This window comes from Impatiens glandulifera, unplaced genomic scaffold (genome assembly GCF_907164915.1).
Source record: "Impatiens glandulifera unplaced genomic scaffold, dImpGla2.1, whole genome shotgun sequence".
Taxonomy (NCBI): Eukaryota; Viridiplantae; Streptophyta; class Magnoliopsida; order Ericales; family Balsaminaceae; genus Impatiens; species Impatiens glandulifera.
The window spans coordinates 1-115,431 of NW_025919093.1; the positions used below are offsets into that span (position 1 = coordinate 1).

Consider the following 115,431-nt stretch of genomic DNA (forward strand, 5'->3'; position numbering starts at 1 on the left):
TCTAAAGCTTTTTAAGCTATTGTTCTTGAGGATTAGCCAAAGAACAGAAAACCCGTTTTTCAAATTTTCCAAATTCAAATTTAGGTTTTTTGTTTAAGATTGTTTGATCGATATTGACTTACACAGAATGCTCATAAATGATCTGGGATCATTTTCTAATAATAAAATTCAACTAGACAACATACAAACTTATAAAAACTGAAATATAAAACATTCAATTTTAAACTAGAAGTATGAATTAAAGGGTGATTGGAAACATACCAAGTGTTGGAGAACACTCTTTAGACCTTAAGGAACCTTTTTGGATGCATAAATCCAAGCATTAAGGTCTTATACGAAGATTTCAAAAAATCCAAAAGCTTGAGCTTTAATGACGGATTTTATGTAAATTCCGATTTGAGGCTTGAGATCATATCTATTGGCTTTAGAATTGTTAAGTGGTAGCCTCCTGAAGTCGGTTGAGGGAGCAAGTGGACACGAATTAGTCAAAATCCATTAATGATATTTTGGTTTATTCTTCCGGCCAATTGATGGAATAGGCATCATTGATTCCTATAGATGTAGCGGAAATGTTCACCATGGTAGGGTGATCATTTTACGTTTTGAATTAGTCGAAATAGTGGACAATCGACAGAGTTCCATTTTTAAAAAATAAAAGATGGTTGTGGATGGTTATAGAACTAGCGTCGCGACGACGACGATGATCAGGGAACAGAACGATGTCGTTTAGGGCGAAAATGCGGACACAGAGCATTTTGTTGGAATTCCGTCATCGCACCATTGTGTTTCGACCGTTCGGTCGCATTTCAGATAAAGAAGCGTTAGCTGATCCTGTGTGGCGCGGATGCACGCTTCTTCTTCTGCAGTGGGCTACGTGGGCGATTTTCCCAAGCTTTGAATGAAAATTCAACGCCCATCCAAAGGTCGCGATTACCTGTAGCGATTTCTTTGTATTTCAGTTAGACTCGATTACAAATTTTATTTTTTATTTAAAATCTTAAGAGTTTGTTTGAAATTGATTTTTTTTTCACAATTTTAGTTTTATTTTTCAATCTTTAATATACACAAAATATTAAAAATAAATATGACAAATATTTTGCCAATTTATTTATTTTTGTATATTTTTGGGTTAAATAAATAATTTTTGGTGATAAAAATGGGTACCACATTTTATCCTAAACTATTTATTTTAATTCCTTTGATATTTCTAAAATTATTTTAAGATAAAATGAAGACAAAATGTATCCCAAATAATTTTATTTATTTTATTTGGCCATTATCCTTAATTATTTAGGTTTTAATTATCACAATAATTAATCTAATTAATTGTTTAATTAGGCTTTGGCTTTGGGTTAATTATTTTGATTTTATTTATTCAAAATAATCAAAATAATTATTTTCAAATTTATAAATTGGCTATGTAGATTTTTAGTGCTTACATCTAATTTTCATCACGATGTGTCTGATAAGGAATCGATGAATTATAAGCTAGATTATGATGTCCATGAGAATATCTTAATTGAATTCTCGATACATAATATAATGTTGAATGAAAAGATATTTCCGTTGAGGAGGTGATACATACTATAATGTTGAATGAAAAGATATTTCCGTTGAGGAGGTCATTGAATTGAAGACTACAATGTGACCCAATGTGCACGTGTTCTCACTCTTTCTATAAACTTTCCACCCAAGCATTTCTTCATCGAGCGACTATCAACGTTGTCATCTGAAGAAACTAATGAACTACCGCATGGTTATGTTAGGATTTGTATCTCCAAAATCCGACCAGCTTGAAAAAATCTATAAAAAATGCAAGAAAGAAGAACACAAAAAGACACATATTTATAGTGGTTCACTCAAATTGAGCTACATCCACTTCAGCCACCACCAGATTTCACTATAAAGAAGAAGAAAGAATACCGAGTTTTTGCCTCACACTTTATCTCTCTGGAATTCAGTCTATCCAATGTTAACCCTTAATAATCACATATTTATAGGGTAAACATTCAAGTAATAAACCTAAATAACTTTGGTCAGGCCAAGCCCAAAACCAAAAAAGAAAACTCAATAAACTCTAATTAACAATGTAGAGTTTATTATAAGTGTAGGCTCTATAACTCAACAATCTCCGACTTGGAGACTAACTTCATCATCTCTCGATCGGTAATGGCTTTCCATTTAGTGTATTAACGAAGAAGACCAACTGAAGTTGCACACAACTTCAGTTTCTCATTTGTCATAGCTTTCATCAACATATCAGCTGGATTCTCACTCCCAGGAATTTTCTCAAGAGCTAATACTCCATCTTCTAAAGTTGATTGGATGAAATGATAAAGAACCTGTATATGCTTCGTTCTGCCATGATAAACAGGATTATTTGTCAAATGAATGTCACTCTGACTGTCGCATGTCAACACACTTCCCTCGTAGTCTTGACCCAATTCTAGCAAAAATGGTTGTAACCACATCATACCTTAGCAGCATCTGTCACAGCTATATACTCTGCCTCACAACTAGAAAGAACAACAATTTTCTGCAATTTTGAAACCCAGCTAATTGCAGTACCTCCTAGAGTATAAATGTACTATGTTGTTCTCTTCCTATTATCAACATCACCACAATTGTCAGCATCAACATATCCTTCCAAACCCATATTAGACTTTCTAAAACACAAAGCGAGACCCGTACTTCCTCTTAAGTATCGTAGTATCCACTTTACTACTTCCCAATGTTGTCTACTCGGGTTGCTCATAAACTTGCTAACAACTTCCACTACATGTGCTATGTCTGGTCTTATGCAAACCATCACATACATAATACAACCAATGGCAGAGGCATACAGAACAGTGGCCATGTAATTTTTCTCCTCGTTTGTTGAAGGCGACTGATCTTTAGATAGTCTGAAGTGACTAGCTAAGGGGGTAGTAACTTTTTTTGTATCATACAAGTTGAACCTGTTAAAACATTCTTCACATATTCTTCTTGTGAAAGCTTGAAAACTTCTTCATCCCTGAAACTTCTCATCCCAAGGATTTGTTTATCAGCACCCAAATCTTTCATCGCAAACTTTTCAGACAACTCTTTATTGAGCTTATTAATCTCATACAAACTTGCTCCAACAATCAACATGTCATCAACATAGAGGAGCAGAATAATGTACGATTTATGAAACCTCTTAATATAGCAGCAATGATCAGCTTCACACCTTAGAAAATTGTTACTTTTCATGAAGCTATCGAACTTCTTATACCATTGCCTTGGAGCCTGTTTCAAACCATACAGACTCTTCTGAAGCTTACACACAAGCTCATCTTTTCCTTTGATTTCAAATCCTTCTAGTTGTCGCATATAAATCTCTTCATCTAAATCACCATGAAGAAAAGCAGTTTTGACATCCATTTGTTGAAGATGAAGGTCTTCTTTCACAACCAAACTCAAAATAGTTCTGATTGTCATCAATTTAACTACAGGAGAGAAGATCTCATTGTAGTCAATACCTTCTTTTTGTTGAAATCCTTTAACAACCAATCTTGCCTTGTACCCCATGGTTTTATCATGTTCTTCTTTAATCCTGAAGATCCATTTGTTGTGAAGTGTTTTCTTTCCCTTTGGTGGCTTAGTGAGCTCCCAAGTCTGATTCAACATCAAAGAGTCCATCTCATCTTTCATAGCAGACTCCCACTTAATCGATTCATCAGATTGTATTGCTTCCTTATAACATTCAAGTTCACCTCTATCTGTCAACAAAATATAGTTCAGAGATGGAGACCACCTCTCAACTGGTTTTCGATTCCTTGATGATCTTCTCAACTATATAACCAGTGTTTTCTGATTTATCTCTAGGGCCACGTTCTCAATGATTTCATCTTCAACAACACATTGTTCTTCTTCGACAACCGGTATATATTCAGATGAAAATTCTCTCAAATCGAATGTACCAGTCTCTTCCAACTTGGAATCACCATCTGATGTCTTTCCAACACAATCTTTGTAGAGAACCTGTTCATTGAAGATAATATTTCTACTACGAATGATCTTCCGATTTTGATTATCCCAGAAACGATAACCAAACTCGATATTATCATAACCAATGAAAAAACATTTATTAGACTTTGGATCAAGCTTGCTCTTATCACATTCATTAATATGAACATATGATAAACAACCAAACACTTTCAAATAAGAAAGGTTTACCTTTTTATTGCTCCAAGCTTCTTCAGGAATTCTGAATTCAAGAGGAACAGAGGGTACCCTGTTTATCAAATAGGCAACAATATTAATAGCTTCTGCCTAGGATGTTTTAGAAGCCCCGCATGCAATCTCATGCTTCTAGCAGGCTCGTTCAATGTTCGATTCATTCGTTTAGCTACTCCATTCTCTTGAGACGTTCGGGAAACAGTCTTCACCATACTGATCTCATTCACATCACAATACTCTTTGAAATCTGAATTGATATATTCACCTCCGTTGTCGGATCTCAAGCACTTAACTTTCTGATTTGTTTCATTTTTAACCAAAGCCTTCCATTTCTTGAAAATAACAAATACTTCAGACTTGTGCTTCATAAAATATACACATACCTTTTTTGTTGAATCATCTATAAACGTCACGTAGTATTGTGATCCGCCAATAGAAGAAACAGGTGCAGGTCCCCACACATCAATGTGTACCAACTCTAGCCTTTCTTTCTTGAGCTCTTTCCCAATCTTTAAGAAACTCACCCATTTCTGTTTTCCAAGAATGCAGTTTTCACATAACTGATGTTCAATAGACTTCAGTTCGTGAATCTGTCTATTCTTCAAAAGAATTTTCATCCCTTTTTCGCTCATATGACCAATGCCACAGCTCACTGTTCTTCGAGTCATCAACTACAACATCAACTGTTTCTCTGCAAGTTGAAGTTGTGTATAACGTTCTAGTTTTGTGACCTCGAGCAACAACTATTGCTCCTTTAGTCATCTTCCATGTACCATTTCCACAACTGAAATTGTGACATTCTTCATTAAGTTGTGTAATAGAAATCAGATTGAGCATTAAACCTGGAATGTGTCTCACCTAATTAATCTTCCAAACAGAACCATTTGCCATCTTTAATTTGATGTCCCCCATGCCAGCAATATCCAATGGCTCACCATCTGCGAGATAAACTTTCCCACAGTTTTCAGCCACATAATTATCCATTAATTCTTTGTGGGCAGTGGTGTGGAAAGACGCTCCTAAGTCCAAAACCCATGAATCTATTGGACTATCATTAGAAAGATGTAACGCATCAGTGACAGTTTCTGTAACAACGTTGGCTGCATCATTTTTATCATCAATGTTTTTCTTCGATATTTTACAGTTCCTCTTCAAATGACCCTGTTTACCATAATTCCAACACTCAAATGTCCGCCCAGACTTTGACTGACTTCTCTTGCTCCTCGACATAGATATGCTCTTACCTCGGTTGAAATTTCTATCATTACCTCTGCTCCTGTTTTCGACATTAGAGCAGAACCTTTGAACGTTTCACCAGAATCAATTTTATGAACATCTTCAGCAAGAATATTACGATCTCTAACTTCAACAAATTTCAGTTTAGCATTTTCAACAGAATTAATAATTGCTGCCCTCATGAGTTCTCATCTATTTAGTAGAGATGCTAACAAAATCAGGGCACTAACTTCATCCCCAAAATAAATCTCAACAGATAGCAATTGATTCACAATTGTATTGAATTCATTCAAATGAGTAGTGACAGAAGTACAATCAATCATTCTTAAGTAAAAGAGTCTTTTCATTAAGTGTACCTTATTGTTAGCAGATGATTTCTCATACATATCAGAAAGAGTTTTCATCAGACCCATGGTGGTCTTCTCCTTTGCTACATTGTGAGCAACCGTCTTGGCTAGCGTCAATCGAACAACTCTCAAAACCTGTCTATCAAGAAGTTTCCATTCAGCTTCATCCATCTTCTCTGGTTTCTCACTCAAAGGAAATGAAGCTTCTTTCCATAGAGATAATCTTCAATCTGCATTCTTCAGAAGACATAATCTGTCCCATCGAATCTTCCAATCACATGTCCTATACTGTTCTCACTTTCCATTGTTTCCAATGCTCAGATCTAGCCTAGCTGTTTGATACCACTTATTAGGATTTGTATCTCCCAAATCCGACCAGCTTTAAACAATTTGTAAAAATGCAAGAAAGAAGAACACAAGAAGACACAGATTTATAGTGGTTCACTCAAATTGAGCTACATCCACTTCAGCCACCACCAGATTTCACTATAAAGAAGAAGAAGGAATACAAAGTTTTTGCCTCACACTTTATCTCTCTAAAATTTAGTCTATCCAATATAAACCCTTAATAATCACATATTTATAGGGTAAACATTCAAGTAATAAACCTAAATAACTTTGGTCAGGCCCAAGCTCAAAACCAAAAAAAAAAATACCCAATAAACTCTAATTAACAATGTAGAGTTTATTATAAGTGTAGGCTCCATAACTGAACATGTTATATATACAAGATGAAAGCGTGTTTAGAAGATAAGAAATAGTTATTTTGATTAAAAAAATTATTGTATGGAACGCTTATGGAATCAATGATGGTGTGAAGAGATACGACATTAAGTCAATATTGGGAACTCTTTGTTGTGGCATGTATTGTCTTAGTGAGACTATATTTCGAATGATTGATTAGTGGATTGTAAGAGATTAATATAATTGACAGTCGTGTGGTTGGAAACATAATGATTCATAGGGGCTTCTGGTGGGATTTTTATGTCATTATGGAATAGAGTTACATTATGGTAAGTCGTTGTCGTATTTGTCATAAGAAATTGAAATCCACGAGTCACTTACTTTTGCATTGTCAATGGTCACTAATATCTTGAGTATGATCAAATATTAATGGTTTATATTTTATTAAATTATGACTTACATAAATATTTTGTATATTTAAAAAAAAATATGATGTAATAAAATATAGTAAAATTGAAATTAAGATATCAATACTAGTTTTGATTAAAAAATAATAATAATTTCTCTGTAATAAATTCAAACATTGTAATGAAAACATTGAAAATGAAAATATGAATACTTATATCAATCATACTTATTCTTATTCCTCACATCTATCGATCCTATTTATATTCACATTCTCTTATTTGAACCCAGCGCCCCCTAAGTTTCTAATTCCTTTGTATGAACCAAACACCCCTTAAGCTTGAACAATAAACTTGTTCAGTTTGACAATTAATTATAAAGTAAGTTGGTATGGGTAAATGAATTTCAAAGTTATATTGGAAACTTTGTGATCCAAGATTGATTTGATGAGTTGATACAATTGTGCTTATATACTTGAGTTGTTAGATAAGGGCTCTTAATGAACATCACATTGAAATTCTATCTATTAGAATTGAAAATTTATTTTTTCAATTATTCTGAAATTTTTCTTCAGCTCTTCCCTCTTCATCTTTCTATTCTCCGCACCACTTCTATGGACTAATTTATACATATGAATTATACAAGTATAGAAAAAGAAAAGGAAAAAAGCTCACTTAAACGTATGTACTTGTACAACTAGCTCACTTAGACGTATGTACTAATAAAAGATCATTTAAACATATGTACTATCAAAAATTGGCTCATTTAGCCTCTTTTAATAACCATGGTTAACTTTTATTTTTAAATTTATATATTTATTAATTAAATATTAATATATTTTCTCTCTCCTTCTTTTTCATTAATTAAACTAGGTAATTTATTTTATTCTTAAATTTTTTATTATCTTAATATTAATTTCTCTTTTATATTTCATCTTCTTTTTTTATTAGTTTTTATTTTTCATATTTCTTAAATTCTCATTTTTTTAAAAAAATTTAACAACTTATTTATGAATTTTATGTTTTACTGTAATATTTTTTTGAAGAGTCTTTTCTTATTTCTTTTAATATAATAAAAATGAAAAAGAATTTTTTCTTATTTAGTTTAATATAAATAAAAATGAAATTAATAATTTTTTATTTAATTTTTATTCACGACTTATATTAGTAGTAAATGAATTGTTTTGTCTAATATTTGATTATTAATCTTTTACTGTTTGATAAATGAGTTTTTATTATTATTCAATTCTTAATTATTAATTAATTTATTTTTGTGTTAAAGGATTTTTATTGTTAAAAGAATTTTCATTGTTATATTCAATTATTGGGATCAAATAATTTTAAAATAATTAATAATTAATGTGAATATAAAAAATATATATATAAAAGAATAAGAAATATATAGTTAAAATAATTAATGATAAATGCTCATATATATATAAAATAAAATTAAAATAATCAATCATAAATACTCATATAGAGATAATAAAAAATTATATAAAAGATAAAAATAGAAGGTCCATTTATTAGTAATAAATGAAATAATAAATGAAAAGGAAAGAGAGAGAAAATATATTAATATTTAATTAATAAATATATAAATTTAAAAATAAAAGTTAACCATGGTTACTAAAAAAGGCTAAATGAGCCAATTTTTGATAGTACGTACGTTTAAATGACCTTTTATTAGTACATACGTTTAAATGACGTAAATATTATAATGACATGAAATTTGTTTATTTTAATTATAAAATGTTCGGTAATAAAGTTCTTTTTGTAATGATGTCTGAAACCGTTAAAAATTCTAAATAGCTTCGATAACTAATTTCGAGTATTGGACTTATTAAAATACTAAAAAGGAATGAACAAAATCAGGTGTCCAAATCATAACATTTTTTTTTCGCTCACCACCCACATTTGGTTAGAAAAGAGAAGTACCATAGAAGGGTATCTTGGCATCCAAAACATCACAAATTTTAATATACAAGAATGACAGCCTTTGATTGAAAATGATTCATAACAAATATGGAAAATATTTGTCCTGAGTTGTTCTTCAAACCAGGACAAAGCACAAATGGGTATGGGGTATGAAAATAGATAGATCTTACTCAGAAAAATTAGTTAAAAAAATGCTCAATTCCAAGGGCTAACGTAGTAACATATCACTTTCTTCTCTGTCAATTTGCAACATTTTTATAAATAAATTTACAATGTACAATGTCTTTTGTGACATTTTCCCAACCGATTGAACATTTGCAAAGTCATTAGCACTTGCAGTCGCAACTATAAGGATGTCAATTTGAAAACGACTCGCGGTAACCGAACCAAATTGCCCCATTTGGGGTGGATTTTCCCCGGTTTGATCAATAGTTGACTGGAGATGGGGCGAGAATCAGGGGCGAAGCTAGGATTTGAAACCTACCCGGGCTAGTTTTATAGTTTGCTGTCACCAATGGCTTTTAGCGACGAAAAAAACCTTTTAGCGACGGAAAATAACCAACCTTTTGCACTTGGCTCCGCCCCTGGCGAGAATGATATTTGTGTCTCCGTCCCAACCTGCCCCGAATTATTTAATTTTTATATTTTATATTTTATATTTTATAAGAGTTTTAAATTTATTTTTTTATAATAATATAAATTTTCAATATATTACAATATATTATATTAAAATTCGTTTATAGAATTTTTTTTATAAAAATATGGTATAAACGGTGCCTGCGGAGATTTCTCGAAGCAGAACGAGGCGGAGATTATAAATACATTCTCCACCGTTTAGATGTGACCTTGACAATTGACATATCTCTTAATATAAACTTTTAAAATTTATATTAAAAGTCATTCGATATAAATAATCAAACAAGTCATACATCAATAAAATTGATTTCATAATATATTTTTTATGATATTAACCAAGTATTCTATTTAGTGAATGAAAAAATAATGATAAAGCATAAGAATAGAGAATCTTATTCAATTTATTCCAATACAAGAGGTTAATTAATGATTTCAATCATATAAATGAGATTAAAACTACCAAAACAATAGATCCTAACTCTTTAAATGGCACTGATGCATGAAACATTTGGAGATATTGCGGTCTGAATAGACACCACTGCATTCTTGCAACTAGCCAAAGCATTACCCTTAGTGGACGACGTTATGTTTATTCTGTTAAAAATAATATTTTTACAAGGAACATGGTGGCTGCATTGTAGGACTATTGCTTGGGGCGTTGCGGATGTTCCTTGAACACCTATGTACTTCACATCACTCACTTGCACTGCCTGCGCCTTTAAAAAGACGAAAACATCAAACAAATTCTTTTGTTTTCATTTATTAATTAAACAAAAAGAAGAAGAATTTTATACACTTACTTGATCTTGACAGTTTTCAGCGACCTGACAATATGTCTGATCAATAATAATAGAATTCTTAACATTATTCAACCGAATGCCAGTAAATGTAATATTTCTTGCATAACCTTTTCCACCCTAAAAGTTAACAAATAAACATGTTGATAATTAAATGTTAAATTTATCATATGTAGTTAATTAATTAATTAAATATTTAATTACCGGCCATGTCTTTATCCTGACTCCATTTTCTGTTCCTGTAAAAGTGCAGTTTTGTACAAAAACACCATCCACATTTGAAGAAGACCCCCCTTGACCAAGGCTTCCAACACTTAAATAATAATAAGACCAAAAAAACTATATCAATTGATTTAATTTCTCAAATATAAAAGTAGAGTAAATAATTTTCACTATTTTACCTTATACCATGACCCGGTCCACATTGAACTCCTCCCACAAAAATGTTTGTAGAACCCGTTGAAATTGCAACACAATCATCACCTACAATCATATAGGTTAAATAAATTATGCGAAATATTTCTTTATAACAAATAACTACAAAACTATAACGAAAAGACAACATACAACACCTGTGCCGATGAAAGAGTCGGTAATTCTGACGTTACTAGAGGAAGAAATTCCGATTCCATCTGTGTTAGGGCTGTTTGCAGGCGCCGTGATTGTAAGGTGAGAAATTTGGACGTTTTGGCATCCATATATGTTTATATGTCTACTTGGAGGATTGATATGAGTCAACCCACTTAATACAAGGTTATTGCAACCTATGAACCTTATTCCCTGCATCATTAATTAATTATTTACATTTGATAAAACAATTATAAAATAATTAATTTCAGTAACTTAACTAGATTTAATCAAATGTTAATTTGTAATTTACAAGAATTCACTAGTTTAACACATTTAGAAATGATTGATCACATCAAATAAGAGCTCCGGATCACATAATTTTTTACGAGACCTATAATATTTGATTTAGTCAAAGAATCATACAACACTCCTACCGTCGGTTTTGCGCAAGCACCTAATATCTGAAAAATGAAGAAAAAGAAAAGACACATTAGTATTATTAGATCACATAGTTTTCATTTGGGAATCTCTTCCTATCAAATTGAATTTCAATATGCTTATGTTTTCTTACATAAATTAAGACAATACTATTCTCATCTAGAATTGATTATGAAAGATAAAAAAGAATGTCCTCATATATTTGTTATAGATGTTTTTGCATATATATATATCAAGGTATATCGATCAATTTGGTAAACCAAAAGTTCTAAACATCCTTATGTATGATAACCTAAAATTGATATTGAGTATGTGCTTACCGTCGACGCTTTTGAGCAGAAACTGGTTGATTTGGTGCAAGGACTCTCTTTCTGAAAATGAAGGAAATAGATTACAAGGTTTAAAATTTAGAATATCTACCTATCAAATTGCATTTCAAGATGCTTATTTTTTTGGTAATTGCATTTCGTTAGAATTGATTATGAAAGATAAAATCAAGCTAGCCTTGCATGTAAAGAAAACTTACTTGGTTCCATTGGTTATAGTTGTTACGTGGGTTGGTTTTCCACCATGACAAACCTTGGCCATTGAGTTTTCCCTTTCCATTAATGTGAAGGCCGATAATTTGTGAGAACGCGATCCATGTATTATCCGGGCAATCTTTCCATTGACTCCTGATGCTGGGTGCCAATAGGATTCCATCAATCTAAAATAATGAGAAACATATTTATAATGAGTAAAAAAATCATCTTAAAAAATTAGAAAGAAATTAAAATCAGGTCATAAAAAGTTCTTGCTTTTTTCTTAAATCGACACAAAATTAGATCATCACCTGAACTTGAATAGATGGCCCTTTGCAAGGGCCTTTGAATTGAATAGGAATCAACAAATATGTTTTTCCTCCAGGAACCAACATGGTAGAAATGCTGCTACTTTCACATGCTTTACCCCATGCTTGTAAGAAAGCCTTCAAATTAGGGTTTATCAAATTCATGTCCATTATAATATTAACTGAAATTAGTCTAAAGAAGTTAAATAAAACACAATTTGTTAAGAATATTGAATATATTAAAAGTTAAATTTATTACAAGTGTGCTTTATTTTAAACAAATTTCTTCCATGACATAATTAATAGTAATATAAAGTAAAATAAATCAATTCGCGTAACAACAATTACCTGAGAATCGTCAACCTGCCCATTTCCACGTGCACCAAATTTAGTTACATCAAATATATCGGCTAAACTAATGTTTAGAAATAATGCTAGGGAACACGAAAACATTAAAAAGATGTTTAACCACTCCTGTCAATATATATATAAAAATAAATATCAATCAATACCACAAATAAATCAAATATATAATTACAAATTAGTTTTCTTATGAAAGGAATGCTCACCATTCTATAAGAATCAAAAACCAATTAGAAGAACAAAGAAATATTCTATAGTCAATCATTTATATAGCAAAAATTATAAGAAAACTTTTAGGAATATTCACATATATTTACTATATTTAGAGAATATTTTGAAAGTTGTAAAAAGTGACTACTTTACAAAGCATATGTATATCTTTATAAAGAAAGTTGTCAAAATATTACCTAAATCTAGTAAATATGAATATATTCTAATGAAAAAAAAGCAAGCATTTATATAGCCTAATTAATATCATCATTCTATTAGTTGATGAAAAATGAGAAAAACTGTAGTAAATATTTATAAAATTAAAATGTATAAATAGTTAATATAGTCTAATGAAAAAATAAAAATTATTTATATGCCTTGATCATCTCATTACTTATATAAAAACTGGGGAAATAACATTTATTGTCTTGAAAACTTAAAACTCTTTGTTAGTCAGCACTTGGTGAAAAAAAAATAAAAATAAAGACAAGTCAGCCCAACAACCAAAAAAGACAATTATTGATGTGACTAAAAATTACATAGAAAATTCACTATTTCTGAAATAGCTATTGCAGGCAAGTATTATTTTGTTACACAAATCACTTTCTATAATCCCACTACAAAAGGCTAAAATGTAACACTGGTCTTTGCGAGTGAATTTTCATTTAAAGTGACACTTTACAACTTGTTTAACGACAGAAGTAACTTTATCCATAAAATTTGTGACATTTCACAAATAAGTCGTACAATCTTAAAAGTCTTGCTTTTCTATCGGGTCTTCCATAAATAAAATATTATTTAGTGCGGCTAGAAGACTCATTGGTTAGACAATTGTTTTTGGCCAAATCACAGGACAACTCAATTACGTCAAAAATCTTAGGGTTCGTAACAATTTTATCTTTGGACTCAATTTTCTTAGCATAGGAATCGGTAACCACTTCTTGATACGTGATTGCAAGTATTGAAATTTCTTTACTAAATTAATGGATGAGTTATAATGAGATGTTTCATTCCACCAAATTTCAAGAGAGAAACAAATCTTCATTCATAAGCTATTTATTCTCAAATTTGATGGACAGGGACTTTTGATACACAAAACACACACTTCAAGGATGACGGGCCGATGATTCGATTCATGGAGAATTTCTGTCTTTTGAAGGATTTTCGGGAATTTGGCGGCGTATTCATGATTAAATAGAAATCGGGCACAAGAAGATCTCAATCATGAACACAATCTGATAATTCCTCCATGATAGGCTTGATTTGGGTACCTCTTTTCTTTTCACGCGAGAAACACACAATGTTGAAGCCGCCATAAACAACCCACGACTTATTCTATTTCACACCAATTCTGATTGCTTATACTAGTTTGTTAAAATTAACGTGAGGTAATATCCACCATATTAATTAGATAATATTAGAAAATTTTAACAATATACTACATTTGTTAGCAGACATGTAAATGCCTATAAACTAACTATTTGAAATCATATTATTATTATAGTAGAAACTCTATAAAATAATACACTTGGGATGACCAAAATTTATTAATTAAAAGAGTTATTAATTAATCGATAAATTAATAATTATTAATTTATATATTAATTAATATTTTATTAATTTATAGTAAAATACTTAATTTACAAACAACTTTAAGATTTCACTTAATTATTGTATACATACATACAATGTATGTACTGTATATCAAATGAATGACCCAATTTGAAAGAAACCTTCAATCTCCCACCTTATTATTCTTCTTGTATTCAATGTATCACTTTATGGATATTAAAAATATTTTCTATATAAACAAGATCAAAATACTGTAGGTTAACACAAACAAATCATACACACAACATGGCTTCCCATCTTAAAGGTGTGAAAAAAAACAATAATGACAGACGAGATTCGAAAAGCATTACGCAAACACAACAAGGATAATCCAAGTCTCATTCAAAAGCAATTGCAAGAATGGGTTTATAGTAACTATGGTTTGCAGGTGAGTCAAGCGACAATATCGAAGAAATGTGTGACTGATGAAGAAATTATTGATAGCGTTATTGGAATTAATAAAGATGATATCGATGAAGAAGATGATGAAAGTTCACAATGGAGCCCCATTCGCGAAACGAAGCTCACATTGAACAATTTATTGTTGAGTTATGAGAAAACAACACCAGAAGTTCTTACCATGCTAAGGAAAATTAGAGACGACATTCAAGGGAAAATTGATTTCAATAAAAAACAAAAGACAATTGAGTCATTTTTCAAAAACCTTAATAAATCAATTCATAATATGCTATATATAAGGAATTATTAATTTATATTTTATATGAGGTCTAAAGAAATGATCAAAAATGTATTATTTTATAATTTTAGCGAATTATTAATTTAGCACCCTATCCCCGAGTCGAGACCGGCAAAAAATATTATCTTAGAGAGTTTATTAAAAAATTGAGTATCAATTTATCGAATTTCTACTGTATTTAGGTTTTCTTAGAAAAATAATGAACATTTAATTAATAAAAATTAGAAAATAATGTTGTGAACTTAAAAAAAATATAATATTATTAATTACATTTCTTAATAAAACAAGAGAAACACTTTAAATTATGCAATGAGGTAGAGAAATAACATTTTTAAAGCATAAAAAATAATAAATTTTAAGTGTATTTAGCACCTTTGTTCCAAATTCTATTATGAGTTTCAAATTGAATATTTGTAGAGTTAGAAAAAAAAAATCCACTTATACTCATAATCACATACTTTCACGTTAATTCAATTATTTGATACATCATTTTTCATTAAACTTTCATAAAGGTTGAGTCAAATAATAACAATATAATAGCATTTTTATTTTCCCACAAAACTATTTCCAAATTTGTTTGGCTCGGTTTTATCATAATTTTTTCATTTAATAACAACTAACCAAACGATTATTCGTAATAGTGATCACAAAAAATTTATATTTTTAAACGAACAACTTTGTCACTATTCCACGTAACCAAAAAGTCTCACTACACTGGTGAAATATCGAAACTATATATCCAATTTATTAAAGATGGCTTCTACCTTTCTGTCATATAATATTATACATATAAAAGTTAAACCTTATTATTGCATTTTTTTTCATCTAACCATGACATCATTCATAGTAAATTCAAGTTTAATAAATCAAATAGCTAATTATAATATACCAATCTCTTATGTACCAATTTCCTATAACACCATTTACATTTAATTAAATAAACTCATATATCAGTTCATCCTATGGCTCGCCTTCTGGAAAAGTGTTACGACTTGTTTCGTAAGATGTGTTTATGAGTTAAGAATCAAGTTTTGATCTTAGGACCGGTGGAAATTCTATAATCAAATGGCAGCGGAAGGTTTTGATAGAGAATTTGGAGGGAGGGGATAGAAGAACCAAGGGTGCGAAGAGAAATACTGTTGGTTTATACCAAACAGTCCATAATAATAATAATAGACGAATAAGGGCGAAGTCACATCTTCATCATTCTATTCATGGGTCCTTGGGAAGAAAGATCAGCATTATATATGTGATGTCTTGCCCCCCAAAATATTCGGTTACAACAAATACTAGAAAATAACAGAATTCGGTTTGTAGTAGAAAAGGAAAGTAAAACAAAATAATAAAACAACAAAACAGAAATCTGGCCCATTGCACCATAGGACCGAGACCGGGTGCCGAGAAAGGTTGCTGGAATTTATTCTAGGACTGAGGCCTTGATTTTAGACCCTAGCAGAAAGACTCAACACTCATGATCGTATCAGCAAATATATCATGAGCATCCTGGACGCGAGTTGTCTTCTATGCAAAGAAAATGAAGAAACCATAGATCACCTGTTCGGGAGCTGCTGTATTGCTTCGGAGCTTTGGGACAGATTCTATAAAAGTTTGGAGCTGATTAGTTTCCCGAGCAAATAGAATGAAATCAATGAAGCGACACTACTCAAAGCCAAGGGAAATAAATTTGCAACAAGCGTATTCAAGTGCGGCTTTGGAGCAGTGGTGTATAACATTTGGCAAGAACGGAATGCAAGGGTATATGACAGAACCCGCAGGAGCGTTGAAGAGTTATGGAAAGATATTGTATCGAATTGCAGCGCCCTCGCGGGAACATGGAGAAGAATTTCAAGCACAGAGCAAAGTTAGAATATCTACAAGAACTGGAATTTACCGTTTTTTGAACTCACTAAAATTGAAAATATTGTAATCAGATAATTCATTTACGTTTTTTAGCTTTTTAGATTTTATTCAAAATGTTACGACTTCAAAATCAATCTAGGCATGTCTGTCTAGAATGATCTATCAAACTAGTGATTTTTTTTCCCGTTTTTGGCAATTTTTAATGAAAGGATGTTAAGTCGTTTTTCCCAAAAAAAAAATAAAAAAAATAAAAATAAAATAAACCCATATATTATAATGTTCAGATCTAGAAAATATTTTATTTAATTAAAATTTTCATTTGATTTTATATATAATTATTTAATGAAAAATTTAAAATGAAGGAAACCACACCAAAGGAAAAGCTACACCATTTTAACAATAATATTAGAAATTTAGTTTTAATTTTTTATCTTCAACCACTAAGCTACACCAATCTATATTTAAAATTACCATGTATTTAAATAAATACCTTAATATTTTTAACAAATTACCATGTATTTAAATAAATACCTTAATATTTTTAACAAGTGGGCTGTCTTAGCCCGAAGGCTTTCCGAAATTACTCAGGATCGGCCCTGTGAATACACAAGTGTTAAATATGGCAACAAAAATAACAATGAATCTATTCCCCTGTTATTGACTAAAGAAAAAATAATTTCAATAACTATTTATCGATTTGGCGGGAGCAATATTGACAATTAATTAGGCACTACAACAAAAATCACTTTTACCGACATAAAAATGAGCCATCAATGTGTAAATGTGTCGCTAAATTCTTGCCGGCATAAATTATTTTGTAAATGGTGGAGTTAATAAAGTTTTACAGACACATAAACTTACGCCGGTAAAAAGCAATTATGCGCCAATAAAAAGGTTTATTATAACACAAACCAGTTCCGAAAAAGACAATTATGCGTGGGTGAACATAATTATGTACCGATAAAAGACTATTATGAGACAGTAAAGTTTTTTAATATATTCAAACTGTTTACATTATTGATTTATTTTAATTTTTAAATATTTTATAAATACATTACAAATTAAATATTTAAGATAAAAAAACTCATATTCTTATTTTCAACAAAAATGGTAATAAATATATGTAGATAATAATTTTCAAATTTTATAGGAGATTCAATGAACAATGAAATTTATTAAATAAGGTAATTATCATAATAAGCTAATTAATATTGTTGAGCATAATGGGAAGAACATATATGAGATTCAATGAATAATCAAATTTAATAAATATAGGTCAAACTTAAGAAGACATAAAATGAGATAGTACAAATATTTAAGATATAAAAGATTAATGAATTTTCTAGTTTCCTTCTTTTTTTTCCCTTTTCATTTTGCTAAGAATTTATGAATGTTCTTATATCCATTTTCCATTTTAAATTCATGTATATATCTTGTAGTTAATTTATCTAATTCTTCAAATATTTAGGCAATGTTTTGTTTCTGCAGAATGAAAATAATATTTGACTTAGAGTCCAATTTCAAATTATTTATTTGTTTGAATAATTAAAATAAAGTTTATAATTATAATTCTATTAAAATTAAAGGTATATATATATTTTTTTTCAGTTTCATCTTTTCACTTTAGAATTGCAATTCTATAATTGGCCTACGAATTTGAATATATACTTATAATTTCAATTCATCTAACACATCTAGAAATGATTGATATATGCATAATTATTCATGAGACATGTTTTCCAATTTAGATCCGTGCACATACCTTTATGTTTTTCTTGAAAACCTTCTATCCAATTACTAATATTTAAGTTTTTAAATTTTTCCATGTTTTATTGAACTCTTTTATTGTGTCGTTTTTCTTACACAAATTGTTTTATTAAATGGATCATTTTTTAAAAAATATCCACGATAAATATAACCGTTACAATTGAAGGTTTAAAACATGAATTTTCAACCAGATGTTGGGTTTGTATTAGATATTTTATTGGTTAAGTGTGTGATTTTGAGAAATAAATGTTTAAAGATACAAACCTATCAAAGTTCACACTAATATACGAGAATCTCTTGGTTAAGTTTATTAAGGAGATAAAGTGGCATGAAATTAGCGACGGTTCAATTATGTGTCGCTAAAGGTTATACACCTTATATATATAATATGATGAATATACATATTATTATTTAATAAATACTTTAATTAATTTTAATTTTAAATTTTATTTTAATAAAAAATATAAATTATATAATAAATTTATATTTTATATTTTTATATTTTTCTTAATTTATTTCAAAACTATATTTCATATTTTATTTTCCATAATTATATATTTATATACTTGTTTTATAATACAAATATATAATTTTATTATTTTATATGTAAATTATAATATTTAATTTATCTATAGATAAAATTGTATAAAAGTAATCAAAAATTGGTGATTCAAAAAGTTGGATACAATAATTCGATCTATCAAAATTATTATATGTTTTTAATGAGTATACACCTATTATAATAAAACATGAAAACGAACATCCACCCTACAACTATTTGTCTTATTAGACCAAATATAAATGTAGTGACAAGAAGAAATGGCGTTATATATCGATCAAATTACCGTCACTAAAAGTTAATAGCAATGATAATTGAACTTCTCGCTTGTCGTCGCTAATCTTAACTAGTTATCACTTTTGCTTCAATCGCTATTAATCCCGACACTTTAATAAATATTTAATGAAATTACTTTCTTCTTTGGTTAAGGAAAAACTACTAATTTTGTGGTTATTATTCCTTTTAATATTATATAGCAATGTTCTTATTTCATAGATTATTTATATTTTAACTGTTAGATAATGTTAGACTTTTATTAATTATATAAATTATTTTTAAAATTCTCTTTATTTATTTTCAAAATAAAATATCTAACCTTATCTTTTAAAATTATGGATTAATTTTATATAAGACCATATACCTTTTATTATATATATTTTAAAATACTAATATAATTAATATATTCATACACAATTTTTAAATTTAAATCAGTAATATTAAGTTATATAATGTTTAAAGTATTTTTAGTCCACCAATAAAATCAAGGTTTAAATTTGAAAATTTTGAAAAACTATAAAAAAAAATTATGAGAAAGTAATGGTTACATATATGAGAGGATAATAATGTGTTCATTAGTGTATAATGCTCAAAGTGTTGGTAGTAGATCGATAATGTTTATCAATAAAATGAGAAGATATTTAAATTGAATATTAATTAATATACTCATACAAAAAATTATAAATTAATCAAATCTTAATTAATTAATGTTCTTCTTCATAGTTCGCAATATTTGGAAACTAATAATCATCATAATCAAATTCACTTACAGATTGTCAAAACAATAAGTGGAAGTGAAAACAGTTTTCATTTAGTATTGTTTTTGTTGGAAAACAAATTGATTCTATAGTTGCTCGATTTGAATTCCTATATTGGTGATATAGATGACAAAAAGTATACTCTCGGATTTGTGTTACTTTTTGTGGAGGACCTATATGATAAAATCAACACTTCACTTTAATGTGAAAAATACATAGCGATAGTTGATGCTTCAAATGAAGCATTTTGGTTTAATGATCTAGTAAAGGAATTAAGTAGTGATCAATTTAGAGTTCATCTATATTGTGAATCTAGAGTTATTTTCTGAATCTAGAAGCGTCATTTATTTGGATGATCAGTGTAGCATTAACAAAAACATATTATGTGAAATATCATGAGATCATATGATTAGATATTGTTACCGAAGGTTTTTTTTGAAAGACGACGTAACATCAATTAAATAAAAAGTCACAAAAGGATAAGGAGTTACATGAGTTCATAGAAAATAGGAGTAAAAACAAACTGATTGAATGAAAATAAAAAATGAGAGATAACATGATGACAAATGAGAATTGAGAATTAAAGTGCAATGAAATCAGTGGTGCGCCTCCACATTCAGATGAGAGAGTTGTCGTCGGTGATAATATTGTTCTAGACTGTGTCCGCATTGTTGTGGACTCTTGAGAAGACTCTGTCATTCTTCTCCATCCAAATGTGATAAATAATGTTGGCGAAAAAACAATTAAAGGTATTGGAGCTGAAGTCGTTGCCCTTGGTCTTTGTGATGGTGAGGTCCTTGATGTCGGTCCATTCGCTTGGGAAGATGAGAAGGCTCATTGATGTAGAGAATCTGCGCCAAAGCAAGGAGACAAAAGGGAAGTTCTCAAGGAGGTTTTCAATGGTCTCCTCATTTCCCAAGCAAAGGGGCAATTAGGATTCAGGATGCTCATGTACTTCTTGATCCGATCACGGGTATTGAGTCTCTCGCGAAAGGCGAGTCATAAAATGAATTGGTGTTTGGGGATCACTTTCGTAGACCACACTAAGTGGGAACATTGGACAACATTCTCATGATCAAGAACACAATGCCAAGAAGACCCTTAGTCGAACCTACCATTGTTCTCGACACTCTAAACATGAGCATCCTCATGATTATTCAGATGATAGGATGAAAGTGCGTCAAGAATTCTCGCACCTTCTGGAATAGCCCTAAGAAGGTCGTTCCAATAGTCGCTCTTGACTTGTTGAACTGTGGCCAATTGACATTTCCACCCGATTTGAGTGATAGAGAAGACACAGTTATGAATGATGGGTTTGTTTTCGAATTAGAGGTCATGCCAGAATAGAGTGTCATTACCATTTCTAATTTGAATGTTGATCATCTTTCCCGCACTGTCTCTGATCTTCATAATATTTTTAACGGAACACTCCATCTCCATTCTGATCTTACATGTTCAGATGCTAATTTCTTTTCTAATGAATCTCGAGTGTACCCATCTTACCCAATGCGAGTCATGTTTCTTTTCCAATGCCCAGAAGTTCCTGTAGGTGAGAGTTTTGTTCTAGGAGACACTATCCTTGATGCTGATTTCTCCTTCGTCTTTGGGCTTGCATGTGTATATCCATTTGATCTTTTTCCCACCATACCTCTGAGTACACCCAAATGAAATTCATCATTACCTGATCCAATTCTTTCATGACTTTCTTTTGGAGGACGATCTACTACGCCCAATATCTGATAATACCCATAGCGATTTTAGTGACCAGCCCAATGCGACCTGCATAAGAAAGTCTTTTAGTAGCTCATCCCATAATAACATTTTTTACCTTTTCAATAAGAGGACGATAGTGCAAGATCTAGAGTTGTTTAGAGGAAAGCGGGATGCCCAAGTATCAGACAGAGAGCAATCATTCTTCAATGCCCATGACCCTGAATATGTTGGCATTGGTTTCCTCCTTGATGCCTCCATAGTAAGCATGGATATTTCCCTGATTAATGTTGAGACCTATAACACTAGAAAAAATAGTGAGAGCCTTCTTGATAGTTCTAATAGAGTCAACGTCAGCATGCGCCATGATGAAGAGATCGTCTGCAAAACTAATATGGATGATATATTTTTTCTTGCAATAAGGATGGTGAGTGAAAGGGCGGTACTTTAGGATCATTTTAACAATGCACTCAAAGATCTCCATAAAGTAATATGGTTATCCAACTGGCGTCGCGACGAAGACGATGATCAGGGAACAGAACGACGTCGTTTAGGGAGAAAATGCGGCCATAGAGCATTTTGTTGGAATTCCGTCATCGCACCATTGTGTTTCGACCGTTCGGTCGCATTTCAGCTAAATGAGCGTTAGCTGATCCTTTGTGGCGCGGACGCACGCTTCTTCTTCTGCAGCGGGCTACGTGGGTGATTTCCCTAAGCTTTGAATGAAAATTCAACATCCATCCAAAGGTCGCGATTGCTTGTAGCGATTTCTTTGTATTTCAGCTAGACTCGATTACAAATTTTATTTTTTATTTAAAACCTTAAGGGGTTTTTTGAAATTGATTTTTCTTTCACAATTAGAGTTTTATTTTTCCATCTTTAATATACACAAAATATTAAAAATAAATATGACAAATATTTTGCCAATTTTGTTTTTTTTTTATATATTTTTTGGTTAAATAAATAATTTTTTGGGATAAAAATGGGTACCACATTTCATCCTAAACTATTTATTTAAATTGCTTTGATGTTTCTAAAATTATTTTAAGATAAAATGAAGACAAAATGTATCCCAAATAATTTTATTTATTTTATTTGGCCCTTATCCTTAATTATTTAGGTTTTAATTATCACAATAATTAATCTAATTAATTGTTTAATTAGGCTTTGACTTTGGGTTAATTATTTTGATTTTATTTATTCAAAATAATTATTTTTAAATTTATAAATTGGGTATCTAGATTTTTAGAGCTTACATCTAATTTTCATCACGATGTGTCTGATAAGGAATCGATGAATTATAAGCTTGATTATGATGTCCATGAGAATATCTTAATTGAATTCTCGACACATAATATAACGTTGAATAAAAAGATATTTCCGTTGAGGAGGTCATTGAATTGAAGACTACAATGTGACCCAATGTGCACGCGTTCTCACTCTTTCTATAATACTCTCCATTAAAGCCTTTCTTCATCAAGCGACTATCAACGTTGTCATCTGAAGAAGCTAATGAACTACCGCATAGTTATATATACAAGATGAAAGCGTGTTTAGAAGATGAGAAATGGTTATTTTGATTAAATTTTATCAATGATTAAAAAAATTATTGTATGGAACGCTTATGGAATCAATGATGGTGTGAAGAGATACGACATTAAGTCAATATTTGGAACTCTTTGTTGTGGCATGTATTGTCTTAGTGAGACTATAATTCAATGATTGATTAGTGAATTGTAAGAGATTAATATTGATAGTCGTGTGGTTGGAAGCATAATGATTCATAGGAGCTTCTCGTGGGATTTTTGTGTCATTATGGAATATAGATACATTATGGTAAGTCGTTGTCGTATTTGTCATAAAAAGTTGAAATTAACGACTCATTTAATTTTGCATTGTCAATGGTCACTTAACTTCGTGATCCAAGATTGATTTGATGAGTTGATACAATTGTGCATATATACTTGAGTTGTTAGATAAGGGTTCTGAATTAACATCACGTTCAAATTCTATCTATTAGAATTGAAAATTTGTTTTTTCAATTATTCTGAAATTTTTCTTCAGCTCTTCCCTCTTCATCTCTCATTTATGGACTAATTTATACATATGAATTATACAAGTATAGAAAAAGAAAATAAATAGTGAGACGTAAATATTATAATGACATGAAATTTGTTTATTTTTAATTATAAAAGGTTCGGTAAGAAAGTTCTTTTTGTAATGATGTTTGAAACCGTTAGAAATTCCAATTAGCTTCAATAACTAATTTCGAGTATTGGACTTGTTAAAATACTAAAAAGAAATGAACAAAATCAGGTGTACAAATCATAACATTTTTTTTTCGCTCACCACCCACATTTGGTTAGAAAAGAGAAGTACCATAGAAGGGTATCTTGGCAAAATGATATTTGTGTCTCCGTCCTGACCTGCCCCGAATATTATAAACACAATTAAATATATAAAATCATATATATATATATATATTATATTTTATATTTTTATAAGAGTTTTAATTTTATTTTTTTATAATAATATAAATTTTCAATATATTACAATATATTATATTAAAATTCGTTTATAGAATTTTTTTTATAAAAATATGGTATAAACGGTGCCTGCGGAGATTTCTCGAAGCAGAACGAGGCGGAGATTATAAATACATTCTCCACCGTTTAGATGTGACCTTGACAATTGACATATCTCTTAATATAAACTTTTAAAATTTATATTAAAAGTCATTCGATATAAATAATCAAACAAGTCATACATCAATAAAATTGATTTCATAATATATTTTTTATGATATTAACCAAGTATTCTATTTAGTGAATGAAAAAATAATGATAAAGCATAAGAATAGAGAATCTTATTCAATTTATTCCAATACAAGAGGTTAATTAATGATTTCAATCATATAAATGAGATTAAAACTACCAAAACAATAGATCCTAACTCTTTAAATGGCACTGATGCATGAAACATTTGGAGATATTGCGGTCTGAATAGACACCACTGCATTCTTGCAACTAGCCAAAGCATTACCCTTAGTGGACGACGTTATGTTTATTCTGTTAAAAATAATATTTTTACAAGGAACATGGTGGCTGCATTGTAGGACTATTGCTTGGGGCGTTGCGGATGTTCCTTGAACACCTATGTACTTCACATCACTCACTTGCACTGCCTGCGCCTTTAAAAAGACGAAAACATCAAACAAATTCTTTTGTTTTCATTTATTAATTAAACAAAAAGAAGAAGAATTTTATACACTTACTTGATCTTGACAGTTTTCAGCGACCTGACAATATGTCTGATCAATAATAATAGAATTCTTAACATTATTCAACCGAATGCCAGTAAATGTAATATTTCTTGCATAACCTTTTCCACCCTAAAAGTTAACAAATAAACATGTTGATAATTAAATGTTAAATTTATCATATGTAGTTAATTAATTAATTAAATATTTAATTACCGGCCATGTCTTTATCCTGACTCCATTTTCTGTTCCTGTAAAAGTGCAGTTTTGTACAAAAACACCATCCACATTTGAAGAAGACCCCCCTTGACCAAGGCTTCCAACACTTAAATAATAATAAGACCAAAAAAACTATATCAATTGATTTAATTTCTCAAATATAAAAGTAGAGTAAATAATTTTCACTATTTTACCTTATACCATGACCCGGTCCACATTGAACTCCTCCCACAAAAATGTTTGTAGAACCCGTTGAAATTGCAACACAATCATCACCTACAATCATATAGGTTAAATAAATTATGCGAAATATTTCTTTATAACAAATAACTACAAAACTATAACGAAAAGACAACATACAACACCTGTGCCGATGAAAGAGTCGGTAATTCTGACGTTACTAGAGGAAGAAATTCCGATTCCATCTGTGTTAGGGCTGTTTGCAGGCGCCGTGATTGTAAGGTGAGAAATTTGGACGTTTTGGCATCCATATATGTTTATATGTCTACTTGGAGGATTGATATGAGTCAACCCACTTAATACAAGGTTATTGCAACCTATGAACCTTATTCCCTGCATCATTAATTAATTATTTACATTTGATAAAACAATTATAAAATAATTAATTTCAGTAACTTAACTAGATTTAATCAAATGTTAATTTGTAATTTACAAGAATTCACTAGTTTAACACATTTAGAAATGATTGATCACATCAAATAAGAGCTCCGGATCACATAATTTTTTACGAGACCTATAATATTTGATTTAGTCAAAGAATCATACAACACTCTTACCGTCGGTTTTGCGCAAGCACCTAATATCTGAAAAATGAAGAAAAAGAAAAGACACATTAGTATTATTAGATCACATAGTTTTCATTTGGGAATCTCTTCCTATCAAATTGAATTTCAACATGCTTATGTTTTCTTACATAAAGACAATACTATTCATTCTCATCTAGAATTGATTATGAAAGATAAAAAGAATGTCCTAATATATTTGTTATAGATGTTTTTGTATATATATCAAGGTATATTAAAACCAAATGATCATCAATTTGGTAAACCAAAAGTTCTAAACATCCTTATGATAACCTAAAATTGATATTGAGTATGTGCTTACCGTCGACGCTTTTGAGCAGAAACTCGTTGATTTGGTGCAAGAACTCTCTTTCTGAAAATGAAGGAAATAGATTACGTACAAGGTTTAAAATTTAGAATATCTACCTATCAAATTGCATTTCAAGATGCTTATTTTTTTGGTAATTGCATTTCGTTAGAATTGATTATGAAAGATAAAATCAAGCTAGCCTTGCATGTAAAGAAAACTTACTTGGTTCCATTGGTTATAGTTGTTACGTGGGTTGGTTTTCCACCATGACAAACCTTGGCCATTGAGTTTTCCCTTTCCATTAATGTGAAGGCCGATAATTTGTGAGAACGCGATCCATGTATTATCCGGGCAATCTTTCCATTGACTCCTGATGCTGGGTGCCAATAGGATTCCATCAATCTAAAATAATGAGAAACATATTTATAATGAGTAAATAAAATCATCTTAAAAAATTAGAAAGAAATTAAAATCAGGTCATAAAAAGTTCTTGCTTTTTTCTTAAATCGACACAAAATTAGATCATCACCTGAACTTGAATAGATGGCCCTTTGCAAGGGCCTTTGAATTGAATAGGAATCAACAAATATGTTTTTCCTCCAGGAACCAACATGGTAGAAATGCTGCTACTTTCACATGCTTTACCCCATGCTTGTAAGAAAGCCTTCAAATTAGGGTTTATCAAATTCATGTCCATTATAATATATATTAACTGAAATTAGTCTAAAGAAGTTAAAATAAAACACAATTTGTTAAGAATGTTGCAATATATTAAAAGTTAAATTTATTACAAGTGTGCTTTATTTTAAACAAATTTCTTCCGTGACATAATTAATAGTAATATAAAGTAAAATAAATCAGTTCGCGTAACAAACATTACCTGAGAATCGTCAACCTGCCCATTTCCACGTGCACCAAATTTAGTTACATCAAATATATCGGCTAAACTAATGTTTAGAAATAATGCTAGGGAACATGAAAATATTAAAAAGATGTTTAACCACTCCTGTCAATACATATATAAAAATAAATATCAATCAATACCACAAATAAATAAAATATATAATTACAAATTAGTTTTATTATGAAAGGAATGCTCACCATTCTATAAGAATCAAAAACCAATTAGAAGAACAAAGAAATATTCTATAGTCAATCATTTATATAGCAAAAATTATAAGAAAACTTTTAGGAATATTCACATATATTTACTATATTTAGAGAATATTTTGAAAGTTTCAAAAAGTGACTACTTTACAAAGCTTATGTATATCTTTATAAATAAAGTTGTCAAAATATTACCTAAATCTAGTAAATATGAATATATTCTAATGAAAAAAAAGCAAGCATTTATATAGCCTAATTAATATCATCATTCTATTAGTTGATGAAAAATGAGAAAAACTGTAGTAAATATTTATAAAATTAAAATGTATAAATAGTTAATATAGTCTAACGAAAAAATAAAAATAATTTATATGCCTTGATCATCTCATTAATTATATAAAAACTGGGGAAATAACATTTATTGTCTTGAAAACTTAAAACTCTTTGTTAGTCAGCACTTGGTGAATAAAAATAAAGACAACCCAGCCCAACAACCAAAAAAGACAATTATGGATGTGACTAAAAATTACATAGAAAATTCACTATTTCTCAAATAGCTATTGCAGGCAAGTATTATTTTGTTACACAAATCACTTTCTATAATCCCACTACAAAAGGCTAAAATGTAACACTGGTCTTTGCAACTGAATTTTCATTTAAAGTGACACTTTACAATTTGTTTAACGACAGAAGTAACCTTACCCATAAAATTTGTGACATTTCACAAATAAATCGTACAATCCTAAAAGTCTTGCTTTTCTATAGGGTCTTTCATACAAAATATATTATTTAGTGCGACTACAAGACTCATTGGTTAGACAATTGTTTTTGACCAAATCACAGGACAACTCAATTACGTCAAAAATCTAAAGGTTCGTAACAATTTTATCTTTGGACTCAATTTTCTTAGCATAGGAATCCGTAACCACTTCTTGATACGTGATTGCAAGTATTGAAATTTCTTTACTAAACTAATGGATGAGTTGTAATGAGATGTTTCATTCCACAAAATTTCAAGAGAGAAACAAATCTTCATTCATAAGCTATTTATTCTCAAATTTGATGGACAAGGACTTTTGATACACAAAACACACACGTCAAGGATGACGGGCTGATGATTGGATTCAAGGCGAAGTTCTGTCTTTTGAAGGATTTTCGGGAATTTGGCAGCGTATTCAGACTTAAATAGAAATCGGGCACAATAAGATCTCAATCATGAACACAATCTGAAAATGCCTCCATGATCGGCTTAATTTGGGTACCTCTTTTCTTTTCACACGAGAAACGAGAAACGCACAATATTGAAGTTGCCATAAACAACCCACGACTTATTCTATTTCAAACCAATTCTGATTGCCTGTACTCGTTTGTTAAAATTAACGTGGGGTAACATCCACCATATTAATTAGATATTATTAGAAAATATTCACAATCAACTACATTTGTTAGCAGATATGTAAATGCCTATAAACTAACTATTTGAAATCATATTATTATTATAGTAGAAACTCTATAAAATAATACACTTGGGACGACCAAAATTTATTAATTAAAAGAGTTATTAATTAATCGATAAATAAATAATTATTAATTTATATATTAATTAATATTTTATTAATTTATAGTAAAATACTTAGTTTACAAACACTTTTAAGCTTCCACTTAATTATTGTATACAATGCATGTACTGTATATCAAATGAATGACCCAATTTGAAAGAAACCTCCAATCTCCCACCTTATTATGCTTCTTGTGTTCAATGTATCACTTTATGGACATTAAAAATATTTTCTATATAAACAAGATCAAAATATTGTAGGTTAACACAAACAAATCATACACACAACATCGCTTCCCATCTTAAAACAATAATGACAGTCGAGATTCGAAACACATTATGCAAGCACAACAAGAATAATTCAAGTCTCACTCAAAAACAATTGCAAGAATGGGTTCATAGTAACTATGGTTTGCAGATGAGTCAAGCGACAATATCGAAGAAATGTGTGACTGATGAAGAAATTATTGATAGCGTTATTGGAATTAATAAAGATGATATCGATGAAGAAGATGATGAAAGTTCACAATGGAGCCCCCTTCGCGAAACGAATCTATTAAAGCGGCAATCACATTGAAAAATTTCTTATTGAGCTATGAGAAAACAACCCCAGAAGTTCTTATCATGCTAGGGAAAATTAGAGACGACATTCAAAGGGAAATTGATTTCAAAAAAAAAAAAGACAATTGAATCATTTTTCAAGAAACCTTCATAAATCATTTATGTAATATTATTAATTTATATTTTATATGGAGTCTAAATAAATTATAAAAAATGTATTATCTTATAATTTTAGCAAATTATTAATTTAGCACCCTATCCCTGAGTCGGGAACGGCCAAAAATATTATCTTAGAGAGTTTATTAAATAACCGAGTTTATATTGTATTTAGGTTTTCTTAGAAAAATAAGGAACATTTAATTAATAAAAAATAGAAAATAATGTTGTGAACTTAAATTTTTTTTTTAATATTATTAATTACATTTCTTAATGAAACAAGAGAAACACTTTAAATTATGCAATGAGGTAGAGAAATAATATTTTTAAAGCATAAAAATTAATAAATTTTAAGTGTATTTAGCACCTTTGTTCCAAATTCTATTTTGAGTTTCAAATTGAATATTTGTAGTTAGAAAAAAAAAATCCACTTATACTCATAATCACATACTTTCACATTAATTCAATTATTTGATACATCATTTTTCATTAAACTTTCATAAAGGTTGAGTCAAATAATAACAATATAATAGCATTTTTATTTTCCCACAAAACTATTTCCAAATTTGTTTGGCTCGGTTTTATCATAATTTTTTCATTTAATAACAACTAACCAATCGATTATTCGTAATAGTGATCACAAAAAGGTTTATATTTTTAAACGAACAACTTTGTCACTATTCCACATAACCCAAAAAGTCTCACTACACTGGTGAAATATCGAAACTATATATCCAATTTATTAAAGATGGCTTCTACCTTTCTGTCATATAATATTATACATATTAAAAGTTAAACCTTATTAATGCATTTTTTTCATCTAACCATGACATCATTCATAGTAAATTCAAGTTAAATAAATCAAATAGCTAATTATAATATACCAATCTCTTATATACCAATTTCCTAGAACACCATTTACATTTGATTAAATAAACCCATATATTATAATGTTCAGATCTATAAAACATTTTATTTAATTAAAATTTTCATTTGATTTTATATATAATTATTTAATAAAAAATTTAAAATGAAGGAAGCCACACAAAAGGAAAAGCTACATCATTTTAACAATAATATTAGAAATTTAATTTTAATTTTTTTTTATCTTGAACCACTGAGCTACACCATTCTATGTTTAAAATTATAATAAATTTAAATAAAAACCTTAACATTTTTAACAAGTAGGCTGCCCTGCGAAATGGGCTGTCTTAGCCCGAAGGTTTTTGGACTTACTTAGGGTCAGCCCTGTGAATACACAAGTGTTAAATATGGTAACAAAAAATAGCAATGAATCTATTCCCCTGTTATTGACTAAAGAAAAAAAATTTTCAATAACTATTTATCGATGCGGCGGGAGCAATATTGACAACTAATTAGGAACTACAACCAAAATAACTTTTACCGACATAAAAATGAGCCATCGGTGTGTATATGTGTCGCTAAATTCTTGCCGGCATAAATTATGTCGTAAATGGTGGAGTTAATAACGTTTTACCGACACATAATCTTAGGCCGGTAAAAAGCAATTATGCGCCAATAAAAATGTTTATTGGCAACACAAACTAGTTCCGAAAAAGACAATTATGCGTGGGTGAACATAATTATGTACAGGTAGAAGACTATTATGAGACAGTAAAGTTTTTTAATATATTCAAACTGTTTACATTATTGATTTATTTTAATTTTTAAATATTTTATAAATACATTACAAATTAAATATTTAAGATAAAAAAGTCATATTCTTATTTTCAACAAAAATGGTAATAAATGTATGTAGATGATAATTATCAAATATTATAGGAGATTCAATGAACAATGAAATTTAATAAATAAGGTAATTATGATAATAAGCTAATTAATATTGTTAAGAATAATGGGAAGAACATATATGAGATTCAATGAATAATCAAATTTAATAAATATAGGTCAAACTTAAGAACACATAAAATGAGATAGTACAAATAATTAATATATAAAGGATTAATGAATTTTCTAGTTTCCTTCTTTTTTTCCCTTTTCATTTTGCTAAGAATTTATGAATAGGATTTTGAATGTTCTTATATCCATTTTCCATTTTAAATTCAAGTATATATCTTGTAGTTAATTTATCTAATTCTTCAAATATTTAGGCAATGTTTTGTTTCTGCAGAATGAAAATAATATTTGACTTAGAGTCCAATTTCAAATTATTTATTTGTTTGAATAATTAAAATAAAGTTTATAATTATAATTCTATTAAAATTAAAGGTATATGTTTTTTTTTTTTAATTTCAGTTTCATATTTTCACTTTAGAATTGCAATTCTATAATTGGCCTACGAATTTGAATATATAATTATAATTTCAATTCATCTAACACATCTAGAACTGATTGATATATGCATAATTATTCATGAGACATGTTTTCCAATTTAGATCCGTGCACATACCTTTATGTTTTTCTTGAAAACCTTCTATCCAATTACTTATATTGATGTTTTCAAAATTTTCCACGTTTTATTGAACTCTTTTATTGTGTCGTTTTGCCTACACAAATTGTTTTATTAAATGGATCATTTTTTAAAAACATATCCTCGATACATGTAACCGTTACACTTGAAGGTTTAAAACATAAATTTTCAACCAGATATTGGGTTTATATTAGATATTTTATTGGTTAAGTGTGTGATTTTGAGAAATAAATGTTTAAAGATACAAACCTATCAAAGTTCACACTAATATACGAGAATATCTTGGTTAAGTTTATTGAGGAGATAAGTGGATATCCCCAGGCCTCCATGAGGTCTTGGGTTCGAGCCCATCAGGCGGCAAGTTCTGCGTTTGATTAATTGGTTAAGTATGTTTGCGAGCTATATACTTAACCCGCGGGTATTAGTCGCACTCTATAGGAGCAGCGAAACCCAGCGTTCTCAAAAAAGGAAAAAAAAAGTGGCCTAGAATTTGCGACGGTTCAAATATGTGTCTCTAAAGGTCGTACACACCTTATATACATAATATTATTTAAAAATACTTTAATTAATTTAAATTTTAAATTTTATTTTAATAAAATATATAAATTATATAATAAATTTATATTTTATATTTTTATATTTTTTTTAATTTATTTCAAAACTATATTTCATATTTTATTTTCCATAATTATATATTTATATACTTATTTTATTATACAAATATATAATTTTATTATTTTATATGTAAATTATAATATTTAATTTATTTATTGATAAAATTGTATTAAAGTAATCAAAAATTGGTGATTCAAAAAGTTGGATACAATAATTCGATCTATCAAAAATATTATATGTTTTTAATGAGTATACACCTATTAAAATAAAACATGAAAACGAACATCCACCCTACAACTATTTGTCTTATTGGACCAAATATAAATGTAGTGACAAGAAGAAATGACGTTATATATCGATCAAATTACCGTCAATAAAAGTTAATAGCAATGATAATTGAACTTCTCGCTTGTCGTCGCTAATCTTAACTAGTTATCACTTTTGCTTCAATCGCTATTAATCCCTGCTTCAATCGCTATTAATCCCGACACTTTAATAAAAATTTAATGAAATTGCTTTCTTCTTTGGTTAAGGAAAAACTACTAATTTTGTGGTTATTATCCCTTTTAATATTATATAGCAATGTTCTTATTTCATAGATTATTTATATTTTAACTGTTAGATAATGTTAGACTTTTATTAATTATATAAATTATTTTTAAAATTCTTTTTATTTATTTTAAAAATAAAATATCTAACCTTATCTTTTAAAATTATGGATTAATTTTATATAAGACCATATACTTTTTATTATATATATTTTAAAATACTAATATAATTAATATATTCATACACAATTTATAAATTTAAATCAGTAATATTAAGTTATATAATGTTTAAAGTATTTTTAGTCCACCAGTAAAATCAAGGTTTAAATTTGAAAAATACATGGCGATAATTGATGCTTCAAATGAAGCATTTTGGTTTAATGACCTAGTAAAGGAATTAAGCAGTGATCAATTTGGAGTTCATCTATATTGTGAATCTAGAGTTATTTTCTGAATCTAGAAGCGTCATTTATTTGGATGATCAGTGTAGCATTAATCATACACTAACTAGTTAGTGTATATAATATAATAATATATTATATTGATATATTATTATATTATATAATAGAAATATATTATATTATAAAATATAATATATTTCTATTATATAATATAATAATATATCAATATAATATATTATTATATTATATACACTAAATAAAACCGTATGATTAGATATTAGATATTGTTACCGAAAGTTTTTTTGAAAGACGACGTAACACTAGTAAAATAGTTGTCAACAGCGACGAAATTAACGACAGTTATGTTGTTACCGTCGCTGTTGATCATATAATATTGAATAATACCATATATATTTATTAATAGTCAAGCCGTTACATCTTTGCCATATTTTTTTTTTTATCTAAATCCTAAATATTAAAATTTAAATTAAATAAAAAAATGTGTTTTAAATTCATTATCTAGTTAACAAATGTGATAGCTAGAGAGAGAAGTTCAACAGGTAGCCATCCTCTCTTAACCTCTCCATCTTCCATTTCACTTGCTTTTCACAGTTCTCATTAATATCGATTTCTTCTGCTTATCTCTCTCCTTCAAGATGATCTTCTCCACTCCTTTCGAGTCAATCGTCTCTCGCTGACTATTCATTTCTTCGGCCGAGGTAAATAATATATTTGATTTCAGTTTTTTCTCAAATCCATCTCTATTAGGTCAAATTATTAGGTTTACTTCGGCCAAGTACTATTGTTCATATGAAGCTAGTAGTGATATTTCATAGAGTAGAGAGTTAATATCAGTTTTCGAGGTTTTATTTTTGGTTCAATTATAGACTGTGAATCTTATTGACTTGATTCAGTGACGCTGAATCAGATCCGTAAAGCTTCTCAATCTGGAGATGATAAATCAAATTTTTTTATCGATGTTACTGAAATAAGCCAGGTATGAAATCTTAAAAACTCTAAGCATTTTGGTGCTCTATTTCTCTTAATGAAGTAAGACCGATTCTGTATATTAATTTTGTTGAGGTCATATTCATTATCTTATTTTTGTTTGTTTCTATTGATAATTCTTCACCTCTTCAAATGTTAGTCTACAAGGTGTTCGACGAAATGCTCACAAGAACATCTTTGTCTTCAGATGGATATGCAACTTTTAATTTTGTGAGTAGTAGAGAGTACTTTTTTTTCTTTTTAGTATTACCTCTGTTTTATTTTTCTATTGACTTGTTTATTTTCTTTTTTTATATTCTCTTTCATTTGTGTAAATTATGTAAGTTTATCTAGACAAACAAATATTCATTTTGTCCTAGGTGTTTATCTCATATTACTCTGGTTTCATACCTTGAACTCCTAATTATTTATGTAAATAAGATATAACATTCTTTCATTCATCTATTTTTCTAAAGAAATTAAAACTGTCAAGAACCCATCTTACTAGAATTCATGCATGTCCTTGCTACCACCTTATGCAGGTAAATTCACCTTGTCCTAATGAGATCTTATGGACATGAAAAAGTATAAATTTAATGAAGTTCAATTAAAATTGATGGTAAACTAACTAGTTTGAATTAACTTACTTTGCCAATGTTGTTCTGTTTGTGGACCAATTTTATGAGAAAGATGGAAACTCTAAGTTCAACTAATCTCTCTTAATTGATGATTATTTTTATATATTTTTGTGAATCCCATAAATCTAAAAAACAGTAACAGATTGTAGGGATATTTATTAGACCAATAAATCGATCCTTACTAATTAGAATATTTTTAAAACTATGAGTATACTGGATGTAGCATTTTACTTTTAATGATCAAGATTCATCCTTATACCTCAAAGAAAAGCCACTAGATAATATATATATTATGAGATTGTGAAATATATGTGTGATTAGTTCTTTCATACAAATAATTGGCTGTCCAAAATATCTATATGTTATTTTGAGTATGAGAAACTAACATGATGTTTTGAGTATTAAGTGAAACAATGTTGATAATATTTTCTTACTAATCTAACTAAACCTGCAAACTAGTTGAATTTGATGATTAAGACTTAACAGAATCATTGTAACTAACTTAAATTATTCTTTAATTGTGGCAATAGTACTTAGAGGTGAGTTGAATTTTTATTATTATCTTATCTTTTGTTTTAGAATATAAGATTGAGCTTGAAGATCTAGTGGAATATGTTGAAATCAAGTTAGTGAGATTAGTTGGAGCAAAGAAAAGTGATCTTGCAGGTATGGCTTTACAACTTTAGTCATATTTGCAAAATGTCTAATTTGACAAAGTGTGAATGTGAAGAAGAAGAATGCTAATCATTTTCATTTGATTAAATTCTCAAATATTTTAATTATTTTCAAGCTGCAATCTAAATTATAAAGAAAATTATTATCATGATGTCAGATTGGGGTATTGCGGCTGCTGACAATAATCATGTTCAAATTTTATGAGGGATTAAGAAGACGGGCATAGCCCTTATTTCTGAACTCAAACTGATGTCAATATAGGTAAAAATTTCACTATGTGTGATAATGTAATTCTTTAAGGATATTTTTTTATTAATCTACAATTTATTTTAATATCGTATTAATCATGATGAGAATCTAGGCATTATTTACATGCTCTTTCTAATTTAAAGTTTTTTTACGTTATCGAAACCAAGTGAAACTGTCATTGCTATACAATATAATAAAATTTATACTTTGCTTGAAACTGACAATCTTGAACTAAATGGAGGGTATGAGTTATGACATAGTTTATGCATGTATATCTTAGAAATGTGTTCAACCTTAATGAAAACTATTTCTTTTACAGGTTCTAAGATCTTAATTGGTCTGAACTAGGTTTAGTTCATCCATATTCTCTAGTCAAGCAAACAAAGAAGAAGAAAATGGTATCACTGTTTTTAGATTTTGATATAAATACGAGAGGCGCAGAGATAAAAATGTTTGTCTCCAATGTAAGGTACGAATTACTTGTTTGTTTCTTATTAATTGAATTTGTTTTCATAGTTATCAACTAAATGCAATGTATATAGATTTAAGAACACTGTTCTTTGATTGAAATTGCATTTACAATGTTTGTGGATTTACTTTGGTAATCTTTGTGAATTTAGTTACATTCTTTATTCAATTGTTGAAAATATATATATTCTATTTTTCTTTGTCTTAAACAGTAATTGAATCTGATAAAATAAAGAGAAGACAATTTCAAGTGAATGGTCTATATTTCTAATATTGATCACAAAGTTTGTGAAATAGCTTTTTGATTTGATTATATCTGAAATTATACTTTAATTACATGATTCTGCAAAGTCTATTGAGATCAACTTACTTTTGTTAATTACATTATTATACTTTAATTTAGACTCTTTAAGAAATATATTCTTAGAGAATGTTAAATTCTTAATAGGTATAATTGGGACATATTAAATTATTTGATTATTGGATTAAAAAGACTTTATTATTTTAGATTGACTTAACTTTTATCGGATGATAATCGTATTAATTTTATTGATTTTTGGCAGGGATTACTTTGATGACTATAGATTATAGTAAGAAAAGAAGATTGTTGAGAACCGGATTGAATGTAACATGATACAACAGTTCAAATATAGATTTTAAACAAAATTTGTACTATAGTTCAAATATAGATTTTAAACAAAATTTGTACTATAGAAATATTATGTTTCTATATGTTTGTTTGGGTAATATAAATATTTAATTTTAGTATTAGAAAATTGTATTTCAAGATCATTTTAATTATTATTTTTTTTTGTTAGTAATAAATGTATAGTAGTGAGGACAGTTTTAAATTTTTGTATTTATAATTTTAGCGATAGTAAATTGTTTCAGTAGTCATCCCTTTAGCGACGGGATCTTCACAATGTTGATCATCTTACCCGCGCTGTCTCTGATCTTCACAATGTTTTTAATCTTACATGTTCAGATGTTGATTTTTTTCTAATGAATCTCGAATGTACCCATCTTACCCAATACGAGTCATGTTTCTTTTCCAATGCCCATAAGTTCCTGTAGGTGAGAGTTTTGTTCTAGGAGACACTATCCTTGATGTTGATTTCTCCTTCGTCTTTGGGCTTGCATGTGTATATCCATTTGATATTTTTCCCACCATACCTCTGAGTACACCCAAATGAAATTCCTCATTAGCTGATCCAATTCTTTCATTACTTTCTTTGGGAGGACGATCTACTGCGCCCAATATCTGATAATACCCATAGCGACTTTATTGACCAGCCCAATGCGACCTGCATAAGAAAGTCTTTTAGTAGCTCATCCCATAATAACATTTTTTACCTTTTCAATAAGAGGACGATAGTGCAAGATCTAGAGTTGTTTAGAGGAGAGCGGGATTCCCAAGTATCAGACAGGGAGCAATCATTCTTCAATGCCCATGACCCTGAATATGTTGGCTTTGGTTTCCTCCTTGATGACGCCATAGTAAGCATGGATATTTCCCTGATTAATGTTGAGACCTGTAACACTAGAAAAAATAGTGAGAGCCTTCTTGATAGTTCTAATAGAGTCAACGTCAGCATGCGCTATGATGAAGAGATCGTCTGCAAAACTAATATGGATGATAGATTTTTTCTTGCAATAAGGATGGTGAGTGAAAGGGAGGTACTTTAGGAGCATTTTAACAATGCACTCAAAGATCTCCATAAAGTAATATGGTTATCCAAATAGCGTCGAGATGAAGACGATGATCTGGGAACAGAACGACGTCGTTTAGGGAGAAAATGCGGCCACAGAGCATTTTGTTGGAATTTTGTCATCGCACTATTGTGTTTCGACCGTTCGGTCGCATTTCAGCTAAAGGAGCGTTAGCTGATCCTTTGTGGCGCGAACGCATGCTTCTTCTTCTGCAGCGGGCTACGTGGGCGATTTCCATAAGCTTTGAATGAAAATTCAACGTCCATCCAAAGGTCGCGATTGCTTGTAGCGATTTCTTTGTATTTCAGCTAGACTTGATTATAAATTTTATTTTTTATTTAAAACTTTAAGGGTTTTTTTGAAATTGATTTTTCTTTCACAATTATAGTTTTATTTTTCCATCTTTAATATACACAAAATATTAAAAATAAATATGACAAATATTTTGCCAATTTTGTTTTTTTTTTATATTTTTTGGTTAAATAAATAATTTTTTGGGATAAAAATGGGTACCACATTTCATCCTAAACTATTTATTTTAATTGATTTTATGTTTCTAAAATTATTTTAAGATAAAATGAAGACAAAATGTATCCCAAAATAATTTTATTTATTTTATTTGGCCCTTATCCTTAATTATTTAGGTTTTAATTATCACAATAATTAATCTAATTAATTGTTTAATTAGGATTTGTCTTTGGGTTAATTATTTTTATTTTATTTATTCAAAATAATTATTTTTAAATTTATAAATTGGCTATCTAGATATTTAGAGCTTACATCTAATTTTCATCACGATGTGTCTGATAAGGAAGCGATGAATTATAAGCTAGATTATGATGTCCATGAGAATATCTTATTGTAAGGAACGCTTATGGAATCATTGATGGTGTGAAGAGATACGACATTAAGTCAATATTGGGAACTCTTTGTTGTGGCATGTATTATATTAGTAAGACTATAATTAGAATGATTATTAGTGGATTGTAAGAGATTAATATAATTGACAGTCGTGTGGTTGGAAGCATAATGATTCATAGGGGCTTCTCGTGGGATTTTTGTGTCATTATGCAATAGAGTTACATTATGGTAGGCCGTTGTCGTATTTGTCATAAGAAGTTGAAATCAGCGACTCACTTACTTTTGTATTGTCAATGGTCACTAATATCTTGAGTATGATCAAATATTAATGGTTTATATTTTATTAAATTATGACTTACATAAATATTTTGTATATTTAAAAAAAATATATGATTGTAATAAGATATAGTAAAATTGAGATTAAGATATCAATACTAGTTTCGATTACAAAATAATAATAATAATAATTTCTCTATAATAAATTCAAACATTTTCAATGAAAACATTGAAAATGAAAATGTGAATACTTATATCAATCATACTTATTATTATTCCTCATATCTATCATTCCTATTTATATTCGCATTCTCTTATTTGAATCCAGCGCCCCCTAAGTTTCTCATTCCTTTGTATGAACCAAACACCCCTTAAGTTTGAACAATAAACTTGTTTAGTTTTGACAATTAATGATAATGTAAATTGGTTTGGGTAAGTGAACTTCAAAGTTATATTGGAAACTTCGTGATCCAAGATTGATTTGATGAGTTGATACAATTGTGCACATATACTTGAGTTGTTAGATAAGGGTTCTTAATGAACATCACATTGAAATTCTATCTATTAGAATTGAAAATTTATTTTTTCAATTATTCTGAAATTTTTCTTCAGGTATTCCCTCTTCATCTCTCTCATTTATGGAGTAATTTATACATATGAATTATACAAGTATAGAAAAAGAAAATAAATAGTGAGACGTAAATATTATAATGACATAAAATTTGATTGGAGATGGGGCGAGGATGATATTTGTGTCTCCGTCCCGACGTGTCCCCCGAATACTATAAACACAATTAAATATATAAAATCATATATATATATATATATATTTTATATTTTATAAGAGTTTTAAATTTAATTTTTTATAATAATATAAATTTTCAATATAATATTAAAATTCGTTTATATAATTTTTTTTATAAAAATATGATATAAACGATGCCTGCGGAGATTTCTCGAACCAGATCGAGGCGGAGATTATAAATACATTCCCCACCTCATTGCCATTCCTAATTGCCATTCTTAATAGTAGCCGTTTAGATGTGACCTTGACAATTGACATATCTCTTAATATAAACTTTTAAAATTTTCTGTCAAATAATAATAATAATGAATTATATGCCCTAAACTTTAAACCCTAATTCAGTCAGTCAGTGGATATAAATAATCAAGTCATACATCAATAAAATTGATTTCATAATATATTTTTTATGATATTAACCAAGTATTCTATTTAGTGAATGAAAGAAAAAATAATGATAAAGCATAAGAATAGAGAATCTTATTCAATTTATTCCAATACAAGAGGTTAATTAATGATTTCAATCCTATAAATGAGATTAAAAGTACCAAAACAATAGATCCTAACTCTTTAAATGGCACTGATGCACGAAACATTTGGAGATATTGCGGTCTGAATAGACACCACTGCATTCTTGCAACTGGCCAAAGCATTACCCTTAGAGGACGACGTTATGTTTATTCTGTTAAAAATAATATTTTTACAAGGAACATGGTGGCTGCATTGTAGGACTATTGCTTGGGGCGTTGCGGATGTTCCTTGAACACCTATGTACTTCACATCACTCACTTGCACTGCCTGCGCCTTTAAAAAGACGAAAACATCAAACAAATTCTTTTGTTTTCATTTATTAATTAAACAAAAAGAAGAAGAATTTTATACACTTACTTGATCTTGACAATTTTCAGCGACCTGACAATATGTCTGATCAATAATAATAGAATTCTTAACATTATTCAACCGAATGCCAGTAAATGTAATATTTCTTGCATAACCTTTTCCACCCTAAAAGTTAACAAATAAACATGTTGATAATTAAATGTTAAATTTATCATATGTAGTTAATTAATTAATTAAATATTTAATTACCGGCCATGTCTTTATCCTGACTCCATTTTCTGTTCCTGTAAAAGTGCAGTTTTGTACAAAAACACCATCCACATTTGAAGAAGACCCCCCTTGACCAAGGCTTCCAACACTTAAATAATAATAAGACCAAAAAAACTATATCAATTGATTTAATTTCTCAAATATAAAAGTAGAGTAAATAATTTTCACTATTTTACCTTATACCATGACCCGGTCCACATTGAACTCCTCCCACAAAAATGTTTGTAGAACCCGTTGAAATTGCAACACAATCATCACCTACAATCATATAGGTTAAATAAATTATGCGAAATATTTCTTTATAACAAATAACTACAAAACTATAACGAAAAGACAACATACAACACCTGTGCCGATGAAAGAGTCGGTAATTCTGACGTTACTAGAGGAAGAAATTCCGATTCCATCTGTGTTAGGGCTGTTTGCAGGCGCCGTGATTGTAAGGTGAGAAATTTGGACATTTTGGCATCCATATATGTTTATATGTCTACTTGGAGGATTGATATGAGTCAACCCACTTAATACAAGGTTATTGCAACCTATGAACCTTATTCCCTGCATCATTAATTAATTATTTACATTTGATAAAACAATTATAAAATAATTAATTTCAGTAACTTAACTAGATTTAATCAAATGTTAATTTGTAATTTACAAGAATTCACTAGTTTAACACATTTAGAAATGATTGATCACATCAAATAAGAGCTCCGGATCACATAATTTTTTACGAGACCTATAATATTTGATTTAGTCAAAGAATCATACAACACTCCTACCGTCGGTTTTGCGCAAGCACCTAATATCTGAAAAATGAAGAAAAAGAAAAGACACATTAGTATTATTAGATCACATAGTTTTCATTTGGGAATCTCTTCCTATCAAATTGAATTTCAATATGCTTATGTTTTCTTACATAAATTAAGACAATACTATTCTCATCTAGAATTGATTATGAAAGATAAAAAAGAATGTCCTCATATATTTGTTATAGATGTTTTTGCATATATATATATATATCAAGGTATATCGATCAATTTGGTAAACCAAAAGTTCTAAACATCCTTATGTATGATAACCTAAAATTGATATTGAGTATGTGCTTACCGTCGACGCTTTTGAGCAGAAACTGGTTGATTTGGTGCAAGGACTCTCTTTCTGAAAATGAAGGAAATAGATTACAAGGTTTAAAATTTAGAATATCTACCTATCAAATTGCATTTCAAGATGCTTATTTTTTTGGTAATTGCATTTCGTTAGAATTGATTATGAAAGATAAAATCAAGCTAGCCTTGCATGTAAAGAAAACTTACTTGGTTCCATTGGTTATAGTTGTTACGTGGGTTGGTTTTCCACCATGACAAACCTTGGCCATTGAGTTTTCCCTTTCCATTAATGTGAAGGCCGATAATTTGTGAGAACGCGATCCATGTATTATCCGGGCAATCTTTCCATTGACTCCTGATGCTGGGTGCCAATAGGATTCCATCAATCTAAAATAATGAGAAACATATTTATAATGAGTAAATAAAATCATCTTAAAAAATTAGAAAGAAATTAAAATCAGGTCATAAAAAGTTCTTGCTTTTTTCTTAAATCGACACAAAATTAGATCATCACCTGAACTTGAATAGATGGCCCTTTGCAAGGGCCTTTGAATTGAATAGGAATCAACAAATATGTTTTTCCTCCAGGAACCAACATGGTAGAAATGCTGCTACTTTCACATGCTTTACCCCATGCTTGTAAGAAAGCCTTCAAATTAGGGTTTATCAAATTCATGTCCATTATAATATATATTAACTGAAATTAGTCTAAAGAAGTTAAAATAAAACACAATTTGTTAAGAATGTTGCAATATATTAAAAGTTAAATTTATTACAAGTGTGCTTTATTTTAAACAAATTTCTTCCGTGACATAATTAATAGTAATATAAAGTAAAATAAATCAGTTCGCGTAACAAACATTACCTGAGAATCGTCAACCTGCCCATTTCCACGTGCACCAAATTTAGTTACATCAAATATATCGGCTAAACTAATGTTTAGAAATAATGCTAGGGAACATGAAAATATTAAAAAGATGTTTAACCACTCCTGTCAATACATATATAAAAATAAATATCAATCAATACCACAAATAAATAAAATATATAATTACAAATTAGTTTTATTATGAAAGGAATGCTCACCATTCTATAAGAATCAAAAACCAATTAGAAGAACAAAGAAATATTCTATAGTCAATCATTTATATAGCAAAAATTATAAGAAAACTTTTAGGAATATTCACATATATTTACTATATTTAGAGAATATTTTGAAAGTTTCAAAAAGTGACTACTTTACAAAGCTTATGTATATCTTTATAAATAAAGTTGTCAAAATATTACCTAAATCTAGTAAATATGAATATATTCTAATGAAAAAAAAGCAAGCATTTATATAGCCTAATTAATATCATCATTCTATTAGTTGATGAAAAATGAGAAAAACTGTAGTAAATATTTATAAAATTAAAATGTATAAATAGTTAATATAGTCTAATGAAAAAATAAAAATAATTTATATGCCTTGATCATCTCATTAATTATATAAAAACTGGGGAAATAACATTTATTGTCTTGAAAACTTAAAACTCTTTGTTAGTCAGCACTTGGTGAAAAAAAATAAAAATAAAGACAACCCAGCCCAACAACCAAAAAAGACAATTATGGATGTGACTAAAAATTACATAGAAAATTCACTATTTCTCAAATAGCTATTGCAGGCAAGTATTATTTTGTTACACAAATCACTTTCTATAATCCCACTACAAAAGGCTAAAATGTAACACTGGTCTTTGCGACTGAATTTTCATTTAAAGTGACACTTTACAATTTGTTTAACGACAGAAGTAACCTTACCCATAAAATTTGTGACATTTCACAAATAAGTCGTACAATCCTAAAAGTCTTGCTTTTCTATAGGGTCTTTCATACAAAATATATTATTTAGTGCGACTACAAGACTCATTGGTTAGACAATTGTTTTTGACCAAATCACAGGACAACTCAATTACGTCAAAAATCTAAAGGTTCGTAACAATTTTATCTTTGGACTCAATTTTCTTAGCATAGGAATCCGTAACCACTTCTTGATACGTGATTGCAAGTATTGAAATTTCTTTACTAAACTAATGGATGAGTTGTAATGAGATGTTTCATTCCACAAAATTTCAAGAGAGAAACAAATCTTCATTCATAAGCTATTTATTCTCAAATTTGATGGACAAGGACTTTTGATACACAAAACACACACGTCAAGGATGACGGGCTCATGATTCGATTCAAGGCGAATTTCTGTCTTTTGAAGGATTTTCGGGAATTTAGTGGCGTATTCAGGCTTAAATAGAAATCAGGCACAATAAGATCTCAATCATGAACACAATCTGAAAATACCTCCATGATCGGCTTAATTTGGGTACCTCTTTTCTTTTCACACGAGAAACGCACAATATTGAAGTTGCCATAAACAACCCACGACTTATTCTATTCCAAACCAATTCTTTGTTAAAATTAATGTGGGGGTAACATCCATCATATTAATTAGATATTATTATAAAATCTTCACAATCAACTACATTTGTTAGCAGACATGTAAATGCCTATAAACTAACTATTTGAAATCATATTATTATTAAAGTAGAAACTCTATAAAATAATACACTTGGGACGACCAAAATTTATTAATTAAAAGAGTTATTAATTAATCGATAAATTATTAATTATTAATTTATATATTAATCAATATTTTATTAATTTATAGTAAAATACTTAGTTTACAAATACCTTTAAGCTTTCACTTAATTATTGTATACAATGCATGTACTGTATATCAAATGAATGACCCAATTTGAAAGAAATCTTCAATCTCCCACCTTATTATACTTCTTGTATTTAATGTATCATTTTATGGACATTAAAAATATTTTCTATATAAACAAGATCAAAATACTGTAGGTTAACACAAACATACATACAACTTGGCTTCCCATCTTAAAGGTGTGAAAAAAAACAATAATGACATACGAGATTCGAAAAGCATTATGCAAGCACAACAAGGATAATCCAAGTTTCACTCAAAAGCAATTGCAAGAATGGGTTTGTAGGTGAGTCAAGCGACAATATCGAAGAAATGTGTGACTGATGAAGAAATTATTGATAGCGTTATTGGAATTAATAAAGATGATATCGATGAAGAAGATGATGAAATTCACAATGGAGCCCCCTTCGCGAAACGAAACTATTAAAGCGACAATCACATTGAACAATTTCTTGTTGAGCTATGAGAAAACAACACCAGAAGTTCTTACCTTGCTAAGGAAAATTAGAGACGACAATCAAGGGAAAATTGATTTCAATAAAAAATAAGTCATTTTTCAAAAACCTTCATAAATCAATTCATGTGTTATGCTATATATAAGGAATTATTAATTTATATTTTATATGGGGTCTAAAGAAATTATCAAATATGTATTATTTTATAATTTTAGCGAATTATTAATTTAACACCCTGTCCCCAAGTCGAGACCGGCAAAAAATATTATCTTAGAGAGTTTATTAAATAATTGAGTATAATTTATCGAATTTCTACTGTATTTAGGTTTTCTTAGAAAAATAATGAACATTTAATTAATAAAAATTAGAAAATAATGTTGTGAACTTAAAAAAAATTTAATATTATTAATTACATTTCTTAATAAAACAAGAGAAACACTTTAAATTATGCAATGAGGTAGAGAAATAACATTTTTAAAGCATAAAATATAATAAATTTTAAGTGTATTTAGCACCTTTGTTCCAAATTCTATTTTGAGTTTCAAATTGAATATTTGTAGAGTTAGAAAAAAAAAATTCCACTTATACTCATAATCACATACTTTGACGTTAATTCAATTATTTGATACATCATTTTTTATTAAACTTTCATAAAGGTTGAGTCAAATAATAACAATATAATAGCATTTTTATTTTCCCACAAAACTATTTCCAAATTTGTTTGGCTCGGTTTTATCATAATTTTTTCATTTAATAACAACTAACCAAACGATTATTCGTAATAGTGATCACAAAAAGATTTATATATTTAAACGAACAACTTTGTCACTATTCCACGTAACCCAAAAAGTCTCACTACACTGGTGAAATATCGAAACTATATATCCAATTTATTAAAGATGGCATCTACCTTTCTGTCATATAATATTATACATATTAAAAGTTAAACCTTATTATTGCATTTTTTCATCTAACCATGACATCATTCATAGTAAATTCAAGTTTAATAAATCAAATAGCTAATTATAATATACCAATCTCTTATATACCAATTTCCTAGAACACCATTTACATTTAATTAAATAAACTCATATATCAGTTCATCATATGGCTCGCCTTCTGAGAAAGACTCAACACTCATAATCGTATCAGCAATTATATCATGAGCATCCTGGACGCGAGCTGTATTCTATGCAGAAAAAAGTTCGGGAGCATCCATAGATCACCTGTTCGGGAGCTGCTGTATTGCTTCGGAGCTTTGGGACAAATTCTATAAAAGTTTGGAGCTGATTAGTTTCCCGAGAAAAAAGAATGAAATCAATGAAGCGGCACTACTCAAAGCTAAGGGAAATAAATTTGCAACAAGCGTATTCAAGTGCGGCTTTGGAACCGTGGTGTATAACATTTGGCAAGAACAGAATGCAATGGTATATGGAAGAACCCGCATTAGCGTTGAAGAGTTATGGAAAGATATTGTATCGAATTGCAGCGCCCTCGCGGGAACATGAAGAAGAATTCCAAGCACAGAGCAAACTTAGAATATCTACAGGAACTGGAATTTACCGTTTTTTAAACTCACTAGAATTGAAAACATTGTAATCAGATAATTCATTTACGTTTTTAGTTTTTTAACTTTTATTCAAAATGTTACGACTTCAAAATCAATCTAGGCCTGTCTAGAATGATCTATTAAACTCGTGGTTTTTTTTTTTCATTTTTGGAAATTTTTAATGAAATGATGTTAAGTCGTTTTTCCCAAAAAAAAAATAAAAAAAATAAAAATAAACCCATATATTATAATGTTCAAATCTAGAAAATATTTTATTTAATTAAAATTTTCATTTGATTTTATATAATTATTTAATGAAAAATTTAAAATGAAGGAAACCACACAAAAGGAAAAGTTACACCATTTTAACAATAATATTAGAAATTTAGTTTTAATTTTTTATCTTCAACCACTGAGTTACACCATTCTATGTTTAAAATTATCATGTATTTAAATAAATACCTTAATATTTTTAACAAGTAGGCTGCCCTGCGAAATGGGCTGTAAGGCTTCCCGGAATTACTCAGGGTCGGCCATGTGAATACATAAGTGTTAAATATGGCAACAAAAATAACACGAATCTATTCCCCTGTTATTGACTAAAGAAAAAATAATTTCAATAACTATTTATCGATGCGACGAGAGCAATATTGACAACTAATTAGGCACTACAACAAAAATCACTTTTACCGACATAAAAATGAGCCATCGGTGTGTATATGTATCGCTAAATTCTTGCCGGCATAAATTATGTCGTAAATGGTGGAATTAATAAAGTTTTACCGACATATAAACTTACACCGGTAAAAAGCAATTATGCGCCAATAAAAAGGTTTATTATAACACAAACTAGTTCCGAAAAAGACAATTATGTGTGGGTGAACATAATTATGTACCTGTAAAAGACTATTATGAGATAGTAAAGTTTTTTAATATATTCAAACTGTTTACATTATTGATTTATTTTAATTTTTAAATATTTTATAAATACATTAAAAATTAAATATTTAAGATAAAAAAGTCATATTCTTATTTTCAACAAAAATGGTAATAAATATATGTAGATAATAATTTTCAAATTTTATAGGAGATTCAATGAGTAATGAAATTTATTAAATAAGGTAATTGTCATAATAAGCTAATTAATATTGTTGAGCATAATGGGAAGAACATATATGAGATTCAATGAATAATCAAATTTAATAAATATAGGTCAAACTTAAGAAGACATAAAATGAGATAGTACAAATATTTAAGATATAAAAGATTAATGAATTTTCTAGTTTCCTTCATTTTTTTCCCTTTTCATTTTGCTAAGAATTTATGAATAGGATTTTGAATGTTCTTATATCCATTTTCCATTTTAAATTCAAGTATATATCTTGTAGTTAATTTATCTAATTCTTCAAATATTTAGGCAATGTTTTGTTTCTGCAGAATGAAAATAATATTTGACTTAGAGTCCAATTTCAAATTATTTATTTGTTTGAATAATTAAAATAAAGTTTATAATTATAATTCTATTAAAATTAAAGGTATATGTTTTTTTTTTTTTAATTTCAGTTTCATATTTTCACTTTAGAATTGCAATTCTATAATTGGCCTACGAATTTGAATATATAATTATAATTTCAATTCATCTAACACATCTAGAACTGATTAATGTATGCATAATTATTCATGAGACATGTTTTCCAATTTAGATCCGTGCACATACCTTTATGTTTTTCTTGAAAACCTTCTATCCAATTACTTATATTGATGTTTTCAAATTTTTCCACGTTTTATTGAACTCTTTTATTGTGTTGTTTTGCCTACACAAATTGTTTTATTAAATGAATCATTTTTTAAAAACATATCCACGATACATGTAACCATTACTCTTGAAGATTTAAAACTTGAATTTTCAACCAGATATTGGGTTTATATTAGATATTTTATTGGTTAAGTGTGTGATTTTGAGAAATAAATGTTTAAAGATACAAACCTATCAAAGTTCACACTAATATACGAGAATCTCTTGGTTTAAGTTTATTGAGGAGATAAGTGGATATCCCCAAGGCCTCCATGAGGTCCTGGGTTCGAGCCCGTCAGGCGGCAAGTTCTGCACTTGATTAATTAGTTAAGTATGTTTGCGGGCTATGTACTTAACCCGCGGGGAATAGTCGCACTCCATAGGAGCAGCGGAACCCAGCGTTCTCAAAAAAAAAGAAAAAAAGTGGCCTGGAATTAGCGACGGTTCAAATATGTGTCTCTATAGGTCATACACACCTTATATACATAATATTATTTAAAAATACTTTAATTAATTTAAATTTTAAATTTTATTTTAATAAAAAATATAAATTATATAATAAATTTATATTTTATATTTTTCTTAACTTATTTCAAAACTATATTTCATATTTTATTTTCATAATTATATATCTATATACTTATTTTATTATACAAATATATAATTTTATTATTTTATATGTAAATTATAATATTTAATTTATCTATAGATAAAATTTTATAAAAGTAATTAAAAATTGGTGATTCAAAAAGTTGGATACAATAATCGATCTATCAAAATTATTATTATATGTTTTTAATGAGTATACACCTATTATAATAAAACATGAAAACGAACATCCACCCTACAACTATTTGTCTTATTGGACCAAATATAAATGTAGTGACAAGAAGAAATGACGTTATATATCGATCAAATTACCGTCAATAAAAGTTAATAGCAATGATAATTGAACTTCTCGCTTGTTGTCGCTAATCTTAACTAGTTATCACTTTTGCTTCAATCGCTATTAATCCCGACACTTTAATAAAAAATTAATGAAATTGCTTTCTTCTTTGGTTAAGGAAAAACTACTAATTTTGTGGTTATTATCCCTTTTAATATTATATAGCAATGTTCTTATTTCATAGATTATTTATATTTTAACTGTTAGATAATGTTAGACTTTTATTAATTATATAAATTATTTTTAAAATTCTCTTTATTTATTTTCAAAATAAAATATCTAACCTTATCTTTTTAAAATTATGGATTAATTTTATATAAGACCATATACTTTTTATTATATATATTTTAAAATACTAATATAATTAATATATTCATACACAATTTTTAAATTTAAATCAGTAATATTAAGTTATATAATGTTTAAAGTATTTTTAGTCCACCAGTAAAATCAAGGTTTAAATTTGAAAATTTAGAAAAACTATAAAAAAAATTATGAGAAAGTAATGGTTATATATGAGAGGATAATAATGTGTTCATTAGTGTATAATGCTCAAAGTGTTGGTAGTAGATCGATAATGTTTATCAATAAAATGAGAAGATATTTAAATTGAATATTAATTAATATACTCATACAAAAAATTATAAATTAATCAAATCTTAATTAATTAATTAATGTTCTTCTTCATAGTTCGCAATATTTGGAAACTAATCATCATCATCATCAAATTCACTTTTACAGATTGTCAAAACAATAAGTGGAAGTGAAAACAGTTTTCATTTAGTATTGTTTTTGTTGGAAAACAAATTGATTCTATAGTTGCTCGATTTGAATTCCTATATTGGTGATATAGATGACAAAAAGTATACTCTCGGATTTGTGTTACTTTTTGTGGAGGACCTATATGATAAAATCAACACTTCACTTTAATGTGAAAAATACATGGCGATAGTTGATGCTTCAAATGAAGCATTTTGGTTTAATGACCTAGTAAAGGAATTAAGCAGTGATCAATTTGGAGTTCATCTATATTGTGAATCTAGAGTTATTTTCTGAATCTAGAAGCATCATTTATTTGGATGATCAGTGTACCATTAACAAAAACATATTATGTGAAATGTCATGAGATCATATGATTAGATATTGTTACCGAAGGTTTTTTTTGAAAGACGACGTAACATCAATTAAATAAAAAGTCACAAAAGGGCAAGGAGTTACATGAGTTCATAGAAAATAGGAGTAAAAACAAACTGATTGAATGAAAATAAAAAAAAATGAGAGATAACATGATGACAAATGATAATTGAGAATTATAGTGCAATGAAATCAGTGGTGCGCCTCCACGTTCAGATGAGAGAGTTGTCATCGGTGATAATATTGTTATAGACTGTGTCCGCAATGTTGCGGACTCTTGAGAAGACTCTGTCATTCTTCTCCATCCAAATGTGATAAATAATGTTGGCGAAAAAACAATTAAAGGTAGTGGAGCTGAAGTCGTTGCCCTTGGTCTTTGTGATGGTGAGGTCCTTGGTGTCGGTCCATTCGCTTGGGAAGATGAGAAGGCTCATTGATGTAGAGAATCTGCGCCAAAGCAAGGAGGCAAAAGGGAAGTTCTCAATGAGGTTTTCAATGGTCTCCTCATTTCCCAAGCAAAGGGGAAATTAGGATTCAGGATGCTCATGTACTTCTTGATCCGATCACGGGTATTGAGTCTCTCGCGGAAGGCGAGTCATAAAATGAATTGGTGTTTGGGGATCACTTTCGTAGACCACACTAAGTGGGAACATTGGACAACATTCTCATGATCATGAGCACAATCCCAAGAAGACCCTTAGTCGAACCTACCATTGTTCTCGACACTCTAAACATGAGCATCCTCATGGTTATTCAGATGATAGGATGAAAGTGCGTCAAGAATTCCCGCACCTTCTGGAATAGCCCTAAGAAGGTCGTTCCAATAGCCGCTCTTGACTTGTTGAACTGTGGCCAATTGACATTTCCACCCGATTTGAGTGATAGAGAAGACACATTTATGAATGATGGGTTTGTTTTCGAATTATAGGTCATGCCAGAATAGAGTGTCATTACCATTTCTAATTTGAATGTTGATCATCTTTCCCGCACTGTCTTTGATCTTCATAATATTTTTAACAGAACACTCCATCTCCATTCTGATCTTACATGTTCAGATGCTGATTTCTTTTCTAATGAATCTCGAGTGTACCCATCTTACCCAATGCGAGTCATGTTTCTTTTCCAATGCCCAAAAGTTCCTGTAGGTGAGAGTTTTGTTTTAGGAGACACTATCCTTGATGCTAATTTCTCCTTCGTCTTTGGGCTTGCATGTGTATATCCATTTGATCTTTTTCCCACCATACCTCTGAGTACACCCAAATGAAATTCATCATTAGCTGATCCAATTCTTTCATGACTTTCTTTGGGAGGACGATCTACTACGCCCAATATCTGATAATACCCATAGCGACTTTAGTGACCAACCCAATGTGACCTGCATAAGAAAGTCTTTTAGTAGCTCATCCCATAATAACATTTTTTACCTTTTCAATAAGAGGACGATAGTGCAAGATCTAGAGTTGTTTAGAGGAGAGCGGGATGCCCAAGTATCAGACAAGGAGCAATCATTCTTCAATGCCCATGACCCTGAATATGTTGGCTTTGGTTTCCTCCTTGATGCCTCTATAGTAAGCATGGATATTTCCCTGATTAATGTTGAGACCTGTAACACTAGAAAAAATAGTGAGAGCCTTCTTGATAGTTCTAATAATGTCAACGTCAACATGCGCCATGATGAAGAGATCGTCTGCAAAACTAATATGGATGATAGATTTTTTCTTGCAATAAGGATGGTGAGTGAAAGGGCGGTACTTTAGGAGCATTTTAACAATGCACTTAAAGATCTCCATAAAGTAATATGGTCATCCAACTGGCGTCGCGACGAAGACGATGACCATGGAACAGAACGACGTCGTTTAGGGAGAAAATGCGGCCACAGAGCATTATGTTGGAATTTCGTCATCGCACCATTGTGTTTCGACCGTTCGGTCACATTTCAGCTAAAGGAGCGTTAGCTGATCCTTTGTGGCGCGGACGCACGCTTCTTCTTCTGCAGCGGGCTACATGGACGATTTCCCTAAGCTTTGAATGAAAATCCAACGTCCATCCAAAGGTCGCGATTGCTAGCTTGTAGCGATTTCTTTGTATTTCAGCTAGACTCGATTACAAATTTTATTTTTTATTTAAAAATTTAAGGGTTTTTTTGAAATTGATTTTTATTTCACAATTAGAGTTTTATTTTTCCATCTTTAATATACACAAAATATTAAAAATAAATATGACAAATATTTTGCCAATTTTTTTTTTTTATATATTTTTTGGTTAAATAAATAATTTTTTGGGATAAAAATGGGTACCACATTTCATCCTAAACTATTTATTTTAATTGCTTTGATGTTTCTAAAATTATTTTAAGATAAAATGAAGACAAAATGTATCCCAAATAATTTTATTTATTTTATTTGGCCCTTATCCTTAATTATTTAGGTTTTAATTATCACAATAATTAATGTAATTAATTGTTTAATTAGGCTTTGACTTTGGGTTAATTATTTTGATTTTATTTATTCAAAATAATTATTTTTAAATTTATAAATTGGCTAAAATATAAATTTTTAGTGCTTACATCTAATTTCCATCATGATATGTTTGTTAAGGAATCGATGAATTATAAGCTAGATTATGATGTCCATGAGAATATCTTAATTGAATTCTCGATACATAATATAACGTTGAATGAAAAGATATTTCCGTTGAGGACACTACAAAAAAACAGTTGATTTGCAACAGAGTCTCGGCAACTACTTTTGCATTAAAAACAGGATTTAGCATTTTGTTTTGCATTAACTGAATATTTCGCAACTAAATTTGCAATTACATAAAAACATTGCAAATCGCACTGTTGCAAACTTGCAATGATTTTTACAATAGTTTGTACAATAATCTTTGCACTAAATAACGATTTAATGCAAAATATCCCTTAAGTTTGAAACTAAAACTAACCATGGTTAATATAAACATGCATTATATTTTGCAATATATTTCTTTTTAATAAATAAGCTATTTTACAATAAAAATTACAACATGAATAATTTGTAAATAATAAAAATACATTCAACATAAACTGCAATACCGTTTTTAAATTTTAGAATGCAATAGCTTTCGCAATAATTAGTATAAAGAATTTATAATGAAAATAGAACAATAAACTTCGCAATATCAAAATAAATTTGTAACTGCAATAGCTTTCGCAATACCTTGTATAAATAATATATAATGAAAATAAAACAATAAACTTTGCAATATAAAACTAAATTACTTAATGCAATAGTATTGGCAATTATTTAATTTTAGTCCAATAATATTTACAATACATATACCCAATATAGCTATATATTATAGCATTTTCTTTTGCAATATACTAATTAATTAATCTGCAATACTTCTCGCAATGACACAAGTAACCAAGACTGCAATATCTTTATTCATAACTTTGTAATATTATTACCAATTACTTATACAACTTTATTTGCATTATTTGAAATATTTGATTTCCATATTTAAAATAATAAAATTTTAAAATTTGAATTAAATTTGCAAATTCTTTGCAACCATTTGTGCATTATTTCAATACCCAATAATACTAATATAATTGAAACCATTCAAATGAAAACCAAAATAAGCATCATTCATTACAAATTTGCAAAATACATTTGCAAATAAAATCCAAGGAATTCTAAGTTCAAAAACATCATAAACCATGTCCAGAAATTGAAAAAGTATTAATTAGGTTCAAAAACAACAAAAATCATGCCAAATATACTTCCATTATGTTAGACCCCATCCATTGTTCACCCCATCCATTGTTCACCCCATCCATTGGTCACCTCATCCATTGCCAAATATACTTCCAATAGACAAACCTGTGTACATTTAACAAAATAATTAACTAATTAGATTTTGTATCTAATTCATTTATTGAATATATCAAATATAATAATTTTCTTACAACATTTGATGCCAATCCCACCCATGGTGCATTCTCCAATAGCATTAGACAAGAATCCAATTTTTTTATATTATACAAACTAAACAACTTCAAAGCCTAGATATTTTATAAATAAACATGTTCAAAATATTCAGGATTAAACATGATTTGACTAAATGTATATATTATTTTTCTCAACTATCTATTTATTTATCTAATTATAACTACCTATTAGCATATATGATCAAACTAATAATACAACATACTTCATATACTCAGATTATAACTCCACTCAATAGCATTTACCTTGCATTTATAAATGAAGCATATAAACTAAATACAAGAATGAAATCACTAACCTTCTTTATAATCCCTCCGGAGTTGTAATGTTTTGGCTCGTTTGTTGACCCGATGCTTTCCATAATTTAATGAATTCGTCCATTTTTTCATTTAAAGACTTTACTTCATTTTGAAGATGAACTTTGTCCTGAACCAATTCAACTTGACTAGATTCTAACAGTTTAATTCTCTCTTGTTGTTGTGTATATTCTTCTTTATGAATTGCATTCTCTTTATCTTTCTCTGAATTTTGCATTTGTAAAGTACTTACCGTTTCTTTGAGGGTATTTACCTCCAAACTTAGTTGTGTATTGAACTGACCATTCTGAAATAGTTGTTTCCTACCCATGTATCCTATTCCAAATACACGACCACTCTTCGATTTCCCCGCTGCCTCCATCCACAGCTCCATATCTGATTGTTTCTCATTCATATCCATAGATTCCTGAGTTTGAGTTAGTTGAGTGAAAGAATTCTACATAAAAAAAAATATGGTGAGATGTGTATATAAATTAATCTCAACATTTAAAATTGACATACAAATTAGGTAGTTGAAGTTTTTAAGACATACCACAACATCTACGGCCCTTTTTCCACTCCATGTTCCATCTTTCTTTTTAAATGTCTTTTCAAATGTCTCATAAATGGTTGCGGGCCTTCCAAGTTCCTCGGTCTATTGTAAAATATAAATTCTGGTGTTAGTAATATTAGTTTCAACAAACTAAACACAACTAAAATAAATAAATGACTTACCAATCTTCTTTGGTGCTCAATAGCCGGGATAGAACCTCCACAGTATGTTGCACCACCGTCCTCTGTGTATTTCTTGCGATTTTCTTGTATCTTCGTGCACTTCTGTGAATACTTAGGTTCAACAAAATTTTTCTTCATCTCAGTCCAATCTTCTAAAGTAATGTGTGAGGGCTTCTTCAAAGATTTTTTGGCCCTAGTCATAAAATTTTTGATCTTTGCACTAGCCTTCTTTTTGAATAGTTTATTCACTTCCTCCTCTTTAGTAGGATCCCACTCAAATGACTCCTACAAACAAACATAGAAATTTAAACAAAGTTGTACAAGGTATAGACATAGACATCCCTTCTTTAGTAGGATCCTACTCAAATGACTGAAAATTAATTATAGTAAATATAATTAAACTTACTGTGAATTGTTCCCACCACATGATCTTAATATCTTCTGGAACTTGATTCCAGTTCACGTATGGCCCCCTCCAATAGCCTGTGATGATTCGATGTATGTTTTTCAGGATATCCGGGTAAAATCTGCAACCACGCAAACATTTAGAAATAAAGTCCTATATATATAACTTGAATTTATCAACTTACTTCTCTCCAACTATTTCAATGTATGTCTTTGTTGACTGGCTAAGATGTTGTAAGTCTCCTTCTTCCATTGAATCGCCATCATCATCTTCTTCTTCCCTTTCTATATTACATTGGTGTTGAGTTGATTCGGTATTTTCCAAGATAAAGGAACGTGTATTGACCAATTCTGTTGCGTTAGCTTCAACCTGGACAGCTTCAGAAGAGACAAATTCCAAATCATGTTGAAATGATGTTGAAACTTCTTTGGATGGACTAGGCCTTTTCTTTGGTAGATTTCTTTTGCTTTGAGTTGTTGAGGGTTTTGTGGCCAGTGGTGGTTTTGTGGTCGGTGGTGGTTTTTTGGCCGGTGGAGGTTTTTTGGCCGGTGATGGTTTTGTGGCTTGGGGTTGTCTGGGTGGTTGTCTAGATGGCTGTGTGTGTTGTTTTGGAGATATTACCATTTTGGAACGTTTTGCTATTGGAGCTTTCTTCTTTGCAGCCACTTTTGCTTTTTTATCCGCAATTTCATACATTTCTTCAGCCTTAAACCAATAACAAATTGTAGAATAAAACCAACACAAATAACTATACTAATCAAGTAACAAATAACAAAATCATACCGGGTCTGATTCAGTATTTTCATTATCGCTTAATTCTTGTCGTCTTTTAGCTTGTCTACCCATTTTGGTTGATAATCTGTTCAACAAATATGAATTATAAAATCAACACTAAGTATAGACTAAAGCATCAAAATTTTAAAACTATAAACAGAACATAGTAATGGAAACATACAATTTAAGGAAGTCAGGTAAATAAGGAAAAATGCAAGTAATTAAGGAAAAAGCAAGTAATTAAGGAAAAAATATACTTAAACACATGGTAATAAATAATTACTCAATTTAATATCTTGAGATAATATTTGAAAACATCTTTTTATATGCATACTAAGGAAAAAGGCAAGTAATTAAGGAAAAAATATACTTAAACACATGGTAATAAATAATTACTCAATTTAATATCTTGAGATAATATTTGAAAACATCTTTTTATATGCATACTAAGGAAAAAGGCAAGTAATTAAGGAAAATGAAAGTAATTAAGGAAAAAATATACTTAAACACATGGTAATAAATAATTACTCAATTTAATATCTTGAGATAATATTTGAAAACATCTTTTTATATGAAAGTATGCTATTTATTTATCTATATTGGACAAGATTTTAGTGAGAATCCAATGAACTAAGCCTGTAAGTATTACACATACGTATACCTGATAGTACCTACAACTGATAGTTGATGATCAATTATATAAACCACTCAATTGAATTAAGCACATACAGATGATGAAGATTGTTGTGATAATAGACAGACATATAGATGACTATTGTGATGACTGTTAATAGACTTTTTCACCATAAAACAAACAAAGGCTCATCTATCCAGTCTCGACCAGGTATTGCTAAAAATTAATAGACTTAGATGAAAGCTGCATCATGACGTCAATTGATTTTGCTATAAAATTTCAATGGTCAGATGTGAACAAAACTTGTATAAGTCAAACGCTAAACTAAACTAATACTCAATGGTTAGATGTGAACAAATAAAAGCTTTAAACGTGATTAAGAAAATGATTCAGGCAAATGAAAATATGTTCTACAGAAAATCTACTGAACTGAGTCGTGTTTATACCTAGAACGACAAATGATTCAGGCAACCTGTTCTAAAGAAGATGATTCAGGCAAATGATTCAGGCAATCTATTTTAAAGAAGACGATTCAGGCAATCTGTTCTAAAGAAGATGATTCAGGTAAATGAAAATTTGTTCTAAAGAAAATCTACTAAACTGAGTCGTGTTTATACCTAGAACGGCAAATGATTCAGGCAATCTGTTCTAAAGAAGATTATTTGAATGTTTATACCTAGAATGGCGGCGAGGAACTTCAATCGGAACCGAACTGAGTCGTGCTTCACCGTTGCTGTGAAGTATCAGTCAAGTTTTGCGGCGTTTGAATAGGGCTTCGTAACTTCAATGGAGGAAACATTCACCTCATCGTCTGCGATTTCAAATGTATCCTTCCGTGATTTTGTAGACGATGAAGAAAAATCAAACTGAAAACAGAGCTAGAAATGGTGGACGGTAGAAGGCTTAGGAAGATTCGTAGGGTTTAGGAAGAAAAGGGGAGAGAGAAAATATTTGGGGGAAATGAATGACTTTTCAGTTCCCTAGTTCTTTTCTTTGGTTTTTGGCGCAAAATGAATTTTCACGCGGGCACATGAAATTTTTACAAGTTAATTAAACTGCAACTATTTATGCAATAAATATTAATAGTGCAATATAATTTTGGACTGAAGGATATGCAACTATTTATGCAATATATTAATTGAAAATATATTGTAATGAATATTGCAGATCCAATGGCATTTTCAGTAATTAAATTTTTTGCTCTCGGGTAGATTTAAGCAAATTTGTGCTGCAATGATTTACGCATTAAACAAGAATGACCGCTATATTGCAATAATCTTCGCAATGTACTAACTGAAAAGATATTGCACTAAATATTGCATATTCAATGGCATTTTTAGTAATTATTTTTTTGCTCTCGGGTAGATTTAAGCAAATTTGCGCTGCAACGATTTACGCATTGAACAAGAATGACCGCTATATTGCAATAATCTTCGCAATGTACTAACTGAAAAGATATTGTATTGAATATTGCAAATCCAATGGCATTTTTAGTAATTAATTTTTTTGCTCTCGGGTAGATTTAAGCAAATTTGTGCTGCAACGATTTACGCATTAAACAAGAATGACCGCTATATTGCAATAATCTTCGCAATGTACTAACTAAAAAGATATTGCACTGAATATTGCAGATCCAATGATATTCAAATAATCCAGCATACATTCAAATAATCCAGCATATATTCAATATACCATACATATTATGTTAAACAACAACATTAAAATATGCAAGTACATAAGCATTAGTTTTGAAACAACAACATTAAAATATGTAAGTACATCAACATTAGTTTTCAAACAACAACATTAAAATATGTCATCTCCTGATTGTTCTTCGTCTCCTCTATCTTCAACTTCTCCATTTGTACTTATATCTGAATCACTTTCTCGATCTTCACTTCCCTCTGCACCACTTCCATGTAATCCAGTTTCCTCTAATCCATCTAACTCACCATTTAAAACATTTGGATCACTCAAATCATTGACATCATACAAGGGAATATTTAGGGGAATATACAATTCTATGGTAGGATACTCATTTTGATACACCACTTCATTTGTCCATATGTCCTCTATCTTTGCTCTTGCTTTTGTTTTACAAACAGCCATCCATGATGAATTACGATCATTCGTTGGGGTTGGATAGTTCGAATAGTACACTTGTATAGCTTGTTGAGCAAGAACAAATGGATCGTATTTAGTATATGTACGATTCATGTTCACCTCAATCAGTCTATATGTGTCATTAACTCTAGTACCTCTAATAGGATCAAACCATAAACATTTGAATAGAACTACATGTAAGCATGGACCAGGATATTCTAATTCAATAATCTCCTCCAAAAGCCCATAATAATCAGAATCATTTGCATGAACGCAAATACCACTATTCATGGTTGATTTATTAGATCCGTAATCACCAGCCCTCCACACATAACCATTAATGAAGTATGTTGAATATCTAGTTGTTGGAGTCTTGGGACCAAATGATATGAAATAAGATAGTTCTTTATCAATAACCCCCCTTTGATCTTGTAAAACCTTCAAATAGAATTATAATAATCTTTAGATACATGTAAATTTATTAATTAAAATTTTTAGATTATCACCTTTGACCGAAACCATGATGAGAATTGACAATCTATTTCTTCAAGATCGACTCCAACATTCATGGTGCAAAAAGTTCTACAATAATAAAATCGAAGTTAACAATTGTTAAATAAGTTACCATATTCATGTTTGTTGATTACCTATAATATGAATCCACCTCCGGACAATTTAGTAGGACATACGTGTGAGCCACTAATGTTTCTTTGCTAGTTAGAAATCTCTTTGAACCACCACTTCCACGTCCTAAGTAATTGAAAATTGAAATTGGTTGTTCATTTATGTTCACTGACCCTTCGGTGTTCCTCGGAGGTTGTCTTTGTTTGCAATTTACATTCGATTCAAAATAATATGAAGCAAATGTTGATATTTCTTCAAGAATATAGGCATTGCATATGGATGCTTCAATCCTAGCTTTATTTTTCACCTTATTCTTCACACTCTTCAAAAACCTAAATACAAAAAGAGTACAAATAATACAAAATATAATTATTTTGAAGAAATGTAATACAAAATAATTACGTACATACCTCTCGAAGGGATACATCCATCTGTATTGTACAGGACCTCCTATTTTGGCTTCATATGGTAAGTGTATTAGTAGATGTTCCATTGAATCAAAAAAGGAAGGCGGGAAAATCTTCTCCAAGTTGCATAAAATTATAGGAATTTGAGATTGTAAGTTATCCACTTTGTCTAAGCTCAGACTTGAACAATTAAGGTCATGCATGAAATTACTTAAATCAGTCAAGACTCCCCAAACAAATTGAGGTAATAATCGTTTGAATGCAATTGGCAATAACCTTTCCAAAAACACATGACAATCATGACTTTTGAATCCAATCAACCTAGATTCGGTTGTATCAACGCATCTTGACAAATTGGACGCATAACCATCTGGGAATTTCAAAGTCTTGAGCCATTTGCAAATTATGATATTTTCTGCCTTCGTCAAGGTATAAGAAGCCTTCTTAGGCTTATGAGACATTGTATCAGGATCAAGATGTAGCTCTGGACGATTACACACAACAAACATATCCTTCCTCGCATTAATATTATCCTTCGTCTTACCCTTCACATTCATAACCGTGTTTATAATATTTTCAAACACATTCTTTTCAATATGCATAAAATCCAAGTTATGTCGAATGAGAAGTTTTTTCCAATACGGAAGCTCCCAGAATATACTTCTCTTAGTCCACTTGTGATAATCGCCAAATCCATGAGGGTAATCATGGGGAGTTTCACTTGCAAGCTTATAATGTGAAATTTCCGACCATATTTCATTGCCATCTTTTATAGGGGGGTGAAGAGTTGTTTCCACGCGGTCTTTTGTAAAATGTTGTGTGTCATTTCTATAAGGATGCTCCGGCGACAAAAATTGTCTATGACAATCAAAATAACAAGCCTTTCGCCCATATTTTAATCGAAAAGATTTTGATTTTTTCATACATATTGGACAACCATCAATTCCATGAGTGCTCCAGCCTGACAACATTCCGTAAGCAGGAAAATCACTAATAGTCCACAACAACATTGCTTTCATGTTAAATGTTTCACCCCGGGAGACATCATAGGTAGGAACACCGACATTCCACAACATTTGTAACTCCTCTATCAACGGTTGAAGAAAAATATCAATATTTCTTTGTGGACTTTTCGGCCCGGGAATAATTAGTGAAATGAACATATACGGTGACTTCATACACATGCCTGGTGGAAGATTATAAGGTGTTAGAATTACTGGCCAGCATGAATATACTTTTCCAAACTGGCCGAAAGGAGCGAATCCATCAGAACAAAGGCCGAGTCGAATATTTCGATGCTCAAGTGCAAATATTGGATAATGATGATCAAACCACTTCCAAGCCTCTCCATCAGAAGGATGACACATCATCCCAGGTTTGTTAACATGACGACCATGCCATGTCATGTGAGCGGCTGTAACATTTGATGCGTATAACCTCTGCAATCTGGGAGCAAGAGGTAAGTAAAAAAGTTGTTTATGGGGCTTCGGTTTAACAACGTCTTCTTTATATCGGGAAAGATTACAAAACCTGCATGATTGTTTATCAATATCTTCACCCCAATAAAGCATGCAATTATCTTTACATACATCGATTCTTATCACGGGCAAACCCAAATCTTCAACCAATTTCTTCATGCTATAAAAACTATCTGGCATACAATTATTTTTGGGTAACAATGATCTAATGTAGTCCAGATTTTGATTTACAGCACGATCAGACAAATTGTTCTCAGATTTCATATTTAGTTGTTTTACCGTTGCTGATAGTTTACTCTCGCTTTCATGACCAGGCCATATGGGTTGATGTGCTGCATTCAATGCTTTCCAGAACCTTTCAGATAAAATATGTGGTGTAGTGAAATTGGTAGTACCTTCATCTCCCACATCTGGTTGGGAACTTGATGCCATGTCATATATCATTGACTCATAAGCATTTGATCTTTCATTGTTACCGAGCGAAGGTCGTGTACGTTGATAGTTGTATACTTGTGAGTTTTGAAGAGGTTCCCCATTAGCAGCCCATGTGTAATAGTTGTCCATGAATCCATGCCTCATCAAATGTTGATGGCACATATCAGACGTTATGAACTTTTGAATTCGACATTTTCGACAAGGACACCTTATTTTTTCACCATCCATATAACCTAGTTGAGTTGTAGCAAATGAAATGAACTCATCCAAACCTTTCAAATAATCTTCCATGCATTCAGGTTTTTTATTGTACATCCATATTCGATCAAACCTCATTTTATATTTATAGATATAATCTGCAATATATACATGTTGTCATATATACAAAAGTTATTGAAGACTTACATATTGTTCATCAAAGTATAAAAATTTCATAAAAATGTTATAAAAGATTGAGATGTATATGAAAATAAGAATCATGTCTACTTATATATAATATAAAGAATAAAATAACATTAATTTACCTTGGTGTATTATGAACTATATGAATGAACTTGATATTATTGATCAAAGGATGAAGATCATATATACAAAAGTTATTGAAGACTTACATGTTGGTCATTAAATGATGAAGATCCCATAAAAATGTTATAAAGGATTGAGATGTAGATACAAATAAGAATAATATCTACTTATATGTAATAGAAAGTATAAAATAATATTTACCTTGGTGTATTATGAACTTGATATTGTTGATCAAAGGATGAAGATCATCTAAGAATATGGATAGAAGAAAGAGAAATACATCATACATGTATGAGATTATAGACAAAATGTAGAAGATAAAGTAATTAAAGAAAAAAACTAGACAAGTACATGGGTAGTTGGTGGTAGATTGAAATAATAAATATTATGGATATTGCAAATGTTAGGGCTATTTAACTAGAAACATCGGATAATGCAAACACTATTGTATTCAAAAACAGGGGATTTATGTTGATATTGCAAAAATTACAGCAATTGAACTAGGATATAGAATAATGCAAAGATTATTGTAATAAAAAACATGGGATTTATATTGATATTGCAAAAATTACACCAATTGAACTAGGATAATAGAATAATGCAAAGATCATTGTATACACAAATTAAGAATTTCTACCCGAGAGTTAAAAAATATTTAACATAAAACCCAATAGAACGCAATAGGTTGTGCAACAATTAATTATTTAGATATTGCAAACATTACAGCAATTTGAACTATGATTGCAAATATTGAAGTAATGTGGCGATCAACTTAGATTTATGCAAATTTTATTAATCTGCAATATTATTCGCAATATTTATACGTAGAATATTTCTAAAAAAATGCAAATGTTATAAATAATCATAAGTATAAACATTTCAAAATTTATTTAACTAAAAAACATAAACAATCATAACCATAATAAACATAAATAATCATAATCATAAACAAAATAACCATAATTAATATATGTTAACCAGACCAAAAATATAAAAAGATACTAATGAAAAGCTGTTCGGAAATATTGTTCAAAAGATTCTTAAATACATAAAGAAAAAAAACAATAAAACTGTTATACAATACTGCAATGTTATTGGCGATAGGTTAATAAATAAGTATTGCAGGTATAATTGCGAATAAAATATTTATATTGTAATAAGTTAATTAAATGTAATAGTTATGGCTGAATGAAATCTTACGAATATTTGGATTGAAATATTCAAAACTATTATATATAATTGCAATTTTGTTTGCAATCCTTGATTGTAATCTCATTGCAGTATTTGTGACAAATAGATTATTTATTTAATTTAACGCAATAATTATTGTTGATATCTTACGAATATTTCGATTCATATTTTGAAAACTATTATATAAAATTGTAATTTCCTTTGCAATACTTCTTTATAATCTCATTGCAGTGCTCGTTGCGAATAGATTACTAATTTATTTAATGCAATAGTTATTGCTGATATCTTACGAATATTTCGATTCATATTTTGAAAACTATTATATAAAATTGCAATTTTCTTTGTAGTAATTAATTTTATGCTAATTGCGGTACTTGTTGCGAAAATATTTTTTATTGTAATTAATGCAATATCTATTACAAGTATTATTATCAAAACTAGCATAGTTATTTTATAACTTATTTTACAACAACGATAACATTATTTATATAAATTTATTACAATAATTAATGGAAATAAATTAGGTTGCTAAAATAATTGCAAATATTTAGCTCCGAATATTTACTGATATTATTAGCAATATTCTTTAATTTCTTTATTACAAAATTTGTTGCAACAATATTTTTTTATAAATTTAGAAAATCTATTATATTTTTCTATTACTAGTGATATATTTTGCAATAAATATTTTCTAGATTTTAATTTCCGTAAAAATACATTTAAGTTGAAAATATTGTTGGAAATTTTGCAATGTTTCATATATTTATTATAATTTGTATTGCAGTTTTAAAAAATTTGCATTAAAAAATAAAATATTGCACTCATACGTTGCATTTTCACTGTTTTTTTGTAGTGGGAGGTCATTGAATTGAAGACTACAATGTGACCCAATGTGCACGCGTTCTCACTCTTTCTATAATACTCTCCATTCAAGCCTTTCTTCATCGAGCGACTATCAACGTCGTCATCTGAAGAAGCTAATGAACTACCGCATAGTTATATATACAAGATTAAAGCGTGTTTAGAAGATGAGAAATGGTTATTTTGATTAAATTTTATCAATGATTAAAAAAATTATTGTATGGAACGCTTATGGAATCAATGATGGTGTGAAGAGATACGACATTAAGTCAATATTTGGAACTCTTTGTTGTGGCATGTATTGTTTTAGTGAGACTATAATTCAATGATTGATTAGCGAATTGTAAGAGATTAGTATTGATAGTCGTGTGGTTGGAAGCATAATGATTTATAGGAGCTTCTCGTGGGATTTTTATGTCATTATGGAATATAGATACATTATGGTAAGTCGTTGTCGTATTTGTCATAAAAATTTGAAATCAGCGACTCACTTAATTTTGCATTGTCAATGGTCACTTAACTTCGTGATCCAAGATTGATTTGATGAGTTTATACAATTGTGCATATATACTTGAGTTGTTAGATAAGGGTTCTGAATGAACATCACAACAAATTCTATCTATTAGAATTGAAAATTTATTTTTTCAATTATTCTGAAATTTTTCTTCAGCTCTTCCCTCTTCATCTCTCTCATTTATGGACTAATTTATACATATGAATTATACAAGTATAGAAAAAGAAAATAAATAGTGAAAATGTTCGGTAAGAAAGTTCTTTTTGTAATGATGTCTGAAACCGTTAGAAATTCCAATTAGCTTCAATAACTAATTTCGAGTATTGGACTTATTAAAATACTAAAAAGGAATGAACAAAATCAGGTGTCCAAATCATAACATTTTTTTTTGCTCATCACCCACATTTGGTTAGAAAAGAGAAGTACCATAGAAGGGTATCTTGGCAAAATGGGTATGGGATTGAAAATAGATAGATCTTACTCAGAAAAATTAGTTAAAAATAATGCTCTATTCCAAGGGCTAACGTAGTACCATATCACTTTCTTCTCTGTCAATTTGCAACATTTTTATAAGTAAATTAACAATGTACAATGTCTTTTGTGACATTTTCCCAACCGATTGAACATTTGCAAAGTCATTAGCACTTGCAGTCGCAACTATAAGGATGTCAATTTGAAAACGTCTCGCAGAAACCGAACCAAATTGCCCCATTTGGGGTGGATTTTCCCCGGTTTGATCAAGAGTTGACTGGAGATGGGGCGAGAATGTATTTGTGTCTCTGTCCCGGTCATACATCAATAAAATTGATTTCATAATATATTTTTTATGATATTAACCAAGTATTCTATTTAGTGAATGAAAGAAAAAATAATGATAAAGCATAAGAATAGAGAATCTTATTCAATTTATTCCAATACAAGAGGTTAATTAATGATTTCAATCCTATAAATGAGATTAAAAGTACCAAAACAATAGATCCTAACTCTTTAAATGGCACTGATGCACGAAACATTTGGAGATATTGCGGTCTGAATAGACACCACTGCATTCTTGCAACTAGCCAAAGCATTACCCTTAGAGGACGACGTTATGTTTATTCTGTTAAAAATAATATTTTTACAAGGAACATGGTGGCTGCATTGTAGGACTATTGCTTGGGGCGTTGCGGATGTTCCTTGAACACCTATGTACTTCACATCACTCACTTGCACTGCCTGCGCCTTTAAAAAGACGAAAACATCAAACAAATTCTTTTGTTTTCATTTATTAATTAAACAAAAAGAAGAAGAATTTTATACACTTACTTGATCTTGACAATTTTCAGCGACCTGACAATATGTCTGATCAATAATAATAGAATTCTTAACATTATTCAACCGAATGCCAGTAAATGTAATATTTCTTGCATAACCTTTTCCACCCTAAAAGTTAACAAATAAACATGTTGATAATTAAATGTTAAATTTATCATATGTAGTTAATTAATTAATTAAATATTTAATTACCGGCCATGTCTTTATCCTGACTCCATTTTCTGTTCCTGTAAAAGTGCAGTTTTGTACAAAAACACCATCCACATTTGAAGAAGACCCCCCTTGACCAAGGCTTCCAACACTTAAATAATAATAAGACCAAAAAAACTATATCAATTGATTTAATTTCTCAAATATAAAAGTAGAGTAAATAATTTTCACTATTTTACCTTATACCATGACCCGGTCCACATTGAACTCCTCCCACAAAAATGTTTGTAGAACCCGTTGAAATTGCAACACAATCATCACCTACAATCATATAGGTTAAATAAATTATGCGAAATATTTCTTTATAACAAATAACTACAAAACTATAACGAAAAGACAACATACAACACCTGTGCCGATGAAAGAGTCGGTAATTCTGACGTTACTAGAGGAAGAAATTCCGATTCCATCTGTGTTAGGGCTGTTTGCAGGCGCCGTGATTGTAAGGTGAGAAATTTGGACATTTTGGCATCCATATATGTTTATATGTCTACTTGGAGGATTGATATGAGTCAACCCACTTAATACAAGGTTATTGCAACCTATGAACCTTATTCCCTGCATCATTAATTAATTATTTACATTTGATAAAACAATTATAAAATAATTAATTTCAGTAACTTAACTAGATTTAATCAAATGTTAATTTGTAATTTACAAGAATTCACTAGTTTAACACATTTAGAAATGATTGATCACATCAAATAAGAGCTCCGGATCACATAATTTTTTACGAGACCTATAATATTTGATTTAGTCAAAGAATCATACAACACTCTTACCGTCGGTTTTGCGCAGGCACCTAATATCTGAAAAATGAAGAAAAAGAAAAGACACATTAGTATTATTAGATCACATAGTTTTCATTTGGGAATCTCTTCCTATCAAATTGAATTTCAATATGCTTATGTTTTCTTACATAAATTAAGACAATACTATTCTCATCTAGAATTGATTATGAAAGATAAAAAAGAATGTCCTCATATATTTGTTATAGATGTTTTTGCATATATATATATATATCAAGGTATATCGATCAATTTGGTAAACCAAAAGTTCTAAACATCCTTATGTATGATAACCTAAAATTGATATTGAGTATGTGCTTACCGTCGACGCTTTTGAGCAGAAACTGGTTGATTTGGTGCAAGGACTCTCTTTCTGAAAATGAAGGAAATAGATTACAAGGTTTAAAATTTAGAATATCTACCTATCAAATTGCATTTCAAGATGCTTATTTTTTTGGTAATTGCATTTCGTTAGAATTGATTATGAAAGATAAAATCAAGCTAGCCTTGCATGTAAAGAAAACTTACTTGGTTCCATTGGTTATAGTTGTTACGTGGGTTGGTTTTCCACCATGACAAACCTTGGCCATTGAGTTTTCCCTTTCCATTAATGTGAAGGCCGATAATTTGTGAGAACGCGATCCATGTATTATCCGGGCAATCTTTCCATTGACTCCTGATGCTGGGTGCCAATAGGATTCCATCAATCTAAAATAATGAGAAACATATTTATAATGAGTAAATAAAATCATCTTAAAAAATTAGAAAGAAATTAAAATCAGGTCATAAAAAGTTCTTGCTTTTTTCTTAAATCGACACAAAATTAGATCATCACCTGAACTTGAATAGATGGCCCTTTGCAAGGGCCTTTGAATTGAATAGGAATCAACAAATATGTTTTTCCTCCAGGAACCAACATGGTAGAAATGCTGCTACTTTCACATGCTTTACCCCATGCTTGTAAGAAAGCCTTCAAATTAGGGTTTATCAAATTCATGTCCATTATAATATATATTAACTGAAATTAGTCTAAAGAAGTTAAAATAAAACACAATTTGTTAAGAATATTGCAATATATTAAAAGTTAAATTTATTACAAGTGTGCTTTATTTTAAACAAATTTCTTCCGTGACATAATTAATAGTAATATAAAGTAAAATAAATCAGTTCGCGTAACAAACATTACCTGAGAATCGTCAACCTGCCCATTTCCACGTGCACCAAATTTAGTTACATCAAATATATCGGCTAAACTAATGTTTAGAAATAATGCTAGGGAACATGAAAATATTAAAAAGATGTTTAACCACTCCTGTCAATACATATATAAAAATAAATATCAATCAATACCACAAATAAATAAAATATATAATTACAAATTAGTTTTATTATGAAAGGAATGCTCACCATTTTATAAGAATCAAAAACCAATTAGAAGAACAAAGAAATATTCTATAGTCAATCATTTATATAGCAAAAATTATAAGAAAACTTTTAGGAATATTCACATATATTTACTATATTTAGAGAATATTTTGAAAGTTTCAAAAAGTGACTACTTTACAAAGCTTATGTATATCTTTATAAATAAAGTTGTCAAAATATTACCTAAATCTAGTAAATATGAATATATTCTAATGAAAAAAAAGCAAGCATTTATATAGCCTAATTAATATCATCATTCTATTAGTTGATGAAAAATGAGAAAAACTGTAGTAAATATTTATAAAATTAAAATGTATAAATAGTTAATATAGTCTAATGAAAAAATAAAAATAATTTATATGCCTTGATCATCTCATTAATTATATAAAAACTGGGGAAATAACATTTATTGTCTTGAAAACTTAAAACTCTTTGTTAGTCAGCACTTGGTGAAAAAAAATAAAAATAAAGACAACCCAGCCCAACAACCAAAAAAGACAATTATGGATGTGACTAAAAATTACATAGAAAATTCACTATTTCTCAAATAGCTATTGCAGGCAAGTATTATTTTGTTACACAAATCACTTTCTATAATCCCACTACAAAAGGCTAAAATGTAACACTGGTCTTTGCGACTGAATTTTCATTTAAAGTGACACTTTACAATTTGTTTAACGACAGAAGTAAGCTTACCCATAAAATTTGTGACATTTCACAAATAAGTCGTACAATCCTAAAAGTCTTGCTTTTCTATAGGGTCTTTCATACAAAATATATTATTTAGTGCGACTACAAGACTCATTGGTTAGACAATTGTTTTTGACCAAATCACAGGACAACTCAATTACGTCAAAAATCTAAAGGTTCGTAACAATTTTATCTTTGGACTCAATTTTCTTAGCATAGGAATCCGTAACCACTTCTTGATACGTGATTGCAAGTATTGAAATTTCTTTACTAAACTAATGGATGAGTTGTAATGAGATGTTTCATTCCACAAAATTTCAAGAGAGAAACAAATCTTCATTCATAAGCTATTTATTCTCAAATTTGATGGACAAGGACTTTTGATACACAAAACACACACGTCAAGGATGACGGGCTGATGATTCGATTCAAGGCGAAGTTCTGTCTTTTGAAGGATTTTCGGGAATTTGGCAGCGTATTCAGACTTAAATAGAAATCGGGCACAATAAGATCTCAATCATGAACACAATCTGAAAATGCCTCCATGATCGGCTTAATTTGGGTACCTCTTTTCTTTTCACACGAGAAACGAGAAACGCACAATATTGAAGTTGCCATAAACAACCCACGACTTATTCTATTTCAAACCAATTCTGATTGCCTGTACTAGTTTGTTAAAATTAACGTGGGGTAACATCCACCATATTAATTAGATATTATTAGAAAATCTTCACAATCAACTACATTTGTTAGCAGATATGTAAATGCCTATAAACTAACTATTTGAAATCATATTATTATTATAGTAGAAACTCTATAAAATAATACACTTGGGACGACCAAAATTTATTAATTAAAAGAGTTATTAATTAATCGATAAATAAATAATTATTAATTTATATATTAATTAATATTTTATTAATTTATAGTAAAATACTTAGTTTACAAACACTTTTAAGCTTCCACTTAATTATTGTATACAATGCATGTACTGTATATCAAATGAATGACCCAATTTGAAAGAAACCTCCAATCTCCCACCTTATTATGCTTCTTGTGTTCAATGTATCACTTTATGGACATTAAAAATATTTTCTATATAAACAAGATCAAAATATTGTAGGTTAACACAAACAAATCATACACACAACATCGCTTCCCATCTTAAAGGTGAGAAAAAAACAATAATGACAGTCGAGATTCGAAACACATTATGCAAGCACAACAAGAATAATTCAAGTCTCACTCAAAAACAATTGCAAGAATGGGTTCATAGTAACTATGGTTTGCAGATGAGTCAAGTGACAATATCGAAGAAATGTGTGACTGATGAAGAAATTATTGATAGCGTTATTGGAATTAATAAAGATGATATCGATGAAGAAGATGATGAAAGTTCACAATGGAGCCCCCTTCGCGAAACGAATCTATTAAAGCGGCAATCACATTGAAAAATTTCTTATTGAGCTATGAGAAAACAACCCCAGAAGTTCTTATCATGCTAGGGAAAATTAGAGACGACATTCAAAGGGAAATTGATTTTAAAAAAAAAAAAGACAATTGAGTCATTTTTCAAGAAACCTTCATAAATCATTTATGTAATATTATTAATTTATATTTTATATGGAGTCTAAATAAATTATCAAAAATGTATTATCTTATAATTTTAGCAAATTATTAATTTAGCACCCTATCCCCGAGTCGGGAACGGCCAAAAATATTATCTTAGAGAGTTTATTAAATAACCGAGTTTATATTGTATTTAGGTTTTCTTAGAAAAATAAGGAATATTTAATTAATAAAAAATAGAAAATAATGTTGTGAACTTAAAATTTTTTTTTAATATTATTAATTACATTTCTTAATGAAACAAGAGAAACACTTTAAATTATGCAATGAGGTAGAGAAATAATATTTTTAAAGCATAAAAATTAATAAATTTTAAGTGTATTTAGCACCTTTGTTCCAAATTCTATTTTGAGTTTCAAATTGAATATTTGTAGTTAGAAAAAAAAAATCCACTTATACTCATAATCACATACTTTCACATTAATTCAATTATTTGATACATCATTTTTCATTAAACTTTCATAAAGGTTGAGTCAAATAATAACAATATAATAGCATTTTTATTTTCCCACAAAACTATTTCCAAATTTGTTTGGCTCGGTTTTATCATAATTTTTTCATTTAATAACAACTAACCAATCGATTATTCGTAATAGTGATCACAAAAAGGTTTATATTTTTAAACGAACAACTTTGTCACTATTCCACATAACCCAAAAAGTCTCACTACACTGGTGAAATATCGAAACTATATATCCAATTTATTAAAGATGGCTTCTACCTTTCTGTCATATAATATTATACATATTAAAAGTTAAACCTTATTAATGCATTTTTTTCATCTAACCATGACATCATTCATAGTAAATTCAAGTTAAATAAATCAAATAGCTAATTATAATATACCAATCTCTTATATACCAATTTCCTAGAACACCATTTACATTTGATTAAATAAACCCATATATTATAATGTTCAGATCTATAAAACATTTATTTAATTAAAATTTTCATTTGATTTTATATATAATTATTTAATGAAAAATTTAAAATGAAGGAAGCCACACAAAAGGAAAAGCTACATCATTTTAACAATAATATTAGAAATTTAATTTTAATTTTTTTTTATCTTGAACCACTGAGCTACACCATTCTATGTTTAAAATTATAATAAATTTAAATAAAAACCTTAACATTTTTAACAAGTAGGCTGCCCTGCGAAATGGGCTGTCTTAGTCCGAAGGTTTTTGGACTTACTTAGGGTCAGCCCTGTGAATACACAAGTGTTAAATATGGTAACAAAAAATAGCAATGAATCTATTCCCCTGTTATTGACTAAAGAAAAAAAAATTTCAATAACTATTTATCGATGCGGCGGGAGCAATATTGACAACTAATTAGGAACTACAACCAAAATAACTTTTACCGACATAAAAATGAGCCATCGGTGTGTATATGTGTCGCTAAATTCTTGCCGGCATAAATTATGTCGTAAATGGTGGAGTTAATAACGTTTTACCGACACATAATCTTAGGCCGGTAAAAAGCAATTATGCGCCAATAAAAATGTTTATTGGCAACACAAACTAGTTCCGAAAAAGACAATTATGCGTGGGTGAACATAATTATGTACAGGTAGAAGACTATTATGAGACAGTAAAGTTTTTTAATATATTCAAACTGTTTACATTATTGATTTATTTTAATTTTTAAATATTTTATAAATACATTACAAATTAAATATTTAAGATAAAAAAGTCATATTCTTATTTTCAACAAAAATGGTAATAAATGTATGTAGATGATAATTTTCAAATATTATAGGAGATTCAATGAACAATGAAATTTAATAAATAAGGTAATTATGATAATAAGCTAATTAATATTGTTAAGAATAATGGGAAGAACATATATGAGATTCAATGAATAATCAAATTTAATAAATATAGGTCAAACTTAAGAAGACATAAAATGAGATAGTACAAATAATTAATATATAAAGGATTAATGAATTTTCTAGTTTCCTTCTTTTTTTCCCTTTTCATTTTTCTAAGAATTTATGAATAGGATTTTGAATGTTCTTATATCCATTTTCCATTTTAAATTCAAGTATATATCTTGTAGTTAATTTATCTAATTCTTCAAATATTTAGGCAATGTTTTGTTTCTGCAGAATGAAAATAATATTTGACTTAGAGTCCAATTTCAAATTATTTATTTGTTTGAATAATTAAAATAAAGTTTATAATTATAATTCTATTAAAATTAAAGGTATATGTTTTTTTTTTTTTATTTCAGTTTCATATTTTCACTTTAGAATTGCAATTCTATAATTGGCCTACGAATTTGAATATATAATTATAATTTCAATTCATCTAACACATCTAGAACTGATTGATATATGCATAATTATTCATGAGACATGTTTTCCAATTTAGATCCGTGCACATACCTTTATGTTTTTCTTGAAAACCTTCTATCCAATTACTTATATTGATGTTTTCAAAATTTTCCACGTTTTATTGAACTCTTTTATTGTGTCGTTTTGCCTACACAAATTGTTTTATTAAATGGATCATTTTTAAAAACATATCCTCGATACATGTAACCGTTACACTTGAAGGTTTAAAACATAAATTTTCAACCAGATATTGGGTTTATATTAGATATTTTATTGGTTAAGTGTGTGATTTTGAGAAATAAATGTTTAAAGATACAAACCTATCAAAGTTCACACTAATATACGAGAATATCTTGGTTAAGTTTATTGAGGAGATAAGTGGATATCCCCAGGCCTCCATGAGGTCTTGGGTTCGAGCCCATCAGGCGGCAAGTTCTGCGTTTGATTAATTGGTTAAGTATGTTTGCGAGCTATATACTTAACCCGCGGGTATTAGTCGCACTCTATAGGAGCAGCGGAACCCAGCGTTCTCAAAAAAGAAAAAAAAAGTGGCCTGGAATTTGCGACGATTCAAATATGTGTCTCTAAAGGTCATACACACCTTATATACATAATATAATTTAAAAATACTTTAATTAATTTAAATTTTAAATTTTATTTTAATAAAATATATAAATTATATAATAAATTTATATTTTATATTTTTATATTTTTTTTAATTTATTCCAAAACTATATTTCATATTTTATTTTCCATAATTATATATTTATATACTTATTTTATTATACAAATATATAATTTTATTATTTTATATGTAAATTATAATATTTAATTTATCTATAATTAAAGTAATCAAAAATTGGTGATTCAAAAAGTTGGATACAATAATTCGATCTATCAAAATTATTATATGTTTTTAATGAGTATACACCTATTAAAATAAAACATGAAAACGAACATCCACCCTAGAACTATTTGTCTTATTGGACCAAATATAAATGTAGTGACAAGAAGAAATGACGTTATATATCGATCAAATTACCAATCTCTTATATACCAATTTCCTAGAACACCATTTACATTTAATTAAATAAACTCATATATCAGTTCATCATATGGCTCGCCTTCTGAGAAAGACTCAACACTCATAATCGTATCAGCAATTATATCATGAGCATCCTGGACGCGAGCTGTATTCTATGCAGAAAAAAGTTCGGGAGCATCCATAGATCACCTGTTCGGGAGCTGCTGTATTGCTTCGGAGCTTTGGGACAAATTCTATAAAAGTTTGGAGCTGATTAGTTTCCCGAGAAAAAAGAATGAAATCAATGAAGCGGCACTACTCAAAGCTAAGGGAAATAAATTTGCAACAAGCGTATTCAAGTGCGGCTTTGGAACCGTGGTGTATAACATTTGGCAAGAACAGAATGCAAGGGTATATGGCAGAACCCGCATGAGCGTTGAAGAGTTATGGAAAGATATTGTATCGAATTGCAGCGCCCTCGCGGGAACATGAAGAAGAATTCCAAGCACAGAGCAAACTTAGAATATCTACAGGAACTGGAATTTACCGTTTTTTAAACTCACTAGAATTGAAAACATTGTAATCAGATAATTCATTTACGTTTTTAGCTTTTTAACTTTTATTCAAAATGTTACGACTTCAAAATCAATCTAGGCCTGTCTAGAATGATCTATTAAACTCGTGGTTTTTTTTTTTCCATTTTTGGAAATTTTTAATGAAATGATGTTAAGTCGTTTTTCCCAAAAAAAAAATAAAAATAATAAAAATAAACCCATATATTATAATGTTCAAATCTAGAAAATATTTTATTTAATTAAAATTTTCATTTGATTTTATATAATTATTTAATGAAAAATTTAAAATGAAGGAAACCACACAAAAGGAAAAGTTACACCATTTTAACAATAATATTAGAAATTTAGTTTTAATTTTTTATCTTCAACCACTGAGCTACACCATTCTATGTTTAAAATTATCATGTATTTAAATAAATACCTTAATATTTTTAACAAGTAGGCTGCCCTGCGAAATGGGCTGTAAGGCTTCCCGGAATTACTCAGGGTCGGCCATGTGAATACATAAGTGTTAAATATGGCAACAAAAATAACACGAATCTATTCCCCTGTTATTGACTAAAGAAAAAATAATTTCAATAACTATTTATCGATGCGACGAGAGCAATATTGACAACTAATTAGGCACTACAACAAAAATCACTTTTACCGACATAAAAATGAGCCATCGGTGTGTATATGTATCGTTAAATTCTTGCCGGCATAAATTATGTCGTAAATGGTGGAATTAATAAAGTTTTACCGACACATAAACTTACACCGGTAAAAAGCAATTATGCGCCAATAAAAAGGTTTATTATAACACAAACTAGTTCCGAAAAAGACAATTATGTGTGGGTGAACATAATTATGTACCTGTAAAAGACTATTATGAGATAGTAAAGTTTTTTAATATATTCAAACTGTTTACATTATTGATTTATTTTAATTTTTAAATATTTTATAAATACATTAAAAATTAAATATTTAAGATAAAAAAGTCATATTCTTATTTTCAACAAAAATGGTAATAAATATATGTAGATAATAATTTTCAAATTTTATAGGAGATTCAATGAGTAATGAAATTTATTAAATAAGGTAATTGTCATAATAAGCTAATTAATATTGTTGAGCATAATGGGAAGAACATATATGAGATTCAATGAATAATCAAATTTAATAAATATAGGTCAAACTTAAGAAGACATAAAATGAGATAGTACAAATATTTAAGATATAAAAGATTAATGAATTTTCTAGTTTCCTTCATTTTTTTCCCTTTTCATTTTGCTAAGAATTTATGAATAGGATTTTGAATGTTCTTATATCCATTTTCCATTTTAAATTCAAGTATATATCTTGTAGTTAATTTATCTAATTCTTCAAATATTTAGGCAATGTTTTGTTTCTGCAGAATGAAAATAATATTTGACTTAGAGTCCAATTTCAAATTATTTATTTGTTTGAATAATTAAAATAAAGTTTATAATTATAATTCTATTAAAATTAAAGGTATATGTTTTTTTTTTTTTAATTTCAGTTTCATATTTTCACTTTAGAATTGCAATTCTATAATTGGCCTACGAATTTGAATATATAATTATAATTTCAATTCATCTAACACATCTAGAACTGATTGATATATGCATAATTATTCATGAGACATGTTTTCCAATTTAGATCCGTGCACATACCTTTATGTTTTTCTTGAAAACCTTCTATCCAATTACTTATATTGATGTTTTCAAATTTTTCCACGTTTTATTGAACTCTTTTATTGTGTTGTTTTGCCTACACAAATTGTTTTATTAAATGAATCATTTTTTAAAAACATATCCACGATACATGTAACCGTTACTCTTGAAGATTTAAAACTTGAATTTTCAACCAGATATTGGGTTTATATTAGATATTTTATTGGTTAAGTGTGTGATTTTGAGAAATAAATGTTTAAAGATACAAACCTATCAAAGTTCACACTAATATACGAGAATCTCTTGGTTTAAGTTTATTGAGGAGATAAGTGGATATCCCCAAGGCCTCCATGAGGTCCTGGGTTCGAGCCCGTCAGGCGGCAAGTTCTGCACTTGATTAATTAGTTAAGTATGTTTGCGGGCTATGTACTTAACCCGCGGGGAATAGTCGCACTCCATAGGAGCAGCGGAACCCAGCGTTCTCAAAAAAAAAGAAAAAAAGTGGCCTGGAATTAGCGACGGTTCAAATATGTGTCTCTAAAGGTCATACACACCTTATATACATAATATTATTTAAAAATACTTTAATTAATTTAAATTTTAAATTTTATTTTAATAAAAAATATAAATTATATAATAAATTTATATTTTATATTTTTCTTAACTTATTTCAAAACTATATTTCATATTTTATTTTACATAATTATATATGTATATACTTATTTTATTATACAAATATATAATTTTATTATTTTATATGTAAATTATAATATTTAATTTATCTATAGATAAAATTTTATAAAAGTAATTAAAAATTGGTGATTCAAAAAGTTGGATACAATAATTCGATCTATCAAAATTATTATATGTTTTTAATGAGTATACACCTATTATAATAAAACATGAAAACGAACATCCACCCTACAACTATTTGTCTTATTGGACCAAATATAAATGTAGTGACAAGAAGAAATGACGTTATATATCGATCAAATTACCGTCAATAAAAGTTAATAGCAATGATAATTGAACTTCTCGCTTGTTGTCGCTAATCTTAACTAGTTATCACTTTTGCTTCAATCGCTATTAATCCCGACACTTTAATAAAAAATTAATGAAATTGCTTTCTTCTTTGGTTAAGGAAAAACTACTAATTTTGTGGTTATTATCCCTTTTAATATTATATAGCAATGTTCTTATTTCATAGATTATTTATATTTTAACTGTTAGATAATGTTAGACTTTTATTAATTATATAAATTATTTTTAAAATTCTCTTTATTTATTTTCAAAATAAAATATCTAACCTTATCTTTTTAAAATTATGGATTAATTTTATATAAGACCATATACTTTTTATTATATATATTTTAAAATACTAATATAATTAATATATTCATACACAATTTTTAAATTTAAATCAGTAATATTAAGTTATATAATGTTTAAAGTATTTTTAGTCCACCAGTAAAATCAAGGTTTAAATTTGAAAATTTAGAAAAACTATAAAAAAAATTATGAGAAAGTAATGGTTATATATGAGAGGATAATAATGTGTTCATTAGTGTATAATGCTCAAAGTGTTGGTAGTAGATCGATAATGTTTATCAATAAAATGAGAAGATATTTAAATTGAATATTAATTAATATACTCATACAAAAAATTATAAATTAATCAAATCTTAATTAATTAATTAATTAATGTTCTTCTTCAAAGTTCGCAATATTTGGAAACTAATCATCATCATCATCAAATTCACTTTTACAGATTGTCAAAACAATAAGTGGAAGTGAAAACAGTTTTCATTTAGTATTGTTTTTGTTGGAAAACAAATTGATTCTATAGTTGCTCGATTTGAATTCCTATATTGGTGATATAGATGACAAAAAGTATACTCTCGGATTTGTGTTACTTTTTGTGGAGGACCTATATGATAAAATCAACACTTCACTTTAATGTGAAAAATACATGGCGATAGTTGATGCTTCAAATGAAGCATTTTGGTTTAATGACCTAGTAAAGGAATTAAGCAGTGATCAATTTGGAGTTCATCTATATTGTGAATCTAGAGTTATTTTCTGAATGTAGAAGCGTCATTTATTTGGATGATCAGTGTACCATTAACAAAAACATATTATGTGAAATATCATAAGATCATATGATTAGATATTGTTACCGAAGGTTTTTTTTTGAAAGACGACGTAACATCAATTAAATAAAAAGTCACAAAAGGGCAAGGAGTTACATGAGTTCATAGAAAATAGAAGTAAAAACAAACTGATTGAATGAAAATAAAAAAAATGAGGGATAACATGATGACAAATGAGAATTGAGAATTAAAGTGCAATGAAATCAGTGGTGCGCCTCCACGTTCAGATGAGAGAGTTGTCGTCGGTGATAATATTGTTCTAGACTGTGTCCGCATTGTTGCGGACTCTTGAGAAGACTCTGTCATTCTTCTCCATCCAAATGTGTTAGATAAAATTAGACCGGTTAAATAGAACTTAACAAAAACAAACATCCTGTGTAGGAACGGTTAAAGAATCCAACCGGTCAAATAATTCAACCGGTCAAGCAACCCAACCGATCAAGAACCTAACCGATCAAGAAGACAAGACCGGTCAGATAAGAAGGCCAAAATCGTTGGACATTCGGTTAACCTGAAGCTATGAAAAACCGGAAGTCATCCAGCTAACCTAAACAACCGACCGGTGCAAATAGATACTTTGAGTATCTGTTGAAGATGATACCAAATGACAGATCTTAGTATTACCATATTCATACAAGTCTGAGGACAATATGCAGACTGCAGAAAACCGTCCGACAGGATATTTCCACTCCTGGATAAATCTGAGACGCAATCCTCCAGGTACAGGTAACTGTCCAACCGACAATTGCCATACTAAGTAAAAGACAAACCTAGCCGGTTTGACCTATACACTGGAAGTCTAGACCGCCAGGTCTGAATCACTGAACCTCTACTCAACCAATCAGATTCAAGGTGATGAAATGTGACCGTTGGCACATTTCACCTATAAAAGAAGAAGTTCAAGAGGAATAAATGCAGTCCTAGAAAAAGAGTTCAAGCAACAAGTTACAAGAGTTACTAAGTTCCACCAACCACAAGCTTTAAGAGTTATTACAAGTTTATCTCTCTAAGGTCAAAAAGAGCTCAAGTGTTTATTTGAAGTAAGATTACAATTTCGGTTAAAATTGTACGGGTGTTATCGAGCAGAAAATAAGTCTCGATCGGATTGTGTTTGTGTATTCATTAGTGAATATCCTTCTCGTGGTTTCGAGAGGAAGGGGTGACGTAGGAGTTTTATCTCCGAACATCCATAAAAACCTGTCTTGTTATTTACTTTCTGTCGGCCTTATATTCTAACCGACTCTACCTAAACTGACTTACTGAATCCCAAACCGACCAACCATACTCCAAACCGTCCTCATCCAAATCCGGTTCTGTCCATCATGTGTGTGTGCTGCTTCAACCTGAAACAAACCACTTCCGCACTTGAACTCGGTTCAAGGGTTTGTGACAGTTTGTGTAGTAATTAAACCCCGGTATTAATCTCTAACCGGATTAATCACCAACAGTTGAGTGAAAGTGCTAACCGGCCGGATCCCGATTCTCCATCCGTGATCTAGATCCTAATAATTGGTATCAGAGCAGTTAGTTTCAAAACTCAAGCAAGCATGTCTTTTGATAGGCCCCCAATGCTAGAAGGTGACGATTTTGCCAACTGGAAGGTACGCATGCACCTGCACCTAATTACCATGGATGATGAGATGCAGTTCATCCTGACTAAAGGACCGGTATAGATTGAGAAAGACAGAAAGGATTGGACAACTGATGATAGGAGAAGAAACAATTTGGACAATCATGCTAGAAACCGTATCATCAACGGTTTGGACTGGAACACCTTTTGCAAGGTCAGAGATTGCAAAACTGCAAAGGCAATATGGGATATGGTGATTCAAATTAATGAGGGAAACGAAAGAACCAAGGAAAACAAGATAATGGTGGCTACCCAGAAGTTCGAAAACATTAAGATGAAACCGGGAGAAACAATTAGGGAGTACAATGACTGGTTCACAAATGTGATAGACGAGTTATCAACTCTTGGAAAGAAGTATGACAACAAGGAAATCATCATGAAAGCGTTAAGGTCTCTTCCAAGTGCATGGGATATAAAGACAATGGTGATGAGGGAATAAAACTGTCTAAGCAAAATGAAGTTGCACGATGTGTTCGAAGATCTTAAGGCATATGAGTTTGTAATGAGATCTAGGATTGAAGATGAAGTTTCCGCCTCAACCTCCACAAAAGCATTGGTCACATCCATAGAACTGGTTGCTCCTGCACCGATCAGAACCGCTGAACAGTTTACCGAGGATGCCATGGCAATGCTTACACAGAAATTTGGCAGATTCATGAAGAAAAGCCAACCGACAAACAACAACAACTATAACTACGGTGATAAATCTAATGTTAGATTTTATAATTGCAATTGTTTGGGACATTTCAGGTGGGAATGCAGAAAATCGAGGCGGGATGACCGGAAACCGGACGATTAGAACCACCGAAATAACTATCCACAAACTAGTGAAGGAAGTGAAGTTCAGAAAGCACTGATAGCCGATGATGGAGGAAGCCTATGGGCTAACAGTGACAGTGATGCCGAACTCATATGTCTCATGTCAAACGAGGAATAGGTATTTGACTCTCCTTGTGAAGAATTTACTAAAGATGAGTTATTTAATGCACTAAATGATATGGTAGTAGAGTATAAGAACCTATTAACGCTAATACTAACCCAACTCAACTTTAGAACCGATCCCATAGAACCAGGCATGTCCGAACCTAACACCAATAGTATTCAACCTAACGAAATTTTAGAAAACAAGGCAGCACCTGAACTATCCTCTAAGACCGAACAACTCAAGGAGTCAGTTCAAGAGTTGACCGAGGAGGAAGATGCCCGAACCCAGTATCGAATAGCCGCATGGAAGAGATCTAGTGAAATGGTGAACCGATTGTCTAGATACAATAGACATCCCAAATGCATGCTTGTGCTTGGATACAAAAACAACAGATCCAACAACCAGAACCATTCCGACAAAATGAGGCTCATAAAGGATAATCTTCCCTTTATAAGTTTTGTCAAGAGCTCCTCAAGAGACGATGAGGAACAAAGTGCCTCATTTCCGGAAGACGAACTAATCTATGTAGGTCCAACTGATTCCGAAAAATGGCTTCATCTTGAGAAAAGGAAAGCCAACCGGCCCAAAGGTAAGCAAGCCGATCCACGACCGCATAGAATAGATCAAAGGCCACCTCCGAGTAAGGCACTCTTAGGAAAACAGAAAGACGCCAAACCGAGTGCAGGAAAACTAGTCAAAACTATACCCGGAAAAGTTGTCCGACTTATTAAAGTCTGGATACCTAAGGGACTAATCACTTGTGGACCCAAGTAAATGTGGGTATCAAATAGTTGTAAATATGTATATTTTGCATGACATGAAGAAACGGCTAGGAAACTCTGAATGGTACCTAGACAGCGGTTGTTCCAGACATATGACTGGAAATAACAACTTTCTAACCGACATCAGAATAGAAACCGGTGCAATGATTGTCTTCAGTGATAATTCAAGAGGTAGAACTGTGGGCAAGGGTAAGATTGTCCATGGTAATTTAACAATTGATAATGTACTTTTAGTTGAAAACCTACACTTTAACTTGCTGAGCATTAGCCAAATGTGTGATGCTGGATACACTGTAGAATTTCTGAAACATGCATGCTTAGTTAAAAACTCCCAGGGGAACATACTACTAACCGGAAATAGGTTAGGAAATATATACAAGGTAGATTGGAAAAATAAAGTAGAACACATGTTTGCATGGTAGCTAAAACCGATCAAACCTGGCTATGGCATAAAAGGCTAAATCATCTAAACCTGAAAACCTTAAACTATATCCGTGGTAAAAAACTGGTTGAAGGAATTTCTGATATAGTATTCAATAAGGATAAGGTTTGTTCAGCATGTCAAATGGGTAAACAAACTAAGTCAACCTTTAAGAGTAAGGGACACATTCAGTCTAACCGATGCTTAGATCTCCTACACATGGATTTATTTGGACCGATTAGGGTCGTCAGCCTAGGTGACATACTCTACACTATAGTAGTTGTTGATGATTATTCTAGGTATACATGGGTAATATTTTTGGCATCCAAACGTGAAACCGCATCAAATTTAATTACACTGCTTAAACGTTTACAAAATGAAAAATCAACACGCATCAACAGCATTAGGAGTGATAGAGGAACTGAATTTACAAGTAGTACTCTAAATGCATTCCTTGATGAATCCGGTATTAGACACGAGTTGTTTAGTGCTAGGACTCCTCAACAGAACGGCCTGGCCGAGAGAAGAAACCGAACTCTAAAGGAAGCCGCAAGGTCCAAGATAGCCGATTCGGGTGTTGCTCAAAAAATTTTTGGCTGAAGCAATCAGTACTGCATGTTACACACAAAACCGGTCTTTGATCAACAATTTTCACAACAAAACACCGTAAGAAGTATACTTTAATAGGATTCTCAACATTAGGTATCTTAAAATTTTCGGTTGTAAATGTTACATTCATATAAATGACAAAAATTACATATCTGCCTTTGATGCAAAATCCGATATTGAGATCATGTTAGGTTACTCAGCAGTTAGTAAAACATATAGAGTGTATAACACTAGAACTTTGACCGTGGAGGAATCTCTTCATGTTGTATTCGATGAATCGGTTGAAAGGAACACTGCATCATCCTTTGATCTACACAACAGATTGGAAACAACAATATCCACTCTGATAGTGAAGATGAGGTTCCGGTTTTCAGACAGGTTTGTCCATGACCAAATGGGTGATGATGAAACACAGCCGGATCAAGCTGTCACACAGCAGGAAGCTGACACCTCGGTTCAAACTAAGGAAATCGGTCGGTCTGACATCATTGTTCAGCCTACCGATATGTCTAGCCTTAATCAAGTAAATAGTGATTTGGTAGACACTCCTGAACCGATTCTCAAAAGGCACACTAATCATCCTCCTGTGCTAATTATAGGTGATCCTTCAAAACCCGTTCGAACTAGGCGACAAATTCTGGAGGAATACTTTAATTCCGCTTTCATATCCCAGATTGAGCCGAAAAGGGTGGATGAAGCATTGTCAGATCCGGATTGGATCTTGGGAATGCAAGAAAAGTTAAACCAGTTTGAGAATAATAAAGTCTGGTACATAGTTCCTATACCGAAAGATCAACTAGTCATAGGAACAAGATGGGTATTTAGAAATAAACTCAATAAAGACGGTTTGGTCACGAGGAACAAAGCTAAATTAGTGGCACAAGGATACTAACAGGAAGAAAGTATTGATTTTGAAGAATCATTTGCCCCTGTAGCTAGGATTGAAGCTATTAGGATTTTTCTAGCCTTTGCTGCTTTCAAAAACTTTAAGGTTTTCAAATGGATGTTAAAAGTGCATTTTTGAATGGTGACCTACGTGAGGAAGTATATGTTGAGCAACCACCCGAATTTAAAAATGATGACCTACCTAATCATGTATATCGCTTAAACAAAGCACTGTACGGTTTAAAATAAGCTCCTAGAGCTTGGTATGATACACTAACCGCGTTTCTGTTAAAACATGACTTCACCATAGGTTCAGAGGATAAAACCCTATTTAAATTTGAGAAAAAGGAGCACATCCTACTTGTTCAAATATATGTGGACGACATCATTTTCGGATCCACCGATCCTAAGTTATGTGATAAATTCTCAACCTTGATGACTAACAAATTTGAAATGAGTATGATGAGAGAGTTAAGCTTCTTCCTAGGCCTTCAGGTTAAGCAACTCGAAGGAGGAACTTTCATCAGTCAACACAAATACACAAAGGAACTTCTAAAGAAATTTGGGATGGACACATGCTCCTCCGCGGCTACTCCAATGAGTTCATCAATCAAATTGGACAAGGATGATGACGGTCAGGCAGTAGACCTGACAGCCTACCAAGGAATCATCGGTTCTCTCTTATACCTAATAGCAAGTAGACCGGATATACTATTTGCGGTTGGAGTGTGTGGAAGATTCCAGGCTAATCCAAAACAGTCTCACTACACAGCCGCAAAGCGAATCTTGAAATACCTAAAGGGAACCCCTGAAGTCAGTCTGTGGTATCCAAATGACTCATCCTTCAACCTCACAAGTTACTCGGATGCAGATTATGCAGGTTGCAAAGTTGACAGAAAAAGTACCAGCGGAACATGCCAATTCCTAGGTGATCGGCTTGTTTCATGGCACAGAAAGAAGCAAACATCGGTTGCCACGTCAACCGCAGAAGCTGAATATCTGGCAGCTAGAAGTTGCTGTTCACAACTCCTGTGGATCCAACAACAACTAAAGGATTTCGGTATCACCTTCGAAGAGTCTCCGATATTCTGTGATAACACAAATGCCATAGCAATCACATACAATCCGGTCTTACACTCTAGAACCAAGCACATCGACATAAGACACCACTTCATTCGAGAACATGTTATGCTCAAACATATCCGGCTGGAATACGTATCAACAGAGCAACAAGTAGCCGATATCTTCACAAAGCCCTACAGGAAGCTAAGTTTTCTTACTTCAGAAACATACTCGGTTTAACCGATATTAATCAGCTCATCTCTTAAAATGTCTAAAAGGAAAATCAATTCGAACAGACAAAACCGGTAGTTCCTCCTAAACTGTTGGAAACCGAATTCACCAAGGTACCTATTGAAGAACCATTTTGTCTATCGGTTACAGTAAACCGACCAGTTACTTAGTGCTTACACTAAATAACAGCATCAGGACCAATGACTGAAAACCGACCGGTTTGGAAATAGTTTACTCCGGATTATTTGGCTTCCGAACAAAAATGGAATAATTATCTGTGTTTCAATTTATCTGTTCTGAAAAGATACATTTTCAAAGCAAAATGGTCATACCTCAAAAGACGTGAAGATATGATATCTTTCACCGTCCAAGCCTATGACTCACATCCTAGGTTGTAGACATGCTTATTTCATGCAATATGTTTTATCCTATGGTTAATAGATCCGATCACCTGCTACACACTGGATAATACTATCATCCCTCCACTAATATATAAGTTAGGTAAACATCAGACAAAACATTCACAAGCATCAGATTATCCTCTCACTAAGACAAAAATGTCTCAGTTTCCAAACATTCTCCAAGTTGATTTCGACTTAGCTCAAAGTACAAAGCATTATGAAATCTTAAAAATGATCAAGTCGCTTGAAGACACCGGTCTAAAATCCTTTCTAGATGACAAACATGTCATCTTCCCTGAAACCGTCCTGGAGTTCTTCTATAACGCTAGGGTTTTCCGAGGTACCCTCACTTCGACACCCTCATTCAATCTATGGTCGGAGGGACCGTGTTTGATTTCTCGGAGAGTGACTTCGCCAGATGCTTCGATCTTCCGAAGTAAGGGCTCACCGACTTAAACGTTCCGGCCGAGCTAAAGGCCGAAATTTCCTTGAGCTTCTCTCGGTCTAATCATCCGGTCAGTGACCACGGTGCTAGGTCATCATTGAGGGCTGAATACTAGCTTCTCAATGATATCATCGGTCGGGGCATCCTAGGTAAGGATGTGACCAACACCTACTGTGCTACAACTTTCAATATGATGACCGCTATCACAACAGATACGCCGGTCAACTGGTCTAGGGTGTTATTCGATGTCCTGATCTGGATGATCACCATTCGCCAAACCGGCCTCATTCCCCAGATCAGCGGCCTACTTTTGGAACTCGGGGTTCCACACTGTCCAGGCGAAGGACTGAATCAGGCCCAGGTCATAACCAAGGAAGTTGCCGACTCATTCTATGAGTGGTTCGAGAAGACCTGGAAAAGGAAGAACCGACACCTCAACTCCTCCGGCAATTAAGTTACTCCTTCCCACAACCGGTCATTTTGCTGTACGTATCGGTTGTATTGTCATCCTACTCCGTTATGATCTTTTCGGTTAATCTATGTGTTTCTTTCGGTTTGTTATAACTCCACTCTCATTAATGAAAAGTAACTTTCAATTTCCATCTACATGGGAAATTACACAAACTTAGTTACTTTCTAACTAGATTCTCCACCTCGAGCTCCGCAACCGGTCAAAATTAACTCCTTCCCAAGGAGTTTTGGAAACATAAATATTCCAAATACTAATAAGACAAAACGGAATATCAACATTAAATGCCCATATTCTCCCTCCAATCTCAAATCTATATAAGGAACCCCCTTCATCCAATGAGCATACCTCCAAACAACTTTTAATTTCTTAAACTCTCTCTTAGATTTGAAAGAATGTCTAACCGTACACTAAGAAATTATCTATGCATCGATTTCAACTCCGTCCTCCAGATTGAGGATATTGAAGTAAAGGAACTCCTCTTCGAATCCCTCATCGACACCGGCCTTAGTGTCTTTCTTGGAGAAGACAAACCCGTCTTCATTCCAGAGGTAATGGAATTCTTCAATAATGCAGCCATATCCGGTGATGCCATTATTTCCATTGTGAAAAATCGCCACTTTGTTCTTCGTGAAAGCGAATTCTCCCGGATGTTCAATCTGCCCACTGAAGGGTTCTCCGATTTCCCATCAACTGGTCATCGGTTATCTTCAATAACCCGAAGACAATGGTCGAGACAAAGAAAGGTTTCGGATATGCCCCCCACATTAGCCGGTTCCTTCGTACACACCATCCAAATCTTGGACCGGGTACCCCGGTGTGCTTCTCAAGTGTTCTCCACGAGGAAATGGTGGAGGACAGACTCTCTAAAATGATCGTTACATAATTTATAATTATGTTATCTTATGTACTGTAAACCGATCGTGTATCGGTATCTATTATGTCCTTTCTTTTTAATCAAACGATTATTTAAACCAATGAGTTCAAAATTCGGTAAAATCAAAATTCGGTTCCGAATCGCAAAATTAATAATCGGTCTAAAAGTTCAACCGGTTAATCGTAAACCGAGTCATTACCGGTTAAATAGCCGTCTCATGAACAGAACGGTTACATTGAATAACCGTTTCATCGCCGGTTAAATAACCGCATCAAAAGCCCGCTCAAACTTCCCGCCTATCGTTTGCCGCCCAAATCCTTTTGGAGGGAAAATTCCCGCCCAAACTTGATGTGACAGTTCGCGGCGATTGAAATTCCAACCCGCGACTATAAATATGGTCCTTAGCCATTTTATTTCTTTCTTACGCGAAACGGCTTTCTCTCTAGCTTTCAAATCTCTCAAAACTATCAACCTCTCGATCTCCTGGTCTCTTCAACCTACAATGGGTCGTGAATCTGTGCTTTTCAATCACATCGTCCAGGTCGACTTCGATGAAATTCGGGCAAATGGATCGGCGGAAGCAAAACAGGTGTTAACCCAAATCTTTGAGTCCGGTCTTGAACACTTCTTGAACGGACCGTTCATCTTGTATCAAGAGGCGGTTACCGAGTTCTTTCAAACCGCCGCATTCACCGAATGGACGATAACCGCAACAGTAGGCGGAAAACCGTTCAAACTCACCAAGAAGACGGTTGCTGAGGTACTCCATCTACCAACCGAGGGTAGCGACTTCTCGGTGGTTACAAACGAGGTTACATTCCAAGCGGTTTGCCGGGATGTTTCGGATACTGCGGTACCAATAGCAGTATCCAGTAAGAAAACCTCACTCAAACCGGAACTTAGACCGCTATGCGAAATTCTATCTAAGTCGGTTCAAGCACGGGGAGGCAACTATGATAGCCTCACCCGAATGAAGATCGATATGATTGCCGGTTTAGTCAACGACACTAAAGTTAACTGGGCAAAAGTAATCTTCTCCAACTTATGTGAGATGGTGGATCCGACATCCAAACGGTCATGGGGATATGCCGTCCCACTCGGCAAGCTGATGCGTCATTTCAACGCTGACACCGGCCCCGGTGTTTTTCTTCCGCCCAGCAAAATCATAAAATCCCATCAATTTATTAAACCGGAGGAGAAACAGGGCAAAAAGAAGGTCTCCAGCAATACGAGCGGCCGAAAGAAGTCACAAACTAGAAAGAAAAAGGCTCCGGCCAAAGAAAAATCTGGAAGCAAAGCGGATTAGCAACCGACCGGATCGGCTAATCCACAGTCCGACACCATCCATGCGGAAAATTCGGCCTCTAGCTCTAGCCGGACTATTTCACACCACACCGAGGAGAATCAAACTCGCAAAGGGAAAGAGCTAGTGGTCGAAGAACAATCGGTCAGAACTGACAATGTTGAATCCGGTCCAACTGGTCAACCGGAAACCACGGATGAAAGCATTCGGCAAATGGGCGAGGACCTCGTCAAACAAATCATGAATGAAATTCACATTCAGGCTCACGCTGCAAGCGACGTCTATTTTCAATGGGCCCTGAACCGGCAGGATATCTTCTACACCAACATGCTACCAGAACATCCCGCTGACCGAAGATACGAAAAACTGGTTGAGATTAAACGGAAGTCATCAACCTCACAAAGGCTCAGAGCGTCTTGACCGCTCTTCGAAGAAGTAGGATAGTCGAACCGCATGCCCGGTTACAAGGGTTCACCGAACATATCCAACTTCTTCGAGAAAAGCACATCCCTGAGACAGCGGAATCTCAGTTCGAGCTCTTGGTGTTGGATATGCTAGCGGTCAAACAACGGGAATTGACCGATGAGATGGCACGGTTGGAAGCGGAACCCGAGCACCAGGAGGCGTCGCACTTCTCCAGATCTCCACTGGAGGATGATGGTGGTCCGAATCCGGCTGAAACCGAGCATATCTCCCTTAAACAGGAACCCGTAATCAACGATACCGAACTCGGGACGGGTACACCTCCCACTGATCAACACGTATCTCTTCAAACCGATAATGAATCGGTAGCGGATGTAACAGAAGACAGAGTAAAGGATCTAATCGAGGAATTTGTCAATGCCGCCATTCTACCGTGGCAAAAGTAGATAAAAGAAACCGCGACTAAATTCATCGAGATGATTGAGTCCACGAACAAACAGCTGGAAACCGCGGTTGGACGGATCACGTCCGTTGAAGACGAATACGGCCTTACCGACTTTTGTTCAGTGACACAACTGACAGAACTAAGGCATTGGAGTCCGTAACTAAGAAATTGGAGACCGATCTCGCTCTTACCAGCCAAAAGGTCGGTTTGGCAAAACTGAACCTCATAACAACCGATCAAAGGCTGAAAAAGATTGATGGGGATCTGGCTCAATCCGGTGTCCAGGCTGGTTCTATACTTGAGAGAGTGGCAATGCTTGAGGAGAAGCATGCCAAGACCGATGCCGATCTAAAGGCGGTTACCGAACAGCTGGCGGAGATGATAGCGGCAAAGCTGGCAGCCGACAAAGCACTTGAGGAAGCAAATGCGCTCGCGGCTTAGAAGATTCAAGATGCCTTAGACGAGCAAGCCCGGCTTCAAAAGGAAACGGAAGAGGCGGATGCGAACCTGGCCGGACATATGCAAACAATAGAAAACATTGCACCGGCCATAGCGATTCAGCAAAATGAAGATGCGGCTCGACTAATCGGCCAACAGTCAGCATACAATGAGTTCGCCGAGGCTCATAAGAAGTCCAAAGTTGTTGCTTTCCCTTCCGGACCGACTACAAGAAAAAGAAAGGCTCCTACCAAGAGGGCGGCAATTTCAAAGCTATTGGACACCATTGCTGAAGCGGTTGTTGATCCTCCAATCAACCCGGTTTCACAAGAAAATGACGATCTCGAGGAAGAAACCGTACCGCTGACCAAAAGACCGCGAGGTCTTGAAGCGATTCCACTTAGATCGTTTGCTCCACCAGCTTCACCTTTCACCGGTACTTCAGGCGGTCAAGGATCCTCCTCCAGGCCTGCTCCAGCGGTTAAGGGAATGGCAACTGAAAAATGATGGAAAAATACTTGCCCAAGAAAAAGAAATAGAAGCTTTCTTTCATTATATGCTTTTCCTATGTTTAACTTAGTATAATTTTATATATATATCAAGTATTTTTGGAAACCGGTCTACATTTGCATTCTTACATGGTTTTGAATATTTTAAATAAAATAATCAAAAAGGGAGAAATTGATAAGATAAAATATAAATTTTTTCTCTAAACTTTATAAAAATATAAAAAAATTTCTCAAAACTTTATAAAATTTTTCAAAACTTTTCAAAAAATTCTTCTAAGTCATTTTCCAAAAATCCGGCCAAATAAACTTTTAAAACAACCGGCCTACATTTTAATCCTTACATGGTTTTGAATATTTTAAGTAAAATAATCAAAAAGGGAGAAATTGTTAGATAAAATTAGACCGGTTAAATAGAACTTAACAAAAACAAACTTCTTGTGCAGGCACGGTTAAAGAATCCAACCGGTCAAATAATTCAACCGGTCAAGCAACCCAACCGATCAAGAACCTAACCGATCAAGAAGACAAGACCGGTCAGATAAGAAGGCCAAACAAAATCGTTGGACATTCGGTTAACCTGAAGCTATGAAAACCGGAAGTCATCCAGCTAACCTAAACAACCGACCGGTGCAAATAGATACTTTGAGTATCTGTTGAAGATGATACCAAATGACAGATCTTAGTATTACCATATTCATACAAGTCTGAGGACAATATGCAGACTGCAGAAGACCGTCCGACAGGATCTTTCCACTCCTGGATAAATCAGAGACGCAATCCTCCAGGTACAGGTAACTGTCCAACCGACAATTGCCATACTAAGTAAAAGACAAACCTAGCCGGTTTGACCTATACACTGGAAGTCTAGACCGCCAAGTCTGAATCACTGAAGCTCTGCTCAACCAATCAGATTCAAGGTGATGAAATGTGACCGTTGGCACATTTCACCTATAAAAGAAGAAGTTGAAGAGGAATAAATGCAGTCCTAGAAAAAGAGTTTGAGCAACAAGTTACAAGAGTGACTAAGTTCCACCAACCACAAGTTTTAAGAGTTATTACAAGTTTATCTCTCTAAGGTCAAAAAGAGCTCAAGTGTTTATTTGAAGTAAGATTATAATTTCGGTTAAAATTGTACGGGTGTTATCGAGCAGAAAATAAGTCTCGATCGGATTGTGTTTGTGTATTCATTAATGAATATCCTTCTCGCGGTTTCAAGAGGAAGGGGTGACGTAGGAGTTTTATCTCCGAACATCCATAAAAACTTGTCTTGTTATTTACTTTCTACCGGCCTTACACTCTAACCGACTCTACCTAAACTAACTTACTGAATCCCAAACCGACCCACCATACTCCAAACCGTCCTCATCCAAATCCGGTTCTGTCCATCCTTTGTGTGTGCTGCTTTAACCTGAAACAAACCACTTCCGCACTTGAACTCGGTTCAAGGGTTTGTGACAGTTTGTGTAGTATTGAAACCCCGGTGTTAATCTCTAACCGGATTAATCACCAACAGTTGAGTGAAAGTGCTAACCGGCCGGACCCCGGTTCCCCATCCGCGATCTAGATCCTAACAAAATGTGATAAATAATGTTGGCGAAAAAACAATTAAAGGTATTGGAGCTGAAGTCGTTGCCCTTGGTCTTTGTGATGGTGAGGTCATTGATGTCGGTTCATTCGCTTGGGAAGATGAGAAGGCTCATTGATGTGGAGAATCTGCACCAAAGAAATGAGTCAAAAGGGAAGTTCCCAAGGAGGTTTTCAATGGTCTCCTCATTTCCCAAGCAAATGGACAATTAGGATTCAGGATGCTCATGTACTTTTTGATCCGATCACGGGTATTGAGTTTCTCGCGGAAGGCGAGTCATAAAATGAATTGGTATTTGGGGATCACTTTAGTAGACCACACTAAGTGAGAACATTGGACAACATTCTCATTATCACGAACACAATCTCAAGAAGACCCTCAATCGAACCTATCATTATTCTCGACACTCCAAACACGAGCATCCTCATGGTTATTCAGATCATATGATGTAAGTGCGTCAAGAATTCTCGCACCTTCTGAAATAGACCTAAGAAAGTCGTTCCAATAGCAGCTCTTGACTTGTTGAACTGTGGCCAATTGACATTTCTACCCGATTTGAGTGATAGAGAAGTCACTGTTATGAATGATGGGTTTGTTTTCGAATTAGACGTCATGCCAGAATAGACTGTCATTACCTTTTCTAATTTGAATGTTGATCATGCCAGATGGAAAAAAAGGGAGTGCGGGAAGATGGTGGAGTGTCAAAATATGAGGTCATCAACCCATTCTATTTTGAATTTGTTGTTCGAATAAGAAGCGATGGATCAGGTAGAAAATGGATAACGATCACCTATGGATAACATAATACAATCCACCGATATTAGAACCCTTTATCCTGAAATTAAAAAAATGAATTGTCAATATAACCCCCAGAAAACCCTTTGGGCCTAGAGAAGCTCGAGTTTCGAGAATTTCAACCTCGATTTGTTTGTTAGGAATCTGTTTAAAATAAAATATTATTTTAAACAATTTCTAACAACTTTTAAAATTAATTATAAAAATAATTAATTTGGGTTCAAGTTTAAATCATCTTTAGATTTTTATAATCAAATTAAGATTTAATTGTTTGAAAATATGTGTTTAAATTAATTTAAATTAATTAATTTAAAAATTATTTATTTGAAACAGAGTCATCAATTGATTTTTGAAATATAATAAAATTTGTACGTGTACAAACGTATTTTTCTCTAAAAATTCGTTTTAGTTCGAAATTTGGTGATACTCGGGAAAGGGTTTTCGCGCTTCATCCTCCGTACCCGTTTTAAAAACGGTCTCTACTTTATAAAATCTTGGTTTTTAAAAATCGATTGTATAATGTTTTAGTTTTAACCGGTTATTTTTCCGGTCCTAGACATGTATAGATTTTTGCATATTTAAAAAATTGTAACAACAATTATTTAAGTGCTGATACTAGTTGGTGATGATGACTAGAGAGGAAAATATTGAAAAATATGAGTATTTAATGGAATTAAAGTTCAAATATAAATCTCAAACAAGCCTAAGATCAAAATATTTATGTAGAAATATCCTAAAATATTTTGAAATTATTTTATAATTTTTGGGATTTTTAGAAAATTGTTTGGGGTTCAAAATTAAAAAATAATTTTGGAATTTGAAAATTGGAACCAAACAGACCTTAGGACCGGTGTTGTAGGTCCTGGGTTCATTTTTATCAATCGGGACTAAAATCCCTTGGTCCCTATCGAGAACCCCTCGATACGGGTTCAGGATCCTCGGTCGGGGTGCTAAGGCATCTTGGTCCTAGGCTAGAATTCTCGTTTGGACGCCTCGGTCTTGGGTGGAGGTCATCGGTTCTAGGTTCAAGAGTTCTCGATTAGGTGCGAGACTCATCGGTCATATGTTTGATTTCTCGGTCGGATATAAAAATCATCGATCGAACATCTCGATCCTAGATGAAGAACATCGGTCGGACATCTTGGTCCTAAATAAAGAACATCTGTCGGACCTCTCGGTCCTGGCTGAAAAGACTCGGTCGGATCTCTCGCTCCTAACTAAAATTTGTCGGTACTCAAGAACATCAAAATTTCAAGTTTTTCAATTTTAATGGAGGCTTGGATCCTTTAATCCAAGAGATTGGGTAGCTTCACAAAGCTCCCAAGAACATTAAAATTATCATCCCAAGGTATCATTCGACATAGGTGATGATCATTTTTATCGAAACAGTTTATGGCCAAAAATCGGGTTTTTAGTTTTAAATTTGTAATGAAGTGTAAGGAGTCTTCCAATAGGTTCCTTATACTTCAGACTATTGATTCATACCAAAACATGAACACTAAATGTTCATTTAAACAAATTCAATAACTTAAAATTTTCATTTATATTGAAAATTTTGATTTGATCAAACATTACCAAGATGGATCAAACATGATCCAAAAATAATAGCCCAACATCATAAACATGTTCGGAAGCTTTTTAAGCTGCTGTTCTTGAGTATTAGCCAAAAAATAGAAAATCCGTTTTACAAATTTTCCAAATTCAAATTTGGGTTTTTTTGTTTAAGATTGTTTGATCGATATTGACTTACACAGAATGCTCATAAATGATCTATGATCATTTTTCAATCATAAAATCCAACTAGACAACATACAAACTTATGAAAACTGAAATATAAAACTTTCAATTTTAAACTAGAAGTATGAATTAAAAGGTGATTGGAAACATACCAAGTGTTGGAGAACGCTTTTTAGACCTTAAGGAAGCTTTTTTGGATGCATAAATCCAAGCATTAAGGTTTTATACGAAGATTTTCCAAAACCTTGAGCTTTAATGACGGATTTTATGTAAATCTCAATTTGAGGCATGAGATCATATCTATTGGCTTTGGAATTGTTAAGTGGTAGCCTCCTGAAGTCGGTTCAGGGAGCAAATAGACACGATTTAGTCAAAGTCATTAATTATATTTTGGTTGTTCTTTCGGCCAATTAATGGAATAGGCATCATTGATGCCTATAAATGCAGGGGAAATGGTCACCATTGTAGGGTGATCATTTTACGTTTTAAATTAGTCGAAATAGTGGACTATCGGGAGAGTTCCATCTTTAAAAAAATCAAAGATGGTTGTGGATGGTTATCCAACTAGCATCGCGACGAAGATGATGATCGGGGAACATAACGACGTCGTTTAGGGCGAAAACGCGGACACAAAGCATTATGTTGGCATTCCGTCATCGCACCATTGGTTTCGACTGTTTCTTCGCATTTCAGCTAAAGGAGCGTTAGCTGATCCTGTGTGGTGCGGACGCATGCTTCTTCTTCTGCAGCGGGCTACGTGGGCGATTTCCTTAAGCTTTGGATGAAAATTCAACGTCCATCCAAAGGTCGCGATTGCCCGTAGCGATTTCTTTGTATTTCGGCTATACTCGATTACAAATATTATTTTTTATTTAAAGCCTTAAAGGTTTTTTTGAAATTGATTTTTCTTTCACATTTTATGTTTTATTTTTCAATCTTTAATATACACAAAATTAAAGTAAATATGACAAATATTTTGCCAATTTTGTTTTTTTTGGTTAAATAAACAATTTTGGGGGGGAAAATGGGTACCACATTTCATCCTAAACTATTTATTTTAATTGCTTTGATGTTTCTAAAATTATTTTAAGATAAAATGAAGACAAAATGTATCCCAAATAATTTTATTTATTTTATTTGGCCCTTATCTTTAATTATTTAGGTTTTAATTATCACAATAATTAATCTAATTAATTGTTTAATTAGGCTTTAGATTTGGGTTAATTATTTTGATTTTATTTATTCAAAATAATCAAAATAATTATTTTCAAATTTATAAATTGGCTATGTAGATTTTTAGTGCTTACATCTAATTTTCATCACGATGTGTCTGATAAGGAATTGCTTAATTATAATCTAGATTATGATGTCCATGAGAATATCTTAATTGAATTCTCGATACATAATATAACGTTGAATGAATAGATATTTCCGTTGAGAAGGTCATTGAATTGAAGACTACAATGTGACCCAATGTGCACGAGTTCTCACTCTTTCTATAATACTTTCCATCCAAGCCTTTCTTCATCGAGCAACTATCAACGTTGTCAGCTGAAGAAGCTATTGAACTACCGCATGGTAGTATATACAAGATGAAATTTGATTAAATTTTATTAATGATTGAAAAAATTATTGTATAAAATGCTTATGGAATCAATGATGGTGTGAAGAGATATGACATTAAGTCAATATTTGGAACTCTTTGTTGTGGCATGTATTGTCTTAGTGAGACTATAATTCGAATGATTGATTAGTGAATTGTAAGAGATTAATATTGATATTCGTGTGGTTGGAAGCATAATAGGAGCTTCTCGTGGGATTTTTGTGTCATTATGGAATATAGATACATTATGGTAAGTCGTTGTCGTATTTGTCATAAAAAGTTGAAATCAGCGACTCACTTACTTTTGCATTGTCAATGGTCACTAATATCTTGAGTATGATCAAATATTAATGGTTTATATTTTATTAAATTATGACTTACATAAATATTTTGTATATTTAAAAAAAAATATATGATGTAATAAAATATAGTAAAATTGAGATTAAGATATCAATACTAGTTTCGATTACAAAATAATAATAATAATAATAATTTCTCTATAATAAATTCAAACACTGTCATTGAAAATGAAAATGTGAATACTTATATCAATCATACTTATTATTATTCCTCACATATATCATTCCTATATATATTCACATTCTCTTATTTCAACCCAGCGCCTCCTAAGTTTCTCATTCCTTTATATGAACCAAACACCACTTGAGTTTGAACAATAAACTTGTTTAGTTTGACAATTAATGATAAAGTAAGTTGGTTTGGGTAAGTGAACTTCAAAGTTATATTGGAAACTTCGTGATCCAAGATTGATTTGATGAGTTGATATAATTGTGCATATACACTTGAGTTGTTAGATAAGGGTTCTTAAATGAACATCACATTGAAATTCTATCTATTGGAATTGAAAATTTGTTTTTTCAATTATTATGAAACTTTTCTTCAGCTCTTCCCTCTTCATCTTTCTATTCTCCGCACCACTTCTCTCTCGTTTATGGACTAATTTATACATATGAATTATACAAGTATAGAAAAAGAAAATAAATAGTGAGACGTAAATATTATAATGACATGAAATTTGTTTATTTTAATTATAAAATGTTCGGTAAGTCGTTGTCGTATTTGTCATAAAAAGTTGAAATTAGAGATTCACGTACTTTTACATTGTCAATGGTCACTAATATCTGGAGTATGATCAAATATTAAGTGTTTGTATTTTATTAAATTATGACACACATAAATATTTTGTATATTTTAAAACAAATAATATTTTATATTTTTAAATAAATAATATATAGTAAAATTGATATTGAGATATTAATACTAGTTTTCGATTACGAAATAATAATAATAATTTCTCTCTAATAAATCCAAACATTGTCAATGAAAATGTGAATAATTATGGACTAATTTATACATATGAATTATATAAGTATAGAAAAAGAAAATAAATAGTACTGAGGCGTAAATATTTTAATGACATGAAATTTGTTTATTTTTAATTATAAAATGTTCGGTAAGAAAGTTTTTTGTGTAATGATGTCTGAAACCGTTAGAAATTCCAATTAGCTTCAATAACTAATTTCGAGTATTGGACTTATTAAAATACTAAAAAGGAATGAACAAAATCAAGTGTCCAAATCATAACATTTTTTTTTCACTCACCACCCACATTTGGTTAGAAAAGAGAAGTACCATAGAAGGGTATCTTGGCTAGGGCTGCAAATGAGCCGAGTCGAGCTCGAACTTGGTGGAGCTCGAGCTCGACTCGATTAAGTATTTATTAGCTCGACTCGAACTCGAGCTCGAACGAGTTTATAAATTTGAGCTCGAACTCGACTCGACTATTTACCTATAAGCTCGACTTGACTCGAAAAGCTCGAACTTAAACTCGAACTCGAACTCAAACTCGAGCTCAAACTCAAGCTCGAGAACGAACTCAAGCTCGAACTTAAACAAAAATTTATTTTTAAAATAAAATATCAAATTTTCATACATATTCAACATTTAAAACATAATATTTTAAAATAAAAATATGAAACAATTGTAACTATTTAAAATTCCAAAAACATGATAATCCAAAAGGTATCAAACCATCATTACTAATCAAATTCAAAAATATAAAATTCCAAAATCAAATACAAAACTGTATAAATTGTTTGAATATTCAATATATTAATATTTTTTAGGTCACGTTCTTCGAGCATAACACAAGTACTATCTGCATTTAATAATATGAAATATTTAAATTTAAAATAATTAATATAAAAAATACATGTTAAAGAAAATAACTAAAATTTAACTTACTTTAAGAGTAGATACAACAAAAACAAATTCAATTTGTTTTCTATTAAATATTATTATATATATATTTAAATTATTTAGCTACAAATATAACAAAATTTTATAAACTTATTTATAGTAAAAAAAATATTAATTAATTTATATATTATAATATATTATTAATCTTGTTAATTCATTTTTTCTCTCAACATATTATATATAATATATACTAACCTTTTTTTATCTCTTCATAATATATACAAAATATATATTAACATTTTTTATCTTTTATTATATATAATATATTAATTTTTTTTTATCTCTTTTAATATATATATATATATATATATATATATAATATTTTCTACCCTTTTTTCTATCATCAATATAACCCTAATATAAATTGTAAACCATTATATATATTATATAATAGTTTTTTTTCTATATTTATCCAACACTTTGATGCCCTTAAACTTATTTTGTTCTTAACTAATTGATCAATATATATAATAGTGTTTTTCTATATAGATCTATTGACTATCTATATAAACACAAATTTCTCATAATACAAAAAAAAAATCAAGGTTATTTAAATGTAAGAGCAATAGATATAGTAGAAATGAAAAATATTTTAATTTACCTGATGAATGAGAGCTGATGAATGAGAGAAATAACATAGATGAGAGATAACATAAAAAAAATATTAACCTATTATGAATGAATGAAAGTAATGATGAAGACAAAAGAAGAAGAAAAAATTGTAAAGACAGAGGAGGAAGAAGAAAAAAAAAAGAAATGGTGAAGACTAAAGAAAGAAGAAGAAGAACAAATGGTGAAGACAGAAGAAAGAAGAAGAAAAAGAGATGAAGAGTCACTTAGTATTAATACATTAGAAAATAGGGTTTTGTTTTATGACAATAGAATGTAATAATGTGGATTGTGGTGGGCCTTCTATATGGGCTTTGAAAAGAGAAAGAAAAGAATTAAAATATTGTTTTAAATTTTAAGTTTTAATATTAAATAAATATATTATATATTATCAGGCTCGAAAAAGCTCGACAAGCCATCGAGCAAGCATTATATGAGCTCGAGCTCGGCTCAAATATTAAACGAGCCGACTCGAGCTCGACTCGAACTCGATCAAAGTTAAGCTCAAGCCGAGCTTTGACCGAGCAGCTCGCGAGCCGCTCACGAACGGCTTGACTCATTTGCAGCCCTAATATTCGCATCCAAAACATCACAAATTTTAATATACAAGAATGAAAGCCTTTGATTGAAGATGATTCATAACAAATATGAAAAATATTTGTCCTGAGTTGTTCTTCAAACCAGGACAAAGCACAAATGGGTATGGGGTATGAAAATAGATAGATCTTACTGGGAAAAATTAGTTAAAAATAATGCTCAATTCCAAGGGCTAACGTACTAACATATCACTTTCTTCTCTGTCAATTTGCAACATTTTTATAAATAAATTTACAATGTACAATGTCTTTTGTGACATTTTCCCAAACGATTGAACATTTGCAAAGTCATTAGCACTTAAAGTCGCAACTATTAAACTGATAATGTTGTGATTACCCTTGATCAACCATATAAGTTCAAACTCCCGCCAGAAATTGAAGAAGTCTGTGTCAAAGCTTGGGATTTTGTCCTTGTTGGTCATTTTATGGGCAATACTAAGATCCCATTCAATGTTGTTAAAAATACTCTTTTGGAACTATGGGAGAAAGCTGGTCTTGAGAAGGTTACTGTTAATAATTTTGGGTTTTACTTTCTATCCTTCCGTAATGGCAATGAGTTGTTGGGAATCATTAGTGCTGAGTATACATTTATCAAAATCAAGAGATTCAAGATATATAAGTGGTGTGAAAAGCTCAACACAAATTGTAAACCTCCTGAGTTGGAGCAAATCTGGGTCAAACTCAAAAATATTCCTCCACACATTTGCAATCCTACAAGTCTTGCATATATTGCAAGCATGCTTGGGAAGCCTCTTATGTTTGACCCAGCAATGGAAGGATACAAACGGGCATCCATTTCCAAAGTAAGTGTTGAAATTCATCCAGGTAGCCATCTTCCCATGAAGCTTGAACTACAAGATAGGTTGGGTTCCTCTTATACCATTGGTGTGCAATACGAATGGAGGCCGAATCGCTGTATTAGGTGCAACACTTTTACCCACTCTATTAAGAACTGTCTTATCAATAATGCTTGTTCTCCAAACACTAGTAATCCTCCCAATTCTAGTGTTCCCACCCCAGAAGCTGGTCTAAACAATAGAAACGTTATTGCTGACCCTGAGTCTCTTGCTCATCAATCGGGGCAATGTGATAATACGAGTTGGTTTCTGAAATCTGGAAAGTTTGTTTGTCTTGATGTCAAGGCAATGGGTAATTTTAGGCAAAAAGGATCAGGGACATACAAATGGGTTGAGAAGCAGAAAAAGATTGTCAAACGGTTATGGCGTCGTAACAGAGTTAAGGGTAATGGTGATAATGTTTTTCAGGGTAAGAGTATGTTGGCTTTTTCCCCAAGTTACCATGGGAAGTGTAATGAGAGCTTGGAAGCTGACAATATGATGGCTAGAAATCTGTCTCATGAAAAGGTTTGCAATTTACCTATCCTACAGGAGGTTAAGAAAAGTCATGGGTTAAAAATGAAAAAGACGAGAAAGCTGAAACAGGTCTGGGTGCAGAAACGGGTTGGATTGCTGGATCAGAATCATAATCTTGGTGCTAGGCAGGAAATTGAACAATCTGTAATGTTATCCGCTCAGGGTCAAGACCTTGTCATCTCAGGTCAGGACTGTGTCATTGCTGGTCAGGACCGTGTCAGCCCAGGTTTGAACAATGTCATCTCTGATTAGGACCTCGTCATCCCAGGTCGGGATCGTATCATTGCTGATCAAGAATGTGTCAATCCAGGAACTCACATTGATCCAATCTTGAAAACGGTAATCAAAACCTTAATACAGTTCTAAGTCATGGTTGCGGTCAGGATATTCAAAGGTTCGAGGAATGTGTTGATCATCGACTTGGAGTGCTTGGTTGGGTTGGAAATAATATTGGGGGATATCAGAGTGTACATTCTAGTGATGATAAACAAATCTGTAGAGTTGGGCTTCAACATGTACTGGGTAATAATAAAATTACTGATGAAGGTCATACTGTAGATTTAGTAGGGCTTGAGTCGGGTCGGTATAAAACGTTAATATCTGGGTTGGCTGTATCTGTTGCAAGTCTGGCTGGGTTTTCAGTTCCAACAGAGTTTGATTATGCAGGGTTTGAGGAGGGGTTATCCTTGGCAAAACAATCTGCGATGGTTGTTTCTGGTTTGGCAGCCCCTGTGGTTGGGTTGGCTGGTCTTTCTTGTTCAGTTGTTGCTGGATTTAATGGGTCTAATGAGTCTAATGGTTTTGATAAGTTTAGTAGGTCTGTTGGGTCATCATTAGCTGATTCTGGGTTGGTCACTTATGAGGCTGCTTTGGTCGGTTGGGAAAGTTCAAGTATAGTGATGCTTATGGGTTTGGGTGATATTCGTTCTGTATTAGCAGGGATCTGTGACACTGATATTGAAGCTAATCAATCGTTGGCAATCGAGGACAGCCAAGATAGTGATGCTTATGGGTTTTCAGAAAATGATAGCAGCGTTGGAAAGGATTATGAAATGGCTAGGAAGCTTGTTAACCATGATGACAATAAAATTCATGAATCCAACTTGCAAATTACTTTATGAATATTATGACATGGAATATACGGGGCCTTAACGATCCCATCAAAAGCAAGGAAATTTTTAAGATTATTGATAATCAAAAGCTTACTATTTTGGGAATTCTTGAAACCAAGGTGAAGGATCGCAATGTTGATAGAATCAAAAGCCTTTGTATGGACAGTAAATGAGACTTGTTACATAACTCTAACAATAAAACCGGTAGGATTTGGGTTGCTTGGAATGTTGAAGTGGTTGATGTCAAAATGCTCTATACTTCTGATCAGGTTATTATGGTTGAAGCTAAAAGCAAGCTTGACGACAATTCTTTTCGGTTAGCTATTGTTTACGGTAGTAATTCGGGCACAGATTGAAGAATGTTATGGAGATGTCTAAAAGATAGAATTGATGATGAGGACCCATGGGCTGTTTTGGGGGATTTTAATGTTACTAGGGCTAAAAATGAGAGAAGTCCCAATTCTGATTTCACTCATGACATGATTGAATTTAAGGATTGCATTCGTGACATTGGCTGTGTTGAGCCAACCAATTCTGGAAACTTCTTTACTTGGTCCTCGATGAGAGGTGATGATCATATCAGAAGGAGCAGAATCGATAGGGGTCTTATCAATGCGAGTTGGGCTGCCAAATACCCGATGAGTCATATCCATGTCTTTAACCCGAGAATCTCTGACCATTGTCCGATCAAACTTTTTTGGGAGAAGGATAAGAAGTTGAGACGCCCGTTCAAGTTCTTCAACTTTTGGATGTATAATGACAACTTCAAAAGAATCCTTAATGAGGTTTGGAGTACGCAGGTTGATGACTGCAATATGTTCCAGGTTTCTGAAAAGTTAAAACTCCTTAAGAATCAGCTTGTTAAGTTTGATCGTAGAAAATTCAGAAACATTTCTAAGAGGGTAATGGCTGCCAGAGAGGTTCTTGATGAGGTTCAATCCCGGTTCCTTGGAAATGATGCTGATGACAATCTTCGGGAGGAAGAAAAGTCTGCCCTTAACTCTTTTAAAAAGCTCAATTTAATGGAGGAAGGTTTTGTTAAACAAAAATCGAGACATAATTGGATTTCTCTCGGGGACAAAAACACAGCCTTCTTTTATCGAAAATGTTCTTCTAGAAACCTTAGAAACAATGTCCATAGGCTCAAGAAAGACAATGGCGATTTTGTGCAAGGCTAGAATCAGATTCAGGATTTGGCTGTCCAATATTATCAGGGTCTTATGGGTACTAAGGCTGGGCAGCAGCATAGTCATCTTAATACGCTCTATCAGATTGTTGACAAGAGTATTTCTGTTGATGATAGTCGTGATCTTATTAGGGTTGTCTCAAGAGAGGAGGTTAGGAAGGCCCTGACTGGTATTAATGATAATAAAAGTCCCGGTCCTGATGGGTTTAATGCGGAGTTTTTCAAAGTAAATTGGGACATTGTTGGCCATGACATTACGGAGGGGGTTTTAGAATTTTTTAGGAATCGTAAAATTCTCAAGCAATGGAATCTAACTGTTTTAAACCTCATTCCCAAAAGTTTCGTGCCTGAAAAAATACAAGACTTCCGACCCATTTCATGTTGTAACGTTGTTTATAAAATCATTTCGAAAATACTTGCAAAACGATTTAAAAAAGTGATTTCTAGCATTGTTAGTCTAGGTCAATCTGCATTCATACCCGGTAGGTCTATATCACATAACATTCTCTTAATGTAGAACATTCTTAAGGGTTATGGGAAAAAGAGGATATCGCCTCGGGTCGCGTTTAAAATTGACATTCGCAAGGCTTTTGATTCCGTCAAGTGGGAAACTATCAATGATTTTCTTGTCGTCTCGGGCTTCCCTAGAATCTTCATTGAATGGATTATGCAGTGCGTTTCTACCTCCCGTTTCGTTGTCTGTGTCAATGGAGTGCATGGTGGCTACTTCAAAGGCGAAAGTGGTGTGAGGCAGGGTGACCCTCTCTCTTCTTTTATCTTTGTGCTGATCATGGTGGTCTTTGAGAGAGTTTTAACGACATTCTGAAAGAACCGCCATTACACTTTCCACCCTTTCTGCGAGGAGGAGAAGATTACTCACCTTTGTTTTGCTGACGACCTATTTGTTCTTGCATACGCCGATGTTGATACCGTTAAAATTATAAAAGATGCTCTTAACTTCTTCTCTTATGTTACAGGTTTATTGATTAATGAGGAAAAAAGTGCAGCGTTCTATGGCGGTGTTAATGACGAGACAAAGGCAAGGATACAAGACATCATGGGCATCTCCGAAGGGTCGTTTCCGGTCCGTTACTTGGGGATTCCGCTTACGGCAAGGCAGATTCATGTAGTACATTGCAGGCCTCTTATTGAGAAGGTCAAAAACGTGATTATGGGTTGGGCAGCCAAGAAGTTATCTTATGCGGGAAGGATTGAATTGGCGGGCAGCGTGGTAATGGGGCTTATCGGGTATTGGTCTCAACAAAGTGTTCTTCCTAAGAAGGTGATGCGGGAGCTTGATACATTATTACGGGACTTCATTTGGGGCACTCATGGTCGTGGGGGAAAAAAGTCAAGTGGACTGATGTGTGTAAACCCAAGGACAAAGGAGGTGTGGGTTTGAAGAATTGTGTCGAATGGAATCGTGCCGTTACTTACAAGCATTTATGGGCCTTACAATCTAAGCAGGATTCCTTATGGGTCAAATGAGTGCACTCCTAGTTTATGAAACGTGAAATGAGCATATGGACATGCAAAATTACAGACGACATGGCTTGGTCATTAAAAAAGATATTGAAGCTCAAAAACAGTATTGGTTCGATATTTGACATCCGAATTGGTGATGGGCGTGGCACTCTGTTTTTGCACGACCCATGGTTCGAAAACAAACCATTGATTAATAGAGACGAATTCTGAGGCCTAAGGATCCGGAGGGATTTTGCGGCTGCCACGGTTCATAACATTCATAACATTCATAACGGACTTTGGGTTTCGGTTATTACTAGAGTCTTGGAAGGCAAAAGAGCTATTGATCATTTGAACGGTCTCAATATTTGTAATATGGCTGATGTGCACTTGTGGAAAGCGGAAGAAAATGGGAAAATTAAGTCAAGTGCAATTTGGAATGTTATTAGGGAAAGAGATCAAATTGTAAGTTTGGCTTCACTTGTGTGGTCCTTGAAAATCATTCCGAGACACCGATTTAGTACCCGTGATCGTATTCTTGCTTATATGGATATTCCGGACGCCAATTGTGTTCTTTGTAGTGGGTTTGCGGAGTCCATTGATCATCTTTTGGGTGGCTTTTTTTTGCTAGGTCTATTTGGAATCTTTTTACTTTAGCCATGGGAATTGTGAGTTTGCCAGGGTCCTGGGAGGATATAAAAGTTGATGCCCAAGTCTTATCTAAAGGTAGTAAATTTCATGCTAACGTTTTTAAGTGTGGGTTTGCTATCATCGTTTATCATTTGTGGGCTGAGAGAAATGCTAGAGTCTTAGGTAGAGTTCGTCGAAACGTTGATCATGTGTGCAGCGACATTGTATTTGATTGTGGTGCGCTAATTAGAACGTGGAGACGGGTGCCTAAAGGCGAGCGGGAATGGGTCCTTTGTCACGAATGGAAAGTCAATTATGATGAAGTCACATCTTTTAAATGTTTTAAGGCTAGCTAGTTCTTTATGTTTTGTTTGTAAGTCATGTATGTTTCTTTGTTAAAATTGTTTGGTTCTTGAACTTTATTCTAACTTTTTAGGTTTGTTAGAAAGTTAGAGGAAACTATGTCCGTTTTCTTTCCCGTTTTGGGATTTTAATAAAATGACACTAAGTCGTTTTCCCAAAAAAAAAAAAAAAAAAAAAAAGTCGCAACTATAAGGATGTCAATTTGAAAACGTCTCGCGGTAACCGAACCAAATTGCCCCATTTGGGGTGGATTTTCCCCGGTTTGATCAATAGTTACTGGAGATGGGGCGAGGATGATATTTGTGTCTCCGTCCCGACGTGTCCCCCGAATAATATAAACACAATTAAATATATAAAATCATATATATATATTTTATATTTTATATTTGATAAGAGTTTTAAATTTATTTTTTTTAAATAATATAAATTTTCAATATATTACAATATATTCTATTAAAATTCGTTTATATAATTTTTTTATAAAAATATGGTATAAACGGTGCCTACGGAGATTTCTTGAACCAGATCGAGGCGGAGATTATAAATACATTCTCCACCTCATTGCCATTCCTAATAGTAGCCGTTCAGATGTGACCTTGACAATTGACATATCTCTTAATATAAACTTTTAAAATTTTCTGTCAAATAATAATAATAATGAATTATATGCCCTAAACTTGAAACCCTAAGTCAGTCAGTAGATATAAATAATCAAGTCATACATCAATAAAATTGATTTCATAATATATTTTTTATGATATTAACCAAGTATTCTATTTAGTGAATGAAAGAAAAAATAATGATAAAGCATAAGAATAGAGAATCTTATTCAATTTATTCCAATACAAGAGGTTAATTAATGATTTCAATCCTATAAATGAGATTAAAAGTACCAAAACAATAGATCCTAACTCTTTAAATGGCACTGATGCACGAAACATTTGGAGATATTGCGGTCTGAATAGACACCACTGCATTCTTGCAACTGGCCAAAGCATTACCCTTAGAGGACGACGTTATGTTTATTCTGTTAAAAATAATATTTTTACAAGGAACATGGTGGCTGCATTGTAGGACTATTGCTTGGGGCGTTGCGGATGTTCCTTGAACACCTATGTACTTCACATCACTCACTTGCACTGCCTGCGCCTTTAAAAAGACGAAAACATCAAACAAATTCTTTTGTTTTCATTTATTAATTAAACAAAAAGAAGAAGAATTTTATACACTTACTTGATCTTGACAATTTTCAGCGACCTGACAATATGTCTGATCAATAATAATAGAATTCTTAACATTATTCAACCGAATGCCAGTAAATGTAATATTTCTTGCATAACCTTTTCCACCCTAAAAGTTAACAAATAAACATGTTGATAATTAAATGTTAAATTTATCATATGTAGTTAATTAATTAATTAAATATTTAATTACCGGCCATGTCTTTATCCTGACTCCATTTTCTGTTCCTGTAAAAGTGCAGTTTTGTACAAAAACACCATCCACATTTGAAGAAGACCCCCCTTGACCAAGGCTTCCAACACTTAAATAATAATAAGACCAAAAAAACTATATCAATTGATTTAATTTCTCAAATATAAAAGTAGAGTAAATAATTTTCACTATTTTACCTTATACCATGACCCGGTCCACATTGAACTCCTCCCACAAAAATGTTTGTAGAACCCGTTGAAATTGCAACACAATCATCACCTACAATCATATAGGTTAAATAAATTATGCGAAATATTTCTTTATAACAAATAACTACAAAACTATAACGAAAAGACAACATACAACACCTGTGCCGATGAAAGAGTCGGTAATTCTGACGTTACTAGAGGAAGAAATTCCGATTCCATCTGTGTTAGGGCTGTTTGCAGGCGCCGTGATTGTAAGGTGAGAAATTTGGACATTTTGGCATCCATATATGTTTATATGTCTACTTGGAGGATTGATATGAGTCAACCCACTTAATACAAGGTTATTGCAACCTATGAACCTTATTCCCTGCATCATTAATTAATTATTTACATTTGATAAAACAATTATAAAATAATTAATTTCAGTAACTTAACTAGATTTAATCAAATGTTAATTTGTAATTTACAAGAATTCACTAGTTTAACACATTTAGAAATGATTGATCACATCAAATAAGAGCTCCGGATCACATAATTTTTTACGAGACCTATAATATTTGATTTAGTCAAAGAATCATACAACACTCCTACCGTCGGTTTTGCGCAAGCACCTAATATCTGAAAAATGAAGAAAAAGAAAAGACACATTAGTATTATTAGATCACATAGTTTTCATTTGGGAATCTCTTCCTATCAAATTGAATTTCAATATGCTTATGTTTTCTTACATAAATTAAGACAATACTATTCTCATCTAGAATTGATTATGAAAGATAAAAAAGAATGTCCTCATATATTTGTTATAGATGTTTTTGCATATATATATATATATCAAGGTATATCGATCAATTTGGTAAACCAAAAGTTCTAAACATCCTTATGTATGATAACCTAAAATTGATATTGAGTATGTGCTTACCGTCGACGCTTTTGAGCAGAAACTGGTTGATTTGGTGCAAGGACTCTCTTTCTGAAAATGAAGGAAATAGATTACAAGGTTTAAAATTTAGAATATCTACCTATCAAATTGCATTTCAAGATGCTTATTTTTTTGGTAATTGCATTTCGTTAGAATTGATTATGAAAGATAAAATCAAGCTAGCCTTGCATGTAAAGAAAACTTACTTGGTTCCATTGGTTATAGTTGTTACGTGGGTTGGTTTTCCACCATGACAAACCTTGGCCATTGAGTTTTCCCTTTCCATTAATGTGAAGGCCGATAATTTGTGAGAACGCGATCCATGTATTATCCGGGCAATCTTTCCATTGACTCCTGATGCTGGGTGCCAATAGGATTCCATCAATCTAAAATAATGAGAAACATATTTATAATGAGTAAATAAAATCATCTTAAAAAATTAGAAAGAAATTAAAATCAGGTCATAAAAAGTTCTTGCTTTTTTCTTAAATCGACACAAAATTAGATCATCACCTGAACTTGAATAGATGGCCCTTTGCAAGGGCCTTTGAATTGAATAGGAATCAACAAATATGTTTTTCCTCCAGGAACCAACATGGTAGAAATGCTGCTACTTTCACATGCTTTACCCCATGCTTGTAAGAAAGCCTTCAAATTAGGGTTTATCAAATTCATGTCCATTATAATATATATTAACTGAAATTAGTCTAAAGAAGTTAAAATAAAACACAATTTGTTAAGAATATTGCAATATATTAAAAGTTAAATTTATTACAAGTGTGCTTTATTTTAAACAAATTTCTTCCGTGACATAATTAATAGTAATATAAAGTAAATAAATCAGTTCGCGTAACAAACATTACCTGAGAATCGTCAACCTGCCCATTTCCACGTGCACCAAATTTAGTTACATCAAATATATCGGCTAAACTAATGTTTAGAAATAATGCTAGGGAACATAAAAATATTAAAAAGATGTTTAACCACTCCTGTCAATACATATATAAAAATAAATATCAATCAATACCACAAATAAATAAAATATATAATTACAAATTAGTTTTCTTATGAAAGGAATGCTCACCATTCTATAAGAATCAAAAACCAATTAGAAGAACAAAGAAATATTCTATAGTCAATCATTTATATAGCAAAAATTATAAGAAAACTTTTAGGAATATTCACATATATTTACTATATTTAGAGAATATTTTGAAAGTTTTAAAAAGTGACTACTTTACAAAGCATATGTATATCTTTATAAATAAAGTTGTCAAAATATTACCTAAATCTAGTAAATATGAATATATTCTAATGAAAAAAAAAAGCAAGCATTTATATAGCCTAATTAATATCATCATTCTATTAGTTGATGAAAAATGAGAAAAACTGTAGTAAATATTTATAAAATTAAAATGTATAAATAGTTAATATAGTCTAATGAAAAAATAAAAATAATTTATATGCCTTGATCATCTCATTAATTATATAAAAACTGGTGAAATAACATTTATTGTCCTGAAAACTTAAAACTCTTTGTTAGTCGGCACATGATGAAAAAAAAAATAAAAATTAAAGACAAGCCCTCCCAACAACCAAAAAACACAATTATGGATGTGACTAAAAATTACATAGAAAATTCACTATTTCTCAAATAGCTATTGCAGGCAAGTATTATTTTGTTACACAAATCACTTTCTATAATCCCACTACAAAAAGCTAAAATGTGACACTGGTCTTTGCGACTGAATTTTCATTTAAAGTGACACTTTACAACTTGTTTAACGACAGAAGTAACCTTACCCATAAAATTTGTGACATTTCACAAATAAGTCGTACAATCCTAAAAGTCTTGCTTTTCTATCGAGTCTTTCCTACAAAAAAATATTATTTAGTGCGACTAGAAGACTCATTGGTTAGACAATTGTTTTTGACCAAATCACAGGACAACTCAATTACGTCAAAAATCTTATGGTTCGTAACAATTTTATCTTTGGACTCAATTTTCTTAGCATAGGAATCCGTAACCACTTCTTGATACGTGATTGCAAGTATTGAAATTTCTTTACTAAACTAATGGATGAGTTGTAATGAGATGTTTCATTCCACAAAATTTCAAGAGAGAAACAAATCTTCATTCATAAGCTATTTATTCTCAAATTTGATGGACAAGGACTTTTGATACACAAAACACACACGTCAAGGATGACGGGCTGATGATTCGATTCAAGGCGAAGTTCTGTCTTTTGAAGGATTTTCGGGAATTTGGCAGCGTATTCAGACTTAAATAGAAATCGGGCACAATAAGATCTCAATCATGAACACAATCTGAAAATGCCTCCATGATCGGCTTAATTTGGGTACCTCTTTTCTTTTCACGCGAGAAACACACAATGTTGAAGTTTCCATAAACAACCCACGACTTATTCTATTTCACACATATTCTAATTGCTTGTACTAGTTTGTTAAAATTAACGTGGGGTAACATCCACCATATTAATTAGATATTTATTAGAAAATCTTAACAATCAACTACATTATTTTCTTATCTTTTATATATTTTAAATAAATTATGAGCGAAACGTTAGACTCATCATATTGATTAACAATATTTTTCAGATATGTTTTAGCCTATATATTAAGGCTTGTAATTCAAGTATAATAATCAAAATAATAATAAAATATCATTTTCTATCAAAGTCCCTCTTCAAAATATTCTAACATTTGGTATCAGAGCTTACAGGTTCTACAAATCCACAAAGTCTTATACTAATATATTAAATTCTCTATGTTTCTTTCAATTCACCAAAGTCTTCTATCAATCAATCCAAATTTATGGCCTCAAAAAATATGAACCATCACATTCTAGAGTTTAATGTCGAAGACTATGATTTCTGGTACATGAAGATGAAGACTATCTTTCAATCTCTTAACCATTGGAAGATTTTAAAGAATGGAGTGAATGAGCCAAAGGAAGAAATTGAACTCAATAAAACCGACTTGAAGGAACCAAAGTAGTCCTAACAAGCCGACATTAACACTCTTTCAATCCTCCAAAGAGCAGTGCATAACTAAACAATCTTTCCCAGAATTATGTGTGTCGATATAACCAAAGAGGCATGGGAGATCTTATAGAGTGAATTTCAAGGAGATGTGAAAGTTAGATCAATTAATCTTCCATTAATACTCAGGAAATTTGAAAATACCAAAATGAAGGAGACAGACCCTGATAGAGTTCTCGGTCCAAATTTTGATTTGGTCAACCATATGAAATCTCATGGTGAAGATGTCATAGACCAGAGAATTGCGCGGAAAATTATCATATGCCTTTCTGAGAAATACAATCCCATCGTAGCTGTCATTGAAGAAATAAAGGATATGTACACACTCACAGTCCAAGAAGTGATATCGTCCTTAAAATCATTTGATCAACAATTTTCTAGACACTCTGAAGAGTCAATAGAGAATGCATTTCAGTCAAAGATTAATACTAGCAACAACGAATGAGAGGATAACTCGAATTCTAACTAGCCAAAAGGGGGAAGATATTCAAGAGGACAAGGTGTACATAGCTCAAAAGGTAAGGAAAAAGGCAACACATCAAAATGCAATAACTGCAATTGAGAAAGACTGTTGGTACAAAGACAATCCAGATGCAACAAATGTCATCGATTTGGTCACCTCACCAAAGATTAACGAAGTGGAAGCACTAATAAAACAAGTCAGGTTGAGGCAAATCAAACAATACCGAATACACAAGAAACATTCTATGTGTGTGACATAGCTAGTGACAAAGCGATAGGAGAATGATTACTAGATAATAAATGCAACAACCACATGACGTTGACCTCAGAAATTTTCTCTAAGCTCGAAAAAAGCATCAATGTCCCTATTCAATTCGGGAATAAAGAGCAAGAAAAATCAAAAGGACTTGAAAGGATTGCCAACAAGACAAAGGAATGACCGAGCTATATTAATAATGTACTATGTGTGCCGAGCTTGAACCAAAATTTACTTAGTCTCAGACAATCTGTTAAAAATGGGTATAAGATATTTTTTGACAATGTGTATTATCTTTGATGGACAACCTAATGAACAAGATAATTAATACAACAAAAGAATTAAAGAAATATAGAAATATAGAATATAGTTCAAGTGTAAAAATAGCCTAATATCACCACCATATAATTAGTTACAAAAATTTTTATAAAAAAAAACAAAGATATATATGAAATATTTACATTTACTAAATTTAAGTAACATTTTCAAAATTTTGAAAAGTGATCCAAATTTAGATAATATAATGGTAGTCACTACTCAATATTCTTTTAATTATTTATCTAGAATTATTTAATGATATATGATTCCTTTAAGTGTCATATTGCAAACATTTTCTATTATTATGAAATTTATATAATTTTATTTTTAGTTAAACGTTAACTAAAACTTAGTAATGTGTTTAGCACTTTCTTCTTTAAATATTTTTTAATTAATGAATGATTGACTAAATGAATATTTAATTTATTAATCAAATCTTTTAATATAATTATAAAAGTCGAATTATGATTATATACACAAAATATAATTTGTATAATATTATATTTCCTTGAGTGTTATATTGCAAACATTTTCTATTGTTCTTATAAAATTTATAAAATTTTATTTTTAGTTAAACTTTAACTTAAATATAATAATGTACGTGTTTATTACTTTTCTATTTAAATATTTTTCAATTAATGAATAATTGTGTAACCCCGAAAAAAAACCCTTTGTAATGGATTCCGTGGATAGCTCGAGCTTTGAGAAATTCAACCTTGGTTTGTGTGTCAGATTTTTTTTTTAAATAAAATATTATTTTTAAAAGATGTCACTAATTCATGTCAACTTTTTGAAACTAATTAATAATTAATTTCGGGATAAAATTTTAAATAATTCAGAGATTTATTATAATCAAATCACAGTTTATTTTTAAAAAAATCCCTTAGTTTAAATTAATTAAACATAATTAATTCAAAAGATTATTTATTTTAAAATAGAGTCTTCAATTGATTTTAGTAAAATCAATAAAAAGGTATACGTGTACAAACGTATTTTGCACTAGAGTTTCGTTTTGTTCAAAGTTTTTTTTTTGGGAAAAAACGACTTGGCGTTATTTTATTAAAAATTCCCAAAAGTGGGATAAAAACCACGAGTTTAAGAGATCATTTTAGATAGATCTAGAATGATTTTGAAGTCGTAACATTCTGAATAAAAGCTAAAAAGTTAAAAACGTAAATGAATTATCTGATTACAATGTTTTCAATTCTAGTGAGTTTAAAAAACGGTAAATTCCATGTCCTATAGATATTCCAGTTCTACTCCGTGTTTGGAATTCTTGTCCACGTTCTCACGAGGGCGCTGCAATCCGATACAATATTTTTCCATAACTCTTCAACACTCCTGCAGTTCTGCCATATACCCTTGCATTCTATTCTTGCCAAATGTTATAC

The 115,431-nt window shown here is 31.2% G+C and overlaps 7 protein-coding genes and 1 long non-coding RNA gene across 9 annotated transcripts; 1 reads left to right on the plus strand and 7 right to left on the minus strand.

Annotated features, from left to right (window-relative positions):
• Positions 1-9,927: 9,927 nt before the first annotated feature.
• Positions 9,928-22,151, minus strand: LOC124917417 (polygalacturonase ADPG1-like). The gene is made up of 11 exons (XM_047457867.1): positions 22,009-22,151; positions 21,684-21,830; positions 12,428-12,494; positions 12,083-12,217; positions 11,777-11,956; positions 11,571-11,621; positions 10,815-11,022; positions 10,644-10,725; positions 10,447-10,555; positions 10,246-10,362; positions 9,928-10,161 (listed from the first exon to the last, which is right to left on the minus strand). The coding sequence occupies exons 1-11, from the start codon at positions 22,149-22,151 to the stop codon at positions 9,928-9,930; spliced, it is 1,473 nt and encodes a 490-aa protein (XP_047313823.1).
• Positions 22,152-24,846: 2,695 nt separating this feature from the next.
• LOC124917412 (probable polygalacturonase At3g15720) lies at positions 24,847-27,172 on the minus strand. The gene is made up of 9 exons (XM_047457861.1): positions 27,011-27,172; positions 26,704-26,883; positions 26,494-26,544; positions 26,166-26,192; positions 25,734-25,941; positions 25,563-25,644; positions 25,366-25,474; positions 25,165-25,281; positions 24,847-25,080 (listed from the first exon to the last, which is right to left on the minus strand). The coding sequence occupies exons 1-9, from the start codon at positions 27,170-27,172 to the stop codon at positions 24,847-24,849; spliced, it is 1,170 nt and encodes a 389-aa protein (XP_047313817.1).
• Positions 27,173-34,566: 7,394 nt separating this feature from the next.
• LOC124917418 lies at positions 34,567-37,039 on the plus strand. Of its 2 annotated transcripts, XR_007097132.1 has the most exons (5): positions 34,567-34,598; positions 34,794-34,876; positions 35,027-35,097; positions 36,337-36,440; positions 36,748-37,039. It is a non-coding gene; the product is annotated as an uncharacterized LOC124917418 (long non-coding RNA). The 2 variants fall into 2 exon arrangements; XR_007097133.1 differs by lacking the exons at positions 36,337-36,440; positions 36,748-37,039 and adding an exon at positions 36,084-36,187.
• Positions 37,040-41,115: 4,076 nt separating this feature from the next.
• Positions 41,116-43,437, minus strand: LOC124917413 (probable polygalacturonase At3g15720). Its single transcript, XM_047457862.1, has 8 exons — positions 43,276-43,437; positions 42,969-43,148; positions 42,763-42,813; positions 42,003-42,210; positions 41,832-41,913; positions 41,635-41,743; positions 41,434-41,550; positions 41,116-41,349 (listed from the first exon to the last, which is right to left on the minus strand). Exons 1-8 carry the CDS (start codon positions 43,435-43,437, stop codon positions 41,116-41,118), a joined length of 1,143 nt encoding a protein of 380 aa, XP_047313818.1.
• Positions 43,438-55,007: 11,570 nt separating this feature from the next.
• Positions 55,008-59,205, minus strand: LOC124917410. Its single transcript, XM_047457860.1, has 8 exons — positions 58,909-59,205; positions 57,608-57,683; positions 57,009-57,529; positions 56,825-56,945; positions 56,419-56,703; positions 56,237-56,338; positions 55,686-56,140; positions 55,008-55,261 (listed from the first exon to the last, which is right to left on the minus strand). Exons 2-7 carry the CDS (start codon positions 57,668-57,670, stop codon positions 55,691-55,693), a joined length of 1,542 nt encoding a protein of 513 aa, XP_047313816.1. The 5' UTR covers positions 57,671-57,683; positions 58,909-59,205; the 3' UTR covers positions 55,008-55,261; positions 55,686-55,690.
• Positions 59,206-59,954: 749 nt separating this feature from the next.
• Positions 59,955-64,290, minus strand: LOC124917414. Its single transcript, XM_047457863.1, has 5 exons — positions 64,006-64,290; positions 61,370-63,635; positions 60,983-61,291; positions 60,842-60,917; positions 59,955-60,773 (listed from the first exon to the last, which is right to left on the minus strand). The coding sequence occupies exons 1-5, from the start codon at positions 64,091-64,093 to the stop codon at positions 60,039-60,041; spliced, it is 3,474 nt and encodes a 1,157-aa protein (XP_047313819.1). The 5' UTR covers positions 64,094-64,290; the 3' UTR covers positions 59,955-60,038.
• A 3,067-nt stretch (positions 64,291-67,357) lies between these two features.
• LOC124917415 (probable polygalacturonase At3g15720) lies at positions 67,358-69,679 on the minus strand. The gene is made up of 9 exons (XM_047457865.1): positions 69,518-69,679; positions 69,211-69,390; positions 69,005-69,055; positions 68,677-68,703; positions 68,245-68,452; positions 68,074-68,155; positions 67,877-67,985; positions 67,676-67,792; positions 67,358-67,591 (listed from the first exon to the last, which is right to left on the minus strand). The coding sequence occupies exons 1-9, from the start codon at positions 69,677-69,679 to the stop codon at positions 67,358-67,360; spliced, it is 1,170 nt and encodes a 389-aa protein (XP_047313821.1).
• Positions 69,680-108,295: 38,616 nt separating this feature from the next.
• On the minus strand, positions 108,296-110,617 carry LOC124917416 (probable polygalacturonase At3g15720). The gene is made up of 8 exons (XM_047457866.1): positions 110,456-110,617; positions 110,149-110,328; positions 109,943-109,993; positions 109,183-109,390; positions 109,012-109,093; positions 108,815-108,923; positions 108,614-108,730; positions 108,296-108,529 (listed from the first exon to the last, which is right to left on the minus strand). Exons 1-8 carry the CDS (start codon positions 110,615-110,617, stop codon positions 108,296-108,298), a joined length of 1,143 nt encoding a protein of 380 aa, XP_047313822.1.
• Between the last annotated feature and the right edge of the window lie 4,814 nt (positions 110,618-115,431).

Excerpts from the sequence above, each read along its gene's own strand:
- LOC124917417 (XM_047457867.1), bottom strand. The coding sequence starts at position 22,151 with ATGGAGGCATCAAGGAGGAAACCAATGCCAACATATTCAGGGTCATGG. Across the intron at positions 12,495-21,683 it reads AGAAACATGACTCGCATTGG|TTTAGCCGATATATTTGATG; the intron begins GTAAGATGGGTA and ends TCTAAACATTAG. Across the intron at positions 11,622-11,776 it reads ACTATAACCAATGGAACCAA|AAAGAGAGTCCTTGCACCAA; the intron begins GTAAGTTTTCTT and ends CTTCATTTTCAG.
- LOC124917412 (XM_047457861.1), bottom strand. The coding sequence starts at position 27,172 with ATGAATTTGATAAACCCTAATTTGAAGGCTTTCTTACAAGCATGGGGT. Across the intron at positions 25,645-25,733 it reads CGACTCTTTCATCGGCACAG|GTGATGATTGTGTTGCAATT; the intron begins GTGTTGTATGTT and ends ATATGATTGTAG. Across the intron at positions 25,081-25,164 it reads CTGAAAACTGTCAAGATCAA|GCGCAGGCAGTGCAAGTGAG; the intron begins GTAAGTGTATAA and ends GTCTTTTTAAAG.
- LOC124917413 (XM_047457862.1), bottom strand. The coding sequence starts at position 43,437 with ATGAATTTGATAAACCCTAATTTGAAGGCTTTCTTACAAGCATGGGGT. Across the intron at positions 43,149-43,275 it reads GGCCATCTATTCAAGTTCAG|ATTGATGGAATCCTATTGGC; the intron begins GTGATGATCTAA and ends TCATTATTTTAG. Across the intron at positions 42,211-42,762 it reads TCTGCTCAAAAGCGTCGACG|GGAATAAGGTTCATAGGTTG; the intron begins GTAAGCACATAC and ends TTAATGATGCAG.
- LOC124917410 (XM_047457860.1), bottom strand. The coding sequence starts at position 57,670 with ATGGGTAGACAAGCTAAAAGACGACAAGAATTAAGCGATAATGAAAAT. Across the intron at positions 57,530-57,607 it reads AAAATACTGAATCAGACCCG|GCTGAAGAAATGTATGAAAT; the intron begins GTATGATTTTGT and ends TATTGGTTTAAG. Across the intron at positions 56,946-57,008 it reads ATTGAAATAGTTGGAGAGAA|ATTTTACCCGGATATCCTGA; the intron begins GTAAGTTGATAA and ends GCGTGGTTGCAG.
- LOC124917414 (XM_047457863.1), bottom strand. The coding sequence starts at position 64,093 with ATGTATGATGTATTTCTCTTTCTTCTATCCATATTCTTAGATGATCTT. Across the intron at positions 61,292-61,369 it reads TGGATGTATCCCTTCGAGAG|GTTTTTGAAGAGTGTGAAGA; the intron begins GTATGTACGTAA and ends TTTTGTATTTAG. Across the intron at positions 60,918-60,982 it reads GAGGTGGATTCATATTATAG|AACTTTTTGCACCATGAATG; the intron begins GTAATCAACAAA and ends TTATTATTGTAG.
- LOC124917415 (XM_047457865.1), bottom strand. The coding sequence starts at position 69,679 with ATGAATTTGATAAACCCTAATTTGAAGGCTTTCTTACAAGCATGGGGT. Across the intron at positions 69,391-69,517 it reads GGCCATCTATTCAAGTTCAG|ATTGATGGAATCCTATTGGC; the intron begins GTGATGATCTAA and ends TCATTATTTTAG. Across the intron at positions 68,704-69,004 it reads TCTGCTCAAAAGCGTCGACG|ATATTAGGTGCCTGCGCAAA; the intron begins GTAAGCACATAC and ends TTCATTTTTCAG.
- LOC124917416 (XM_047457866.1), bottom strand. The coding sequence starts at position 110,617 with ATGAATTTGATAAACCCTAATTTGAAGGCTTTCTTACAAGCATGGGGT. Across the intron at positions 109,391-109,942 it reads TCTGCTCAAAAGCGTCGACG|GGAATAAGGTTCATAGGTTG; the intron begins GTAAGCACATAC and ends TTAATGATGCAG. Across the intron at positions 108,731-108,814 it reads TCAGGATAAAGACATGGCCG|GGTGGAAAAGGTTATGCAAG; the intron begins GTAATTAAATAT and ends GTTAACTTTTAG.